Raw genomic sequence first — 144179 nt, forward strand, 5'->3', positions numbered from 1 at the left:
ATTTTAATTTTATTTTAAGTTTAGCTACAAAATATACTATACTATATATAGTTTCTGAAATTGCGTGCCTATTCCACCATGTTGTCAAGCCAAGGTCAAGCACCCACACCACTCAGATTCTTCAAAGCAGGCAATTTTACAATGTTTGGATAAGCAACACACATTGTCCTTTCATTGATAAATGATAAATGGGTGGCAAAGTGTCAAATCACTTACTTTGTATTGTTTTAAGAGCGTGACCACAACAGTTCACACAGAGATCTCACTTTATCTAGGCAGAAATCAAATATCAGTAAAATATGCATCCGGGATCGTTTTTTTCTGGAGTAAGTCACCTACCGAATTTAACTCGTCATATGGCTGAAAAGAAAACTCCGTTATATTGCTTTTCATTTTACAACATTCTTTAATGTTTAGAGTTTAACTGCGCCTCTCTCTTACTTGTTTTTCCTCGAGCAATGCATGACGCCATCTCCACAAATGCTACCACAGCAAAAACTACAGTCACGTGTAAAGAGTTTTGTCTACTTGGTGTTGGTTAAAATTTGTGCTCTTGTTTTTGCTTTCATTAATCTTCTTGTTCTTTAAATATTGCACTGGTTTAATTAAGGAATATTTATAAAACATAATAAAATTTGTGGGTAACCTTTTCTGTAAAATCGACTTAATACTGATAAAGCCTGATTAACGGTCATCAATGGCTATATCCCAACATTAGTGCGTTTTTCTGCCTTGGTTAAATTATTTTTCACTGGATTAATACGACATACAAAGGCAGTGTATTGCAGTGATATTATTTGATGATTTAATTGAACCTATCAATAAGGTAATTTCCACTCATCTTGCTTTGTAAAACAATATTTATTATTGAAAAACAGACCGTGTAAAAAATATCACACTCCGAGTATACAATATCAAAGAATGTACATTGTTTATTAAGCTACTGAGAAGTACACGTTGTATAAAAATGCTTGCTTTTAACCCTCCTGAATTTTCATTACAAAGTACAAATTGCTAAACTAAAAACATCGTGTTTTCACACACAAGATATCATTGTAGACATTTGAAATTTTATTTTATCGCCTGTTCAAAAATGTTGTCCTGAGACGCCCTGTGCAGCGATTACCACAATCACATTGACGACGAAAAGTTCGTGGGGGCAGAAATTAGATTAAACTAAACATGTTAACATAAATATATATTTATTATTTTACAGCGTGAATATAGGCACGGAAGTGTTAATGTCCAACATTCAGCTGCTCTTTATAAACAATACAAAAATAATCCTACCTTAAACACAGGAGTGTATCGCTTTAAAAAAACAAAAAATTAACAGCCACTTGTGCCACTGACAATCCTGTTTGCGTACGTTTCGTGTAAAGAGGTCGGTCCGTGCAAGACTCCCGGTAGTGAACGTGGCGTATTTGGGGAGTGCTGAGACGCGAGGGTCGGCGGCAGCACCGGGACCACCGGGGAAGTCCGTAAGGCACAGTGCGATTGCGTTGGGCTTAAAGAGCTCCCAATTATGCTGTCTATGGAGAAGGGTGAACGGTGAACCGGGGACTTAGCCGCAGTCTGTATGGGGGGTGAGAGACCGGGACTTAGGGGAGGATAGAAGCGGGAACAGGTGAGCTCTGTAGTGGTTGGCATGAGGGAAGGCGCGGGGATGAGAGTTCCGGTGTGGGGATGCCGGGACGCGGATGGCGGCTGCTGCTGCTGTTGCTGAAAGGCAAGAAGCGCAGTATGTGCATGATAGGACTGAAGCTGTAGACCGTATCCGCAACCGTAAGGTCCGTACCCGTACGCAGCGGTCGCGGGGAGAAAGCCTCCGTGTTCCCGGAGAAGTTCCGGCGCCTGCTGGCGTTTAAAGCGTTTCCGACGTCGTAAAAAGCTCCCGTTATCAAACATGTCTGCTGACTCTGGGTCCAGTGTCCAGTAGTTGCCTTTACCGGGGTTCCCAGGTTCCCGTGGTATCTTGACGAAACAGTCGTTTAAGGACAGGTTGTGTCGAATTGAATTCTGCCAAGCTGGGAACTTTTCCCGATAGTATGGAAATCTGTTACTGATGAAGTCGCATATCTCGCTGAGCGTCAGGCGCTTCTTGGGACTTTGGAGGATTGCCATGGTGATGAGTGCGATGTAGGAGTATGGGGGTTTCACCAGGGTGTTTTTGGTCGCTGGCTTGTAGGGGTCCCGTGCGGCGGAGGGGTCCACACAAGGTGGGGAACCGCTGAGCAGAATCTCGTCGTGCATCTGAGCCACTTCGTCCACGTAGGAGCGCGTATGTCCGTCATCGTCTCCTTCCCCAACCACGTCGATGTCGGTCTCCTCTGAGAGCACGGACGCATCCGACATTTCAGAGCTCAAAGTCATGGCTCTCTCTTGGTCCCTGATGGGTTACGGCGTACGCGCTGGATGTGTTGAGCCTGTTACCTGCCCTCTCGATTCGAGAGAGCTCATATGACGCTTTGGGCAGATGCGCGACAGGCAGAGAGGACGTGCCAGCGTGCCACCAGTGCCATAGGCTTTTAATGGATCAGTGTCGGCTTTGAATCAATAGGTCGGTTAGATCCCAACATCCACACGCTTATTCTGTCGGGGGAGTATAGGGGTAGACCCTCCTAAAGGCCAAACCAGGATTCCAAAGAGGGCGGACCTTTCCTGGCGCTTTATACTACCTCCCTGATCACATGACAACAAAGCGTCACCATTGCTATGGAGGAGATAAAGAATATCAGTCAGAAAGCGATCTTTGAATAATAACTCAAACATCTGTGAAGCTCTATGGGTATATTTAGTGCCTATTATTTCTTGGAGTTTTCATTTCCTGGATAAAATGCTGCTGTCTTCTTCAACAGCCTATTGATTCGGCAAAATTCAGCGCATTAAGCACATCGTAATGGTAGGACCCTCCCCTATTATTATATTTTATTTTTTACAGTAAAATGAAACCAGCCATAAATGGTTTAACTACTTATTCGTTTGGGGATTGCGTTTAATGTCAGGTTCCTGGACATTGAAAGTTTTGGAATTGTAGTTTAGTTGATTTTTTAAAAATGCTTTCACATATTCGCTGGCTTTTATGTCCGCCTCAGTACGCATAGTAGTTTGCGTGACACGGGAGTGCTCCAGATCATCCGCGAGCCATTGGTAATGGAAAAAAGTCAGCTGTTAACTCGCATCAGTCACGCGGATCACGAAAAAGCATTCGAGCCTGTGAAAAGACGGTGCACTTGCGCGCGTGACAAATTGTCGTATCCATAGTTAAAATATTCAGCTGATAATTGAAATCTACAGTAGACTATAAACGACTATTTTTTCAGTATTTTATTTTTTTAATATAGCACAGTTTGTGCTCTGTTTTCATAATGACACATGCGTCCAACGTGCACAAATGAAACAACAGACTTTACAATAATGTTGATAATATTTACGACATGGTATAAAATACTGCTTATAAATACACAATCAGACACCGACAATTCATGCCTCATAAAATAACAAAGTTAAAATGTATTAATCTATTATTCAATATTAAACATATTTAAATGCAAACACATATTCCCTTTCAAAAAGGATTCTTGGATGAAAACAGACCTATACTGTTTATTTGATTTTTTCTTTTAAAGGAAAGTGTCTGTCTCTGTCTTCTGTCTGTTTCTTTCTCATGTTTGTTATTACCAACCACAGTGAGTCCGAACGCAAGTATTCACAAAATGTGAATAAATTAGAGAAAATCCATCAGCTATGAAATCTAAAGTTAAAGTTAATAAAGCACTTACACACATTGCATTAAAATTAAATTATATAATTAAATATCAATTGTTTCTCACTATTTTTAATTAATGAATGTTCTTACTTAAATGAAATAATTAAAATAAAATTAACTGTTATAGCCTAGGTATTAATGCCAGTCAAAACACAACATTAATTGTAACCTAACAATTTGTTTTCTATAATAACAACAAAAATCATAATAAAATCCTTATTGATGATAATAATAATAACTTATAGCTTTATTTTATTATCCAGATATATTATTTAATATATAATTGTAATATATTTCACAAGCAAACAAAGAGTGGCTCAGCAGTAACTTATTTTCTATTAGCTTTAACAATTAAAAGAAGAGAAAAAACAGTAAAACAGAGAAATTGCATTTAAAGTTACTACTAAAACAACTTGTGGTAGGAGTGATGAAAACATACTCCAAAAGACACACAACATTGACCCATGGAAACTCGTGGATACGACCAAAAATAAAAACTTTTCAAACTTCTCAAAATGAATTATCTTTTCGTTTATTATTACAGTCCCATGTTGGTTCTTCTAAGGATGCAGTGTGTTTAAGGATATTTTTGCATGATGGCAAAAACATCTGGTCCGGTTTGATGGCCGTTTTATGGTGACTCATGTGGTCAGGCTTGTGGACCTAACATATATTTACTTCATCCAGAGCTGAAAGAGTGCCATCTCGCGGCAGTTTGATCATTCTCTGACCTGTTCACATTGTTTATCTAAATTCCAGCCACGGTCAGTTTTTGTTTGTTATTAAGCCTATTAAGAAACAAAGTCAAATAAACAAAATCTCTGACGGGTTTGATGGAATCCGTTATGATTATGGGAATAGCTTTTGTTTTGACTATACTCTTTACAAACAATGTATTATTTAATTATGAAAAATTAAATAAAATATTAAATAATTTTTAAGTATCTGTATTTTCCATTATTTCTTGAAGTTGGCTATTTTTATATGTTTGGCAAATTATCCTTGTTAATGACTTTATTTTAGTTTAATTAAAATTCAATATGTTTTGTCCTGATTTAAATAAATGTTTAGAAATGTCATCTGAAACTACTACGCGGATGACAGAGAAATCAAGATCGTATCATAATTTTACATTAAGCTATATTTACACAGTCTAGCTAAATCTAAATTGTGCTCCAAATTTGTTGTTAAAATTCGCAGCAAGTGAAACACAATACATTTTCCTTGTGGGTTACACAACGGCAATCATACTATATTGGACTTACAGGTGACACGGTATGTTAAGATATAGGCTAAAAATTTGGTCAAATAATTTTCTGGAAAATAAACTTTAAGTTGCTTTTAGCTGAAATGTAATACCAAGAGAGTGTCGAGTTCAAATGCTACAAACATGATCACAAGTCAATTCGTTATTAAAAATAGCCTTATGTTGAATGGCTGATGGTTGAACAATATTTATTGGGAGTGCATGCACAGTTATCTTGGACACCACAATGACTGGAAGTGATGCGCTTCTGTTGGCTCCTCATAATTGTCATGCTCGTGCGAGTGAATGAACAAGAGTTTTGAGTACTGGGCGACGTGAGTCGGGTCATTGCTCGTATGTGTGTATTAAACCAGCTTAAACCACATCTGAAGTGTTTCTAAAGTCCTGAAGGGTTGAGCCACATACGCTTTTCGTGGCACGGGATAACATGAAAGCACTGAATGAGCGAACGCAACTGGGGCTCTGATGACAAATCCCATAAATGTAATTTAAATTTTCTAGGTTTGAATGGATTACGCGAGGTGTACAATTAATTTCAAATGCAAAACGTATATTTGGTGAAGATAAACCTGGTTAAATGGTGCGTTTTAAGCTTGCTTGAAAAATTATGTTGCCCTTCAAAAGATAGACCCCACAACCATGCTTCGACTAGCTTTGTTCTGACTGTGGATGTGTATATAAACCTTTTGAGAAGTGCGAAGAGAAGATGTTCTTTTTTACATGATCACAAATTATTTCAAGATTTACATGTGCACACCCAGACGTCACAATTTCATGCTATGTGGACTTTTTAATATGAATTTTTTTTAAAAAAGAGGTCCCTGTCTGGTGCATAATAAGCCTTCTTCGATTTTCCTATATAGACAAACAGGTCATCATCCCTATAGACACTATAGCTTGAGCGCGTGCTTTAATCGACAGTTCCGTTAACTTACATTAGGTTAAATTGTTACATATATTCTCCCCTATTAAGTATTCAGTATTGGTGATTCGCACATAAAACGCAATTAGTTGTCGTTTTAGAAAAGTGTGCATGTTCTATAGCCGTAATTGCACTTTATAGATTTTCCATGAATTATTATGAGCCCCTACTAAAACAGACCTTTGATTTTATTAACGTTTATATAGTATGGTCATATTTGGACTGAAAGAACTCCCCAGACTTTTTCACACATTTTTATTTGTACATCTTGGTTAAAGGGATAGTTCACCCCACAAATGAAAATTCTGTCATCATTTACTCATCCTCATGTTGTTCTGAACCTGTATGAATTTGTTTTTTTCGGATGAACACAAAAGAAGATGTTTTGAGAAATGATGGTAAACACACAGCAGATAGTGACCATTGACTTCCATAGCAGGAACAACATATTTTGGCAGTATTGTGATAAATGATGAAAAAAATATTTTGATAAATGATGATAAACACACAGTGGACGGTACCCATTAAATTTCATCATAGTTTTTTTATTCCCACTATGGAAGTCACTGGTTACAACCATCTGTATGTTTACCATAATTTCTCAAAACATCTTATTTTGTGTTCATCAGAAAAAATAAATTCATACAGGTTTAGAACAACATAAGGATGAGTAAATGATGACAGAATTTTCATTTTAAGGTGAACTATCCCTTTAAGACATGCACTAGCCTGCAACCAGATGCAAGGAATAATGGATTTTAAAATTGTATTTGTCCTATGAATCATAGTGGACTGTTATTAATTATTGTTGTTGTGTAATTTATAACTCACTTGTCACCAAAAGACCCGACCATACTAGCTATTCTTGCCCAGAGTGCAGGAAGGCAGGCACTGTGGTTCCAGCCCACTGCAGCGCATTTCAGTCGTGTCGTCACTTCCGTCTTCCTCTCTTGCTTCCATCTTGCTCTCCGCGTGTGTTTGCTGCTGGCGTGCAGGTCAGTGAGGAGCTCTAAATACTATATTTCCTGCACAACCACTCTTCGTTACGAGGCTCAAGGTAAATAAGGAACTTATTTACCAAAATCGGCTGATGTTTTGTAGGATTCATCCGCAAAAAGATGTCGCAGTCGGCTCGGGTGAGACTCGGCCCTCTCGGGAGACAGGCCTGAGAGCGCACGAGACTAGCGTTGCTGCTAACTTACTGCAAACAAACAGCACGAGTCTTCAGGCGGGACCGATTTACGTTACGTTTGTTGCGTTTGTATATAAATACCTAATGTTAAGAGTTCGTTGATGAAGTTCTTTGTTACTAAATTTACCTTCAGCTTCTCTGTATTCTCAATTGGCTAATTTCTTCCTTTGTGATCCGAGTTTTCGTTTATTCGCAGAGAAACCGTCGCATTAATTGGATAACTTGGTAGTCTGAAACTCGATTGGGTGAATATCAAGTTGTAAGCGTTATATAAATGACAGCTGCCTGACTTTGAATGTTTCAGTCAGGTGGTCGTTCTTGTTCCTCTGTCGTGAGTCGTGACAAACCAGTTCCTATCTTTTTCTCGTTAGGCCTTAAAACCTGTAAGTTACTTGCTGCTGCTCCGCTCGACTTTTTCTGTCTTTGAGCTTGAAATGTTGAGCAAGGATCTGAGTGTAACGTTTAAGTTGTTTACGCGGCTTAACTGTTATATGTTTAAAAAAATTCTGGGCGTATGAGAGAAGTCTGCTTGTCCTTGTGATTCAGACCGCACCCCTTTAACTCATTTCAGCAGTATATCTGTTTAACACTATCACTGACCATGCCTTGTGTTTTACAGATGAAAGAAACGATAATGAACCAAGAAAAATTAGCCAAGTTACAGGCACAAGTCCGCATTGGCGGAAAGGTAAAGGACATTTTTGCTATGTTTAGAGAAATCTTTCACTTTAAGCTGATTGAGGCTCATAGATATTCACATTTCTAAGACAGGATAAGCAGAAAGTCTGTTACATTTGTATCAATGTTATGTCTTGATAGGGCACTGCCCGCAGAAAGAAGAAGGTCGTTCACAGAACAGCCACTGCAGATGATAAAAAGCTTCAATTCTCGCTGAAAAAGTTGGGAGTAAATAACATCTCTGGCATTGAGGAGGTAATGTCTTGGTCTGCTTAATACACTACTGTTGTTATATATGTAAAAAAAAAAGTATTTGCACTGGCTTTAGTGTGCATCCATGTTTTTAATTCAACTTTCAATGAAAATTTGTTCAACACTCTTGCTTTGCAGGTGAACATGTTCACAAACCAGGGCACAGTGATTCACTTCAACAATCCCAAAGTGCAGGCCTCACTAGCAGCCAACACCTTCACCATCACGGGCCACGCAGAGACCAAACAGCTGACGGAGATGCTGCCCTCTATTCTTAACCAGCTGGGTGCTGACAGCCTGACCAGCTTGCGCAGACTTGCTGAGGCCCTACCCAAACAAGCTGGTGATATAGGTTTTGAAATTGGGTTCCTAGAGTTAACTCATCTAATGCCATTTTTTGTGACAAAAATGTAGAACTTAAAGGTATTGCGGAGGATTTTCTTTTTCTGGGTGGATCAAAAAGACTATTGGTCCTCCTAGTTGTCAATCAGGAGTGTTGCGCAATTGCATTTTTTTAAAAAGTGGAGAAGGCGGTTCTTTTCTAAAATTCGAAAAAAATCCTCCGCTATATCTTTAAAGGATCTTTTTGATGAATGATAAAGTGTGCTACTGTAATGTTTTACTGTAACGAAATGGAAACAAATGTTTATAGAGGTTATAGATCTTACAGTTTGTTTTTATTTGGTATTTGCAAGCAGCAAAGTGATTAAACACCCAAAGTGTTGGTTGTGCTTGTGCTGACAACAGGTGTAAGCTTATGCATGGGGGTTGGGTTTGCCACTGCTGCTGGTTTAACTGTTTCTACACTTCAGAATATAGTTGGAGTCTAAATAATGACAGTTAAACATAAACTCACTGCCCATTTTATTAGTACTGGGTCGGACCCAGTTTTGCCTTCAGAACTGTCTTGATTCTTCATGAAATCAATTCTACAAAATGTTTGAAACATTACTCACGTGATAGCATCACGTGGTTGCTGCATATGTTTCGGCTGCACATCCAGGATACGAATCTTCCGTTCCACCACATCCCAAAGATGCTTTATTGAATTGAGATCTGGTAACTGTGGTGGAAATTGGAGTACAGTGGACTCATTTTCATGTTCAAGAAACAATTTTAAGAATTGAGCTTTGTGACATGGTGCATTATTCTGCTGGAAGTAGACATCAGAAGATGGGTACACTGTGGTCATCAAGGGATAGACATGGTCGGCAACAATACTCTTGTAGGCCATGGCATTCAACCAATGCTCATTTGGTACTAAGGGGTCCAAAATATGCCAAGAAAATATCCCCCACACCATTTCACCACCACCACCGGGTAGAACTGTTGATACATGGCAGGATGGATTCTGACCCTATATCATCTGAATGTCACAGCTGAAATCTATATTCATCAGACCAGGCAACATTTTTGGTAATCCAGTGCAAATTGTAGCCTCAGTTTCCTGTTCTCAGCTGACAGGCGTGTCATGTCAGAGTCAGACATGGTTTTGTGATTGGCTGATAAGCAATTTGTGTTAACAAGTGTAATTTATAAAGTATCTGGTGAGTGTATTTAATAAGCAGGCTTTTTTTTTCAAACACCTGCATTAATAAAATCGGAATTGGCTTGTTTAATGCATTTATTAATCTTATAATAGATTAGGATGAAACATCTGAGCTGATAAATCTACGATTTGTATGTTTTAGTCTCATCACTGTGGCAAAGGCAGTAAATATTTTGAGTATTTTTGGAGTCCTACTTTGCAGCAGATTTTGGCCTATTTCCGCAGTTTTGTGTTACATGTAAATGCCTTAACCAGTGCTCTTACAGTTATGTTCAAATATCTCCACATTTTAAAGATAATCACCACAAATTTGTAAACTATCATTAGTCTGCTCTCAACTTAAGCAGTTGACAGAGAAATAAACTTATTTTACATTGACAGATTCTGCAAACATAAAAGATTAAACAGTATAGCTTTTAAAATTTCTCGCTTCCTTTTTAAATGACTGGGGGTTGGTTTACCGGACAGGGATTATCTTAAATCCGGACTAGTTTTTTTTAACAAACATGCCTTACTAAAAACATTACTTGTGTGCATTTTTAGGCAGAACAAAGGGCACTGATTTATTTTAAGATATATCAGCGCAAGTTGCCTTCAGTTTCTGTTAATTTTAGGACTAGTCTAATCCCTGTCTGGGAAACCGCCCCTATATGGAATATATGTGGTGACATCACTGCCTGCAGAAACTTGACAAATCTCCAAATCGTGTTTAATCGCCGTTTTCTGCATAGTCGGTTTATTGATTTGCATTTAAATGCATAAAAACAGGTAATAAGCTGATTTTGTGAAGTAAACACTCTCCCTAATGTCAGTAAATGCTGTAGTCACCCAACATTTTGTTGTTTAAAGTAGTTAATATGGATACAAAGGTTTAAAAATTTCTTGTGTTGTTTCAGCTGGTGATGGAAAGGCCCCCGTAGCTGGTATAGAGGAAGATGATGAAGTTCCAGGTCAGTATGTCATTATGAACCTTACCACCCAGTCACAATCCTCAACACAAATTCCTATATATGTATTTGCTGTTTTTTTTTTTTCTTAATATAGCTTGTGTATTTTAGATTTTATTTGCATTCTACCTTTAACTTTACAATCATTACCAGTATGGGATTTTGTATGTGTGGTGTATTGTAAGCACAGCACACGTCTTTGTTAGAGCACTGGCTCTGCTTGTGGTGATGTCCAAAAAATGCATTTAGGCAGGTGTTTAACTATTGTTTTAGAGCACTGAAAGCTTGGGTTGCTTTTCGTTTTTTAAAAGAGCCATCCAACACACAAGGTTACCATTTTAATTCCCCACATCTCTCTATGAGCAGAACCTAGTTGGTAACCCAAGTCTTGACACCTAACATCTCTGCACTGCAAAGGTAGCTCTCCCGCGTGATGACAAAAGGGTTAACAGTTTGAGCCATTTTGGTGTCCCCTCTAAAAACAATCAAGACTTCAGCCTTCTGTTAGTGATTTCCACTCTTGACACCCTGGAGCAGAATACTTGATGTCCCATTTATCAGATTTCATCTCATAAAAGACAACCTGCTTTTGATCCACTGTGGTTCAGTTTTAACAGCTGTGGACTTCTCAGTTTCTCAGTGCTCATTTATGTTCACTGTTGAAATCACACTCCCTTGCCCCCTCAGACAAGCTGTGGGACAGGCATGCAGATATTACCGTTTTCATATCATGTTACCATAAACACTTGCAGGTTGTTTCAAAAAGGAGATTTTGTTTCCTGTCGTTATCAAACAATGTTTGTATGGTGCTGTCAAGTCATCACGGCCTTTTGAATTGTCCTTGTCTATATGTAGTTGACATCTTGATTCATTGAATGCCTTTTTTCTCTTCTTCCAGATCTTGTGGAGAATTTCGATGAGGCTTCAAAGAACGAGGCTAATTAACTTCATGGGAAGGAAATGCGTTAAATCTCCGGTCTCCGCAGAGACATGTGGGACTTTATTTCAGTTTCTTTTATAAACATATTGCACCCCAAAATCTTTTTTCATGCACTGCTGTGACCCCATTGTGTCGAGGCAGAGAGCGTGAGATTATTTGCACCGCACAAGTTCATGCACAGTTTTTTGAGTGTGTGTGTGTGTTTGCTTGTGCGGTATAAGAGGCATCTTTGCCTCCACCTTCCCTGTTACTGAGGCTTAGTTGTTTGCAGCCTATCCGAATCAACATCTGGAAATAAACATTTGCTATTGTCAAAAAGCTTATTAAATACACATTTGTTTTGTCTTTATTGGTGTTGAGGTCAGAATTTTTTTTGTTAGCTTTAACAATGTCACCCAGTTAAGACAGGTTGGAGAAAAAACATCAGAAAATACACTTGGTTAGGGATAAGTGTTTTTTTAAGCTATAAAAGACTTTGTAAAGTAAGAGGTAATAACAAGCTAAATTTCAATGTAGCATAAATAAATGTGAAGAAGTCAAGGTATAAGACATAGCAGACTTGTTTTGTAGTTTAAATAATGGTTTATTTACAATGTCATAGCACCAAATTGAATCTAAATACAATTTTTGCAGAAGCACAAACTGCAACTTTTGTATCTTGAATTAAAACGTAGACACCTTTATGTAAATAACATGACTGCAACAGTTTTTCTCCAATTATTTTTTTAAGCATCCATTATTTAGTTCACCTAACATTTATGAGCCATATTCATTCCATGTAAAACAGCTTATTTGCAGCAAGTTCATTTTGAAGTACACAATGCAACTACGCATCTGTTAACGGAAATCACGACAAAACAAGACTCACACACACAAATTAACACTCTTAAATTCAGATGTCTTGTAATAAACTTAATGATAGACCAAAAAACATCGACAACTTCATATAAAGCTGGTGAGTATCACACGTGCAAAATATTGTCCACTTCATCAGTTCACTAACCGTAAACACTTATTTTCTCAAAGCCCCCTTGTACTTCCTCTCTCAGTGTCGCTTGCCATGGTCATTCTTTGATACCTTGCAGAAGCTTTAGAAGATGTGCCTCCAAGACCTGTTGAACTGAGAAGCAGTTGGAAAGACTACAGTTATGTCTGATATCTAAAATTTTATGTTTTTAAGTCTGTATGTAATGCTTCATGTCATTACCCATATATTGAGACTAATACATTTATAGTTACCATTTCTATGACCCATTGCCACAGCCATGTCCATAGCGTTGAAACCAGAATCTGATTCCATGGTGGGGTCAGATCCACTCTCTGGTGAGTGAAGTAACAGTTATTACACTACAACAGACTAAACTTGAGGACTTATGAAGGAAACTTAAAGGAATGCAATACAATTAACCAGAATTAATTTTAAGATTTTACCTAAGAGGATTTCCACACAACGAACATGATTACCGTGAACTGCATAAAGTAACGGAGCTCCACCATTCTGGAATTAAAGTGCAGTAACCACAATCAGTGCGTAAGTCATTATATATATATATATATATATATATATATATATATATATATATATATATATATATATATATCTCATTTATAAATAGTTAATAAAAATTAAACATTTCATGTACGTACACAAACATGTGCACACCAACATTATATATATAGCACTTTTAGCACTGTCCAATTATATGACTGGACCTAACATGTATAATAAAGGATTTATTAATTTAGATCTTTTTTTTTATTAACATTGAGTTTTATGGCTTCACAGAACCATAAACCGAATCTTTCTCGAAACCTTTTGGGATAGTTCACCTAAAAATGAAACTTTTGTCATTTAACAACACCACTGACTTCGATAGTATTTGTTTATCCTACTATGGAAGTCAGTAGTGCTCCTATTGTATGCTTCATTACAAATATCTTCCTTTGTATTCAGCACAGCAAAGAAAGGTATCCAGGTCTTGAGAGTGAGTAAATGATGACAAAATTGAAATTTTGGGTGAACTATCCCTTTAACATATTTTAATTAACAGAATAAAAATGTGTACCATTGAAAAGGCAGACACATGACTGCCATTTTCACATCTCGCATATTAAAGTGTTCCAATGAGACCTTTGGAAATCAAAAAACTGAATCACTTACCCAGTCATACTCGTTCACGTCAACCCCGCAGTCGATAAGCATTCTAACGATATCTGTGTATCCTTTACTGCAGGCCAGTGACAATGCACTCTCTCTCCCTTTTGCCAACAGGTGAGGATCTGCACCCTGAAAGGAAGTTGTAGATTTATCCATTACATATTCTGTGTACCAGAAACAATGTATTGCTATGCATTATTATTTTAATTATGTGCTATTTAGTTGCATGACAACAAGTTAAGGTCTTAAAGGGGCCATGGCATAAAAATCAGACTTTTTCCATGTTTAGGTGCTATGATGGGTCCCTAGTGCTTCTATTAACCTAGAAAATGTGAAAAAGATCAACCCAGTAACTTAGTTTTGGTAAACAATTCTCTACAAGAACATGAAAAAATAGGTTGTTGAAATTTGGCTCTCCTTATGATGTCATAAGGAGCTCTTATTATAATAATACCACCCCTTAATCGAAAATAATTCACAGCACAATTGAGTTTCAATTGCAAAAAAACACCATCATTGTGTTCAGTGTTTGCACTTCATCCGCTTATTTGCATTTTAATGGACACACCCCAAAAGGCACATTTTGCTCACATTTACAAAGTGGCAAATTTAACATGCTATAATAAATTATTCATATAGTATTTTGAGCTAAAACTTCACATGTGTTCTCTGGGGACACCAAAGATTTATTTGACATCTTAAAAAAAGTCTTGTGCCATGGCCCCTTTAAAAAGAGATGTTTACTGGTAAAAGAAACTTGCTCTATTTTGTAGTTTTTTTGCCCAGAAAGATAGGAAATAACTGTTCACATGCAAAGTTGCCAATAAAGTGTTTTTTTAAACATTAATACATGAAATTGATGATACCATAATAATAGATTAAAGTGGCTCATTCAAACAGTGCTGCAGCAGTCTTGCAAAGGGTGTACAGATACCGGAAAAGACCACCTAATGCAGTGAATGTGTAGGTAATCGTGAAGTTGCACGCACACTTTGTAACAGGAACTCCACCACAGCTATCTGGCCATGAGCTGCTGCCCACATCAACGGTGTGAACCCCTCTTCATCCTGCAGGTTTATTACAGACTCTGAAAGGAAAAACAGGAAGGTGTCAGTCATTCAATCATGCATCACCTGTACTGTGTAAGACTAAATTTCAAGTTTTGCTTTTTACACACAGAAACAAACCTTGTTCTATTCGACTTGCTAAGAACACCATCTCTCCTTGTGCTGCCAACTGGTGTATAGAAAGTGCTGAAATACAGGTAAGTAATAGTCAATTACTAAAGACTAGTTCCATGGTAAACAGATTAGAAACTGAGATATTTTGACATATACATAGTTAAACATTGAGGATTTCTTTGGTGACATTGAGTGACAGTCTTGCCAAATATGGTCATTAGTAGAACAGGTAAAAGACGAAAAGAAATACAATGAGCATTTACTGATCTACTTACAATGAACAAGCAATGGTGTGGATGAGACCTCATTGCCGCGGTGTTTATTGGTGAGCGTAGTGGACTGTTTTATAGGAGAGAAATGCTTGGTGGTGGATGGTGTGTACACATGCCTGACTTGAATACCAGGTGAGGGAGATGTCTGGATGTTGCACTCAGCTGGTGAGAGAGAAAAAACACAAGAACTTTTTGGACCAGATTAGGTTTTAAATATTTTATTCCAAGACCTTATATAGGTTTAATTACCATGCATTTCATTTTAACCACAACATGAAATGGCAAATATTTATTTTCTGTACCTTTAAATAACACAGAGGCTACCTCCAAATCAGAGTTCACCTGGTCCTGGATGTTTTTACTCTCTTCTTCATTCAAAGACTTTACAAAGCGCGAGCACACATTCATGTCAAAGCGATTGGGCAAAATAAACTTTATGCCCATGGTGTTCTGTGAGTTGGCATCTTCCGTTGAGCCGATGCTGACTGGTGGCTCTACCTTGATGCCCGTCACCTCTGGCAAAGGGCACAGGCTTTCCATCTCCTCAGATGACATTGGTTTCTCACAGAATCAGTGGTTTGCCACAGAAGATTTGAATGGCTGTTGTGTTTGTTCCTCAAACTGTGTTAAACCCTTATGATAAGCATGGATGAAGTGTAGCTCCCATGCAGAAATGCAGAACCTAGGATATTTAAAGAAATGGTCATATTAGTAAAAATATAAAACCTCTTAATAATCAGATTTTAAACATTGTAGCTAACATTAACAGCTGTAGCTAAATAGCTGTCTTATGAAATGATGCATTGATGCTGTCAGTTACTGCTGTCTCCCAAGGCGCGTGTTGTTAAATTTTCAGCCAGCATGAAACTTTTGATGGTAATAAAGACCATTTCTAGTGTTAAAATGTATTGGAAATACTGAAAACATTTTTATATCAGAACGACATATCTGTATCAAACACATTGTGTTTAGATTGTGCGTGTGTGTTAACTGGGAATCGAACCCACAACCATTCTGATACCAACAATGCTCTACCAATTTAGCTACATGAACTACAAGTCAAGAACTACAAAAGATAAAAATTTAATAACATAAAGGCTAATAAATGTATTCAGGGAGTGTGCTTACTGTATTACAATAGCTTGTGCATTATTTGTTTCTAAACACTAACGTTAAACCATGCACGTTTGGAAAAAAGCCCGATAATCCTTGAAAACAACAACACCATCACATGCAGAGATTACTTTGGGTTGAGAGGCTAGTAAACACGCTAGCAAACTATATCGATTCATTTCTGCTTATCAATATAAGAGATTATGAACCCTTCACCAATCGTCTCTTAAATAAAGCGGTTTCTTTTACTTTAGCAACATATAAAGCAGCAGTGATCAAATGCAGCATAGCATTTCATATCCAGCATAGCACGATTTACAGGCTGATGATCCTAGTTTATTATATTGGCTTTCATTTCAATTTATGTGAATCTTATTTAACATTATTCAAAACTATAAAGCGTTTTTTATTAAATAAAGTAATCAAAAATACCTACCGCTTTAATAATAGCTTGTGCTTTGACAGGTTGTTCAAGAGGTGAATGCGAATAAAGTTTTTTCAAACGATCACGTGTTCGGGAGGGTGGAGCCAGAAGTGTCTTTTAAAAAATTACATGTTACATTGTTATTTGAAATCCACACCGACAAACAATTACCAAATTAACTAATTTATACAATTATTTACATAAATTTAGTTTTGCTTAAGGCCATTACTTTAGTAGCCTATTAATTCCTTCAAATCAGTAGCTCTTTACAGAAAACAAACATTTCCACCAAAGTATCATAGTTTTTGAAACTAAAATAAAAGTTTCAATGCATTATAAAGTATACATTTTAGTATACATATACAGAATTGGGTCATTCTTCAGTTGGGGGGGGGGGGTGGCAAATGAGAGGCAGAAATTTTATAAATGCTTTTTAGTTTTCTTTTAATAAAATGTATTATTATGCAGTATAAATTAGTGTAATATGTTATATCCATTAAAATTAAGCTTAACAACATGTTTAATTTTAAATAATTAAAAAACCTACTGGTGAAACATCCACTTATGTCTATGGTGTTACCAATATTTGATGTAATTAAGACAGTGATAACAATCCAGTCTTTCCTAAGCTGCCGTCAATATGATTTCAAGATAGGGGGGCATTGAGGGAATATTAATGTTTTTATTAAAAAAAAATTATTAAAATATGTAAAATCTGCAAGTTAAAAACATAACACCAAAGACACCAATAAAGTGTGACACATGAAATTGTCAGAAATTTAGCTAAACTTTAAGAAAATTAATAAGAAAGAATGCACTCACCATGCACCCCTCAGATCAACCAGCACCTGCAATGAACAGGACGTAGTCCAGACACAGACATGAATGTGGGGTACACTACTGTTTTCTTTAATATTACAATATATATATATATATATATATATATATATATATATATATATATATATATATATATATATATATATATATATATATATATATATATTTTTTTTTTTTTTTAACATATTTAATATATTTAATAAAATTGTAAAATCTATATTCACAATATAACCACTTAATTTGTGTTAAAAATGTTATATTGTTGCAATTAATCCATGATACCTCTCTGAGGTACAGTGGTGGCATGCATATTTTGTTACAAATGCAACATCTCAAACTGAATGAAATATTTTTTTAAAACAAAACAAAAAATTAATTGTTAATAGTGCACAAATTGTGTTTATCCTACACAATACAAATATGGAAACATTTTATAATTTATTGGTATTTAAAGTTTATTTTAACTGTCACCACTTGCCACCCCAATTGAATTGACTCAATTATCTACCTGTTGAACACTGGAAGAGATTTTCTGGTAGCTATAATAAATTATAATAAAAATTGCCTACTTTGACAACTACTAACTCCCTGTACTAACCATGGCCAATTTTTCAATCCGATATGATTGAAATATGATTATGTAGTTCACTGTGTGGAAAAATGTACCATATATGTGCATGCTTTCAGAGCTTCTGGTAGACTTTGGTAACTGGAACAGTGGGCTATGTGAAGAAGAGCGCATTATTTACATGTTTTTTTTGTAAATAATCATTTTTTATCACTCTCTATGGATTCTGCCAACAAATCACCTGAGGCTGCGATCAAGCGGATATGAAGCAAAAGTATTTGATGAAGGTATAGGCCCCATGTGCCGAGAGCATTCAGTTAATATCGTTATCCAATTTTTGACCGGGGTGCATTTAACGCCTTTTGCATTTGAGCTCCTCGTATGTTCTTATTATTTTATTTTTGGCATAAGTGAACACATTATCTTGGATAACATGATGTTGTTTTTTGAGTGCAATAATTGCAATCAAATGTCCCTACTACCCTCCTCAGTATGGGTGCTCATGAGCTCTTGTCATTTGTTTATTGAAGCTTTTTGTAATTTTCGAATTAGTGGTCAGTTGATATGTAATCCTCTAGCAAAGTCGTTCTCAGAATGGAGTGGAGCAATGGATAAATATTTATATAAAATCTGTTCCAAACAGCTGATTGAAAAGGAAACAAAATAGACTGAAGTCTGGTCCGACCACATCACCATTGCAAAAATATACAGATAATAACATTTCCATTCTCTGTTTGGGTACAGTTGAGAAACGAGTACAATTTGAACAGACACATTTTATGTCTCACCCATTTATGGATTTATTTGTTTAATCTAGTATTTGTTTCAAACAATGATCTTGTATCTGCAAATTTTAATTTTTGTATTGACTATTGTGTTTTAAATTTTTGACCCCTAACATACAAATATGTGACTTCCTATTCCTCTCGACTGGCTCTGCATTCATGCATCAGGCCTATGTTCTCCCTTCCGCCTGTCAAAGCTGCAGCAAACTAATCAGTTTGGGGATATATAACAAATATTTGTACATAATCTGTCAAATTTCTGTTTTATCAGACTATAAGACCCCCTGATTTAAGACTCTGACACTTAATCTCATGGTGTTATAGGCCTACAAACCCATATCAGACCAACAGAACCACTTGATACATGTGCAGGAAGGTTTTTCTGGTGGTGCCTGATCTCATCAGATCTATTTCAAATGATTTTTAGGCTTGTTTCATGGTTTTAATCTTTGTTTGTTTAGAGTTGACTGAGTGAGGCAAATTCATTCACATGCTTCTAAAGCTGGAAAGTGGAGATTTCCTAACTCTTGCTGGATAAGACAGCATTTTAAACCCTTGTTTTGGATTTAGGCAGTTTATATTGTACTAATCTTTTTCATTGGCACTAAGACAGTAAGGCCAACAACAGCACCTCTTCTGTTTTATATTAATGCATCACATTTTGTTTGAAAATGCTTTAATTGTGATTAAACCCATTCCATATGTAAATATAAAAATTGCAGAATTTTAGGGAAAAAAATATGTTTGGCCCAATAATAATGGTGGACTTCATCTTACAGGGAGTAATAATAAAGCACTGTTTGTGTGCCAGGTAGGATTTGAGGTCTTTTAAAAAAATGGATTTATCTAAGTAAACAAAATACTTGTAATCCAACACAAACACATACAGCATAATGCAGCACTTGTTGGAAAAATTTCCTAAACATCTAAGGAGATTAATAGTTTAAACAAAAATGTGGAGGTGGTCCTAAGGATTGGCATCAAATATGCAGCAAGTAAACTATTTAGTAAAAAGAATTCATGAGGATACAAGTTCAGTTAATTTTAAGACAACTCCATCATTGTGCAATATTATGATTAATGTTTTTAATGATATTAGCATAAAATGTACTTGGGAAAATAGGTCATAAAAGAGTTATAAATTAAGGTAAAATAATTTGTGTGTAGCTCAAAATACACACTGTGGGTCTTGTAAATGAATTTCCGTCTTATAATTCACTTGTTTAGTTTTTTCATGCTCATGTTGGATGCTGATGGGATATTGAGGATCTGTCAGGGCTTATGAAGAATGACTGATGCTATGACTCAGTCAGGAGCCAAAGGGGGAGCAGTGGGAGGGTGATCTAATAAAAGTTTGTAATTTTAAATGGGGGAAAATATGTAAAAATGCTATAGTAAAAACCTGTTAATTGGCTAACTCTAAAAACCTTGACATATATGCTTAAAAACTGTATCAACACATTACATTTAAAGTGTGAAATAAAAATGTATGGTTTTTGAAAGTAAATGGTGTAAATTAGTCCTATCATATATTTTATGGTGAAAGTCTATATAATATTCAACTGGATTATATATGTAATTTTACGTTCTAATATTTTTATTCTATTTTAATTCAATTAAATTAGATTCGGTTAAATAAATGGTTAAGAATTGTAAAATTTTCAACACTTTGCCAGGAAAAATACAGTTATGTAAAATGCTGTAATAAAAAAAAAATGCTACCATATATATTTTTTACAGTTTTTAAATGCAAACTTGTTTACATGTTTCCTGTATTTTTACAACGGTTTTCTATGTAAAAAAATGGATCGGTTTACAGTGAAGATCTCACTGCACTTCTTTAGATGTCCTTCCAGTTTATTGAATTTTTCTTCTAACAGAGATGCTGGGAATTCAGATTTCATGCTGGAGCTTTTGTGGATGCTTTTTCTTGGACGTCCTGCTGTTCTACCCTGCATGCATGTCTACCGTGATGTGAACTCACTTTTCTCACAAGGTGAGGAAGACAGACAGAAGAATGGTACGGTGGGGGGCCAGTAATGTTTTTTTTGGTGTGTGTGTGTGTGTGTGTGTGTGTGTGTGTGTGTGATGTTGTTTGTGCATTGTTAATGAAAGAGATCAGAGAGTTAAAGGCACTTTTTGGGTCACAGCTCAGCTTCAGTCCACAGGTAGGATGCTGACAAACTCAATGGGAGGTTTCCTCTATTCCACTTCATGCAGAGTCTGTCCGGTTAGATTAACAGTGACTGGCAATGTTCATGTGTGCTAATAATCTTATCACCAATCAGATATTGCCTTTCAAAATCTCAAAATCTCATAAACACCGATTAGCCATAACTTTATAACCTGCCTAACATTGTGTAGGTCCCCCTTTTGCCACCAAAACAGCCCTGACCCATCCAGGCATGGACTCTAGTTCTTGAGACTGGTCTCGGTCTCGAAACCGGTCTCAAGACCACTTTTTAAAGGTCTTGGTCTCGTCTTGGAATCTACCGCATTTTTACTCGGTCTCGTCTCGGACAAAGAGGACTCCGAATTTTATTTCAAGACCGGTCAAGACCACAACTGATGGCAGATCCCAAATAAATTTTTTTATCATTAATTTTATGCAGTTTATTCAGGTTTGGCATGAAGTTGGCATTGTTTAAGCATTGTTTAAGTTTCTCCCAATTAAATTTTTTCTAATTTTATTACTAAAAACACCTGCATTGTGTTAAGTGGATGGCAAGCCATGGAAAGACTAATAAATAGTTAAGTTGATTTCAGCTCTTTAGTGTTTGTTGTAAATTCCCACATATCTGCAAAGCCTTTGATTATTTTATCAATTTCTCTGATGGCATACACACACACACACACACACACACACACACACACACACACACACACACACACACACATGCACGCACGCTCACGCACACACACAGACAAGAAGTGCCTTATTATATGCATACTCCACATTTTATCATAAGTGTTTTAATGCAGTGACTTGCAATGGTCTTGGTCTTGACTTGGTCTCGGTCTGTCTTGGTCTTGACTTGGTCTCAAACCTTTAAAGTCTTGGTCTTGTCTCGTCCTCGGCCTGTCTTGATCTCGGTCATGACTTGGTCTCGGTTAAGGTGGTCTTGACTACAACACTAATGGACTCTAGACCTTTCTATCAGAACTAGCATTTCCTTTTTCAGCAATTTCAGCTATGGGGGACCTACACAATATTAGGCAGGTGGTCATAATGTTATGGCTGATCGGTGTATACAGTGCGTGTGGGTTCGAGAAAGGCTACATGCTTCTGATTTAAGTTCAACTTTATTTAATTTTTTGTATTTCAGCATTGTTCTAAATACCTGTTTCTATACATTGCAAACACACATACATGTATGGTCAATGACCAAATGTCTAATCTGCCATTTATTTTATGTTGCATTTATATGTAGCTATTGAGATTTTCTGAAATAATCAAATATATTTTGAGACAAAAATATACAATGAATATTTTGCAATGATTTGCATTCCATTTACTGTATTTATTTCCAACTTTTTATACACATGTCACCTTCGTGCCATGAGTGCAGTGTACATATATGCCCAGAAGGTGACAGTATAAATTCACATTACTCACATTTCTAGACACTAATGCAGAAGGTTGAACAACTTGGCAAGCACCAGATTGTAAAACAAACCAAACATTTTCGAGTAGTCTAAACAAACAGCCATATTGCACGATTTCGATTTTATTCTGTCTTTTGTTTGTCTTTAACAGAATTGAGTGAGAATTAGATCATACTCGTTATAAAATCCAAGTTATTTGTTTATTTATGTATGTTTATTTTTTAAGATTAAAAACTTAAGGGCTTCACTGAAGTAAACAACAAAAACAGATCACTCGAGGGAGATAAACAAATATACGCTTTTAAAAGAAAAACATCAGCAAGGATTATTTTTATTTATTTATTTCGAAACCTCAACAAACAAGCCTTTTGAGTTTGCCTTGCAAATGAAATCTCAAATATCAGGTTTTAAAATGACCTACATAAGGCTTTTTTAGTGCACTCACAATTTTTTTATATATATTTTGTGTATGCATTAATCTGTTGCATACTTTCTTTAAGGTATATATTTATTATTTATTTTTATTTGATATGTATTTATTTTTTAGAGTTACAATAATGGTCGTGTTTTAATGTTTCCTGTTATGTATTTCAGATTGTTCCTCAGCTTGTTACTCACCAACCACTGGATGGCACTCATCTGGTGCACAGTGGTTTAATCACAGACTCCTAACCTCTGGTGGGCTTTTCTGTTTCTGGTCCTTGGATTCTGTCCAGCCTGCTGGAGAACAGACAGGAAGGGTGGGCACTCTGATTGACTTCCTTTCCATTTCCTGTTCAATTTCCAAGGGCACTTAGGGTAAACTGATTCTGGGTTGATGTGACACTTCTGACTTTGTAACGTAGCAGAAGAGAGTTGTGATTTAGAAAAATACACGAAAAACACTGTAGGATACCTTAGTATTTAATATGGTAAACTGTAGTAATACTGTAGTCTATTATATAAATTGCTAACACTTCCATAATGTAGTAAATTTTGCAGTATGCATTAATATGGTAAGGTTCAATAACATTGCAGTATCTAGGGATTTTACCACAATGTACTATAGTAAATACTAAAGAATACTTCATTATTTTTTATGTGGGAATCAGAAACAATCATATATCTTTTTTTACTTTTAACATCCACAAACATATATCGTTGTTATTAGATGGATAATATACATAATCTTTTTGGTGACTAGTTTATAAAACTTTTTTATATTAAAAATTTGTTTTTAATGCACTAAATATTTTGTATAATAGTTATAATTAAGGGAAAGGAATAATTGTTGTAAAGTGCCTAAACATGACGAATGCAAGTGCAATAAGACTTAAAGACCTTCAGATAAACTGGCCTAAATCGACCTTAAAAAAGTTATTGTGCTGTACTTGTTGTTTTTTATCCCGTATTCTTTTCATGGAATTAATTATGGCGAAGTCTTAACTCTTAAATATTAATTAGGTCATGTGACATTGCTTGGTAACCATCCTACAGCCTCTAGTAAAGTAGCCTCCTGAATATTCATGATCACCTTAGTGGCATTGGTTAATGCGCTCGTTGGAGGGCGGGGCCATAATTACACACCGCGCTGACGAGAGAGCGAGCAGCTGAAGTATTCACCGGTGGCGCATCCACAAACCTGCGTCCAGTCAAAACATCCGCATCTGTCCACACACAGATGTACCGGGCGTGAAGCGGTCAGAGAGTGACGGGATACTTTCTTCAAGTAATTCAAAACTTTTAAAATTGTGAAGTTGAAGCGAATACACCCGTATGGAGTGAGAAAGGAGTTGTGCATGTCTTCAACAGGTGAGAACGCTCATACACTACTAAACAGCTCAGTATTTTCTTTAAAGTAACCAACTTTTGCAGTTGTCAAACTTGAATATTGTTTTGTGTGTGTGGAATTGCTGTAAAATTGTGCAGAGAAAGAAAGGCACCTACACAAAAGACAGTGAAAGCTGTTATTGTTTGGCAGTGGGTGACAGTCGCAGCTATGGGAACTGGAGCGCGCGCTCGCTACAGTATCTCGCGCACACAGTACCCACTTTAGTTATTCACTCTCATAGTGTTTGTTTGTTTTGTAAGAAGAGTTTTGGACTGTATTTTTGCATCAGTTCTTTTTTTTAATCCGAGATTAATCCGATATTGGTTGTGGGAGGATGGCAACATTTACAGTAGCTACTTCAGTACTGTACTGTACTGCACTGCACAGTACAGTACAGTACAGTAGCTAAAATGAACGATATTAACAATAATGTGCAGTACTAAAATGAATGATAATAGCAATGACAATAAAAACATGCATCTACAAGTAAACTATTGAAATGCTTAGTAATGTATAAATTATAAAATAATTGAAATAAGTTAATTATGGTGTTTCTGACCATATGTCTTGCAGATCCTTTATCGAAATGGAATTTTAGCATATTGCTTTTTAGTTATTTCCTGTATTTACTGTAGCTTGACCGATTATACACTTTAGAAAGATAGCCACGTCCATATTTACAGAAAAACGGATACAGTGTGCATCAGCGGTATTCTGGAGTATGTCTTGTACACGAAGGGGGAATCAGAGTGCATTGTGTCCTGTTAATCAGGAGAAATTTTACTTCCTCTTTTCCTCAAACTCTGGTATCTTGCAAGAACGCTGTGGCCAGGGAGCGTCTCTGACCTCACTCTCAGGCCAGAGAAATAGAAATAGAAAGGTCTGGCATGAAAGAGACTTTGAAGTACTTTACTCTTCAGTCTTTGTCTCTCTTCTTTGCTCTATTGAATACTGAGCAAACAGAGGCAACAAAAGAATGTTTTACAGGCCAACAAGGCCTAGTGAGTATCCCACAAGACTAATATGGGTCTAATAACTTTTTAAAGTTTTTAACAGAAAGTATTGCATTACAAGAATATTATTTAAATGGCGGTAATTTTAATGGCCCTTTTTAATAGATGCTATTTAGCTTTTTTAAATTTTTTAAATAGTGATTATGCCATGACTGAGACTCATGAGATAATGTAGTAGGTTTGTAATGGGTTTTACTATACGTAGGGTAATAAAGAGGACGTGGCATATGTCAGAAGATTACAGGTGGATTTCGACCATGTCTGGTCAAAGTCAGGTTAATTTCACACAGAGAAACCAAACCAGGCTTAAGTCACAGTGTAAACCCTGCTTTTTTACTATTTGTATTCTTGTCTGTCTTATTCTTTTTGAATAAATCGTTTCATGATTTTTTACTTCTGTGTACATGCTTTATAAGTTATCTGCTTGACTGGTATTGAGTCCACGTTTAAGCCATGCCTATTTGTTTTTTAAACAGCAGGGTGTGGCAATTACACCATAAAAGCCCTGGTAAAACTCCAAACTCCTTTAATGCCTTCCAGGTGAAACCGAATCTACAGGTGTGTGTGAGAGAGAGAGGGCATAATAATCCAGTATTGTTGCTCATCCCAATAAAAAGAGGAAATACAGGCATTTGAGTAACAGAGAAAAAGTACAAACTGGAATATATTGAAATGATAATTTCTGTATAATACATACTCGTGAAATTGATCTTTCATGTAATGTTTTTCCCCAAACAATGTATTAAACAAACAGTTAATGGTCAAAAGTTACGGTGCTGTTATACAGAATATCAAAAGTCAATTTAAGAACCCTAGCCACCTTATAGCTTAATTAGATCATGCTTAATTGTATATGTTTATATGGACTTAAAAGCACCTGCTGTAATAATGTATAGTGGGGTGAAATGGGGATGTATGCTAAGATAACTAGTCTAGAAAATATATTAATATCTAGGTCTGACTGGTTGGGATTGTGTAACACTTGCTTAGTCTATCTAAATGTCGATCAGCTTCAGTCTAAACCATCTAAAAATCTCTCTGTTTTTCTCTTGACCTTAAACGACCTTCATTTACTCGTACTCAAATGTACATAAATATACAACCTCTTTTAGGGATATGTGACGTAGGTGTCTATAAAAGTATACGGTTTTTATGATGTCTATATCAGCTGTGTTTGGTGTGCTTGTAGGTGTGCATGTACGTGTTGTAGGATCAGTAGGCTGTATTGAGTTACATGTGACGTCATTGTGCAGTCACCCACTGCACTAGCATTTGTGTGAACAGGACAACAAACAGGACTCCTACTGCTAAAAACATAGATGCCCATTGTATTTGACCAGTTAATTTCTCATGCAGATTTCCTTAATGATTTACGCATTTCCAAACCTGATGAAGAACAAACATCACGCATGAATATAGTGTTGATCTTGCAGCATTGGTGACCTTGACCAGTTTTAACAGTGAAAAGCCATTTTACCAGCTTTAATGAATCTAGAAACTAATACGCTGATTTGATCATACAGCAGCACTGTTGTATTGAATATCACAGAAATGCTGTAAGACCATCTCTGCTATCACATAATGATGCCGATATTCAGTATTAGCAGTACAACTGTGGGTGTGATATTGCTTTACGTATCAATTTCAAAAAGGTAAAGGAGTTAACACTGAGAAACTAACATTACAGGCATGATATGGCCAAATGTGCAACTTACAAGTGCATTCAAGCCAAGGTGTAAATCTTGTGTTTCTTGGGAATTGAACTCGTGACCTTTGCGGTCGTGAGTGCTCTGCCATTTAAGTGATAGGAACAGTATGTAAAAAGTTTTAAGTGTTTAATATTGGTTTATTACGTTCACAACCTATTCAAGAAATAAAAACACAATTAGGGATGCATAACGATTAATCATGATTAATCTATAGCAGAATAAAGGCTTTTGTTTACATCATATATGTGTATGAACAATGTATAAATATTAAGATATATAAATATGCACACATGCATGTATAATTTTAAGGAAAAAATATATATTTATATTTATATATAATACAAATTATACATAAATAATAATGTGTTTTTTCAGTTAAATTGCTTTTAATTTGCTTTGCATTGTATCGCGTTACACTGTCAGTCAAGTTGCGCCATTAGATTCTGTCTCGTTTATACAGGCGCTGCAGCTCCCCCTTGTGTTTTTTAGAGAGAAATGCAATCATTGCGGTGATGAGACGATTATTTAATCACTGTGACAGCCCTAAATATACATATGTATATATACATGTAAATATTTCTGAAATATATACATGCATGTGTGTGCATTTATCTATACAAAGTTATTATACACACACATATGATGTAAACAAAACTTTTATTATGCTATAGATTAATCGTGATTAATCGTTATGCATTTCTAATTCAAAACTAGCAGTGTTTCAATAATAAGGCCTCACTTTCTCACCTGGAAGAGGGAACATTGCGGGGTGCTCATGCCCAGTGTGAGTTAGACAGACAGAGGGTTGCTTTTTGATGGACGCTATGTTCTGACATGTGGAGGATCAAAAGATTAAGCCCTCTGTTGTCCACACAGCTATGTGAACATGTTCCAATTAAAAAAGGCAAGGTTTTTGTTCCCCTCCCTCTCTGAGGATTTGGTCCAATTAAAAGGGAAGTCAGGTGACTCCGTGAGTCAGCAAAAATTAAAGGGTGGACAAACAGACGTGATGTTTATGTGCAAGTTAGTTTTTATATTTGTTTGAGTGCTAATAAATAGACAGTAAACGAAAAGTAAGGAAAATCACGTATGCATGTTCTGTTCTTCTGGTGATTTGTTTTTATGCGGTCTCTCCATACATTGTGCAGCTCAACATATTGCTCAGATGTGAAAACCTGTTTTGCTCACATGTGCTTTACTCTACAGATGTGTTTGGTTTATTTGTGGGTGTGGGTCTTTTCCTGGTATTAAAACGTGTTTTCTCTCATTTGTCAGGTGCTGCTGCTATAATGGAGCTCAGCAGGAGAAAGGTGCCACTTTATGTGAGTGTCACAAATTTTCATTTTGTTCCTTTCCTTTCTTCTGCCTCTCTTTCCCTACCTCTCTCTCTCCCTCTCTCTCTCATGAAATTCGACCCTTTCATTCCTTTGTTTCCTTGTTCCTTTGGGATTCGTCTTTTCATTTGGCCTGTTTGCCAGATGACAAAACTCATTTATAAATGACTTTACCTGTGCATGTGTGTATAGCTGGCATGACCGAAAGTCCTCTGGAAACAGCTCTTACCTTAATGAAATAATATTGTATGGTCAGTGTCTCTCAAACTGCATTTGTTTAAGTTTGCATACTGTTTAAAATGTTGGAGAGAAAAGGAAAGTTCAGCAAAGTCTAACTCATGTGCAGCTAATAAGGCCCAAAGCAGCAGTGCTAGCTTTTTTGTCCCTATTTATTATGGCTAGCCACTTTATTTAAGATGGATTTGTATCAAAATGGCAGGTTATACAGGACTGAGAGCTCTACTCTATAATATGGTAGATCATTCCTTAGACAACATTACACTGTAACAGTCTTTTAATTATTTACAGCTAGGTTTGTCTAAATTTCCAGGTACCCAACATCAACTACAGTGTCACATGCAAACTTTTCGGAACAACTAAACATTCTTTCCCAAATAGTTCTTTATTCATTTGTCGTTTTAGTGGACACATTTATCAAAATTGACTTTGGTACCTTCATAACACAACCAATGGCCTCTGGGGCAGCCTGGGGGTTTGCTCAAGGACGCAGTGGTGATGGATCACTGCTTGCAAGATTCAAACCAGCAAACAACAGTCTATACCACCCCTACAGAAGTAGATTATTTTAAATCTCACTTTACTTTGCCAGCTCAGCTGTATAATCACAGTGTGGGGTGAACGAGAGAGACGCACAATACTTCTCTGTGACCTCATTATGAATGAGGTGCACTATGTGTTAGGTGTGTTAGGGTTTTTAAGGTGTGTGTGACTGTGATGGGGATAATGTGTTATTGTAAGGGGATATGTTGAGAGTTTATGGCAGGCTTGCATAGTGTCAACTCTCAACTCCCAGTACGGCACTGTAGACAAACATTTCATTCACTGAGAACTAAAAGCAATTATTGTGTGTGCATATGAGTGTGTGCGCTAAATGCTTTCAGGTGTTCCTGGACTACCGATAGATAAGTGCTAGCTAGTGTTGTTGAGGATTTTTTTTACTTTTAAAGTAAAATTGATAAAAAATGGTATAATGTTAAAGGGACCAGTGTGTAGGTTTTTGGCAACTCTCATGTAAGGGGACTCGCTGTGTATGTAGGTAAAATGGCTTATTCTAAGATAATAAAAACAATACAGTTAATTTTGTAAGGTCTTTATACACCACTGATAATATAGTTATGTATAAAAAATTGCATTTCTGTCAAGAGATCTTTCTAAAAGTTACACAATGCACATTTAGGTAGAGGTAATGTTAAGTAGAAAATGACATTAGTAACAGTATTATACAGTATTTTGTACGGTACCATATTTTAGGATGACTGTTAGAAGTTGAGATACAATGTTTATTTTCAGTAGAAATAAGTGTTCAACTGGCTAGTGTGGGTGTGGTCTGCTATTTTGTGCTCCTTCAGCAAATCTGAGCATGGATTTGAATAACCCTGTACGTCAGGGTGTGTCGTGACTGTTTGTATTCTCGGCAAGACGCAAATCTAACCTTGTGTTTATTAAAAATGTAAAGAATGCCTAATGAATAACAATCAAGATGAGCAGGTTTAAAGTCACCTGGTTTGTTTCTATTTGTAGTTTATTTGGTATTCAATAAAACGTTTCATGTGATGTGTAAATACTTTGGATAGATTACAGAAAAGATTTCATTATAGATGTCATTAGGGCTGTTTGGATAACCGCAATAGTGTAACATTGCGCTACTGACAAGCCAACCTCGTTTGAAGACAATCTATCACAGCAACCGTGTGTTCATGTTTTTTCGCAAAGCTATCCCATCCTTTTGTTAAAATTCATGCATGTATATTAAATGTTTAATCATTTGGTGAAGAAAGAAAGACGTAGAGTAAATTATTATTCTAGAAATGTTTAGTTACTGTCTATAGATGCAGTGAATGTATTTTAAGTTCTGAGCACCCAAACTAACTGAGATGAGATAATGGAATTACTTGATCAATATGATCAACACAAACATGCAAAGCAGTTTAACAAACTTGGTCACTTAGCAACTGTTATCTGTTTTGTTTATCCTCAGTAACAATGTTCTGTATGTTTATATTGGGCAGTCTAGTTTATTTAGCGTTTTATTTATTCGATCTGTGTAGAACAGTGTTGGGCAAACTTTTCTTACTCGAGGGCCACATCAGGTTTTGAAATAAAGGTGAAGAGCCGCATACTATGAACGACAAATGTAGCTTTTTTTCCAGATCAACACTCTCTGTACTATATATACTATATTACAGACTTTCACACTTTAATATAAAAACCTCTAGAAAATCTCTACTCCTGTGCATATCACTGGATACATATACAGTGAGGAAAACAAGTATTTGAACACCCTGCTATTTTGCAAGTTCTCCACTTAGAAATCATGAATGGGTCTGAAATTGTCATCGTAGGTGCATGTCCACTGTGAGAGACATAATCTAAAAAAAATGTATTTGTATGATACAGCTGCAAATAAGTATTTGAACACCTGAGAAAGTCAATGTTAATATTTGGTATAGTAGCCTTTGTTTGTTTACAGAGGTCAAACGTTTCCTGTAGTTTTTCACCAGGTTTGCACTCACTGTAGAAGGGATTTTGGCCCACAACTCTACACAGATCTTCTCTAGATCAGTCAGGTTTCTGGCCTGTTGCTGAGAAACACGGAGTTTGAGCTCCCTCCAAAGATTCTCTATTGGGTTTAGGTCTGGAGAACCTATGCTTCTTACAGAGCCACTCCTTGGTTATCCTGGCTGTGTGCTTCGGGTCATTGTCATGTTGGAAGACCCAGCCTCGACCCATCTTTAATGGTCTAACTGAGGGAAGGAGGTCGTTCCCCAAAATCTCGCAATACATGGCCCCGGCCATCCTCTCCTTAATACAGTGCAGTCGCCCTGTCCCATGTCCAGAAAACACTCCCAAAGCATGATGCTATCACCCCCATGCTTCACAGTATGGTGTTCTTGGGATGGTACTCATCATTCTTCTTCCTCCAAACACGTTTAGTGGAATTATCATCTGACCACATGGCTTTCTCCCATGACTCCTCTGGATCATCCAAATGGTCATTGGCAAACTTGAGACGGGCCTGGACATGTGCTGGTTTAAGCAGGGGAACCTTCCGTGCCATGCATGATTTCAATCCATGACGTCTTGGTGCATTACCAACAGTAACCTTGGAAACGGTGGTCCCAGCTCTTTTCAGGTCATTGACCAGTTCCTCCCGTGTAGTTCTGAGCTGATTTCTCACCTTTCTTAGGATCATTGAGACCCCACGAGGTGAGATCTTGCATGGAGCCCCAGTCCGAGGGAGATTGACAGTCATGTTTAGCTTCTTCCATTTTCTAATGATTGCTCCAACAGTGGACCTTTTTTCACCAAGCTGATGTACAACTTTGGACAGCTCTTTGGTCTTGGCCATGTTAGTAGTTGGATTCTTACTGATTGTATGGGGTGGACAGGTGTCTTTATGCAGCTAACAACCTCAAACAGGTGCATCTAATTAAGATTATAAATAAAGTGGAGGTGGACATTTTAAAGGCAGACTAACAGGTCTTTGAGGGTCAGAATGAGGGTCTAGCTGATAGACAGGTGTTCAAATACTTATTTGCAGCTGTATCATACAAATAAATAGTTAAAAAAATCATATATTGTGATTTCTGGATATTTATATTTAGCTCAAGCTGGCTAGTCTTGACCATAAAGGAGAAAAGCCACGCAGTCTGCCTTGAATTTTGATTGCCCCTCAATTTTTCGCATTTACCAGTAAATTAAAAGTGATTGTTGACTTTGCCATTTAAAATGCAACAATATATGCCACATAATAATAGCTGATCAGTAAAGCTTATTTATGCAGCACCAAAATAGGGATACATGAGGACATAATACTGCATTGTTGAGCCTTCCCCCTGCAAGGGAATTTCGTTCACTGTGACAGCCTTAGGTTTCATTAATGTTTATAATAGACAGCTATACAGGTTTGTGATAACAGTACTATACCAGCCTACTGCAACACATGCTAAAACAAGACTTTATTCATAACAGTATAGAATGCAGAGGTTATATAAACATGTCAGTTATCTTAAATGGTAGTTAATGATTGTAAGTACTTATGTTTTACGCTGTAGAGATATGGGGGACATGTTTTGTTTCCCAAATCTCATTAGAGAGATAGGAAAGTCTGGCTATGTGTCCGGTTTCATCTGTGAAGTGAGTGAGGAAAACCATGCCGATGTTTGACTGGAACAAACAGCATTCACCATGTGTGTCTGTCGGCCTTTTGCTTGATAACACTCAGTAAACTCCGGAACTACAGAGAGCTGAGAATATGATAAAACAGAGGCAACTTTGGTTGACCACATAAGGCTCACAGGTTTTAAATGAAGTCTTGAATACTTCAGCAAGGTTGTGTGTGTGTCTCATTCTACAAGTATTGGAGCAAATACCATCCACCTGGTTTATTGTCTTAATTATCCCAGTTTCAGTTGGCCTGTTTCATTTTTATTATGCACATTGGAAAACATTAAAAGTGGTTGTGTACGTCAGGTGTTTTTTGAGTGAAGTCATGCAATGTGGGTCATGATTATGTTGTCTGCTGGACAACAGCAACTCCCTCTAGAGCTATGTCATTTACTATCCGAAACTTTGTTCTTTGGAAATCTGATGTTTTTTTGGAATTCTTAAGGGAATATTTGGATCCTCTCATGCAGCATGGTAAACACAAAAAGATTCCTGTGCACTGTGTTCTTCCTATTCCTGTGTATTGGATTAGAGATCAGATGGAAATGTAAGGAAAGCATTTCCTCAGTAGACACATGATACTTTTTCTGCTTAAACACTACAAACCTTGGCTGTGAAACTAGTGGGTCATGAAGATTCACCACATAGAGCTCGTATCAAAAAAAATTTGTGTGCTATTTTAAAATTAAAATGCAAAATTTCACATGAACTATATATAATTAAAATCTAAGTAGTAAATTTGGACAAGATAAATTAGAATATCAAAACTATTCATGAAGTGTTTTTGACGCAGTGATGAGGCTAGATATCTTTAGGTGGACAAATGTGAAATAGGGTTGACCTGCTCTGTGTCTATTCTTAAGTTTTGTCATAAAATTAATCAATATTTGATCATTTACACAGCTCAATGTATGGCTGTAACATCTGCAACAAACATTTTAAATTTGCATATTGTGATTCTGCTTGAGGACTCCAGTTGCCATTGTGGAATATAATACAAACTGCTGCTTTACTGTTGTTTTGCTGTATTTGAACAGATGTTGTTGTCCCTTTGAGTTTGTGTCATATGGATTTAACTATCTGCTTAACTCTCTGACCAACATGCTCTTTATGTCAAAATTGTTTATCCTTGAAGGAGCATGTTTTAGTAGATTGTGCTGGGTTTAACCCCATTGAGAAACCTGTTATATTCAGTTAACATTTTGGATGAAATTGTTAAAGAGCACATGTGCCCATTTTTATAATATACTGTAAGTCTCAGGTGTGCCTAGAATATGTCTTTGAAGTTTCAACTCAAAATACCCCACACATATCATTTGTTTTGGGTGGGAACAAAAATGTGATGTTTATGTGTACCTTTAAATTCAAATGAGCTACAACTTCTTACTCTTAAGACAGACTCTTTATAGACAGTGAGCACTTTTGGTTAAAAATAGATCTGAATCCTTTCAGTAATTTCTGAGACAATGATATATTTAGCCGCATTAGCGCTACATGCTAACAAACACATTTAGAACATTATAGAACATTTACAACTGCATTTGGGTAAAATTAGCCAGTCAGTCAGTGGCTGTGGGCGGGGCTTTGTTTGTGTGACATCACATTAACAAGAGAATCAAAACGGCATGTCTAATGAGACTGCTTTGGTTTAGTGAGGACTAAAAAACGAAGGAGTAGGAGGATTTTTTTATAAGGTAGTTACAGTGGGGCAAAAAAGTATTTAGTCAACCACCAATTGTGCAAGTTCTCCCACTTAAAAAGATGAGAGGGGCCTGTAATTTTCATCATAGGTACACTTCAACTATGAGAGACAAAATGAGGAAAAAAATCCAGAAAATCACATTGTCTGATTTTTTGGGAATTTGTTTGCGGTTTGTGGTGGAAAATAAGTGTTTGGTCAATAACAAAAAAGCAAGATTTCTTTCTCTCACAGACCTGTAACTTCTTCTTTAAGAGGATCCTCTGTCCTCCACTTGTTACCTGTATTAATGGCACCTGTTTGAACTTGTTAGGGGTATAAAAGACACCTGTCCACAACCTAAAACAGTCAGAATGCAAACTCAACTATGGCCAAGACCAAAGAGCTGTCAAAGGACACCAGAAACAAAATTGTAGATCTGCACCAGGCTGGGAAGACTGAATCTGCAATAGGTAAGCAGCTTGGTGTGAAGAAATCAACTGTGAGAGCAATTATTAGAAAATGTAAGACATACAAGAACACTGATAATCTCCCTCGATCTGGGGCTCCACGCAAGATCTCATCCCGTAGGGTAAAAATTATCACCAGAATGGTGAGCAAAAATCCTATAACCACATGGGGGAACCTAGTGAATAACCTGCATAGAGCTGGGACCAAAGTAACAAAGGCTACCATCAGTAACACACTATGCAGCCAGGGACTCAATTCCTGCAGTGCCAGATGTGTCCACCTGCTTAAGCCAGTACATGTCCGGACCAGTCTGAAGTTTGCTAGAGAGCATTTGGATGATCCAGAAGTAGAGTGCGAGAATGTCATATGGTCAGATGAAACCAAAACATAACTTTTTGGTAGAAACTCAACTTCTTGTGTTTGGAGGAGAAAGATGCTGAGTTGCATCCAAAGAACTCCATACCTACTGTGAAGCATGGGGGTGGAAACCTCATGCTTTGGGGCTGTTTTTCTGCAAAGGGACCAGGACGACTGATCCGAGTTAAGGAAAGAATGAATGGGGCCATGTATCGTGAGATTTTGACTCAAAACCTCCTTTCGTCAGCAAGGGCATTGAAGATGAAACGTGGCTGGGTCTTTCAGTATGGCAGTGATCCCAAACATACCGCCCGGGCAAAGAAGGAGTGGTTTCGTAAGAATAATTTCAAGGTCCGGGAGTGGCCTAGCCAGTCTCCAGATCTCAACCCCACAGAAAATCTTTGGAGGGAGTTGAAAATCTGAGTTGCCCGGCGACAGCCCTAAAACATCACTGCTCTAGAGGAGATCTGCATGGAGGAATGGGCCAAACTACCAGCAACAGTGTGTAAAAACCTTGTGGAGACTTACAGAAAACGTTTGATCTCTGTCATTGCCAACAAAGGGTATATAACAAAGTATTGCCATAAACTTTTGTTATTGACCAAATACTTATTTTTCACCATAATTTACAAATAAATTCTTTAAAAAATCAGACAATGTGATTTTCTGGATTTTTTTCTCATTTTGTCTCTCATAGTTGACGTGTACCTTTGACAAAAATTACAGGCCTCTCTCATCTTTTTAAGTGTGAGAACCTGAACAATTGGTAGCCGACTAAACACCCTTTTGCCCCACTGTATGTTTACACACTGTCAAAAGACATTGTAAAAGTGGATTTTGGATAATATTTGCCCTTTAATGAAGTAAAACACAACAAAATATAAAAAATCCTTAAAGGTGCCAAAGAATGCATTGAAATACTACGTTAAATTGTTCTTTGATATTTACATAGAACGTATGTAACTTTATTAAAGCCCCCCTAACCTAGAAAAATGCACTTATAAATGTGTTTCTAGCAGTGTGTTTGCAGAAACATCCTGTTATCATACAAATCCATCTATTCTTCTTTGTGTAATCTCATTTAAACCGCAACAGTCACACAAACAGGCTGTTGGGGATCCCTTATCAATATGATGTCACATTGATAACGCCCCAAGCATATCCACTCACAGACTCTGCTTTATGAGCATGTAGTTCAACCATATTAAGAGACGCATGTTTTGATGTAGTCCAACACACATTGTAAGTGCTCTACCCCCTACTTTGCATACGGGGAGGGGAATAGACGCCTTCTTTGCATTTAAAGAAACTCACACAAAACAGCACATTTTTCATGCAGCCACAAATGGCCATGTTCAGCATCGTATAATGAAAGATCTGTGGGGTATTTTGAGCTGAAACTTTACAGACACATTCTGGGGATACCAAAGACTTTTATATTGCTAAAAAACACCCAGGTTAAGCGGCCCTTTAAGTGCTAAGAATATCTAGAAACGTTTTTACATGTCCATTTACAACCCTAGGATTTGTGCTTTGAATTAAATTGTCTATTTTTGCCCTATTTGGAAGGGTCATGAATAATAATATTGAGCTCTGCTCTGATTGCTCTGCTCTGAGGCTCATGCCAGTAGCTCACATCAGTAAACAGACCTTATATGTTTGAGCCTGTATCAGATGAAAGTACAGATTTTGAGTAACAGCCAATTGTTTTGAAATTTGTTAATGGACATTTCTGAGTGGCAAGTTTGTGTTTTTATCAGTATGGACCTGCAAAACGTAACTGTAACGTCAATAGTAGAACTTCAACCTAAATGCATAATTAGCATGCAGCGCTAATTCAACAGTCAGAACTTTGTTTTTAACATGTTTACAACTTTGCAATTCATATAATGTGTAATTTAATGTGCGTACATCTCAACTGTGATGCCGATAGGCTCACAATATGTTATTACGATGTACAGAGCTCTTATTATTTATATTTTGTAAATACAGTTTTTTATTCTATGGCACCTTTAAAGGGGCAATATGTAGGATTTACCCCCATCTAGTGGTGGAATTGTATTTTGCATTCAAACGAACAGTGCTCTCTAGCGCCTCCCCTTTCCAAATGCGTGTTGCAACTACGGTAGCCGTTATGTAATCGCTGATCTCCTTGTCCGTTGTAGCTGGTTCACATGTTCTGAATGAAAACGCGTTGTGGAAACGCGTTGGTAGGCAAGTGCTTTTTGTCCCTCTCTGCTATTATAGTTTATCAATACGGCGGAACGATATGGATGCCTCCTTGGACTTACCCATTCAATGTAAGTAAAGAGAAGAAATTTTAAGCTTACAAAGAAAAGTCAGATCACTGGCAGAGGTCATTTGACATCAACGAGGACATATTTATGAATAAAGACATTGATTTTGATTAATAAAACACTTAAAATCCTACTTATTGCCCCTTTAAAGTTGGTATATCCATAGCTCTAAATGTTAGTAACACACAGGTAACAATTAAACCTAGCACCTCAGATAGGATCTTAGTGATGTTTCAAAAATAATTGTACCAGCCTACTTTGGGGTTTACTTTTCAGATTATGTAATTTTATATTAGTTGTAGAATTCTTTAACACTACTTAGGCAGAGTAGCTTCACTACCACAAAGAAATTCCAACATATCACACGTCTTTTAAATTCCCTGAGCTGGTTTGTTCAGACAAGAACATTGTGATCAAAGAAAACCCAACAAGTGATTATCTCTAATAAAGGAGACTTTTGTAGCTATACTATTTCAGTTTCTTAAGAAGATTACGATGTTCACAGACTTCATTGGGCTCATACTGCATTCAGTGTGAATCCTGTGCTGTTGTGTCAGGTGGCTTGTCTTTTTGATAGTCAGTTTACCCTTAATACGTGTTAATGACATCTGTATTAATATTATATCATAATAAATATTGTTAACATTTATAAGCTAAATTATGTTACTTAATCATATTAATTTATTACAAGGCCTATAGACAAGACCTAGACAAGACATATAGTTACAACAATTACAGCAAACCTGTGATGCGAGTCATGTGATGGACCCAACCTCCAGATATAAACGCCGTTTGACACGTTCATGTTTGCAGCTCTGGAGCTTTTACTCATTGTTCTAAAACTAGCTCTGCTGGTTATAAACAAATAAAACAAATTGTCTGTATCTATCACTGGCGTTACACCTATTTCTGAACTCCTCAACTAAAGCAGCATCGTTATTCAGAAAACTTATTTATTTCATTTTTTTATAAATGTCCTGTAAGCATAACAAGTCTCGAAATATTGCAGAAAGACATACGCTATGTTGAATAGAAATAATGCTCAACTGAACATGCATTTAAAGACAAATCTTGTTAGAACATGAGAAAGTCGTACACACCCTTCTCAGGTGGCAGCGGTTATGTCATTGGTAAGGGAACACACACAGCTACAGATGCACTCCATGGGGATCAGTAGGGTGCATTAGCGAGGTGTTTTTCTGGATCTAGTCTGTAAACAGGTGCTGAAGACAAAAACAGTCCCTTATTGATCAAAGATGTAACTGGTTTCTCCTCGTCAGTTCCAAGTACAACCAGCATGAGAAGAAGAACAAGGCTAAACATTGGTCAATATGTGAACTTGTTCATGCTGTTCTTCATGTATTCCTTTATGTGAATATTGTTATATAGTATATAGTTCATCTGATTGGATGGTTTTCTTTCAGATTGTTTTGTGGCAAATGCACCATTTATTTTCTGAGTGCTTCATCTTGTTTTGTATGAAATGAAGCATTTAGATATTTATGGGTGTGACAGATGCACTGACTCTATGACCAAATTCACAGCTTTTCAGGTATTAACAAGCATTTTATTTTATTAAAGCCACAACATGTAAGATTTTTGTAATACAATATCCAAAAACACTTGCAAAGTAGTGTGCCATATCATATTGTCTATGATAATACCGGTATAATTTTTTACATGATAAAAAAGGCTGTGAAGGTACGCAAGGAGGAGATAGTGTCACAGCTTGAAAACCCCTGTCTAGCGAAATAACCTGAGACAACCACATCCATTCACGTCTGCTCCAATGTGTCTGTGATGACAGTGCTTCACTGACTGAATTTAAATCCAAATAAAGTTTTTTTCACATTTAGAAAAATCTAGTTGTACTGACGCATGTTCACTTAATATTTATTAAGACAGATCCATAATTTCTATTCATTTTCCATTAAATTATGTGATCTGATAAGTTTGAAGCTCCGTTTTACTCTGTTTGTGTCTTCCGCGAGCGCAGTTTAATGCACATCATGCAGCTTACTCCTGGGTCCTAAAGGACACCCTATTTCTCACAACATACGCAGACAGATGACATGATTTATCCTGTGTTCATATGAAAATCTGATTTACTCACTTGTTTTATCTGAGATGAACATTTATCTCACGACCCCAAATGTGTCATGATTAATGTTAATGTTATTTAGTTGATGTTTATGCGACAAAAGTGCCCTTACATGTAATACAAATCAGTGACAGCTCATTGGATGGAAAATGGCCTTCCTTTCCCATATTTTTTGCTATACACCATAAATATCATTACCGCAAATATTTTTGAAATATCATGTCCGTATCGCCCACTACTACTGCAAAGTGTGATATATTTCATATTTTACTTTCATTATCCCAAAAGTTCCCACACTGTAAAAAAATACTTTGCTGCCTTAAAATGTTTTGTTAAATCAACTCAGTTTTACAAGTCATGTCAACAGAGATGAGTTGTCACAACTTATAAAATTAAGTTGACTTTTCTCAACTATATTATATAAGTTATAACAACTCGCCTGTAGTTATAACAACTCATCTCTAGTCAAGATAAATTATAGTAAGTTGAAATGACTTGTAAATCCGAGTTGATTCAACAAAAAATTTTAAGGCAGCAAAGTATTTTTTACAGTGCAAGGATTTGTAAGTCGAGAGAAATTCCTATTTTAAATAATGTCCCTTATCAATGTCGCCTATCAAAGAAGCTTGTAGAAATTATGGCAACACCTGTGGAAAAATGCGGAAGTGGTGGTTAAAGTTTGAATATCAGAGAATACTTGTATTGATAAAATGTATGGCTTAAGCACAAGGGCCGTTCACATTATAACGATAACTATATTAGCGGCCGTCCACACCACCGGACGATAACGATAACTTTATGATAATTCGCTCAGGAGGCGCAGTACTCATGCAAATCATTAACTTCAATGGCATTAACTATTGCATATTTCCTTTAATAAAAACGCTTGTAGTTGTCTACATCTGTCCTCAACATGCATCGTTTGCATAACTCTAAACAGTGAATCTACCTTTTGACGTAGTCAGTGTAGTAGAATAAAAACATTACGTAGGCTAGTCAATTTCAAAGCAACTGCATCAGCGCTGGATACCTGAGGTAATTTTATCTAAAGGATCTCAGCTCTCCACAGTGTCTGTCATTTCAAATGCAAGTGAACTTGAAGTTCAAATAGACCCCTTCACAGTTCACGTCACAGGCGGTTTCCACTGCGCATGTCGGGGTCAGAAAAGTCATTATGCAGATTGAGTTGCGTATTATTCAGTATCATCAAAAAACCCGATAGTCATTCAATGTTTACAAACCTTGAAGGGGTCTATAGATTTAATTGGCTGTCAATGGTTTATCGTTCATTAGTTAGAAAAAAATCGCACAGAAAGTGACCCCAAACGATATCGTTCATTATATCTTTATCGTTATAATTGTGGTGTGAACTCTGCTATTCTCTTCAATATAAAATGATTTTTAAAACAATATTTTGATATATAATAGTTATAGTTATCGTTAACGTTATAATGTGAACCGCCCTTAAGTCTGTGAAATGCATCAATGTCTTGTTTGTATTTCTTTCACTCTATTACTAAGCACAGACTATCGGGAGTTTTTCCTCTGGTATATGTGTCTCACTTTATACCTCACCACGCTAGTGTTAGCTTTAGTGTTTGTTTAAAGCTACGAAATAAGGACGTTGTGAGAGAAGACCACTGTGGATATCTGCTGTAAGTGGTGAGGAAAGAAAAAGAGAGAGAGGGAAGAAAGATGGAGAGAGAGACTCCCACGCTTATCATTCATCCCCATGTAAAGCACTAAGCCTCAGAAAAAGTAAAGAGTTCTTACCTTTCCCCCATTCCTACACCAGAGCAGCCTCATTTCCCTCCGCTCTCCCTCCATCATGGTTTCTGCAGGGCCCCGTAAATGACAGGAAGTGAGGGAGACGTCTGGTGAAGGAAAGCAAACAATCAAAAGGGGGTTTATTTTGAAGGGAGGTAGAAAGTGAAAAGTGTCCTGTCACACACATGCCCCTGGCGAGACTGAATTTACTATTCACGCCCCTCTTTTATGGGGTGTTGCTTTGATCCAGGGTCTGTTTAATAAAATCAGGGCCTGGAATTATGGCTAGATCTCTATGGGTTGTGTGTGTTATGTGGGTCTGAATGCCTCCATTGATGATGAATGACTACACATTTGAATTTGTTATTTTTAGTCAATGTATTTGTGCGCATGGATGTGCTGATATGATAGACACCGAAGTATTTGTTTGCAATGTTTTATAATAACTTTCATTAATATTAACAAATACATTATTTATAATCACTTCTAGATATCTTGGATCTTGGGACCCTATAACATCTTTCTAAAAAAGAGAAAAATGTGTATGTAAAGGTGCATTTAACTAATAAACTTCAAATTATGTATATTATGTATATGTTTCCTATACTAATACCAATTCCTTTATTAATAGGTCATGCGTCACTGACACAATACTGCCTAAACGCCCTAATAATCACGATACATAATTTTTATAATAAGCCAATGAGTTGTGAGTAATTCTCTTAATCAGTCTGGTTAAACATTATGAACATTGTTATAGTTTACAATGTAGTTTAAACAACTAAAGCTTTGCATTTCAGAATTGAACGCATTACCTGCACTGACAGTTCATTTGTGTCATATGAGTCACTTTTACACAACAATGTGACAATGTGCAAAAAGGACTACGGTTTTCTACTGTTGTTACAACCAGGTTTAACTACCTTTTTAACTATTACAAGACTTGTCTGGTTTAAAGGTGTGCATCTCTTCATTTGTTGTTTTCCATTTACATAATAGTTTAGCTATGTTGTTTGTGGTAACCAAATTACTATGCAAAAATAACTCAATGCAGAAGACCTTTTTCAGTGTACAAATGGAAATTTAGATGGGTAAACACCGACTATGGAGTAGTTTTTTTTTCACCATTTGCTTCTAAATCAAGCCAAAATTTCCCAATTCTCATATGGTTAACTGGTGTAACAATTAAAGCAACCTTTCCCTATTCTGTCATTTTAATAGTTCCTTGTTTACTTTAGTTTCATTTTCATTTTAACTAACTGGTGTCACTTTATGTTCATGACCTCCTTTGACATTCTGCTGACTAAAAGAAATGTTGCACCTGCATGTCAACTTACTCTCATTACAGTATTATGAGACTGTCTGCTTAATATATAAACATATCATTAACATTCTACTGGCTATGTAAAGGCATGTCAACTTATTCTACTAAGCCAACACTTTGGTTTTTATAAAGAACATCTTTTTCAAGAAAGGTTCTTCATAGTAATTTTTTTTCTAAATACCTTTGGTTGATTTTTTTTTTTTTTTTTGAGGAACCAAAATGGTTCTTCTATTACATGGCTGAGAGGGGACACCAAAAAGTTAAGGTTGACATGTAGGTACAGATAAAGTGTAATCAAAATTGTTTGACATTTAATATGAAATTCCCTGTTTCAATAAACAGAAAAACCTTAAAGGGACACTCCGCTTTTTTTGAAAATATGCTCATTTCCAGCTACCCTAGAGTGATATTACGCACTGCCCGAAAATATTCCCCTTGGTTATTTTCAATAGCAGGGGACTATTTTCAGGTGCTGCGCAATATCGTTGCACCTGTTGCAGCCATGTTACAGCAGCAAAGTCCTTGATTATTACGCCAGAATGAGAGTAGCCATAGCCATATCTGCCTAGAAAATCACAACTTTTTATTTTCCGTCGGTCTTAGTACACAATGTAACTACAGAGAGTCAAGTTTTAAATAGGAACAATTTTGAATCTCTTTGGTTATTTTTTAGCGCAATGCTAATGGTCTAATCAGATTCAATGGATTATGCTAAGCTATGCTAAAAATGCTACCGATAAACCCGGAGATCAAGCTGAATGGATTCTAATACAGTAAAAATCAAATGTTTAACTCTAAAGGAGCTGGAAAATGAGCATATTTTCCAAAAAAGTGGAGTGTCAACCACTATATAATATTATACTTCTTTTTCTCACTTTCAGGGTCAAGTGGAAGTCTGTGGTAAGCTGCAGGGGTCTCAGTGTATTCAGGAGGACACTGATTATTATGTGGTCCTTATAGGCACGTCCCTTCACCATGTGACTCCAGCCCACAGAACTGAGGACCACAGTTCACTTAGATTCACTGTTCCAGGTAAGACACTTAATTACTTACTGAGAGCCATATGTTCATATGCCTTTTCTTTTGACTATTGAATTTAAATACCTTTTATAACATGTAAACTCTGCAGATATCACTGGCTTGCTGGATATCACTTGTGAATGTGGAGTATGTTTTTCTATGTTTAGAGTTTAGTGAATATTAAAAAGTATTGAAATATCATAAAAAGTTATATAATATATCTTTATTTTTAACATCAAATTGCTTGTGCTTGATAACATCCTGTTTTGTGTTTTGACTTACCATGTGACCTCAAGCAAGACAGCAACACAAGACAATATTGTGATGTACACTATCTTGAAAAGTTTATGGTCACTTGATTGAAATGTCTTCTTTATAAGTACATAATATAAAATATACACTACCGGAGAAAAGTTATTTATATTTTTTCCACATTACAGAATAATAATAAACTCCAAACTGTGTTTAACACAAATGTAACTGTGGGAATTGTTTTGGTGACTAAAAGCATTCAAAATAAATCAAGTGGAGTCACCCTTTGCCTAGAAACATGTATGCGTGTCATTTCAAGAAGCTTCTTGAAGTTTCACCAGAATTTAAAAAAAAATATCGGATGAGGTCACATTTAATCTGGGCACTTATTGGCTGTTTTTCCTTTAATATTCAGTCAAAAATAATATTTTTGAATCATATGGTGCTATATAGAACCATAACGCCCCATTTAGACAGCCAGCGACCAGCAGTAGCAGAGCAACGCGATCTCATTCATTTCAATGGAAATCTGGCGACTTCCGGCGACACGAGTGAAAGTGACCGTTGGGGACCGTATGGGCATGTCCAGCGACGAGAGAAAGTTAAAAAAAGTTTAACTTTATGCAAATGTTGAGCGAATTTCGGGAGCGACTACCAATGAGAATGAAGCAGTGGAGTTCACGTCATCCTTCTCTTGTCAGTTACTGGAGTTGGTGGTACTCATTTGTTTATGACAACTAGATATAAACACGCCTCATTGAAAGAGACGGGCGACACATAGTGATAACGTCTCTGGCTGTCTGAACGAGGGGTAAGTGGTGCTATAGTCGTGATCGTGTTACATAGCACTTAAAGTGGTTCCCTCCATGACTAAGAGCCAATTAACCACTTTTAGTGCTATTTACCACCATTTTTATTTAGGGTGTAGAAAGAAACTCCTTTAACTTAAAGTGATAGTTCACCCAAAATGAAGATTCTGGTTTGTAACAACAAAAGAGTGAGTAAATGACAATTTAGCAAATGATTCATTTTTTGGTGACCCATCCCTTTAAAAACATTTGGTTCATTACAAGTCTGCACATTTCTTTACATTCTTTTCACATAACTTTATTTACTAAAACTTTGCCCAAACTCTTTATTCTTCTGTCAAGGTCACGATGTTCCAGAGAAAGTGTCTGTGAAGTTCTACAGCTGCATGAGAGACAGTAGCAATTTACCCATCAGCCCAATCTCTCATTCGGACGAGCTTTTTCTGGAGTACAAACGAGATGAGGCCCAAAAGGTGGCGGAGCAGCTGATGAACTCCGATCCCTCGACGTCCAGCAGCCTTGAGGACATCTTAAAGAAATTCTGCACGGAGAAAGAGATCTCATCTAAACAGAATCATTTAGATAGGAATGACCTGCAGGGAACAGATGAGTTTTGTGATCTGAAGGAATTAATTCAATCTGAAACACCAGAAGAGACAAAACAGGAGCTCGGTCTTTGTGATCAGGGAAATTACAGCCCGAGAGAAGGATCAAAAACGTCTGAGGTTGATCCAAAGCACAAATGCACAGCAGGAAAACACAATGCTATTGATGAAAAAATCACACAGGCCTTGGCTAACTTGCACTTTCTGAAATGGGACGGCCAAACTAGACGGGTGAATCAAGGTCAGTCAATTACCTTTTCTTTTGTTCCTTTCTATCCAGTACTGCTAACTCATATTTTGTCCCTGTTTACTCTGGATTCTGACTGTTATGCACAAATAGATTTGGCAAACCCTTAAAAGAAATTAATTCTGAGACAAATATTTACTCCCTCAATGCACCATATCCCAGACTGTAATAGTGGTCATGTGATTCATATTTTGGGAAACATAATTTTGGTTTAGTGTTCTTACCACATTTTAAGGGTCTTGTGATCTTTTTTTTTTGCATATTTGCGTTTACCATTTGACAAGTGTTGGGTAAGATACTGGATTAAAGAAATTGCAACTATGCAACTAGTTTTTGTTCTGGACAGGCATTTAAACGTGGATCTCTGTACTATATGTTATGGCTCATTAGTGGATCACAGGACTACACTCTATAACCCTTTAGTTACACCTGAGTAACTCTGACTAATAGTGTTTTGTATTCGCTTAGAATCAAAACTCATCAAATTGAGTTGCTCTAAATTCCTGGGACATGTGTAAAACCATGTGTCTTAAGTATCTTATAATAAGATCCACTGCCATGTTTAATCAATTCATTATGCCTTCTTTCCTTTAAGAAGGTTTGTGTGATGATATTACACCCACAGTTACAGACAGGACTGAAGTATTGCTTCAGGATTTCATCCTTATCACCATTTTAACTTGATCATGTGCAAGGTTCCATTGGGGGTTTCCAATTTGAGGAAACACGGATGTTGCATCAGTACAGTCAATGAAGATGAGTGTTGGGTGCAACAGCATGCTTCTCATGTGACAACTAGTCAATAATAGTGACATATCCCTAAAATCGTAAACAATAATATGACTCCTGTCCACATTTAAGAGCCTGATTCCCACCAGTCTTTAATGTTTTCAGTGCATACCAACAAATACTAAACTTTTTGTGTTTAAAAAACAAATATTTGTGTATATTTCTAGTACAGTAGGTGGGACGACTTGTATTTAAAAGCACAATTTGATTTACTATATATCCATCCAGATTAAATTACAGTGGGGTAATTTATCTGAATTAGGAACCAAAGCAGAGCATATAATATAATTTCAATTGATCCTTACATGTGCAGGTACTGTATATTGAAAACAAAAAAACTTTTTAGGACATGTTCATATAGGTACTCCTCTTTGATTATGAAAATAATGGATCTTTAATATAAACAGAAGATTGTTATATATTTACTTTGCTGGGCAAAGATTAATCGCGATTAATCGCATACAAAATAAAAGTGATTTTTGGCATAATATATGTGCGTGTACTGTGTCTAATTATTATGTACATTTAACCACACACACATTCATATATTTATTTCAGAATTGTTTTACTTATATATAATTTTTATTTATTTATATTTAATATAGAATATATAAAAATATAAATAAATATATATAAACATGTAAATGTTTCTTAAATACATACATGAATGTGTGTGTATTTATTTATACATAATAATTACACACAGCACATATTCATATATTATGCCAAAAATCACTTTTATTTTGTATGCGATTAATCACGATTAATCTTTGCCCAGAACTAATTTACTTATAAAATTGTTAGTTCTAGTTTTGGATTCTGATTGGTAAAAATCTGTGTTTTATATACAATAAAACACAGCTATGACAGCTACACCCATTGATTCTGTGTTTCACTGTGCAGCACCATTAGTCCAGTCAGGGACTATTTTTTCCTGCGGATGGAAGGCTTTAATTTAGTGAAAGTTGCGCTGATATATTTTTGACTTAAATATTTGTATTATGTGGTAATCATTTTATAAAAGCAATAAGGTACTCGAGGCTAGTGCTGTATTGTGAATAAGTCACAAGCGCTTTGCGTCATGCCTAACAATGCCATTCAGCCGTGACTTATTAGATGATACAGCACAGGCTTGTGTACTTTACTGCTTTATCTTTCATGTCTTTATTGAACACACTCATTCAACATTCAAAATGGCAGTGGAAAAAGTAAGTGAACCCTTGAGTTAATGACCTCAAAAATGCTAATTGAAGTCGGGTTTTAGCACAACATGAGTCTCGTTAGGATAATACGTTTGGAGGTGTGGACTACAGCTAGTTTCACTGAAGAACACGCTTATGTGAGCCATGCCTCGCTAAAAAGAGCTTTCAGAAGAGCTACAATCAAGAATTGTTGCTTTGCATAAAGCTGGAAAGGGTTACAAAGTTATTTCAAAGACTTTAGAAATTCACCAGTCTACAAACAATCTACAAATGGAGACGCCTTGGGACTGTTGCTTCTCTACCAAGAAGTGGAAGCCCAGTCCAATGACACCAAGAGCACAACGAACACTCATCATTGAGGTAAAGAAACAACCTTGAATGACAGCCAAAGATTTGAAGGCATCATTAGAACTCGCTCACATCTCTGTTCATGAGTCTACAATACGTAAAACACTGAACAAGTGGTGTATCCACGGCAGGACACCACGAAGAAAGCCACTGCTTACTAAAAAGAACATTGCTGCACGCCTGAAGTTTGCACTCCACACTTCACAGCTGTATTGGCTAAATGTTTAGTGGACTGATGAAAATAAGACTGAACTATCTGGTGCAGAAAGGGCACGGCATATTATCATGAAAACATCATCCCAACTGTAAAGTATGGTGGAGGAAACATCATGATTTGGGCCTGCTTTGCTGCATTAGGGCCTGGCCAGCTGAGGGAAAGATGAATTCCCAAGAATATCAGATAATTCTTCAGGATAATGTGGGAACGTCTGTATGTCAGCTGAAACTGTGTAGAGGTGGGTGACGCAACAGGACAACGACTCAAAACACCGGAGAAAGACCACAACAGAATGGCTTCAGAAAAACAAAATCCGCCTTTTGGAGTGGCAGACCAGACCTCAACCCAATAGAGATGCTATGGATTGACTTGAAAAGGGCCATACACATAAATATATGACACAGCTAAAGCAGTTCTGCCAGGAGGAATGGGCTAAAATTCCTCCTCAACGTTGTGCAGGTCTGATCCACAGCGCCTGGTTAAGGTTATTGCTGCCAAGGGGGAATCAACCAGTTATTAATTCTAAGGGTTCACTTACTTTTTCCACTGCCATTTTGAATGTTGAATGAGACACATTATGTTTGTCAATACCCTTGACTCTGAAGATCAGATCACATTTCATGACAAATTTATTCAGAAAACCATGACATTCCAAAAGGTTCACATACTTTTCTTGCCAATGTAGTAGGGATGTGCATTGATGCATCACGTTCCCATTAAAAAGACCTGTCTAAAATCAATTCTGAATCGTAAGGCGTAAGTGTTTCATGCACAGCTTGTGCATGTATACGGCTTCGTGATCAGTAGAAAGTCCTTATCTATCAAAAATCACTACAAGTTTGACTCGTTTATAACCTGCGTTTAAAAAGCAACACTCGTCAAACACAATCATTTAAAATATTCTCTATTATCATAAAAATACCTGAAACAATCTGAAGAACAGCAATATAAATATGCCTCTAGATATTTCCTGGAATAGTGTTGGTAATGCTACTTCTTCTGTGGGACAAATGGTGTTTCTAAGCGAGAGCGCCCCCTGGCTTTTGGATGTGGCTGCATTTCACCGTAATTCATTCAAATTTATTCATTGAGAAAACGCCCATTTGCCCAATTAATTGTCACAACCCTACACTGTAGATATATATGTTGTCTAAGCATAAAACTTTTATGTTTGTCCAGTTTTTTCTCTCGGTCAAATACGGCTGTGTAGCTGGCACACTATGAGGTTCGAATGAAAAATGTGTCCATTCCATCATGGGACATTAACTAATTTCTTGAACAGTGAAAAGAGGAAAAGATTTAAAGAATGTCTTTAGCACACACAGGGGCTTCTTACATAACACTAGCGATTGTTCGCGCTAAATTGCACAACTAAATTAGCGTTCATTTTGTTGCTTTGTCTGTTGAATGATGTGTCACTTTCAATTTATGGCAGGACTCTTTAACAACATTCTTGGTACTGTCAGGGATTTTTTCTCCGAAAGGATGTGATGCAAAGTGTTAACACTGCTTTGAATGTTTAAAAACAAAGACATTCTCATGTAAAGGATGTATCTGTTTATCAAGTTATTTTAAACGGTCAAATTATCAATGTTGGCAAGCTTGCTGAGATAAGCAGCAACAGCTGCCTTTTATCTCTCCAGTAAATAAACGTTCTGCAAGTTCGTGCAAAATATATGAGTGCATGAGGTAAACAAAAAGCAGTTGGAAATGCCTCACCTCACGGACACTCCTCTTTAAAATCAAAACAGTGCCGCGCACGGTCAGCTACCTCAGTCAATATGAGCAAAGAGTCACAGACATCTGTTCAGTCAGTTACTGTGCGTGTGTGTTGTGTTATACCAACACACCAGTCTGGTTTCCTCATGTCCCTCTTTCTGTTTTTCTGTCAACACCCTGTGCTTAGTTCACTAATCCCATACCTGTGAGATGCTTTATCTTATACACTTTTTTTATCCTGAACATCCTGAAGTTCATTCATACGAAGATGAACCGATTGTTATCCTGAGCTAGTTTGCTGGAATTTGAGTGTGTTTGGGTTTGTTTGTGAGTTAGGACGTTGTGATGACCTGATGGGCAGGTCCTTTTTTCTCTCACTTTTCTTTTTCCTTTACTAGTCATGTAGAGCTTAGAGGTAGAGCGTTGTGTTAGAAGTGCAAAAGTTCATGGGGTTGAACCAAGGGAACATACTGATAAAAAATGTATACCTTGTCCCTGTAATGCACTGTAAAGTCTCTTTGGCTAAAAGTGTCTGCCAAATGCATAAATGTGAATGTAACACACACTTACCGAAATGCTTGTAAACAGTTAATGCTGGGTGAAATTTCTCTGCCACTAACATGATCAGACAGAATTAGAAAAACTGAAATGGTTTCCAGAACACTCCCCTCTTCTGTCTAGTGACATGTTGTCTCGCCCCAAGTTCATGGTTAAGCCAATTGGTTGTCAGGCCTGTCAAGCCACTCAAACAAACAGCAATGTTTTGACAGAGTCTTTGTGTTTAAACAGGAGAATCTACCTAGAAATGGCTTTATAGTTTCTATGCATAATAAGTTGGGAGAGAAAAAACACACATGACCTTTTACAAGAAGTGCAGAAAAAACGAAGTGCTTTACCAAATCACTTTGGCATGTTTATGACCCGAAGTGGAGCGAACAGAGATTAAATGTGTGTTTAAACTTCTAGCTCATCAATGTGAAAGTATACAAGGGTATTAGGGTCTGTATGCTTACATTAGTGCATATGGCAAAGAAACATCTTGTTTATATATGGTTGTTTATTCGGTAGTGGAAAATACAAAGGATTTATGCACTGAATATTAACTGATTCCTACTAGCAAAGATGTATAATGATATTAGCCAAATGCTCTTGGCACATATTATACAATCATCAAATATTTTTGCTTATAAGATCCCATTTTTCCTGTGTTTTTGAAGATATGATTGTGTTTATGGTGCACAACATAACATGTGTTCATGTTTTGTTTGTAAAAAAAACACAATTTTTCACAAAATTTACTTATCTCTGTGCTGCTGTTTTCATTGTCCTAAAAACGGCTGATGTCTTCCTTGTTCTATGAAGTCCCTCTTTCAGAAATACGTAACGAGTTCTGATTGTGTAGCTTGCTCAGAGTGTTCTAATTCAACAGCAGTTTAGCTTAGCCAGAGCCGTTTGAGCCAAAGCTGGCGACTGACGTATTCCTGTGGGTGTAGTTTAGTCAAAAACTCTTATATTGATGTCATTCAACCAGGTAGTAGAGGGCTGTAGTCCAAACCAGCCGTTTTCTGTAAGCTTTGAAAGAGGAATACAGCGAGGAAAATAATTATTTGACACATCAGAATTTTTATCAGTAAGGAAATTTCTAAGTGGGCTATTGGCCCAAATTTTCCACCAGATGTGGCCATCAAGCCAAATATTGAATTCATACAAAGAAATCAGAACATTTAAGTATACAAGTTGAGTCATAATAAATAAAGTGAAATGACACAGGGAATACAGTAAGTATTGAACACATGAAGAGAATAAGGTGCAAAATGGCATAGAAAGCCAGGAGATCACCTGAATTCTGTCAGCATTGAGAGAGAAACCTGCCCCCTATCAGTACAAATTGATATCAGCTGCTTTAGTCCTAATTGATTGCCCATAAAGGCTTCTCATTACCCAGGAGGCACAGAGGAAAGACTTCATGATGGGTAAAAGCAAATAACTCTCGCAAGATCTTCGTAATCTTATCGTTGAAAAGCATTTTGATGGGGTTTGTTATAGGCGCATTTCCAGAATGCTGAATGTTCCTGTGAGCACTGAGGGGGCCATTATCCGGAAATGGAAAGAGCATCACTTCACCATTACCCAGCCACGATCAGGTGCTCCACGTAAGATCCCTGTCCAAGGAGTCCAAAGAATAATCAGGAAAGTTTTTCAAGAGCCAAGAACCACTCGGGCAGAACTTAAGGATGACCTTGCATAAGCAGGTACTGTTGTTTCAAAGAAAACTATAAGCAATACACTGAACTGCCATGTCATCCATGCACGCCTGTGGATTATTAAGAAACTATAGTATAGTCAGATAAAAGCAAAATTGAACTTTTTGGCAGTCATTCTACACACCATGTTTGGAGAAGAAATGCCACTGCCCACCACCCCACTGGTTTGGGGCTGCTTTTCAGCAAGGGGTACTGGCAGACTTCATATTATTGAAGGCAGGATAAATGGAGAAATGTACTAGGACATTCTGGATAAAAATCTGCTGCCATCTACCAGAAAGCTGAAAATTAAAAGAGGGTGGACATTTCAGGAAGACAATGATCCCAAACAATTGGCCAAGGAAACAATGAAGTGGTTTCAAAGAAAGAAAATTAAGTTGCTTGAATGGCCCAGTGAGAGAACCTTCAATGGCCCAAGGAACCTTCAATATTTAAAGACCATTTGTATGGAAGAATGGGCCAGAATCACTCCTGAGCAATGCAGACTACTGGTCTCTCCATACAAGAGGCGTCTAGAAGCTGTAATCACCAACATAGACTTTTCTACAAAGTATTAAATAAAGTGTGTTCAATACTTATTCCCTGTGTCATTTACTTTATTTATTATGACTCAACTTGTATACCTAAATGTTCTGATTTCTTTGTATGAATTCAATATTTGGCTTGATGGCAACATCTGGTGGAAAATTTGTGTCAATAGCCCACTAAGAAATACTCCTGATAAAAATGCTGATGTGTCAAATATTTTCCCCGCTGTATATATCGCTTGGTATTGAACTTTGAGCTTTATAATTTCGCAGGTATTATTTATGCTCTAACAGCAACATTACACACTAACTAAAGTTTGAAAAATGGGATCTGGAAAAACAGGACGTTTAAATCGCTTAATCCCAGCCCCGGGCCATTCAGAAATATCGCTTTGTTGGAATCCGTTAAGAATATGATTTTTTTTTCAATAACACAAAATACAAAGGCTTGTTCTCATTTAGATAGCTGTGTGCATGCACTTACAGTGTTAAACCCATAACTTTACTGTCAGCTATAATATTAATGTAATAAAGTAGATTTAAAGTGAAATGTAGTAGTTTTGTGGGTGCAGCAGTGTCTCATAAATATCTATTGCTTTTGGTCTTCAGTTGGTGTAATGCACTGCAGTGTCTCACAACTTTTTTTATCTGGTTTACCCCCGTCCCATTAAAGAGCACCTATTTCATTGCTAAAAAAATGTTATTTTGTGTATTTGGTATAATACAATTAGGGCTGTGCAAATATCGCCTGCGATTCTCATGCGCGTGTGTTCAGTAAAGCCGGTTCTGTGATTAGAAGTAAATCGCGATCAGCTGCTTTCAGATGGAGCAGCGTTTACTACACAGAACCGTAGTCAGGGGCGGCGTTTGCGGTAAACTACACAATTGCAGTTGCCATACCCTAGCATTCAGACAAAACACCAGAAATCAACAGGATATAATGATGCTCATTAGAGATCATTTTAAATATTTTCAGTAGAACATATCTGAACATTGGTACATCACTTATATGGATAATTTACACATGTGTTCGACTTCATGCTGTAATACAGGAACCGACATGCGGATGTGCCGCGAGAGCTGTTTGAAAGCAAACTCTTCCGATGATTTCCCGCCTCACCCTCGCGGTACTTTGATGTCATCAGCCTGTCGTTCTTGCAGCGCAGCTTGAAGTCCCTGCAGGAGGTCTCGTGATGAACGCTGCTGTTATAATCTTTATTTTCTCTAGTAAAATCCTTTTTTTGTTTTAACATTCAAACAGACTCGTTCTCCCCCACACTCGCGCTATGCTGCATACATTATTCCAGAAGTAAAATGATTTGTTGTCTGTGGATAAATAAACATGTTCTCTTACACTGGGAAATTGTAGCGCAGTCGAAGTGAATTGTATTAATTATTTGCGCACATTTTTTAATATGGCCACTTGTGGAATAAAATCTGCACGACGACAAAAGGTAAGACTTGTTTTTGCATTTAGCCCTGTTTTACTAAGAGTTTTATTTAGTCTTATTTGGTTAAATCACATCATTTAAAAGTCTTTATTGTGTTTTTATAAGTGTTTATTGGCGGTTGTCATGACAAGTTTGTGTAGGGTATGTTTTGATATTATCTTGTGTTGCTGGAGTTGCACTAAGTTAAGAATTACAACATTTGAAAAGCAAACAACCATGATTTCTATTTTTGTTTTTATTTGTATTGCCTCCGTATTGTTGTCAGTAAGTGCACATCCGTGCAATCGTATTATGATTTTGTACAGGTTGGTGGAGTATGTACACATATAATGTGGTTTCGTAGATTAGTTATTTGAATGGCCTTCTTGTACGAATAATTTTTGCCATACCCTAGTTTTTCGTGAAACGCCGCCACTGACCGTAGTTCACCGAGAAGCTAGTCAAAATCGCATAGATTATCAGAGTTGATTTTCCTCGATTATGAGCACGATTTTGCCTAGCTTCTCTGGGAACTACGGCTCTGTGTAGTAAACGCGGCTCCATCTGAAAGCAGCTGATGGCGATTTAATACTAATCACCGAACCGGCTTTACTGATGAAACACTCATGAGAATTGCAGGCGTTTTTTTTTGCACAGCCCTAAATACAATGTGTTATGGTTAAAAATACACATTATTTTGTGTACATTATTGTTGTTCCTTAAATCCCTCTCTTTTTTAAATGCACTGATTTTATACAAAACTCATCGTTCTGAAAAGCGTTGTGTGCTCGATTGGCCAGCTAATCTGTACGTTGTGATTGGCTTCTCACCCTGTTTGAAAGATTATCTAGCAATGCTGTTAGTAGTTAATATCGTCTTTACTGCCTTATCAATAAGAGCCGAATCTGATCCAGAAAATGCAGAATACCAAATTTGATCGATCAACTTTGCCAGAGCAGCTTGAGCAGGACGTAACAGATTGGTAAGACTAAAACATGAAACCATGTCTGCATTTGTGATCGTAGAAACGACAAACAACAAGCGCTACTCTGCACTGCTCAAAACTTGTGTTTGAATCATGGATTAGTCAGTAGTAAATTCTTTAAATATAAAAACTTAGACTATTTACAGGCTTTATGTCAGCAGCTGGAGGAATTGTGATAATGACCATCGTGTCCACGTCAACCGGTCCAGGAAGTAAACTGTTGTCTACAATCTGTGTGTTTGTTGTAGCCCAAGAAAAGAGATTTATGTTGAAAAACGATAACTCACGTCATTGTTTACTTTGGGATTTGTATCTTTTGCATATCGTTAATGTACTAACACACACTTACACACCAAAGAAAATGTAAAATCGTGATTCGGATAATTGGTGCTCTTTAAGTACCCCATTTTTCAACACTACACCCAAAATGTGCTTCTTTTAAATCATGTGATTTAGCATTATTGTTAATATTAAAGACACTTAAAATGTAAAATGTAAATGAGCTGACTCCCAATCTGGCAAAAAATTATATCATCCATCCATTTTTTTAAACATCATACTCATATAGACCATTTCATCGGGCGCACGTACGGTGACGCGATAAGCATCATGGTCCGAACTTTACTTCCGGTTTCTGTTTGTTTAATGGTCTGACTAGTTGCTAAAACTGAACTCTTAAACAAATACCTCGTCGAAAATAACAAATGTTTGGTTTCCTATGTAATCTGCATGTTGTTTATTTTGCTTGTTATGTAAATAAACTACTTTAAAAGGACTTTGTTGTTATTTATTCTTCGCAGAGTTTACCGGAAGTTACGTGAGGACCACGAAAGTCGCGTGTTTATGTTGTTACTGCTGAAACCGTCTATATTTCACTGTGTAGTTTAGCTTTTGTGCTACATATGGTGTCATTGGGTTATTGTATTGAGTGACTGTATTGTGTGCAAAAATCTTATTTTGAAACTGTGGATTTATTTAATGTAGGAATGTTGTTCTTTTGTGAGTGTTTTTACATAACACATTTTATTATGTCCTGTAATGTTGTTCTCAGCTTCAGTCAGCTTTAGTCCCGTTCTCTTTTATTTTCAGATCTTCAGGCTCAGACGTATCATACGGCCACACGTTTAGGGTTTCCCCACCTCAGTCACTTCCTCCTCCAGGAGTCTAGAGGTCATAAGATGGTTCCCACACTCGATAAGGGAGGACAGACTCCTCTCACGCAACACGGAGATCCGGCGCTCTTCAGCTCTTTAAAAAAGTGAGTCATTACATCCAGCTTTACACAATACACTATAATTAGATCCGGAAATAAATGATTAATAACGCATGTGTCACCTCAGTGATGGTATTGATCCAGTGTATTGTAACAGCTGATTGTGACTAATATATTGTGATCAGGCCCTTAAAGACAGTGTGGATGTGTCGGGTCTGGACTGAAGGCATTCACCAGCTCCGTTTCTGCCCTGTCACTGACTCTATTAGCCTGTCTGTCAAACACAGCACACAAATAGATGCACAAAGCAGCATCCAGCTGTACAGAGAGAAGAGCAGAGAGCCGAATACACTTGCATGGGTGAGTTTGCATTTATATTCAGTGTTAGTTTTGTTCTCTATTGAAAGACTTTGTTTAATCTTTGAGCTAAATATAAACACCTTTGATGTTTATAGCAGCTGTCACCCCACAGCTTCTTCATGGTTTATTGCTTTAGCCAGTGGTTCTCAAACCTTTAGGTATACGCCCCTCCTTACGCCAAAGAAAATTCATGACAGAACAATTTCAAACATAGAATTTAAATTAAACAAAACATATTAAATTATACAAACTAGTGCTGTTGGTTGGTAGCTATATTTTTCAGAGGTCTGATTTAGGATTAATTAAAGGGCACCTATGGTCCGATTCACGTTTTTACATTTCCTTTGGTGTGTTAGTGTGTATTTGTACATCTTATCGATATGCAAGAGGTACAAACCCCAAAGTAAACGATGATGCGAGTTATTGTCTCCAAGTAAATCTCTTTTCTTGGCCTACAACAAACACACAGATTGTAGGCAACAGTTTACTTCTTGGGATTGGAGATGTAGACCGACATTATGATAATTCCTTCCGCTTCGGACTCAACCTGTAAGTTAACTCCTGTCGCATTGCATTGTGACCAAATCTTTCAAACATGGTCACATTTCTGGCTGACGTCAGAGGTATTCAGGCCAATCACAACGTACAGATTAGCTGGCCAATCAGGGACACAGCGCTTTTCAAATTGATCGAGTTTTGTACAAAATCCATGCGTTTCACGAAGAGAGTGAAATCTGGAGCTACAGAAATGTACGGTATGTGGAAAATAATGTGTTTTTTAAACCATAAACCACGCAAACACATTGTATTATACCAAATACACAAAATATTTTTTTAGCAATGAAATATTTGCCCTTTATTGTATTTTATAAAATGCCCACCCTCCAGTATGGGAACCTCTATCATCATTTACTCACCCTCATGTTGTTACAAACCTGTATTCATTTCTTTATTCTTCTGAACTCAAAGGTAGATATTTTGAGCAATGTTTGTAATAAAACCATTTTTGAGCACCATTGACTTTAATAATAGTATTTGTTCCTATTATGGAAGTCAGAGGTGCTTCTGTTACCTGCTTTTTTACAAATATCTTCATTTCCGTTCAGCAGAAAAAAAAACAAATACAGTTTGTGACAACATGGGGGTGAGTAAATTATGACAGAATTTTCATATTAGGGTGTACTTTCCCTTAAAGCTCAGCATCTGGATTGGAGACCTCCATGTTTTTGTCCAGCAGGGGGTGCTCACATCACTGTCTTTAGTATGTACAGTATAAAGTATACTGTAAAGTACTGTACATCAGACAATAAATCAGTCCCCTGACTCTCTGTGGTGAAAGAAATGACAGGGTGTTTATTAAAAATATTAGTCTTGTAACCCTGGCATCCGCGTCAACCACTGAATAAAATGGCAAAGCTACTAATGCTCATTGTTTACACAGTTGTCCACTGATACTGTATTATCCAGATAGATGCATAGATCCACTGATGGTGGGGGTTGAGATTCTACCTCTACAGTTTACATGTTAGAAAGGCACTATATAAATGTTATGAGTTGGTGTGAGTTGGCTTTTGTTAGGTCTGCCAATTTAAGCTTAATTTAGCTTAGTTAGCAACAATACTGGCACCAAACCGAACTGGACAAAATATTACTCGAAAACACAGTAGTTGGATCATACTGGCAACTAAAGGGGACATTTCACAAGACTTTTTTTAAGATGTCAAATAAATCTTTGGCATCCCAAAGATGTACGTGAAGTTCTAGCTTAAAATATCATATAGATAATTTATTATAGCATGTTAAAATTGACACTTTTTTTTAGGTGTGAGCAAAAATTGCCATTTTGGGTGTGTACTTTTAAATGCAAATGAGTTGATCTCTGCACTAAATGGCAGTGCTGTGGTTGGATAGTGTAGATTAAGGAGCGGTGTTATCCCCTTCTGACATCACAAGGGGAGCCAAATTTTAATTTCCTATTTTTTACAGGCTTGCAGAGAATGGTTTACCAAAACTAAGTTAATGCGTTGTTCTTTCTCACATTTCTAGGTTGATAAAAGCACTGGGGACCAAATTATAGCACTTAAACATGAAAAAAAGTCAGATTTTCATGAAATATCCCCTTAAAATGCACTCAAATGAACAGAGTGATGTCGGAGCACACAAAGTAAAATCACAAGACAAATATTTTACTTAAAATTGTCTGCACATTGTGATGTTATTGGAGAATGTGTTTCAACATATTTACTACAGATGAAAAACAACCTAATCCCCTAAGTGTTTCAGGTGAAATTACATCCAGTTATAAATAAGCTCCTAATAGCTTGTTACAGGAAAGTGATGTGCGAAACAGAGTTTTATGAGCCTGTAAGTGACTCATAACTTGGAAACCTTTATTGCAGTGTTTTTTTATCGCTTTGAGCGGCAGGCCGGTATTTCAGTGATAACAGCTGTTTACATACAGTACTGAGCAGAAGTAGGCCACCACCACCAGACTTGTTGTTTTAGAAGTTTTAATGTCCATCCATATTTATTTTTCAATCTATTTTATTAAGATACAAACAGAAATATGTACAAAAAAAAAAATTTCAGGACTAAATGTCGTCTTTAGGCATCGTTGATGTTTAGTGTGACCTCTCTTGGCACTAAACACATTGTTGAGCGTTATTGAGGAGAATGAAGTAAAAAGACTAATTAATTTAAAATTAGAAATTAGGATTTAATTTCATTTAGGTGTAAGAGATCCTGCGGTTTCCTGCTGTTGCTGAAGTGGAAGGGGAGTTTACCCTAAAAAACTTGACACATCAGTTTACATTTGTATACAGTTTTTAATACTATATACACATTTCCTTTTTTCTCTGAATGTATTCTATTAAAGAGACTGAGAAATAATTATATATGATCACTATAACATTGCAAAAACAACCAAATTAATTCTGGCATGGTGGCCTAAGACTTTTGCAGTTTGCACAGTACTGTACCTCAGTGGTTCCCAAACTTTTTCAGCGTGCGGCCCCCCTTGTGTACGGTGCATTCCTTCGCGGCCCCCCCAAAGAAAATTTGTGACAAAAAACTGTTCTAAAACTCAACATTTTAATAAAAAAAAACATTAAATTATACAAAAAATTAGTGCTTTTGGTTAGTAGCCTTATTTTTTTTAGGTTTAATTACACAGGATTCATGATAAATTAATGTATTTCATAAAATGTCATAAAACTGGGGCCCCCCTGGCACCATCTCGCGGCCCCCAGTTTGAAAACCACTGCTGTACATAACAAGATCACATCCAATATTTCTGTAACTTATGTTGTTATACATTGTTATGTATGTACAGATGTATCCAATTATGAGAAATAATGAGTTTTTGTTTGTTTTTTTAGTTCTTTAGATAAGACTAAACATGTTAAGATTGTAATTTCATATCCAACCAAAAGGATACTGTATATGAATTTGTTGTAAGTCTATAATGCATTATTACAGCTGCACAAAGGCAGATTTGAAGTCAGGTTTCACTTTTTGATCTTTTATATTCCACGTATGTCAAAACACAAATCTGATTCTGGATGTGACGCATGTGTTACAGGTGGGCTGTTTAAAAGAGTCTTCTGTTGAGAGCACACTCACATCTGATTTGTGTGACAAAGGTGAGCCTGTCCTCTTCATTAGGCCTGAGGTCACTGAATGCATTTATATTAATTCACAGCCTGAGATATATATCTTGTTAGCAATAGTTAACTAAAAAAAGATCAACTGCAGTAGGCTTTCATATGAAGACTTTGGTGATATAAGCCTTGTGGTTAGAAGCGAAACTTGGAAAAAAAACAAATAAACATCATGGTCATAAAGTTTATTTTAGTATTTTCCCCTCTGTTCTGTCTTTGTTAGCCTCTATGTTTTGCATATACAAAGTCTTATCACATTTCATCATGTCGATTTGATAAATGTTCTCCTGGCTCCCTCTTAACCTCAGTTCTCCTCCACATTTTCCTTCCGTTTTTTTCTATTTGTTTCAATTGTTCCATTCCCCCTTCTTGAACCCAGCTCTCCACACACCATACTCTCTGTCTCTGTCTGTCACTGTGAGTTAGGTCTGGCAGTGTTGTTAGAGCACATTGGGTGAATTTGGCACACTCAGGAGGACATTGTGGTGGACTGTGGGATGCAGAGTACACATACACTAATGCACACACACGCATACACACATACACAGAGCGGGCTTTGTGAAGAACCTCCGGCTGGTTTCCCAAACATGTCCAGTATGAGGAGACGCATTCCTTCTGGGTGGGCTCAGAGAGAGACAGACACTGTATATTTGGGAGGGTTGAAAGAAATAACCACCACACGGTTGGACCGATAAGAATAAATGGAGTGATGCAAGTTCTATAAATAGAGAAAGAGAAGTTGACAGATTGAAGTGTCGACAGATGGAGTCACTGCAACATTAGCCTATGTGACCTCATGCCCTTAATTTGCAGTAACTTCCTGTCACTTGTTACCGTGGTGATTGGTTCCTCTGGTTTTCGAACTGAAAGGCGTGTTTGTGGGTCTCAAAAAATGTGTCAAATTCTGATTTTGTGTACCAAGTTTATGTCCAAATGAAAGCTTTTTCTGCTCTTCCCAGATCTGCACATCCAGTTGGAAGTTGAGGACCATATGCTTGAAGATAGTGTGAGTGGGATCATACTTTTGCGTGTGTGTCTAAATTGATTCTTGGAATCAAAACCTCAATAACGTATCACTTAGTCTGGTTTAGACGTGCCATGTGCGCTCTCCTGTGCTTGGGTTTTTTTCAGCTTTCTAATGGACAGATGTTCATGCCTGTGTTCTTGTTTTGTTCCGTTTTAGTCCTTAAAAAAACAGTGTGTTTTTGCTGTCTTGTTTTTCAGGTCTTTGAAGAACAGCTTGTTCTTTGTATTGATGAAGAGGAAGAAGACCTAAACACATCTTACTCAGGTACAGATATGCATACGTTTGTGTTTGTTTGTTACCACTAGGGTTGCTCGTGCTCGTAATTTAGTTTGTTGGTGAACATTTATCATCATATTTTTTGCTTTTGTGCCTTTATCAACACTTTCTGCATAAAACAACAATCTGCTGTGCTTATTCATTAGCTGCAGGGTTGCTGTCAGGTCTGATAGTGTTTGTGTTCTGTTATATAGGAATAGTATTTTTATCCCATTTCTACATATTAGCTCATGTTGACTGGACCGACCATGTTGCCGAACACTTAATAGTGGTCATGTGCCAAGGTCTGTTATCAGAGTGACCACCCATCCCACTTTGCATTGTACCACACAGCCTTTTGAACCTTTGTCTCGCATGTCACATATTAGGGAAAGTGTCCTACATTTGATCAGTGCTGGTTTTTAATTGTGATATTAAAGGTATAGCGTAAGATTTTTCCAAATTTTTTAAAAGAAAAAATTTACATGCAACATTCCACCTGCTCCAGAGAGGGAATGCCTATTAAACGCGTGCACGAGAGAGAGAGCATGCAGGAGCGTATTTCTTCTCTTCGCTCTGTTTACAAGTTGCTGTCGGCATGTTTACCGTGTCTGTGCGGTTCGTGACTTGTGCCAGGGCTAGCATCGCTAATAGTGGTGTAACGGATCGCAGTTGATCTGTGATCCGTACGGATCACGACCCACGGTTCGGCTCGCATGTGATTCGCGGATTAATATGCAAATGTAAATAGGGAAAGTTTATCATTTGTAAGTGTTTCAAAGGTTTGCAAATGTTAGCATTCAACTGATTTTAAACAGTTTAACTGCAAAACGGCGCTAAAGTGATCAGTTTACTTTACGCACAAATGCACGTGCGGTTGAATGCATTCGGTCCAGCTCGAAACCTGTTGAGTAGAAACTTTGCGTGGCAAGCCCAACCTGTGCTTTTAGCGTACGCCAGTGTGTGAAATAGTCTCCCAAAAACAATCTGGCCTTGTTTCTTTCTTTAGAGGCTTTTCTCTTCTTGTCATACAATTCGTAGACACTTTTTCTCTTGCGACCCTCAGACATTTCGAAAAAAACACGGTGAGAACGCGAGCATCAATGAATGGTTGAAACCGTAGCCCACCACACATATACACCTGAAAGTGCGCATGTGCAGAAAGCGAACCTAGAGACGAGCACGTACGTCGGCCTTATGTCAACATATCATCAGAATGATTGACAACTGGGATGACCAATAGTCTAGATAATCCACACGGAAAAATCTTCCGCTATACCTTTAAAGGAGCATTTCACCCGTGGAAACATTCATCTTTATTAAAAGTGGATCATATTTATAGTCAAAATGTAACATAAATTTAGAATTTGGTGCCTGTTTGACCGAGAAAAGGAGTGTTTGTAGTCTCACCCCCTCTGCAAAGATATAGGACTTCCTTCTTTCAATGATGCAAAATGATGATTTTTGCATCATTGAAAGAAGGAAGTGCAACACCAAAATCCATATTTCTCCCGTCTCAGGGGAAACAGAGGGAATGATGCATGACCATTCAAAAACATGACTGGGTTTCTTACTATACAAAGCTTAATGCAAATGGGTGAAGTGTCCCTTTAAGAACTTGAATGCGTTTTTAAAACTTCTTAAAAATATGGCATATAGTTTCTCTTCTATTAGACAACACTATGTCAAAAGCAGCAACCCGAGTTACACAAATAAAGCAGCATCTTTTAATTTAAGCCTGGTATTATCCAATGGGCAACCTGATCAATCCCAATAGACCCCAATTTAAAATGCCCAGTTTAACAGCAGAAATAAATATGTTTACAGCCTGGTACAAAAATGGATTTTGGTCAATATAGCTAATTTATTTGTTACTCATCCATTTCAATTATATTAAGCCTTAAGGTTTTGCACAAATAAGGGAGTGGCCACTTAAGTGACGGCTGAACCGGCACTGCTGTCACTACTGTCGAGCTAGGTGGGCGTGGTTTCAGCATCCAATAACTTCAGCTTCACACACCTCCCGCCTCTTTACTCATTTTCAGTTATACGTGAGTGATGGCGACGGCATGGCTTTGCCAACTATTGGCTTCGAAAAAGCTCTTCACAACCCTATGGGTGACGTCATGGATTAGCTATATTTGGATTAGCTGTACTGTATGTCAAAGCTCCTCGAGTGATGTCTTGACATTTTTAGACACTGTATGTGGATACACTGTCCTTTTTTGATGCAGATAAAAAAGCCTTTAGTTTTTCATTTAGAAAGATATATAGTTCAGCAAGGGCACCAGACAGTGGGGTCTTTTTGTCTTTTAAATGAGATTGGCACTTGAATTCAATCACATGCATGCACGCACGCGCGCGCACACACACACATTCTGGTTTCCATGTTTTGTGGGGACATTCCTTAGACGTAATGCATTTTATACCATACAAACTGTATATTCTATTACCCTTACCTACCCCATTCCCTAACCGCAACCATCACAGAAGCTCTTCTCCTACTTCACATTTTCAAGAAACATCATTTTGTTTGATTTATAAGCTTGTTTCCTCATGGGGACATCAAAATGTCCCCACAAGGTCACAAAAACACTGGTATTCCTATCTTTGTGATAATGTGATAATTACCAGGTACACACACACACACACACACAATGTCAACTGTAAAGTGGCAGGAATGTTAACAAGCATAGGTTTTTTAACTTGAACAAAGGCTGACATTTAACATGATGCTGTAACATTTAGCCCATCTCACAGAACGTGTTTCACATTTTAATGTCATCACTGATCTTAATATTAGTCAAAAAGATTTGTAGCCATGTGTTATAAGTTTCAGGCGGTTGTTATCTCGGAATAACACACCTTGGAATATCGTGATCAGAATCAAGCATTTTAGAGTCATGTGTAATAATGATAACAACGACTCAAAATGAATAACGTTGACAGGTACGCGTTAATATATTACACAAAATTTTTATATAAATGTCTTTTAATAACATATATGACATTATATTTACAAATGATTAAACCAAACAGTGTGCTTGTGACATTTTATTGTCTTATCTTATAGCCCAAAGTAAATGGGTTTTCTTTGCGGTAGATCTGCATTCATTAAAAATTAGCAAATAATAAGCAGGATAATGTACAGGCAGTCGGTTGTTAGCGCGAAATAAGCAACAAACTATCAATACCTTTATTTCTGCAATAACAACCAGCTACCAATTAATTATTCCATACATAAAAACATCATGTAAGTCCGAAAACAATTTTAATTCAAACCAAACTGCTAAAACGCTTCATGTCAGATTTTTCCTCAGTATGGCGTCATAGTATGATGAAAACTCCAATAGTTTAAACATGTTTACCATATTGCTTTGTCGGCTATAATTTGTTTAAAATGTTCTTATTTATTTATAAACGTATTTTATATGTTAACCAAAATGAACCATTTTGTTTTCAGAGTACATCACAGCAGCGTATTAATATGCAGAACTGCCAATGATACCAGTTGCCATTTACTTAAGTCTTAAATATCAAAACACCACAGGGTAGAGAGAGGCAAAACCAGGATAGAATATTTTAAAAACGAGATCCAAAAGCGTATCTCACAATATGATATTCAAAAAGATGCAGTTCATGACACTTTTAGTAGTATAATAATAAATTATATTATTTATTCATTAACTCTTTATTAATCCATTCATTCATCCATTGTTGCAACCCATTTCTCCTTTTCCAAACTATCACTGCCCCATTTCTCATTAAAACTTAAACACACAGACGTTAGCCACTAAAAACTCAGCAAAGGGAGGAGAGAGTTGAGGCTGGAGCCCAGATTCTGTAAAAGACTAAAACAGTCACACTGCACAAAAAAGAGCGGTCTGGAGGAAAGTGTTTTTTGAGGTCTCTGACTGGACAATGTTGCTGTCCTAGCATTAAAGGAATAAGAAAATGAACAGGAGGATGCGGAGAAAGGACTGTAATCTGAAGCTCATGTAACCAACTGATTTTTTTACTCGTCTTTAAGAAGATCCTACTGTATATCTTCACCTAGAGGAAATACTGCCCTGTGCTTTCTCAAATGAAATGCCTTTTGAAACATTTGGTTGACTGAGCGAGTCTGCTGTTTGGATTATTGGAGCCCATGCTAAAGGACACACACACACACACGCACGCACGCGCGCGAATACACTGTGTGTTTCTCCAGCAGAGACTGGAAGTCCACCACATGCAGAGAGTAATCCATCTCAACTCATGCGCGCACACACACACACCTGGCTGTAATCCTGCTTTTTCCAGGTTTCGCTCTGGCTGGTCTGACATGGTTTTTCTGAGATATTAGCTAGTTAAACTGGAGTTATTAAGGTTCCTGAGTGTGTTTTTTGTGAATTTGAAGTTGTTAAGGGTTAAGTCCGTGTAGGGTTGAGTCTGTGTATAAAGTCAAGTCTGTGTGGGGTTAAGTCCATATAGGGTTAACATTGTTGTGTTGTCTGGCTATGGTTGAGTCTGTGTGGGGTTGAGTCTGTGTATTGTTTAATCCATGTAGGGTTAAGTCTGTGCATAGTTGAGTTTCTTGTGTTGTCTCTGTATATACGGTTTCAGTGAAAACAACTTCTGTGGCCCAAACTTAACTTCCTAGACCACAATAACGTTACATGGGAGTATCGTAATATCTTGTTTTGGCAACACTGTATCGAAAAAACAAAACAAAAACAATAATAATACAACATTCCTGGCAGTTTGGAGTTTACTATAGGAAGTACTATAGCATAGGGGCGCGCCACAAATGTTTTGTTAAGGTTTGCATATAGTGGTATGCCCTCAATGACAGCTTTCCTAAAATTATATCCTGTTGTATTCCTAAAATTGGAAATATCCCAATATACCATCTCGCTTTACAGTACCGCAGTGTATTGAAGCATATTGCATCACAACCCCTGTACCATGATACGTATCGTATATTTCAAGATTATTGACGATACACAGCTCTATTCTAGAGTATATTATTTCTGATAACAAGCAAAATAAATAAATAAATTACCGTAGTTCAAATCATAGCAAAAGAGTATCAATTACTACAACTGAGCTAATATTATTGTGTAAAATTAATGTATGCAATGTTAATTTAGTTACATATACTTGAATTCTTGCCTGGCTGCCAATCCTCTCTTCGCACAGAGGTGATCCATGCTTGCAGTCTGCACTCGTATTCAGGAAATAATTTTATTTTTATTTTTTGACAAGGTATTTATTCCAGAGGTCAGATTAATTGATAGCCACACCGCTAAACAAACAGACTGGAAGTTAACTTGGGGCCAGGCGGGTAACAGTGACAACCGTTGAAACTATCTGTAGTTGAGTATGTGCTTATGTATAGGTCCATAGGCTACTACACGTACACAGTTATTATAATTGACTTATGTTGTCACTGTAATGCATTAGCTCAGCAGTGGGTGTAATGTATGTAAATGCAGATGAATACAGGCTTTTCAGGATTTTTTCTGGTTGTGGTGATTTTTTTTTACGGATTTTCGTTATGCAAATTAAAGTTACGCAAATATGTATTCATTTTTTCTTTTCCAGAGGAAAATGAATGAGAAAAAAGAAACCTTTGACAAACATACTCAGTTGAATTAGTGTTAATACATATGAGAGCATGGTTTGTATTATGTTGTTGGCAATTCTTCTTGAATTTTGTTGTTTTTAAAATGTGAATGAATGCATGTTGCATGTCTTTCTGGCACGCTTTTAAAGGGTTTTTTCAGAGTGAGACAAAGCATGACTCATTCCTGCCTGCAGGAAGTTAGTGAACTTCTTGAAATGGGATGCGTTTTAATAATTTAGTGTGTATGTGTTGAAGATGATTATGTTTAATTGTTTCACAGCAGACTTGCTTTATTATTGTTTATAAGGAGCTGAGGGGAGGTGTGTCTTTCTGCATCCCGGGACCTCATAGGGTTTTATTAGCGCGTATGGTTAATGATTCCTAAACCTTGGCTGACCTTCCGAATTCTTACAGACATCTTAGTTTGAAAACCCCTCTGTCGTGGTCTCCCAAGTCTAGAGTCAGTCCTGACTCTGCCTGCCACAAAAAAAGTGGGAGTATAGAGCACTGAGACCAAGTCCACCTTTTTTACACACACACAAACACACTCGGACTCATCGGTGCTCATCTCAGGCTCATCTCCTGAACGCTTATCTCTGGAATCTGGATTTTTTTTTGGAAAGCGTCTTCCAACTCCTGCATTTGTTTAACTTCACGGTTTATTAACGTTATGCGTTTCTCACAACGGTACACTTGGGGGAAATAAAAACATGGACTCTGACTCAGACTCTCCGTTTAACTACTCATGGCCGTCCTTCCCAAAAATGAGAATCAGGAGACGGATACAAAAAGCAGGTAATGAGTGAGTATGTGAAAGAGAACCAGCGTTTATCATCATCTGCTTAAATGATATAACAAAGACGCAAATGTACAACCTTATTTTAGCATCTCAAGTAATTTAGGTTATATGTCTTGTCTCAGTGATCAGATTTGGGTTTTGGTACAGATGCTGGCCAGTGTCATAGTTGTAAATGGATATAAAATCGTAATTGACATTATGGCAAACTCAATTTAGCAACAAGTCAAACTTTTCAGCGAGTTTCCAGCTGGGCTTACAGTACAATATTTGTATATGGTAATAAAACATTACCATATCTGTGGCAGTGATCAGTCCAATGGTAAATGAAATATTTCTCACCTCAATTTGTCTTCATATCCAAAAATTATGTTTTCTCATTTGATAGTCGCTTTGGATAAACTTGTCTACTAAATGAATAAATGTCATGTAAATTGTGTTATGTGATACCGTTACCATGGTAATGATCGCTGCCTATCACAGATCTCTGCTCGTAAAAACAATAAATCGAAAACATGTCTTATTTTTAGTCAAAACCGCATCATACCCTTTGTTTGTGGTGTTAGCATCAGTAGCAGATCTGTTTTTGAGGTAATGAGATTTTAGTACCTGAGCAGTGTTTGTGTTTTATGCAAATGTGATTTATTCAGCGATCTGAGGGAGTTAAGCTTGTGTGTGTGGTGAGAGGAATGAAAGTAAGTTGACGTCAGGTTTAGATTTTTTCGTTGTTGTTGGAAGACTTTTACGCACATCCTTATCAAAGCGTTTTGTATGCCCCTTAGAGTTATCAGAATCTCAATTTCAATCAAATATATACATTGATCATTTGCCTGGACACGTGCAACTCATTATGTGCCAACATATACAGACCTTTCCCTTGAAATTTTAACTTGGTATGCTTGATTGTATCATGTCTTGTTTGTATAAAGGAAGATTTTGTTGTATGAATGGACAGCTATCTGTGAACTATGTTGTATTTCTGCACATAAAAGTAATTAAAAAAAAGGGTACATCAAGGTACAAGAGTTGTCATTGGGGCGGTACCTTTTCTAAAAGTACACTTTTGTACCTAAAAGGTACATATTGGTACCTCTAAGGTACATGTTTGGTACATACTGATACCTAAATGGTACACTGTAAAAAATACTTTGCTGCCTTAAAATGTTTTGTTAAATCAACTACAAGTCATGTCAACAGAGATAAGTTGTCACAACTTATAAAATATAAAATTAAGTTGACTTTTCTCAACTATAAGTTATAACAACTCATCTCTAGTCAAGATAAATAATAGTAAGTTGAAATGAATTGTAAATCCGAGTTGATTCAACAAAAACTTTTAAGGCAGCAAATTATTTTTTACAGTGTACATATTAGGGCCTTTTTAAAAGGGACCGTCCCAAGGAATAACTTTTGTACATTTTTAGTGAGGGTGTATTTGACAATGTCTGAGTGTTTGTTTACCAGTTTGGCTGCATTGGCATCACAACTTCTATGATTAAGTGTGCGTGTATGAAACTTTTCATTGTTGTTTCATATTATAGTAGACGATTAAGTTCTTTCTTATTTAAGTTTCATTCTTAGAAGAATATTTTACATTAAAATTTTAAGTTTGCACATTATGGTGTCTTCATAAGTTTAAGCATAGGGTCTGACATTGTTAAGATCTTAAAATGCCAAAAGAGGGGTGTAAGGTCTCTGGGATTTGTTTTTTTGGGGGGTATTGTTTATGTATTTGAAAGTATATTAATAGTTGATTGAAACTTGATGTGTCCATTATGACAGAATGTTCATTTTTGGGTAAATTGTTCTTTTAACAATCTCAGCAAAAATGCTTAAAAACTACTTTTAATGGCCATAAAGAGACCATGCTGTACTACTGGTTTCTTTTAACTGCTTTCCTTCTTGGCGTTCAAAGATTGCCCAAAGACACAGAGGCAGTCAGTCTTTCCAGAGAACACAGAACAAAGCAGGCAGCCACGTACAGTATAGCATAACAGCTGTTCTTAACATCATGCTAACTTTCAGAGTTTTTTCTTGTTAAGTAATGAGGCACAAAGATTGAACTAGTTTTAATCTATATTTAACTTGTTAAAAGCTACAATCTGTAAAAATATTTCAGTTGAAAAATAAAAATGTAGTTATTGAATATGTAAAAATCAGTGTTTTAAACTGTCTCCTTACCTTGCCCAAATTCAAAATGAAAAGCTTATAATAATGATTTATAATGTCGGGTCGGTTTCCCAGGAAAAAGTAAAAAAAAGTCATTCGTCTTTGCGTGATGCCGTCACGTCTGTAAACATAAAAGAGGAGCTGGCACAGTCCTGCGTCCCAGGGCGGATCCGAAACCAGCCCATTAGAGCTCAGCCTTGGGTCACATGTTTTTACTCTTTTTACTGACATACATATACACTCGTTTGGGGTGCGCCCAAGACACACAAACATGACACACACATAACCAACTTAGTTTTTATTTATTTTTTAAATAAATGATAACATGACTAACAGTGAAATAGTACAACTAAACAATTTATCTTTTATTAATTTGCATTATATATTTAACTTTTTTGTAACATGTTAAAGTAGCTTTCTTCTTTGGCCAACTTTAGGGGGCGGCGCCCCAGCGGCCCTTATTGACAAGCCGCCACTGAGAGACACCTTCATCTGAACTGTTAAGGCATCTATTGAGTTGCATTATCATTTTGTCTGAACCAGCGTGGCAAATAGATACTTCACTTCAGTGTTTCCCACACGCTTGGTGGCACATAGGGTGGAAGTGTAAAAATAGATAACCAAATAGAGATTTAGATTGATTGTTTTTTTTATGCGGATGTACTTCTGCCGTGTGGATGTATAATGACAGATCCGCTCTGATGCGGTGATCACAGACATCAAATTCATCCGATGAGTAGCGGGGTGAAGCACAACACACACACAGAACATTACTCTGTAAATGACTGCAATTTTATATTTCAATCAGCTTTAAGTGCTTAATGACACAAGCACACACTGATTGACAGAGCATTTTGTTTCGACAGAGAAGTTGAGTTCCTCTCCCGGCTCCTGCCCGCCGATTCAACGTCGGCCCTCAGAAGCAGCTACAGCCAGACTCACAGCAATGCTTAAAAACTCCACCAAGGTTTGACACTTATCTCAGCTCCTGCAGATCAGCTCACTCTGTATTTTTGATCAGCTATTATATTTTTTATCTAAATCCCACCTCCTCCCTTTCACCTTTTTCATTTATTGTCTTAATTGTTTGATTGAGCTCTGTGAAAGTCTTAGAGACATCTCTATTTGGTCTGGGCTAATGCACGTTTTATCCTAAACTTCCAGCCACAAAACAAAGCTGTTTGTTTGACATTATTGAAGATGTCCTACTACGATCGTACCAGCAGAATTTCAAATCAGTCAAGCTTTACATTTAACTTTATAAATTCAGACCCAACACCTTAGACAATCACTGCTGTTACATGAAAATGTATTTTATTTGTTATTTTCTAGGATGAGGAACTTGATTTAAAGTACACTGTTCCTGGTGTCACAGAGGACAGCTCTGGGACAGATAGTGGGGTGTTGCAAATGTCACCAGTGGAAATAGATACTCCTTCACCTATTAAAGATGAAGAAGGGCGGAGGGGAAGGCATCCTGCCAATCGCGCTCTCTCCCCCACCTCTCCACCAGGACTGATGCTGGATAGACTCATGCGAACCACCCGATCTGCTGACCAGACCTGTAACACGTTAAGCTCACCTACAGAGTCATGTGACCTGAGGTAAGACTGCTAATGTTGATGTGCCTCTAATGGTTATGTGCTAGTGTATCTGTCAGCCAATCATGGGTAACATTTTAACAAAATAAATGAGTTAATATGGCACTTTAGTGCTGGCTGTGAGACTCCAAACGGCAAGTTACAAGCCTGACTCACTAGCCATTAGGCCATGATGACTGCAACCCTATTTATGGAACAATTGATTCCAAAATGGTTCTTCTATGGCATTATAAAGTATCTTTATTTGAAGTTTACCCAAAAATAAACACAGTAGTCCGTCTTCACCCCTTAGTTAGTAACAATGGTCTCCAAAACCTCTCAAAACGCTCTATGAATATTTCATTGACATTCTCCACAAGTTTGAAGTCTTGATGTTTGTTTGCAAGACACATGACATTGGATTTTATTAAACATCTGTTAGACATTCAAAAAACAAAAACAAACTCAAGGGACATATTTACTGCATGCAGATGCCCCATAAAGCAGGACAGTTTAAAATTCTCTGCTTCTCATTTTCAATGCATAAACAGACTGGAAACATTTGCACAAAATGCAACTTTGCAAAAAGGTTTTGCCATGAGCTACATGAATGACTGGTGGAGCATGTGTACCACAAAATAATTGATTATTTACAGTACAATGTTTAAGTGATGGTCGTCTTACGCATAGTGGTTGTTGAGAATTTTTAGAAGTCCAATCCTCTTTCTAAGCCCGAGTTTGGTGGCCTTGGAGGTGGACAGTGAAGAGGATGACGACGACGACATTTTAATAAAGAAGCCCCTTCCCCAGCCAGCCTCCGAGCTCAAAAATAGCGGAGATGAGCATGTTAAGTTCAACCCCACCCATGATCTTACCTGCACACGTTCTCACTCCGCCTCCTCCGGCTCGCACTCCGCCCCTGCAAAGGTACCGCACCCACTCTGACCCTGCAGTTGTGTAGACGTTTTCAAACTATCAAAACTACCATACATTTTGAACATTATTACATTAATTTGTTTATTATCTCTCCTCTCAGGATGTTGAGCAAGGCATCCGTCTTCGTTCATATTCCTACACCTCGCCTAAAATCAGCCTGCTGCCTCCGCGATTCAGTAGAGATGCTCAACCTCCATCCACAGACCTCAACCAGGGTCAGAAACTCTAACCTTTTACTTTTAACCTCTCTCTTTAACTGCTTAGGTTAAGTCTCAAATGTCAGTGTATGAATGCAAGTGATCATGGAGCATAAACAGAAAAAGTTACACCAAGATGTTTGTGTCACATATCATGTTTCCAGAAGTACTGTCTTTCTCTTGTTACTGTATAGATGGCTAAGGCTAAGATAGTTCATCACATCTTTTATATTTCCTCTAATGCTGCGTTTACACCAACCGCGTTTAAGGCGTCAAAATCGTGTCTACCGCGCCTAGTTTTCCGCTTGAACAGTTTGAATGCATTCGCACGTTTAGAGTGAAGACGCGCGGGAAAAAAGTGACTCAAATGTGAAATGTGTATTTATAACTTACCAGGTTGCCCAATGTCCTCACTGACAGTCTTCCAAGCGAGGTCCTTTTTATTCCTGTCGCTATAGAAATAAGAACTTGTGTCGTATAGCTCCAGGTGACCGCTTACGGACAATATAAAGCGTTCCTTCTTGTTGAATGAGTGACTCCGGGCGGGGCTGCCACCACAGCAGAAAGCAGGCTGCTGATTGGTAAACGCGGCGCGAAAATCTGCCAAAGTTCAAATTTTTCAACTTGGGCGTCAGCCGCAAATTCGCGTCAAACACGAAATGCACAAAAATCACCATTCGCGCGTACTGCGCCAAACGCCTCATTCGCGCTGCGAGACCTCCAGACGTGCGTCAAAGCATCTACACATTGATTTTCCGCGGCTGGTGTAAACGCAGCATAATACTTAAAGGAAAAAAACAGAGTTTTTCAATGACTTTCTACGTTCTTGCCTCAGCTTGGACGAATTAATACATACCTATCTTGTGTCAATGCGTACACTTTTAATCTTTGTACAGCGCTTTGTGAATGTGTTAGCATTTAGCCTAGCCCCATTCATTCCTATGGCTCCAAACAGGGATGAATTTAGAAGCCGCCAAACACTTCCAAGTTTTCCCTGTTAAAAGACTGTTACACAAGAAGTTACACGAGTAAGTATGGTGACACAAAATAAAACTTTTGTTTGGAGCCATAGGAATGAATGGGGCTAGGTTAAATGCCAGAACATTCAAGAAGCGCTGTTCAAAGATTAAGTCTACACAGTGAAAAAAAAAATATATGTATTAATTCATCCAAGTTGATGTAATAACATAGTAAAATATTGAAAAACTGTGGTGTTTTCCTTTAAGGAATGACAGGAAGAATTGATTTGCAACACACTTAAGTAGTTTTGTCATTGAATATGTTTATATGTTTGTACGTATACTTGTTATGATACATTAGTGTGTGGATTAATGTACCTTCAGCTTTAGCTATGTACCTTTAGTGTTCTCTTGGATCTATTGTTTTATACTTTATCTAGAGTGTACTGTAACTGCAAAATATTGCTTACAGTATGTCTACAAAGAATGTTTTTAAACATCGGATGATCTGCACTCATTGAGTTTCTTCCAGCAAACAGCAGAAAAAGCAACAAACTTAGCTCGTCTTTGATCGTCAGAGGTTACTAAAAGCATGTTTGGTAGTCACTAACAAAGCTGTAGGTAAAAGACAAACAATACTAACAGATACATGAAGAGTGGATGGCTGTGTCTCAAAAATTAGCTTACCTACTTAGACAGATTTTGTGTCATGTATAGCATGTATGAGACACAGCTAAGTGTGCTGCGGTTTGTTTATTCAGTAGCCTTATTGGCTTTCCTATGGCAATTATTTGGTATTAACAATTGTTATTTAATCCAAAGTCTCCCATGTCAAAGCAGCACACGCTCCCCTTTTCTGCTTGTTGTCAGTATGTACTGTAGAATAGTGCTGGGCTGTAGTGAGTATCATGTCCGCTGTGTCCTGTAGATGGCGCCCTCTCCAGCACCAGTGGCAGCAGGTCTCTACTACAGGCACTGTCTTTGTCTAAATCTCTCTCTCTGCTCAACCCTGTTAGTAAGTACAGCCACGCCAGCATACCCACTCGCCCGCTCCCCTGCTCACCCAATTTCCCGCCACTCCATGCTATTAACAACATGCTGCTGCTTTTGTGTTTATGTCAGAGTGACAAAAGGACAAGTGTGTGTGTGTTTGTATAATAGTGTAACTTTTTCGTGTTTACGTGTCTGAATGTGTACAGTACTGTATGTATGAGCTATGCCTACAGTTACTAATCCCCATGGCTTTGCTTTGCTTTGCTTGCTGGTTGTGGAAGCCTTACTGCAGTACGTCTGCATTTACTTTATAAAGTTTTCAGCCTTATTTAATGTGTTGGACAATAACAGTGATGCCATCAGTTTATTGATGAATGAAAAGAAAACCATAGATATTTCTAGGTACTAGATGTTCTTTATGATTCTTGAAGAAACACCAATAGATGGCCTTTATAGAAAGGAATGTAAATGCTAAAACCCACCAAGACTTTGCTTTGGTGTATTTTCTTTATATCAACACAAATTTTTTTCTTCCACAGAACATCGTGCCAGCAGCACATCAGAGCAAGCTCAAGAGAAAAGGTAATGCAGGCCTTAAGGGATTAGTCAATTTTCTTTAAAAAATCCTGATAATTTACTCACCACCATGTCATCCAAAATGTTGTTGTCTTTCTTTGTTCAGTCGAGAAGAAATTATGTTTTTTGAGAAAAACATTCCGGGATTTTTCCATTTTGGTGGACTTTAATGGACACCAACACATAATAGTTTTAATGCAGTTTAAAATTGCCATTTCAAAGGACTCAAAACGATCCCAAATGAGGCATAAGGGTCTTATCTAGCGAAACAATTGTCATTTTTGATTAGAAAAATAAAAAATATGCACTTTTATACCACAACTTCTCATCTATCTCCGGTCCTGTGGCGCGCCGGCGCGACCTCATGTAAATGCGTAATGCCATGCCGTGGAAAGGTCACGTGTTACATATATGAAACACACATTTGCGGACCATTTTAAACCATAAACTGACACAAAGACATTAATTAGTGACTAACATTAATTATACAACAATGTCTTAACGGTTCTCTTTCTCCACACTTGTAAACACTGAAGCGTAGTTTCGCATACGTCCTCCGTGACCTCTTGATGTGATGACGTCTTGCGTGAGGTCGCGTGGGCGCGTCACATGACCGGAGATAGATGAGAAGGTGTTGCATAACAGTGCATATTTTTTTATTTTTCTTGTCAAAAATCACAATCGTTTCGCTAGATAAGACCCTTATGCTTCGTTTGAGATCGTTTAGAGTCCTTTGAAACTCTAAATTTTAACCGTGTTGGGGTCCATTAAAGTCCATTAAAATGAGAAAAATCCTGGAATGTTTTCCTCAAAAAAAGACAAAGAAAGACATACATTTTTTGGATGACATGGTGGTGAGCAAATTTTCTGGATTTTTTTTTTTAGAAAATGGACTAATCCTTTAAAAACATAAAAAGCAACAAATAACATGTTGTGCTGAATTCTCCACTGTCTGTGGTGACAGGGTTGCCAGGCAACAAAGTGCTTCCTGTTAAAATCTAAAGGTCATAGCGTCTTTTCGAGATGTTAACCTTTCCAAAAGATATGAATGCAATGGGAATTTTTTTGTATTATAAAAAAGTACATTAGTGTAAATAGACCCAATACGTTTTGTGCATGTTTGTGTGTATCTGGCAAGCAGGATACTCAATCTGAAATTAAAGACCCCTGTCTGTTGTAATGTTTTTATCATGATGTTTGCTGCATCTGTAAACTCATGTCCAAGTGTTTATTTTCATAACACACATTTCCATAGCAAAGCACAATAGCGCCATGCAGTGGTCACATTATAATAGAAGTATGATTAGTTTGTGCTGTGTGTGCATTCCTGTAGCAGCACAAAGGTCATAGGTTCAATTCCCAAAGATAATTTAGCCAAGTGATCCAAATGTGTCAATGTAATAAATATGTGTGAGTGCTCAATAAACAGACAGAGTTTTGTACTGTACTTCTATAGGGAGTTAAGGTTTCGTAGACGTGCTCAGTCGGCCGATGATGAGACAAACGAAGAGCTGGCCGACTCTCTCCAACACCTCACGCTCTCCGAATTCCTCAAAGAGTATGTCAATCCGGTACCCCCTTCCCAAGAACCCCAGCCGCACCTCTGAGGCTTTTATTAACATACCCTAACCTGTATGTAAATTATCTAAAGGCATCTAACTATAATACCCAGAATGCATCTTCACATGCCCGGCATGAAATCACTTGCTGTCGCTTCACTGTGTCGACACTAAAATACTGTACGTCATCATAACCCACTTAAAGCTTCTATGTTTGTGACCTCATCTAACTTTGCTTGTTTCCTGACTCACCTCCCACCAAGCAAAGGCTTGCAATCCGGTATGTATAAAATGCAAAAAATGTGTCCACTGTTTAGCTGTTGTGCCTAGTTTCGAAATTAGGTGACTAATTATTATTTTTCCTCCAGCCAGGAGAATAATGCATAACTTAATCTGTAACAAATTACTTTTTAAATGCCTGAAAAAGCACTAGCTGTACTGGCATGTCTTTGTGATATTGACACATCCCATGTGATTCCTGGAAGTGGTCTTGTGTATTGCAGGATCGAGGAAGAGGAATGGGACAAATATATCATCCCTTCCAAAACAGAATCTGAAAAATACAGTGTCAGCCGCACGTTTAGCTTCATCAAGAGTCGGATGTATAGCACCCGCAACAAGAACAAGGTAAACACACAGTGAGTTCAACAGTGTAAGTTACTTATATACAACTACAGAAATACATTTTTATTTATGGCCGCAGCCTGGTTGTTGCTTACTGTACCCCTTTGGTATACATCCAAACAGGAAGTAGAAACAAATAAAGTGTGGGTTAATGACTGACCGTTTGTTCCAAAAACAACCAGAGGACTCCCTTTTTAATCATTAAACCCCTCTTTAACTCTTTCACCAGCAAAAACGCTGCATTGGTCTTTGTTTGCCACATAAGCATGTCAGACTAAAGGATAAAAATGTTAACTTTCATGTGTCTTGGTAATGGAAAGCCTTATGATGTGGACTTTCAATGATTTTATGGCTTTCCCTTGGTTTTTTAAGGGGAAAGGGAAGGAGAAAGAGACCAAAGACAAGCAGGGAAATGGGCACCAGTTCTCAGCAGGATCTGTCATGGGGCCCTCACTTTGTGAGATCTGTGGAAAGCCTGCTTCTGGAAAAGACATCCTCCACTGTACAAGTAAGAATAAATAATTTAAGTTTTCTTCATTGAAGTTAATCTTGTAAATTTTAGTGTTTGTGGCAGGTCATTTTATCTCTTTATGTGTTTTTGTAATATTTAGAAATCACTGAACAGTTCAGCCAATACTTTTACATTAAGTTTCATTGGATTTGTGCTAATTATTTTCTCTTTCCTCTAGATTGTGCAGTTAGTGTCCATAAGGGCTGTAAAGACTCGACTACGCCATGCCAGAAGGTGGACTATGCTTGTGTTTGCTCAAGTCTTACACATCACCTAACTTTAATAGTTAAACTCAGAGACACTTATGGCCATGTTTGGTCAGACATAATCATTATTAAATCACATTATTACAGTACATATGTGGACACTTAAGTGTAAAAAGATGTAATAATGTAAATGCATGTGTAATGTGTTTAAAACTGTTCAATAATAATAACTATTTTTACAGAAACCTCATGACAAATATTCAGTGACAACAGTGAAAAGCAAGACAGCCTCTCTTCCTCAAAGTAAGTTTTACCTGAATATTACTAAACACAATATATGGAAGAAGATCGCATCAGAAATGTCTCATAAACTCTCAGAAAAAAGGTGTGAAAGTTGTCACTGGGACGCTACATTTTAAAAAGGTCCTAATATGTACCTAATATGGGTACCTAGTGTCTAGTAGGAAAATAGGAAAAACATGGAAGTGTTTGGTGGCTTAAATTCATCCCTGTTTGGTTCCTAAGGAATGAATGGGAATAGGTTAAATGCTAACACATTCACGACTAGCTATACAAGATTAAATGCACGCATTAAAAAAATGGGAGATTTATCAATTTGTCTAAGCCGAGGAAACAACATAGTAAAATATTGAAAAATGGTGGTGTTTTCCTTTAAGGTAGCAATTTGTACTTTTGAGGTACAAAAGTGTACTTTTTGAAAAGGTACCACTCCAGTGACAACCTTTGTACCTTATTGTACCTTTTCTGAAAGTGTATTCTGGGAGTTTTTCAGGCCCTTATATTATGTCACTTTTATCTTTCCACTCTGTCACATGTAGATTTTACAGTGCGCGAAGGTTCCTCCTCATCCTCTCAGATGTCCCCCTCTGCCTCTCTCCCTGTGATGATGTCACGAGAGGCCACCCCTCTTCCTTGTCCCCTGTCCAGAAGTGTGCCGTCAGGTACTGAAAGGTAAGGTATTTACACCAAAAAGCAGCTAGATAAATTATTCTTTAACAGATAGTTATCCCAAAAATGAAAATTCTGTCATTTACTCAGCCTCATGTTGGTTTAAACCTGTATAAGTTTATTTTAATTAGTAAAGGTAAGCACACAGTTGACTCTACACATTGACTTCCACATTAGGAAAAACAAGTACTATGGAAGGCAGCTGTGTGGTTGCCATCATTTATCAAAATATCTTATTTTGTGTTTAACAAAATAAACAAATAGTAAATCAAAAAAGTAATCCACTACTTTACATTTAGTTCATCTTGTAAATTGCATATAATTACCAATTCTTAAAATGTTTAGTTATTAAACTTTACAAGTTTATGTTTTCTTTGTGTTTCAACGCATGTTTTGACATTTTACTATTAGGCTTAGTGAGAGCCCAGAAGCAGACAGTGATTCCTCCTCCTGGCAAAACCACATCCAGCCCGAGGATCTCCAAACATTGGAATCTTCAACATCCACAGATTCATCCCTCATTGAAGGTAGAATCTCTCCCAATTTTGAAGTTTGAACCCTTACTCGTTCAAATAGTCAATGCACTAATCTTGTGAAGTTCTAAACACAACAGAGCTTTTTAAAATTACAATTCATTCACCTTAACAACTGCAACGAGAGCAGCCACTTTAGAAACACTGAAGTCTGAAGTACTTATTTTTTGTGTCCCTCCATACAGACTCGGTAGACTCCCCGCTGCAAACTGAGCTGGTGATGAACGCAGTGGATTTGGAGGCGGAGTCATGGAGCCTAGCAGTAGACCCTCAGTTCTGTAAGATGCAAGAAAAACGCATCATCAAGAGACAGGATGTGATTTACGGTCAGCTGAAAATGTTTTAACTACAGCTTAACTCATTCACTGCCAGCCTTCTTTTTTTGAAAAGTTGCTCGCTAGCATTTTTTGTAATGTTCACAAAAGTTTCACAAAATGCATTCAAGAAAAAAATTCTTCTTAAAATATATAAACATACAAATATATCAAATGAAAGAACAGATCCTCTGCTTTCAAACAAACAAAACAGGAAAAACCGTTTCAACCTATCTATATTTTCTTCTCTGCTTATATATGGGTATTTTTCTTTAAAAATACATAATTTTTTAGCAAAAAGCTGAAATAATTTCATTTTTGTGAAGGAGATCAGATTCAGAGCGATTATCTAAACATACACAGAGTTTAAAATTGGTAAAATAAAATTACTTCAGTTTTTTTTATAAATTGGGCCTTCTAGTGGATATTCGCGGTATTGCATATTAACATAAAACCTCATCAGGAACAGTTTTTTTAATGCAAATGTTTTCACTTAATTAATGAGATAACTAGTCAATGGTGGGAAAAGAGTTAAATGTTCTGTGCACTGAAATGTTTATTTATAAGGACCCCTATTTATAAGCTGCTGCTTCTTGGGAGTCCATTTTCACAATAGCATTAAAGTAGTAGCTGCTGCATTGATATGTAGTGTGTTGTGTACTGTATAATTTATTGTGTTTTAAAAATGTAGCTGAGCAATTGGGTAATTACTTTCAATTTGTAAATTACTACCTCCAACACGGTTTCAGATATAGCAACAATTGCAATGTGTGAAATTGTGCTATTGTGAAATAAACTGAACTAAAAATGTTTAAGGTATTATTTGTGCTGTTTTTTCTTCATTATTTAAACATGTGTATTGTGTCCTTCTAATTCAGAGTTCATGCAGACAGAACTCCATCACGTTCATACCCTCATGATAATGGCGGAGGTCTTCAGGCGGGGAATGCGGGAGGAAGTCGGACTGGATGCGGACACTATTGGTCGGATTTTTCCTTGTTTGGATGAATTAATACTGTTGCACCGTGACTTCCTGTCATCGATGAGGGAACGACGGCAAAGCTGTATCCAGCCCAACAGCACCAAGAACTACCTCATTCACCGTGTGGGGGACGTTTTTTTGCAACAAGTACGTAAAGTAAAGTAGTCTGAATATTTCTGATCTAAGTGACAGTCCAGAATGAGAATTCAAAGTGGCCTAGCAGCTACCTAGCATTTGGTATGTGGGTGCAGGTGATTAAAAAATACAGGGAAGGCAAATAAAAAAATACAAGCTTTGCTATAAAGTGAAAATCGGCCCTAACTGTTGATTAATCTAAAGTAATTTTTCTTTTTAAATAATATCACTTTATTTCCAAAACTTTGTCTGCTTTATAAGTTGTGGGTGTACAGTCCCCTTTATTCCCTTTTTCTCACCCTACTGTATAATTTCATGCCTACCTTCCACTGTCTGTGTACATGAAAAATTGGCAAAAGTAGCCTAAATAAAATAAAAAATATGATTTTATTAGTCTTAAAGTATAACAATACAATGGTGTAAATTTCTGCCATCATAGTTCTCCCAGGAGAATGCAGAAAAGATGAAACGGGTGTATGGTGAGTTTTGCAGTCACCACTCAGAGGCAGTAAGTTTCTTCAAAGAGCTTCAGCAACAGAACAAAAGATTTCAGCTGTTTATTAAAGTAAGTGTAAAATCACACAATAAATAGACATCATTTCCATATGAATATATGAGGAGCTCTGATGCAAAACACTAAATGCTACATACGGCAAAAATGAGATCATGAAATGCTCTCGGCGAGTACTATACTTTCATCAAATACTTTTGCTTCAAATGTGCTTCATCCCGGCCTCAGGCCATACAGAAATTCCAATTAGATCCAATCCAGTAAGAGTCTGCTAAAAATACTTGTATACAAGAAACTTGGTTGGGTTTTGCATCTGAGCTCTTCATATTCTCTCATGCTTTTTGACTATGCTGGATTTTAGAAGTCAATCTGAGCTTTTTATTTCCACAGCAACAAAGTAGCAACTCGCTGGTAAAGAGGCGAGAGATCCCAGAATGCATTTTATTAGTGACGCAGCGAATCACAAAGTACCCTGTCCTCCTGGAGAGAATACTGCAGTACACAGAGGGTATTGATCCTCTCACTACCCACACTAATGCAAATATATAGATGCATATATACAGTGCACATAAGACTGGACTCAATCTGGTCATTATCTTTCCCTCTCTCTTTCGGTCAGAGGGCACAGAAGAGCACGCTGACCTATCTCGCGCAATTGTTCTGATCCGAGAGTTGATCTCAGCTGTGAACCAGAGTGTGAGTCAGTACGATCAGAACCAGAGGTTGAGCGAGGTTCTGGGTCGTATGGAGAACAAATGCTCCACCAAGCTGAAAAGCGGTCACACCTTCCGCAAGCAGGACATCACCAATGGCAGGGCTCTGCTACACCAGGACCCTCTGCTCTGGAAGACGGCCACAGGAAGATTAAAAGGTCAGCACATTGATATGCCATGTTGCGGTTTAAATAACTGAGTGGTCCGATTAAGTGTGAACAGTCAACATTTTCAGTCCCTCTTGCACACAGTCCACACACATAATTTTCTGCATATAAAATAAAAACAATATTTTGGTAACATAGTCATCTTTTAACATTTGCATGAAAAAAACATGTTCCTGATGAGTTTTTATGGTTATCTGTAATACCGCGATTGACTTACCCAATTTATAAAAAACTGAAGCTAAAAATGATTTATTAATTTTACACTCTGTGTATGTTTTGATAATCTTTCTGAATCTGATCTCTAACTAAATTCCTTGCAAAAAGCAATTATTTCAGCTTTTTGCTTAAAAATTGTATTTTTGAAGAAAAATACCCATATTTAAGAGTTTATAAGCAGAGATAAAAAATATAGATAGGATGAAACGTTTTTCCCCATTTTGTTTGTTTACTTGTTGTTTGTTCTTTCATTTGATATATTTGTATGTTTATATATTTTAAGAACACATTTTTCCTCTAAGGCATTTTGTGAAACTTTGTGAAAATCACAAAAAAATGCAACTTTTCAAAACAAGGCTGGTGGGGAATGAGTTAATTCAGTTATTTTATTATATATATTCAACATTTATCATAAATTTTAATTACACAAAAGCTAAATTTGGAATTTGGTGCCTGAAGCTTACGATCTGTGTAAAATAAAAATCATAAAAATAGAGCCGGAGTAGGAAAACTGTATCATGAAAGGTTATAAACAGCAATTTATGTTTTATTTTAATTTGGCCAAGTAGATAAAAGATCTTAATATACTGTCATTGAGTGACATGGCCTGTGCTTAAGATTAACCCATGTGCATTAAACACCCTGCATACATGTCTAAATAAGATAAAATTGTGTCTCTCCTTAAATTTCTTCTTTTTAGTTTCAGATAAAACTGAAATTGTAGTCTTTGGCCCCGAAAATGCCAGGTCTCACCTCCAACCTGACCTCCGGACATTTTATCCCTCCACAGCTCCCCATGTGAGAAATCTTGGGGTAATATTCGACACCAACTTGACCTTCGATAAACAAATAAGTTCGGTCGTTGGTTCCAGTTTTTTTCAGCTTTGCTTGCTATCCAAAGTCAAACCTTTTCTCGCTTAGTGCTCCTTAGAGACTGCAATTCATGCCTTTATTACATCGCGGCTTGATTGCTGAAATTTCCTGTTATTACGGCATCTCAAAGTTTAAAATTTCTCGCCTTCAAGTAGTCCAAAATGCTGCTGCAAAATTCCTAAAGGGCTATATAAAATTTGACCATGAAACATCTCTTCTAAGATCATTACATTGACTGCCCGTAGCGTTCCATATGAATTAAAAATCCTACTACTTATCAAACCAATTCAATCTTTATATTCCTGTTAGAAGCCTTTATTCTAAGGATAAATTCCTCCCAAATTCCCCGAAGTCGATTAGAGACAAGAGGAAATCGAGCTTTAGCGATTGCTGGTCCCACCCTCTGGAATAAATTACCATTCTGTCATTAGAATACATAAAAAAGCAGCTTAAAATTTTTCTTTTTTTTGGCCTTTAATTAAACTTTTATGTATTATATGTTTTACCACTGTGTTATTTTATGTATACTTATTGTGTATTTTACCCTGTACAGCACTTTGGTAGGTTCCTACCTTCTTTAACCAACAGATGTGGACATAATTTTTTTGTTTTTTGCACCAAAATACTTAATTTTGTGTAACTGGAACATGTTGTACACAAATGTGGACAATTGCACTGCTTCATGTTCAAAGAAACATATTTGATTATTATATTTATTGGTTCTTCTAACCCCAAAATATAAATCCAGAAATCTGAAAAAAAGACAAACCAAACTCAGGTCTTGGGAGGTTAAAGCGCTTTATAAATAAAATGAAAATGAATTCATTAATTCATTGCATCTTATTGTCCACAGATGTCCTGGCGCTTTTGCTGTCAGATTATCTGGTGTTTCTTCAGGAGAAAGATCAGAAGTACATCTTTGCTGCTGTGGTTGGTTTTCCATGCTTACTTTAAGTTTTTAGCTTCATTGAATTTTAAGGAATCGTTCACCGAAAAAGTTAATTTCTCATTTACTCACCCTTAAGTTGTATACACCTGTATACATTTTTATGTTTTGCCGAACACAAAGGAAGATTTTTTGAATAATGTTTGTAACTAAACAAATCAGGGGCACAATTCACTTCTTTCATATTATTTTTTCTTACTATGGAAGTCAATGGTGCCACAACATTCTTCAAAAAAATCTTTGTGTTCAGCAATTTTATAGGTTTGGAACAACTTAAGGGTGAGACAATGATTACAAAATGTAATTTTTTTGGTGAACTTTAAGTTTGTGTAAACATGTGATGACCTTCTCTCCACATGATTCTGTCTGGCAGGACCTGAAGCCTCCAGTGATTCCTCTGCAGAAGTTGATTGTGCGAGAGGTGGCCAATGAGGAGAGAGGCATGTTTCTGATCAGTGCTTCTTCACCTGGGCCTGAGATGTATGAGGTGCACGCTGCTTCTAAAGAGGTGCGCAATGTCTGGATGAGACACATCAGAGAAGCTGTGGAGAAGTATGTACCATAGCCCTGAGTATGTGGAGTATGTGTTGTAGGATTGAACATCATTCTTTGCTGGTTACCAATCAGCATGCTTTTTTGTCAGTCATTGCCACTATTATGTGAGCCTGTGAAGCTTTGCGTTATGGCTATTATTGGTATAAAACGTTGTTCCACAGAACAACTTTACTTATATCCATGTTGTAAAAATGCTCATATAATACCACTCTTCATTCCTGTCTATAAGGACAGCCGGGTTATTAACAGTGGCAAACTTTATGATCTCTGTGTTAGGATTTAATTGTAATAATTGGCTAATGTCTGTTTTGCTTAGTTGCCCTGAAGAGGAGACAGAGACCACAAGCGAGTCAGAAGAGGAAAGGAGAGTTGCTGAAGCAAAAGTTCAAAAGATCCACAGGTTACAAGGTGATACAACCAATCAGTTTCTCCCACACATCCATCATATGTTATGTGGCTCAGAGCAAACAATTTGAACTTAAATACCAGTAAAGTTAAAGTGTAAAAGTTATACACTACAAACAAACATACTATTTAAAAGCTTAGTTCTGCTTTAGTAGTCTGTGAGTGCACTTGCAATAAAGTATACAGTACTAAATACCAGTAATATTTTAATTGATTTTCTGTGTATTGAAATAATGGTGTCTCAAAATAGCACAGTTGAGTACACTTAGATGTTCTTAAGTTTATCTTAAAGGTGCAGTGTGTAATTTTTAGAAGGATCTCTTGATAGAAATGCAAATAATATGCAAAACTATATGATCAGGGGTGTATAAAGACCTTTTTATAATGAACCGTTATGTTTTTGTTACCTTAGAATGAGACCTTTTTACCTATATACTCTGAGGGTCCCTTTACATGGAAGTCGCCATTTTGTGCCGCCATGTTTCTACAGAAGCCCTTAATGGACAAACTTTTTTTACTAAGTTGTCTACGACAATGACATATTTTTTGGGTGATGGCTACCGTAGCTTCTCTATGCGCTTTAAAAGCGAGGGGTGAGCAGTGGACTAAGCAGTTGGTTGCAATTCGTAAACTCACCACTAGATGTTGCTAAAATTTACACACTGCACCTTTAAGTACCAAAGACTAAGTTTTTGTATATAGGGGACATTTACCAGACAGGGATTAGACTAGTAGACTAAAATAAATGTAAGAGCTGTCTAAACAGAAAACAACTTGCACTAACATATCTTAAAGGGGTGGTTTAATAGTATTTCATGCATGCTGACTTATTAACACGGTTATATAGTTGTTTCCTCATGCTAAACGTAGGCAAAGTGTCAAAAAAGCAATTGGGCGTGTAACAGAGTATTTCTGCGCCGAATGCACTTCGCCAGGGTTCGTACAAGTTTTGGAAAGTTTTTTTCGATTTTGAGTCCAGCTGACATTTCAAGGGTGTCTATACGTATCACATATTTATATGGGCGCTTCCCCTGGTAAACCCTGCCCACCCGTCAATCAGCGGAGATGCTAGAACTTACAAACATCACATCACGGGACACAGCTTTGTTTAATTTAAACACTCAACAATGGCACGAAAGAAAAAGTGTGTTTTTGGATGTTAGGAGAAGAAAGCCAGCTTTATGGAAACAATGGATATAGTTTATTATCCGGGGTAGCAGCGGAGTTTTGCGTGTGTGTTTGATGCGCTAGATTTCATTGAAAAGTCCCAACCGAGTCAGAAGTGGCACACGGTAAGTAAGACTTCTGGCTTATGTTGGAAATAGGTGCGTGCATATTATATAAATGACACGAACATGTAGTGAATCATAAGTTAAACAGTGTTGTATAGTGCTGCATGACTCGTACTCGCTCCTCCCGCGGAAGTAACCCCTCCTTCTTCATTTTTTCGTACGTTATCGGAAAGAATCGGTAAAGCTAATCTTTCTTTTAAAAATCTGATTAAACTAAAGACTCTTCGGAGATATAAAGGATGTAACACTACTCTATAGGTACTCCAGATTAACATCAGAAATTCAGAAACACAGTGCGTTATGTGAGCTTTAAAATACATCAGTGCATCACAGCCTTGCAAAGCATAGTTAATTTGTCTCATACACATGCGCTGACATTCGATGCATACAATACCTCTCGTGGCCTACATGCTACATACTCCTGTACATGCATGTGTGACCTACGCGTACAATGTCAAATTCAGTGGTCCGCATGCACTCTACTAATGTAGAATGTAAAATTGCGTCACGTAGCCTGGTAAGGCAAGCTGCACACCAGCATTAAATATTAAAGACGAACATCTAAACACAACATATGCGGGTGACTAGTCTTTCCTGCAGTTTCCATTCTTGATAACGTAAAAATGAAAATGTTTTTTTTTACTGTGTCCTTCAACAAGGTTTTCAATTTGTGCAAGCAAAAGATCCTCTTGCACCTCTTTGAACATGACAACCAAATGACCTTCTTTCTCAGAGTCTCTGTGCGGCCACGATCAGCTGATCTGTGCCAATCTGGAGGAGAAAATGCACATCTATGCCGAGCTGTCAATCATGGCTGGCCAGCGTGAGGCGGGACCAGAGCCCAGACTGCTTGTACGGCCCAGTACTGAAGATATTCCTCAGGCTGCTGTGCTACTTAATGCAGCGCTTAAAGAGGGTGAGAATCAGCTGGCACATGCATACCCAGCACCTCATTCACAGACACACACACATGCACGTGTCTGTGTTCAAAATTGTTCCATTAAAGCCACAATGTGTGATAAAATAGAATAAAAACTTGCACCTTTTGCAGGTGTGTACCTACATTTTCCCAAAATTTTCCAAGGATTTATAAATCCACATAAATTCTTTTTTTAAATAATAGCTCAGCCCTTGTTATTGTCACCTATCAATGAAGTAATATCCGCGCTATCCTCAGTTTCTGTTGCGCCTTGCAGCTAATTCATTATGATGGCAAAAAACGATGTGATCAAACATACAGGTTAAATTATTACCTCATCCATGAACATGAATAATGGACATACTGAATTTATTTAACAATAGTACCATCTTCTTTACATTGTGTTGAATACAAGTACAGTAATATTTTTAGTTAGTAATATCTTGCTGTCTCTTTTTCTCTTTATTAGCGGAGAACTTGAAAGCAGCTCTCTCATCCCACTGCGCCATTATAGAGGAGCAGATCCAACATGAACCCTGTACATCTCCCTCCTCACCGCTGTCTGAGCCTCAGAGCCCTCTGGCCGACACCTCACGGTGTGAGGAGGAGGAGCGGAGAGGAGAAGGTGGTGTGGAGACAGAAGCCATTATTCACAGCATAGTCGCTGACGAACATTTAGACTTGAAGGTAAATGTGCTGTAAATGTTGCTTTTACAAGCTCATGTAGCAATAAAACATTCATTATTAACATAGTGACTTAGTTCAATAATAATGCTTTAAAAAGTTTAGTAGGCTAACTGTGGTACTATAATTTTATGAATAGAAATAAAGAAATATTGAATGTTTTACTATATTAATGATTTAAACTGTAGTCTTACCCAAAAGGCCACGTTCAGCGTGTGCGGTACGATCTCCAAGCGCCACATGAATAATTCACATTATTTTTCCACTATCACATCTCATCCTTTATGTTACTAAGTATTAATGAGCTTGAAATAAGAGTCCATTTCGCAGCCTCATGGGTCCAGTTTCATTAAAAATAAAAGCTAAGAATTAGGCCTTCATTTTCTTGGATGTCTTTTCTGCTGTCGCTGGCGTCTGGCGGCATGCTGTACAGTACGTTATGCTAAATTGGTTATTGTGCTGCTGACATTGGCAAAAGCTTACAGAAAGAGATTATCAATATTTAAAAGCAACAATCATTTGTTTGTCCTTTTTAACAATTTATTGAAAACCGCCTTTCAGGTGACTTTCAGATATTTCGCTTCGATTTTAAGTTTTAGATATTTATTATACATTTATACCCAGATATTTTTGCGTATGGTTCAGCTTTGCAATGCTAATTTTGGCTATGTAACAGTTTAACTGATATACCTTTTGTAAAAATATGACAAACAAAAATAGTTGTGTCCACCAGATGGTGCTGTACACCTAATAATGACTGAACATAAATCTTACCTTAAAGGAATAGTCAATTTTCTTAAAAGAAAAATCCAGATAATTTACTCACCACCATATCATCCAAAATGTTGATGTGTTTCTTTGTTCAGTCGAGAAGAAATTATGTTTTTTGAGGAAAACATTGCAGGATTTTTCTCATTTTAATGGACTTTAATGGACCCCAACACTTAACACTTAACTCAACACATAACAGTTTTTTTCTGAAACGATTGTTATTTTTGACAAGAAAAAAAATCCATTAAAGTCCATTAAAATGAGAAAAATCCTGCAATGTTTTCCTTAAAAAACATAATTTCTTCTGGACTGAACAAAGAAAGACATCAACATTTTGGATGACATGGTGATGAGTAAATTATCTGGATTTTTCTTTTAAGAAAATGGACTAATCCTTTAAGAGGGCAGACTTGTTTTCTGCTGATTTTGACACAAAATATGTATTTATGGCAACTTTCTTCTCATTGACACTTCAACACTAACATCTCAAACTGTACTTATATTGATTCTCTAAGTGATTCGCACTTTTCAGTCTAGGGCAATGTTTAATGGACCTAGGAAACTGACAAAAATAAAACACAGTGAAAGCAGTGAAACAGCAACCAATATAACTGGCATATGAGAGTTTTTGGTGGCCCTTCTCAATTTCTTTTTTATTATTATTATTTTTTGTTGTTGAGAAAATCAATACGCACGCCTTAATGTAAAGTAGACCCAACGTATGCACTTTCATTTCACAGTAAAGGAGGAAGCCGATGTCTGCCAAGAACATAAACGAAACATATTGATCAGTTCAGTAGTCAAGAAGATATTGTATTGGAGTCATCAACAGGATGTAGAATTTGACACAAACGAAAGCGAGGCGGTTTTGCTTTGCTATTTTTATTGCTTTTGTTTATGATGTTTTCTTTGCTCAATGCAGGTGAGTCAGAGTGTCCAGAGTTTGACTCAGCTGCTGTACAGTCTACAGGTGAGCTCACCTCTGTCACACAATCTTACACAAACTGGAAGAATAATTATAATGGACAGACTGAGTCTGTTTACATCAGACACACACGTACGGTACAAGCACGCATCATGACTCACTTGTAATAGCTCTGTCTAAGGCTTAGGTTTCACATTGCCTAAGCGTCTCCACCAATTATGTGGTCTTATATAATACATATGGCCCTGATGCGTAATAGGAGGCTTTGTAATGCAGGTGTAATAAATTTCACACCTGCAAAAAACTTGTTGCATTTCTTTTGAAACAGTGTTTAAAAACAGCAGTGGCATTTTCAAGCTACTCCAGATACCTTTGACAGAAGGAACCATTTAGGTTTTGTTTGTTTTTATGATAAAAATAATCATTTTAAGTCCTTTACAAGTAGTTTAAATGGAAACTGCCTAACTAAAATATCTGCCTCATTTATGTTTAATCTTAAAACAGTTGAAATTAACATAATTCATTACAGCTGCAATCCAAAACAAACAAAATGTAAAACCTTTTAAAGGTGCAGTGTGTAAATTTTAGGAGGATCTATTGACAGAAATGCAATGTACACTAAAAAAAAATTATTAATTGAATTTAATAAATTTTTTAAGGTAAGTGGTTGCAATCAATTTATTTAAGCTACATTTAAACAAAAAAGATTAGTAAAGTAAAATAAAATATAAAACTTTTGTTTAAATGTAGCTTAAATAAATTGATTGCAACCACTTACCTTAAAAAAATTATTAAATTCAATTAATAATCATTTTTTTCAGTGTAATTACTATATTTTTAGTGCTGTATATAAAGACCTTACATAATGAACTGCATTGTTTTTATTACCTTAGAATAAGCGGGTTTTTATATCGGCATACACCGCGGGTCTCTTTACATTGAAGTTGATATTTTGCACCGCCATGTTTTTACAGAATCCCCAAATGGACAAACTGCTCTACAGAGCTTGCATCGTCACTTTTTTTATTCAGAATGTGTGTTAGCATTTAGCCTAGCCCCATTCATTCCTTACCGTGGGTTCACACCAGCCGCGTTTGAGGCGTCAAATTTGCGTTTACCGTGCCTAGTTTGTCGCTTGAACAGTTGAACAGAGTTAACTCGCTTCATTCACGCGTGAAAGCTGTGCGTGAAATTCTAGTCATCTTGACATTCAGGCGGAAATTCGTGTCATGGGAGGGGCTTCTGCGACTTCGCTCGCTTTCTGTAATCACGTCACTACTAGAGCAAGCTCCTGACTGGTTAACGCGGTGCGTTTTTCGCCAAAGTTCACATTTTTCAACTCATGCATTTGCCGTGGCAACACTCAATTCGCGGCATTCGCGCGAACTAGACACGTGAATGAGGCGGAATCGCGTTTACCGCGCCATGCTAAGTGCCTTATTCGCGCCGCAAGACCTCCAGACACACATTGACTTAACATTGAAATCACTCGCGCTTGACACCTCTACCGCAGCTGGTGTAAACACAGCATTAGGATCCAAACAGGGATGAATTTAGAAGCCACCAAACACTTCCATGTTTTCTCTATTTAAAGACTGTTACATGAGTAGTTACACAAGTATGGTGGCACAAAATAAAATTTGGGAATTTTTTTAGCGGAAGTGCTGCAAACTAAGTGCTTTTCCGCTGATACAATATAGTTCTCATTTTTTATCCGCTTAAAAAATCGCTAAGTTTTATTTTGTGGAATTCACAATCACTCCACTAAATGCTGCTAAAATACACACATCCCCTTTGAATTAAAAAAATCCAAAAGCTACAGATAGCTGCTTTAAGTCACTGTAGATTCAAAGATGCAGATGCATTTCATGCACAGAGCTTGTGTAAGTTATTACATTACTTGCAAAACAGGGCAGATGATTTGAAAAAGGCAGTCACCTGGCAACAGTTTAGCCGGGAATGTTTACCACACTCCTGCTAATTCTAGAGAATAAGAGTCATTGTCTGCTGTGATCAAAGACACCTTACCTTTGATCTCCTTTACAGTCTACAGGCCGCGGTCACCATCCAAGACAGTTGCTATGAAGTTCAGAAACTCCTCCTTCTGTTATCAAGCCCAGCCCCTAATCCCCGCCCATTTCCTATTGTTCGCGGCAACCTGGCCCTGCAGGAGCAGGAGCGCCAGAGGGAGGTGGAGCGTCGGCGGGAGGAGCTGGCAGACGTGGCACGTCTGCGGGACACCCTGGCGCGGGAACGCCAGCAGTGGGAGCGGGAATGCCAGGCGCGGGAAGTTCAACAGTGGGAGATGGAGGCGGCATTGGAGGGGAGGGAGTTCTTATGCCACCTAGAGGAGCGGAGGTTACAGAGCGAGCGACAGGAACTCCAAGAGCAGCTGCAGGAGTACCAGCAAAGCCTGGAGAGGCTGAGAGAAGGTCAGAAGAGCGTAGAGAAGGAGAAGGAAAGGCTGGATGCCCAGCGCAGACTGTTGGAGAGTCTGGAGCCTGAATCTAAGCCTGATCTGGTCATACCACTGGATGGGCAGCAGACACAGGTGTGTGTAATGTGTATGGGTGGGATTGTGTGCCACACGGTGGCGGTCTTTGATGTTGTTTCTTGACAAGAATGATGTGCAATTTATTTTGTGCTCATCACATACAATTTACAGATTTAGCACAAGAAAATAGGTACTACAATAAAGATTGTAGTGGATTTGGCTCAATATTTAAAGAGTTTACATTCAAAAGCTGCTGAACGCCACTTCCATCAAAAATGAGATAATGACACTAGCTAAAGGCTAATCCAATAGTTTCGCTTCAAACTCGCCTAATCCCGGCCTCCCGGCAGAATCCGGTCAATGTCAATCAATCTGAAGAAGTCTCTATATGCCGGCCCCACACCCCTGTCCCGTGACAGTTTTTGCAGCATCCCTATTGCCTCACTCTCTGTGGGTACATCTATCCCAGTTAAAGAGGGGGAGTACTCTGGCTTCAGGCTAATTTCCTGAGCTCGAGCCCTCCCCTTGGACAGCACGTCAAATATGCTTTATCCTATTAATTATATGTTAATGCAGACTTATGAAATTAATATATTTATAGGATATTGACCGAATTTTCGATCCTTTAACCTTTCTTTAGAGAGGACATTAATGAGTCACTGGAGAGAGATAGGATGGGATTGGGAAACAACCATGGATCACATTCAAACTTGGGTCCCTTGTCAGTAGGGGAGAGCGGGGCACAACCTAACACTTTTTGGTTTTGGCTCAATCATTCAAAAAATATTTGAGTTTGATTTAATTATATTTTTACACAAGCAACACACACATCTCTGCTACAAATGAACATTTGAAGTTTGTTTCTAGTAATTATCATTCTTGGACAATTACACCAAACATGACAGAAGTGCAAACGTTACAACTTACCACATAGGTGGAGTTAATTGTTACAGGTAGGGGTTAGTTGTACCACTTGCTAAAATTAAGTTTGCAGGCAAATATTTCAATACTATTTTGTTTATATACTTGAAATGGATATTGTTTATATATATGTCTATAATAGACAGGTATTCACACTGTATTCATTCATCCAGCCCTTTTCTAACAATACTTAAATAATGAATGGATACAAATGTCTAAATAATTATGTGAGAAAAGCAGCACAATTATGACTTTTTTTTTTATATGTGACCCAGTCTGTAATAACCATACTACAGTATCAAATTCTGAGATAATGAGCATCAAAGTCTAATTTTAGCCATTCATTTCATTGTGATTTTTAATCTTTGACATGACCTTATTCAATCAATATTGAAGATATGAACAAGAAATACATTTGACACACGATTTTTGATAAGACAGGCACATTTATTTTGTTGGCAGCCGGCAATCATTCGTTTGTAGCCTATTTAAAACAACTGCCAGAATTACGCTAACGCTAGCGGTTTTCATATTGTAAGTACTGAGGGGTTAGTTGTAACACAGCGTTACAATTAACCCCACTGGGTCAAAATATTTTCAAGCCCACCAAAAAGTTGCTAAGAGCTGCAGACATATTTCAAAACAATGCTGTGTTTTAGTCAACAAGACTCTGATTAATATGACATTGCATTGAATTTGGTATCTTACAAACCCAACTTAGAAACCGAAAAAACATATGATGAAAAAATGTACTTACAGGCCACCAAAACACTCGTTCATCAATAACTCTCTGAAAAAACATTATACATTCCCAATAATTTTCGGGAGATCATCTTTTGACAGCATGGAATCAATATGGAAAAAACGAATTGCTCAACCCTGTGCAACAATGTAAACAGTCCGTGTTACAACTAACCCCGCATTAGTTTTTGCCCTGCGCACCCCTACTTGGTCCTGAATACAACACGAGTGTGGCATTGACATGGATCACAGCGCCCCCTAACGTGTGGTTCATTTTCTTCTTTTTTTAATTTTAACCCCTTAAAATTCCAGTGTACTGTGGGAGGGACACTGCATTATTTAACAGAAAACTTCATCAAATAAAAACACTCAAAAACAAAAGCTAAACATGGCACATATCTTTGAAAAGCTGAAATTCTTGTGATTCGAATGATGTAAACCGTTTTAAAATACAATCAACACAGCAGGTACAATTTTTGTCCTTTTTATGCATTTTTTTAAAGACTTTTTCAGGAATGCTAAGGTTAATTCTGACTTTTATCATTTGCAATGTTTGCATATTTACAGATTTTGTGACGAAGTGGATTTAGGGTTTTGCAGTGAAAGACAGTAAAATTTGTTAAATACCATAAAAATCCCATTAATTAGTGAACTTCAATAAAAGAGCCTGATATAAAAATGCTCATTTACAAGAATACATGTTAGACGCACTTAGAGGGTTTTGCATCTGAACATTTTTTAATTGATAAAATTTACCGAATGGACCAAACCTATACTCCTTACATTACCATTATTCATTTATATAGTGAACCTTTCACAATTCAGATAGATAATATATTAAAAGTAGTATTGTGACGATTGGCTCTTTTTACAAGGTGGGACTTCTATCTGTACAGCAGCCAAATTGAGCACTGCACTTTTCCCCCTTCATGCAGTAGTAAAAGCACTGTCTTGTTAATTTATAGTTCGATTAATTTATAGCTTTCCGATCAGCAATCCAAGATCATTTGTACATCCTGATGAACCTCCACTGTTGTGTCTACACTATGATTGTGTGTGTGTGTGTGTGTGTGTGTGTGTTTTCTGAGCTTGTGCATTACCTGTGGTGGGTTGTGTGTGTCTTTGTTTTGCTTTGGGGTCTTTGTAGTGTGTGCATATACACATATGTGCATTCTCTCTATATCTATTTATGTATGTTTCAAATATTCCTAAAACCTTTTGCTGTAGGCAGGTCATAAAGCACACCGTGTGTCTGGAGACACAGCTGTCTTCTAAACATTGAAATATCTATTTTCCTCATCTCGCCTTTACTCTATTGCCAAAACACCCAGGTAGTGATGTCATAGGGAAGCTTTCCCAAATCCTCTCTCATCTCACTTTGAAGATGAACCAAAACTGTCAGTTTTGAATTTAAGACAAATATATATTTTCCTACTTTTTCTCTTATCACATTCTTTTTGTGGTCTTTTGTTTTTCTTTTTGGTTTTTTTTTAAGTGCTATAATTGGGTCCCTAGTGCTTCTATCAACCTAGAAAACATGCAAAAGACCAACCCAGTAACTTAGTTTTGGTAAACCATTCATGTGAAAAAATAGGTCATTGTAATTTGGCTCCCCCTGTGATGTCAGAAGGGGATAATACCACCCCCTTAATCTGCACTTTTCAACCACGCCACTGCCATTTAATGCAGAGATCAGCTCATTTGCATTTTAAAGGACACACCCGAGGCGGCACATTTTTGCTCACACCTACAGAGTGTCAATTTTGACATGTTATAATAGATGGTCTATATGATATTTTGAGCAAAAACTTCACATATGTACTCTGGAGACCCCAAAGATTTATTTGACATCTTAAAAAGTCTTGTGAAATGTCCCATTTAAGCAATATCACATGAGCGGGAGTGTATGTGAGTCACTTACATTTCAGACACAATATGGCCAGAATTTTGTAAATTTTTGCTTTGCCAATGAAAATAGTTTCAAAAGAAGCCAAATCAGAATCAACCATTATGGGTCACAGAATAAACTGAAATCCTGTCTTAAACCTAGTAAGATAAACTTGATGCCAATATTTAACCCTTCTAGTACTCTAATGATGCATTTACACCATCTGCGGTAGAGGTGGCAAAACGCTATTTGCGCGTAGTTGGGTGCTTGAACATTTGAGTTTACTCGCTTCATTTGCGCATGAAAGCCACGCGCGAAATTCAAGTCATTTGAGACATCACGCTAAAATTTGCGTCATGGGAGAGGCTTCTGCGACTCTGCTGAGACTCCACCCGCTTCCTGTAATCACGTCACTACTACAGCAAGGTCCTGATTGGTTAACGTGGCACGGAAATCCGCAGAAGTTCAGATTTTTCAACTTTTCAACGTGGGCGACAGGCAAATAGCGTGTGTTTTCGCTATAAACGCGCCGCCCCTATCTGTCATCCGCATCGCCCCACGTGAGGACGCGTCTGATCACGTCTTTGCATTGACTTTGTATGTTATCTACTCGCGCAAATCGTTGAACTCGCGTCTGGTGTAAACCCACAGTAAACGCAGCATTACACTAAATATCAGCACTCCTTGTCAAAGTCATATTAGATGTTCAGCTGTGTTTGCATTTTGTCTTTTTTTCCTGTATGTTACTGCTTTTAATTCTATATGTGCTTACTTTCTTCCTCCCTGTCTCTGTCACAGGATTACCATTTTTGGGGGGATGATTGGATTTAAGCAAGCCAGTCCTCCCAACAAATAAATAAAAATAGGGCAGAACCCCAAACACATCAGGTCCAAAGCTGTAATGTTGCCTTTCAAGCAAAGTCAAATCAGATGTGGCAAGCCACTGATGTAGAAATCATTTCTTTCTTTGGCCTCTCGTACACAAAGAGGATTCGGCTGCGGTCAAACGTCTGTTTCATCCACACACATAAACAAAGCTGAGTCTCTGATTCATTACCTGGGATAATGAGAGCAAGTCATGGCTCATCAGTTTTAAGCCATGTCAGACGGTCTTAGCCTTTGCCTCCTGACCGCGTGCTAATAAACAAGATAATGATTAATGATAATTGAAAAGCCCCTACCGAAACAAAATAATTAAAAACAACTCTGTGTACTCAGTTCTCCAGGTCAGGGAAGTGATGCATTATTTGCTTTAAACAGGACGGTTTAAAAATGACCAGAAAGTGTTCAAGGGCAATGGTGTCCGTCTGTCTGGTACTTGCTCTGTAGCATTGGCGGCACTACATGCAGAGATGCAGCATTTATGAAAAGTAAACTTAACTCAGCATGTAAACCTCACTTGAATTTCTCTGTTTAAGTTTTATACAGCTCTGAAAACAATCTGTCATAAAAATTAAATCAAAGTCATATTTAATAATTTGTCACCCCAGTGGTTTTATTGTTATGAGCTTTGCAAATTCAAAGCAGCTTTCCCAATGCTACAGCATCGTCTGGTTAAATTCTCTCTTCATTTAGAAAACTGCTTAAATGCTTGCTGTACAGATTGCTTTTTAACACAACACTCCTCCTTGGTAGTGTTTTGCTTTTATCCACAGTGATTTATTTCAATCTAAGAAATCAACTTTTTTCTTGTAATATTATTGTGTGGATTCTCCTCAGAAGGCATTCGTGAAATGATGATGACTATTTTTCTCAGTCACTATAAACCATCTAAGCTCTGACCTTTTGAGGAATATACTTGCATGTCTGCCTGTAAAACCCACACGCACAAATCCCACGCAAGGATTTAGTCAGTTCAATTTGGGTATTGTTACAGAACAGTGGTTTTGAGCCTTTCTGAAAGGGGTGAATAACTAAGTTTCAGCCTGGCCTTTAATACATATATGTAACAAAATGAAGATTCTTAGAAAGAGAGAAAAGAATAAGTTGATGCCTGACAGCAAAACAAATCATTGTCATAGACTTGTTCTGTTTTATCATTGATCGTGGTTACGTTTTTGACACATAGTAAACTTATATGGCTATATAAGTTAAAAGACTTTGGGGCGGTTTTTCGGACAGGGATTAGACTAGTCCTAGACTAAAACATTTTTAAGAGCTGTCCTGAAAACCACTTTCACTGACATCTTAAAATACATCAGTGCCCTTTGTTTTGCCTCAAAATGCACACAAGTAATGTTTTTAGTAAGGCATGTTTGTTAAAACTAGTAATATTTCATAATTAAACTAAGTCCTAGTCCTGGATTAAGCTAATTCCTGTCCAGGAAACCACCCCTATATGATAAATAAATACATCCTCTACTGAGTATTAAGTCAAAAAACATGAAGTAATGGAATGGGCTTTAAAATAACAGCACCATATGATGAGAAAATACCACAGATAATTGTAACGTCCTGTGATGTATTTATTTATTTATAAATGGCGTCTTTGCAGCCTGACCGAACTGCTATTTATTTCGCTACAATGACACTAACATTATGATTATACTAAGTCTGAGTTAGCAAACGTACATCAACACCTACTATGTTTACAACATTTCATTTATATCACAACATTAAGTATTTACTAAGTCATACATTCAGACTATCTCTTACCATTTGTACGTTAGATTAACTTCATCCACGACGATACCCATTACGTTGGCTTGAAAAATATCGGAGCCTAGCATGTCCCTCCACTTCTTATTCAGCAGCCACGATTCCGGGCTTCCGAAAAGAAACTGACAACGATCACTAATTATAACTCGTGCACGCCGTGTTGCATCGCGGTGATACACATTTCAGTTGTTTCTTTAACTTGGTCCTTTATAAGTGCGACCAAAGGAGAAACAACAATGACAATAGGGTTTTCATGTCCCGTCTTCATAGCGACCATCGGAGCTAGCTGATAAATGAAACGTTTGCCGAATCCCGTAGAACGGACGGCAAAAACATCTTTCTGATCAACAAATGCCTTGATCGTGTTTCTCTATTCCTCTTTTAAAGTCAATGCTCTGCGGCAGCCTATTTCATTGTAAACAGATTCAACACACGCGCTCTTTGGTGATGTGGTTCATTACGTTACTGTTGATCATCTGTCCATCATCGTATAAAGCCCGCCCTGATAATTTGACTGGTTCGATCAGCTTTGGGTCTAGCATAGAAGCTCCTCAACGGAGAAACCCCAGACCGATCTTCCCGTCCTCAAAATGTTGTGGGTGGGGCTAAGATCGGCTGGCACCCAGGCTATTTGTTACACATGCTACATGTAATTATTATAGTAATAACAGTTAATAATGCATAATTACATGCAAATAACCCAAAACCAAACCCTAATCCTAACCCCAACCCTATAGTAAGTACATGTTGTTAATGATTATTACTTAGTACTTGTAAATGTATAATTACTTAGTAAATGTACTTAGTAAATGTATAATTACACTGTAACAGTGAGACCGTAAAATGAAGTGTGTCCCAATGAGCATTACAGTTTTTGTTAAAGTAATTGGCAATGTTAGTTAATGGCAATACAATTGTTTATGTTAGTTCACTGTGCATCAGCTAATGTTAATAGTTACAACCTTTAGAAGTATTGTTTATTGTTATTGCATGTTAACTAAAGCATTAATTAATGTTAATAAATAAAACTATTGTGGACACTCCACTTTTATTAAAAATAGGCTCATTTTCCAGCTCCCCTAGAGTTAAACATTTGATTTTTTTACCGTTTTGGAATCCATTTAGCTGATCCCGGTCTGGTGGTATCACTTTTAGCATAGCTTAGCATAATCCATTGAATCTGATTAGACCATTAGCATCGCCCTAAAAAATAACCAAAGAGTTTTGATATTTTTCCTATTTTAAACTTGACTCTTCTGTAGTTACATTGTGTACTAAGACTGACGGAAAACTAAAAGTTGTGATTTTCTAGGCCAATAATAGCTAGGAACTATACCCTCATTCTGGCGTAATAAACAAGGACTTTGGCTGCAGCATAGTTCCTAGCCACATCGGCCTAGAAATTCGCAACTTTAAATTTTTGTAGCCTGGGGTTTATAAACGGTCTAGATAAGTTATGTTGTGTACAGTACCGGTAGATATGTGAGTGACACACATCTTCTCCTTCATCTTGCAGGATGGCAGTCACCTGGGAGGCGAGCATGAGCATGGATCCATTTTTGTGAATGAGGCAGCGTTTACGTCTCCATCACTAAACAACAGACACATCCATCTTCATCATCCACACCGTCATCATCAAACATCCCATCTGCACTCAGGATCTTTAGGATATACAGACTCTCCCAGCACTCAGAACAGTCTCAATTCACTGCTGGCACGATCCAATCACAGACGCAGCTCTGTTGGAGTATCAGAGGACAGCTGGACCGGAGGCATAATGTACTCAGCCTCGCTAAGAAGTCAAGGCACAGAGAGCCCAAACAATGGTAATATTATCATCCCAGTCACTGTGTACTGTACGTAATTTTTATTAGGTCATTATTGTGCACTTTATTTTGTCTCAATATTTTGTTTTGCTTGATTTTTTGCTACATGTCAAAGATACATACAGCATTTTGTCTTTATAGTGTGCCGATCAACTTGGATTTGCATGAAGCAAAATACAAAGCAATAGTTTTCGGTTTAAAAATTATTTATTGAAATGTAGAAATGCAGAAGAGAGATTTGAGAGTAGAGGACTCTGTATGCTTTCAAGTCGTGGTGCTGCATAAAGTCGAACAAACCTTTTATGACCTTTTAGGAAATAGAGAGATGACTAAAACGTTTTGAGAAGGGTCCCCTTTGATGGCCTCAGAAGAACCATTTTGGTTCCCTAAAGAACAATTTAGTCAAATCCTTAAAAGTACCATTTCTTTCTTACTTAAATAATGGTTCTTCTGTGGCATTGGTTAGCACTTTTATTTTTAAGAGACTCTGATTTTAGGGGTTTGTAGGATGAAATATGTGAGCCAGCCCAGTGCTGTGTAAATCTTCATGCCTGTATTAGCTACTGATACCACTGAATTAATCTCACCTGAACGTATTTGATAAATTTGCCATTAATATTTTATTATTTTATGGTGAAAACTTTTCAATGAGGAAAAAATAGTGTACCTGACTGCAAAAAAGCATGATTTAATTGCATCATATCGACTTCATCTAGTCATCTCCTCTTCTCTAGTGAATCATTACTAAAACATGTGAAGGTCGATACAGTCTTTTTGTGTTATTAATCTGGGTTTAATAACGCAGGTGCACATGCACGCGCACACACACCCACGGTAAACACACGCACGCGCGCACACACACACACACACACACACACACACACACACACACACACACACACACACACACAGGCGCGCACACCTGTCTCCATAATCAATTGCACCTCTGTCTATTTGCTGTCTGGATGACAGTGGCATGTGAACCAAGGGCCGCCAGCTACGGGAGACTGATTGGAACATCGATCTAAAAAATCTTTACCAAACTCATTACAGAGTGACCTGTCATCTTAGAAAAGGAAGAGACAATTATTTATAAGATTTCACCACATGAGCTGTCAGAGTTGTCTGTTTAACATTATAAATTGTCTCTCTCTCTCTCTTAAGGAAATACTTCATCTCTGTAAAATGTAATGGTAAATACATGTTGAATGCAGAGATGTTTTGCACGTTTGTACTGCAGCGAATAACTTATCTTGCTATTTACTTGCTCTAACTGTCGGTGCTAAAGGTTGCATACACCCTATTCATTGGTCGTCTTAATTACTCTTACTTGTTACTAACAGACCTTTGTATCATTTCATGTCAGTTTATGTTTCCACTTTTCCTTATCTTCTATAGGGATTTATTTAACTCAATACCCACAATGCACATTTAGCACTTTTGATGTTCTGCTTACCCAGAAGTTTTAGCAGATGTTAAATTGAACTAAACTGGTAAAGGTGGAAATGACATTTACACAGGTGTCCATGATAGCAATAGTTGCTAATAGTAGAATGCAAAGTATTTCTTTACGGCAGCACTGTGGTTGGTGCAGATTAAGGGTGTTTTCACACTTAGTTCCTTTGAGCCATCCAAACGCTCTCAGAGCAGTTCAGGGTGCATATGTGAACAAACCAAGTGATCTCAGACCCCCCTAAAAGGACCCAAAAGCGAACCGAACCCAGACCACGTCTGGAGGTGGTCTGAGTACGGTTCGCTTCTGGGTTCTTTTCTTTTGTGGTTGGATTTCTTTTTGATATGTGAAATCAATGAGGTCCCCGGTTTGTTTTGCGTGTGGTTTTGACATTGTATCAAAATCAACTGCTGCACAGAAAGCTGGGGTCTGAGTTCTTATGAAGATGTGATGTGAACAAGAAAGGGTCTGAGATCACTTCAGTTCTGAAGAGGACTAAAAAAAGATCTGAGTCCTCTTTTGAATCAACTCTATTTTGAACACCAAAAGGACTGAGGTCACATTCAGCTAGTTCCGTTTCTGGTTCACTTTATGTGAACTTGGGTTCTTTTAAAATGAACTATATGTGAAAACACCCTTAAGGGGGGCGGTATATCCCCTTTTGACATCACAAGTGGAGCCAAATTTCAATGCCCTTTTTTTTCCACATGCTTGTAGAGAATGGTTTACCAAAACGAAGTTACTGGGTTGTTCTTTTTTCACATTTTCTAGGTTGATAAAAGCACTGGTGACCAAATTACAGCATTTAAAGGTCCTGTTCTTTCTGTGTTTTTGAAGCTTTGATTGTGTTTGATGCCGATTTTCTTGGCTGATATGTTTGGCAGATTTTCTATTTGTACATAATAATCAAAATGTCCTCATCATTAGCAGATATTTTAAATGTAAAAATGTCACTATTTAAGCCAAAGTATTTAAAAAATGTATGACTGGTCTTTCTAATTAAAACCTCCTCCGCACCATGCATTTATCAGACACAGATATTACCTGACACTCTGCTGTCATCATTTCTTGCTCTTTGATCAGTTTTTTACCATGGCTTTTACTGCTTTGTAGGATAAAATCCTTCTTTGATACACTTGCTAAATTATTTAATCATCATAAAGTTAACATAGTAAACCTCTATGTTTTTTAGTTTAGACTGTTATTTAGGGCAAATCTTTCTGACTGATTGTGACTGATTGTGCTGACAGTAACGTCTTGTGGGTTCAGTGTTGGGACAGATCTGTGGTTTCAAAGGTTTATTCAAACGAAGGAGTCAGTTCGCGAATCGGATGCGTTGTGTGCTAATCCAGGTTGAGCAACGCAAAACTGTAAACAAATTGTTACTGTAACATCCCGAAAAACATTTCCTCTCTGGATTTGATTTAGTCTTCCGACCTTTCGCCATCGTGTCAGTTTTTTTAGTAATATGCGCGACGGAGAGAGACAGTTTAAAGACAGAAAGGGTGTGCGCGGCCCTGCTCACTCTGTCACGCAAACAAAGATCATCACTCATTAATCACATGAAATGAGCCCAATCTTTGTGACCGCACGGATGGTGCACCGCAAGACATAAGCCGGTCGGGCTGTTGTACTGTTGTGCGATCCCGCCTGCTATCGTTTACTAAAGCTGTTCTGCTTGCAGCAAGAGGGGGCATCACGAGTTCTACATCAACCCTTAGGTGCCCGCAGATGCGCCTGCGTATTAATCGGCCTAATTTTGCAGCAAAATCGTCCAAAGGCGATTTTTTAAAATATGCCAAAAATCGGCCAATTATCGATAAATCGGTCAACCTGTAGTTGTGATTGGATAGCAGCTTAGCTTGCCGTTAGCTTAGCTGCCGACTGACGTATTCCTGTGGGCGGAGTTTAGTCAAAAAACTCTTTTACTAACATCATGTGGGCCTGTAAGCCAAACCGGCCGTTCGCTGTAGGCTTTGAAAGGTGAATTCTGTTAAAGAAAATATATCGCCTAGCAGTAAACTTTGAGCTTTATCATTTTACAGGTATTATTTATGCTATTATAGCAACATTACACACTAACTAGGGTTTAAAAATGGTATCAGAAAGAACGTGACCTTTAAACATGGAAAAAGTCCGATTTGCATGATATTGCGTGATAACTATGTTTGCTCACATGCACAATAACACCACAACTTGAATGAAAGCAATGAAATTGGGGGATGTGTTAGGTCTCATTGAGAAACAGGTAATTCATTCATTGTGATTAGTGAAATTAATTCACAGCATCAGATGCATGTCAAATATGTGACGTGACAGTTCACACACTTTTTCTGTAAGTGCTAGAGCAGATCACTTGTCAGCAGTGCTGGTTTATGTGAGCGTGGTTATATTGTTTAAAATAAAGCCGTAGCCATAATCTGTTTGAGTTTGTTTAGTTTGGAAAATTTTCTCATTTCTGAGGGATGTGGAAACCATCATACAAAACCATTTACACATTTATTTGGACTCAAAACCTTGTGGTTATTAAGAGAATACCCCTGTGACAACTTCCCTATGTAAAACTACCATAGCTCCGCTGGTTTTTATTTTAATCAAGTTGAAGAAAAAGATTATTTGTATTGATGAAAAACGAATTAACAGCCTTCAATCTTTTCTTTACAGATGTGGGTCAGCTCAGTCACGTCCCGGGATCGTTGTGCGGAGGAGTCCCAGGGGCAGGGCTTTATCAAGCCGATGTCCTGCTCGTCAACCAGCCCTTTGTTACCATGGAGACAGAGAACAGAGATGCTGATGGAGAGGAAAACATTGTATATCTCTGAAACGAACAAGCTCGAGTTGTTTTTTAAACAAGATATGGACCCGAATTTGCATTCTGAGACCAGAATACCACACTTTGTTTTATTTTTTAAATCTCGTCATAATCTGTGACATTCTCCAGCGCTTACTTTGGTCTGTGTGTGAGGTAGGGCTTGTGTGAATGGCTGTATTTTGCTTTATAGCCTGGAGCCTACAATGACAGAATCGGGTTAGGCAGTTTCAGCACACATCTAGTCACACACAAACACAAAAAATCCCCAATCCCACCCACATTGCTGCGTGATGTAATTTTTCGTCAACTGTCCATGTCCGTTTACGTTACTGGACACTAAAATATGGCGCTTTTGTTTCTTCACATAAACAATTACTTGATTTCTAAATTCAGTCACCGCAAGCAGTGTGACTCAGTAAAGGTTGTAATGCACGAAAGTGGGTGCGTGTCTGCACACATGCTAGTGTATGGAATCACATTGTCACCTCTTTCCAGTTAATTTTCACACATTTCGAAACTGGCTTCACATGTTCATATGGAGACGAATGCAATATGTGCTCTGCCTTATACCTCGGAAACGCATATAATATATGGGGAGTCCACGTCAGGAAAGTCTCATAAGCATACTAATACATTTGTCTTAAACTAAATTAAACTGATTTGTAAATATATCACTACACTGGTTAAAGGATTTTTCATGCAGTTTTCAAGTGTCAAGTTATATTATTCACACAGGTGCAGTTTCATTTGGTTTTATGTGGATTAAGACTATCATTATTTTTATTCATGGACATATCTTGCAAAAAAAATAACATGTTGTCATAATGCACACTTTAAAGGCCCTATTTAAATTCAAGCCCCGAGTTTCAAAAAAAGCATTACTACGCATAAGTACTGGGGGGGTTAACATGCACTTGAGTAAAACTAAAAAGAGTTTAATGTGTATTTTGCCTTTTTTAAATTACGTAATTGTAAAAATTATATATATAAAGCTTTTCAGTGTGCATGAAAAATCTGCTATATTGTTGATTTGTGTTTCTTCCAAAGCATAGACGTTATTTATTGCTAAAACCGTAAGGAACAAGTTATATGTACATAGAGCATGTTTTTGTATAATTGTTGTATGTAGACATTGTATGTAGTTTGACTGTTGTATCAAAGGTTAAATGTAGTAAATATGTTCATACATGCAAGTTTTTCTTGTTTTTTTTTTTTGTTCTTAAAGCTCACATAACACACACACAGTTTTTGCCAATCTAATGTTAATCTTTGGTTACCTATAGAGTAGTATTTCATCCTTTATATGTCCAAAGAGTCTTTCGTGTTGTCAGATTAGTAAAAGACAGAACAGCCATTCCGCTTTTTTCCAGAGAAAGACGAACACTTGAAGGCATACGGTGGGCGGAGCTAAAGAGTTACGAGTATGCACAGCCTTTGGAAACTAAACTATCAGCTGTGGCATTGATGGAAACAAACTTAAATAAAAACTTTTTTTTTAAATAACTCTCTTACACTCTTAAAAAAAATGGTTCTATATCGAACCAGAAATGGTTCTATCACCCGCTTCATATATGGAACCCCCAAATGGTTCAATATAGAACCACTTTAATGGGTTCATTAAAAAGAACCCCAAATGGTTCTTTGAATCAAAGTTAGATGGTTCTATTTAGAACCATTAAAGGTTCTTTATTATTATGAGTAATTTATTATTGATAAGAAATTATAACCGATCTAGATAATTATAAAAGTTTACTATTTATTAATTGTATTATACAGAAATATATAAATCTTTAAAAATTACTTAAAATCACATCCCTTTATTCTGTATTAGACAGCAAAAATTTAGTTTACATTTAAAATATATATATATATTGCATCTCTGTATTAAACAGCTAAACTCTTAATTACACTACATTCAAAAATTTTGTTCAAGTTATTTCCCTTAGATACTGTACAGTATATGCAGTACTAATTTTTAGTAAATTACATGTGTCTGAAATGATGAAAAGAAATCACGGCAACACTCTACAACAAGGTTCACAAGTCAACACTAGCCAGCTACACTAGTCAACATGAACTAATAATGAACCGCACTTATACAGCATTTATTAATCTTTGTTAATGTTAATTTCAACAATTACTTATACTTTATTAAAATCTTGTCAACATTAGTTAATGCACTCTGAACTAACATGAACAAGCAATTAAAGCTTAAATTTTTATTAACTAACATTAACAAAGATAAATAAATACTGTAACAAATGTATTGCTAATGGTTTGTTCAAGTTAGTTAATACATTAACTAATGTTAACTAATGAACTTTATTGTAAAGTGTTACCGAAATCACAATGCATTTAAAGACAATTCATGAGCAATCTATTAAATAGAACGACAATTTACACAAGTTGATTGTACATTTGTTTTGTACAGGTATTAAAATGTAAGCATATATTTTATAAATTAAAGTCACTGTGTGCTTAATGGCAAAAGGGTATTGAACATTGAGGAGAAAAAAAACGCAAACAGTCATTCCACAGCCTGTGATGTCAATGTCTTCCACATATTATGTTCACATTGTCCATTATAAAGTTGCTACTTTCAGATTTTAGAAGATCAAGAGAGCCGTTGAACACTATGGTTGGTGTGGGACCTTTGGGTTCCTGTAAAACAAACATTTCACCTTTTAAGTGCTTTTTACCAATTAACAGAAGCCATCAAATAGACTTAAAATTATCCCATAATAACACAAATAAAGTATGACAACTAGGCAAGCGACACTCAAGAACCAACAAGACTCATAATAATTGATGTAGAGCTGTATGCTATTTAAGGGTAAACAGAGTAATATTTTTATATTTGCATTGAATTTTACTTTAAATAAAGTGCCTCAAATGCTAACTAAATTACAGAACTATACTTACACTATTTACACACAGTCAAGGAAGCTGGGATTTTCTTGAAATAATGCTTGCAATAACATAAGTGCAGCATTCCTCACCAGACCTACAAAGATACAAATTATTGTACATTAGGTACAGATATCAATTACAGGGACATTTTACTCAAAAAAGAAAACTCATTCACTCACTCGTTATTTCAAACGTTCACAGCTTTCTTTCTTCAGCAGAACACTAACACAAAAAAGATTTTGAAGAATGTCTGTAACCGAACAACTCTGCTAGCAATTTAATGGACACAAAACCAATGCAGGTCAATGGGCACCATTGTTGTTCGATTACCATACTTTTTCAAAATATCTTCTGTTGTGTTCTGCTGAAGAAAGTGACGACAATTTTCATTTGTGGGTAAACTTTAACTCTTTCTCAGCCAGCGTCTCTTAATTAACAAGTTTACTCTTCAATGGCAAGGAAAAAGTTTATACTAACATTATTTTCACATTTTCACTTATACAATTTATAGGTGCTAGAACCTTTACATTGACAATGCAAATAAGGCTACTTTACACTGGACAAAGAACAAGCACCTTCTGTGGTTTCCTCTCCAATGAGATTGACGTAGAGATGTTTTTTACTTCCTTCTTTTGCACTCCTGATGTTGTTTGGGGCCATTTTATTTAGAGATGTTTCCATGTTCTTCACCAAGTCTGTTCCAAACCTCATTGTCATTCCATGCAGCATCTTAAAACACAAAATCTTTATATATCCACTTTCAGACAAAAAGTTCCTTAAAGTCTACATTAACTTGAGGTTGCAATTGACTAGTGATGTATTTTTCAAAACACAATGTTCAATAAAAAATAGTGTGAAATATACAGAATTTAAATTAAATCCTCAAACACTTTACAGTCTTTAATGCTAAATTCTAAATGAAACACATACAGTAAGAATTATCATTAAAGCTACAAAACACAGATTTCTTTAATTTTGCTCTTTGATGAACATTAGTGACAGAAGTCAGGTTTACGAGGTCCATTTAAGCACCTTACCTTTTTGCATCAATAGGGTTTATACTTTAAAGCCAGTGACGTGTCTGACCATTTATTAACCATGGTTATCTGTGGGGGAGAGGAAAAAAGCATAAATTACACTTCACAAAACAAATACACATAAAAACCTGAACACGTTTGGTTTTTAAAACATTTGAATGTTAAATGTAAATGTCTTAACAGCTACCATCACATTAATTATTTGTGTGCATCACATAAAACATGCATATCTAGACTTGCGGATACGAACGCTGCACTGCAATCGTGCATTTATAATACAGACCGGCGGAATGTTCTCAACTATGGCCAGCAGTTTACACTTTCCTTCCGAGTTTAGCTCCAACCCTGATAAAACACTCGTGAACAAGCGAAAAATACTCACGGAATATGTGTAAAACTGCGACAAACATTTACATATAATTTCCCTTCCACCGTCTTCCACCCGGTTCCTTTGACCACGCGCTTCACTAAAATAACACCCCTGTCTCGAATTTCGTCTCCTTACAACACAGCTGTCTTATTGTGATTGGCAATTTAATTTAAAATGAAAAAGAAATAAAGCAGGACTGTAACGTAATTCATTAAAACCCGGAACAAAATGTATTTAACAGAGCTTTTATAACTGACGGTTGACGAAGCCCGTCAAGTGCTTCAACGTTACCAGCAGTATTTTTTAACTGAGGTAAATATTATAAATGTAGCTTCTAGTATCACTATTTAGCACAACACCTACTCTAACAAAATAAATATTAACTAATTATACTAAATGTTTCAGTAATATCGTTTCAAAAATGTAAAGTTTACTTACCTCAGGGTACAAACAAGCAGAAATGCCGGTCCGGAGCCGAACTCCTCACCTCAGTTTGAAAAAAAACTGTCACGTCACGAGGCTCATCTTCGCTCATGGTGCAACGCATATATACGCCACCAGAGGGCACTTTTGCGATTATTTGTTTTTAATGCCCCTTCAGGTTAAATTAAACAAACATTGACAATATAGAATGTACAAAATAAAGAAAACACCTGGTAATTCACCAAAACCGCAAACTGCACTGTAAGTTTCATGCTAATGTACAAAATTGCATACAAAAGCTCACAGGAAATAAAGCATACACTAAATATTCATAGCCTATTTATTGACTCTCTCTTTATTACTCTCTCTTTATTTGACCACAGCCTATTGACACAAAAAGGTTTGTGAATGAGTTGTGTAGGTTTGTAAATGAGTTGTGTAGGTCTGCAATTATTGTGTAATCTTTAGTTTACACTTCAGTCACAAAACGTGAATTATATGCCTTCCAAGGGTTCTATATGGAACCCTTTTTTTGGTAAAAGGTTCTATTGGCCAAGTATAGAACCCCACGGTTCTATATAGAACCTCAAGGAACCTTTTTTTTAAGAGTGTACAGTCAGATACAGCCTTATACACATATGATGCAGAATTGGATACTGAGTCAGTAATTGATCAACAGGAACAACAGCAGCAATACAAAGGACATCCCTATCTGGTAATTACATTTACATTTAGTCATTTAGCAGTAATTAATCGTTGTTTGTTTATCTGCTATTTTAATAAAAAAAGGGCCGTAAATCTTGATGTGTTTTTTAATAATAATAATAATAATAATAAATTTTATTTGTATTGCACTTTACATTACAGCAATCTCAAAGTGCTACAAAGCATATAATATATAAAAATGCAAGATAAAATAATTTTTAAAGAGAAAAGCAATCATAAAATAACATTCAGTAAAAAGCTTTCTTAAAAAGATATGTTTTTAAGTTTTTTTTTTAAAAACATCAATAGTTTGTGGTGCCCTCAGGTGTTCAGGGAGGGCATTCCATAATCTCGGAGCAGCCGATGAGAAGGCCCTACCACCCATGCTGCAGAGCTTGGTTCTAGGGATGTTGAGAGTGTTTGTATTTGCTGATCGGAGGGTGCGTGAAGTGGTGTGATGGTTGAGGAGTTCCTGTAGGTAAAGAGGGGCATTTCCGTGAATGCACTGGTGGGTCAGAAGGGAAACCTTATATTCAATCCTGAATTAGACAGGGAGCCAGTGGAGAGATTTAAGGATAGGGGTGATGTGATCATACTTACGCACCCTCATCAGGATTCTGGCAGCGCTGTTCTGGATGTTCTGTAGTCGCTGGATGCTTTTGCTAGAGATCCCGATGAGGAGTGCATTACAGTAGTCCAGCCTGGAGGAGACAAAGGCATGGACGAGCTTCTCTGCATCTGCCAGGTTGAGTAATGGGCGGAGTTTGGCAATGTTCTTGAGGTGGTAGAATGATGTCTTGCAGAGGTGTTTGATGTGGGTGTCAAAGGTGAGTTGAGAGTCCATTTAACACCCAAATTGGTGACAGATGTGGAAAGGGTGATGTTTTGGCCAGAGAAAGTGATACTGTTAATAGTTGAAAAGCGGAGCTGATGTGGTGTGCCAATTAAGATGGCCTCCGTCTTTGAGCTATTCAACTGAAGGAAGTTGAGCTTCATCCATGTCTCTATCTCCTCCAGGCATGTGGTCAGTAAGGATGCTGGCAAGGGAGAAGAAGAGGTGGGGGTTGTCCTTAGATAAAGCTGTGTATCATCAGCATAACAATGGAATGATATACCATGTCTACTAATGATTCTGCCAAGGGGGAGCATGTATATGGAGAAGAGTGTGGGGCCCAGCACAGAGCCCTGAGGAACACCGCAGGTGACATTTTGAGTATGTGATTTTGCTTTGCCCAGGGCGACATACTCGGTTCTGCCAGTCAGGTATGAGATACACCACTTATGAACATTTTCTGACAGTCCAATTGTGTATTGTAAGCGATGAAGGAGAATGCTGTGATCTACTGTATCAAAAGCAGCTGTTAAGTCAAGAAGGATGAGTAGAGATGGGGAACCGGTATCTGCTGCCATCAGGAGGTCATTTGTGATCCTGACCAATGCTGTTTCTGTGCTATGGCCCGCACGAAAACCCGACTGAAACTTTTCAAACAAGTTATTGTGTTTTAGGTGAACATGGAGTTGTGCTGCAACAATTTTTTCCAGAACCTTTGACAGGAATGGGAGATTGGAGATGGGCCTATAGTTTGAGAGTATCTCTGGATCCAGAGTAAGTTTTTTCAGTAGAGGTCTGATGACAGCAGTTTTTAACATTGGTGGGATATGGCCAACCAGTAGAGAGTGGTTTATAATCTTGGTGATGAATGGAGAAACAGCAGAGATGTTGGCCTTTAGCAAAGCTGAAGGGAAAGGGTCCAGGGCGCATGTGGATGGCTTCATTTTTTTTAAATTTTTTTTTTTTTTTTTAATGACGTACTCCAATTCTTCCTGTGTGGCATTAGAGAAAGAGTAGAGAGGCTGTACAATCTCAAACGGTGGGTCAGCCGTTGAGAGGGGCAGGACAGCAGTGGTGGAGAGGTGTGAGCGGATGTTTTTTACTTTTTGTGTGAAGAAATTGATGTGCATGTTGCACATCTCCTCAGTGGTCTCAGAGTGGGAGGATATGGGAGGTTTGAGAAGGTGATTTAGAGTTGAAAAAAGCTGCTTGGAGTTTCCGTGACTATTGTTAATGATAGTAGAATAATATCTGGACTGTGCGTCCCTCAGAGCTTTTGCATATGCCTTCTTTTGTTCTCTGTAAGCCTGTTTGTGAACAGTCAGACCAGTTGTCTTTAACCGTCGCTCAAGGACACGCCCAGCCGCCTTCATCTTTCGCAGCTCGCAGTTGTACCATGGTGCAGAGCGCCTGAATGAAACTGATCTGGATATTAAGGGGGCGTGGACATCCAAAAGACTGCTCAGGGACTGGTTGTAAAAATCCACGGAATCAGTAATGGAATGGCGGTCAGTAACGCTGGAGGAGAGATGTTGAAGATCCTGGGCCAGGGCATCCGCATCAATTTTTTTCAAATTTCTGTATTGTATTTGCCGCTGTGGTTTGGTGTGGGGGGAAGGAAAGGGCAACTCCATTGACACAACCTTATGATCTGAAACACCCAGATCATAAACATGTAGATTGCTGATGGGGGCGGAGTTAGAAATAACCAAATCAAGGGTGTGTCCTCTGGAATGTGTGGGGACATCAACATGTTGTTGTAAATTGAGGGAGTCTAACAACTGAAGGAAATCAGCAGCAATATGACATGAGGGGGTGTCAACATGAATATTTATATCTCCCAGAATTATTGTATTTGCAGAGGTAGTACAGAGTGTTGTAAGGAGATCAGATATTTCTGGGAAAAAGACAGCATTGTGTTTAGGGGGGCGGTAAATAAGGAGAACAGTCATTGGAAAAGGGGGCTTACATTTAAATGCAAGACACTCGCAGGAAGATGTTGCAGGCAACGCGATGGGGGACAGCTCCAGGTCCTGTCGGTAAATTACCGCTAGGCCACCACCGCGGCCAGTACTGCGAGCTGCCTCCAAGTAACTGTAGCCGGGGGGGCAGGCTTCATTTAATGCAGAGTAAACCTCCGGCTGATGCCAGGTCTCTGTCAAACACATGAAGTCAAGTCCATTCTCTCTGATGTGTTCTTCTATCAGTGTGGATTTATTATTGATGGATTGAGTGTTAAAAAGTTCGAATTTGATCAATGACTGTGGGGTAAATCTCTGTACAGGTCGTAAAACATTAAAATCCACTCCACGCAGAACTTTAAAATCCACTCCATGCAGACTACAATCCAATCCATAAACTGTATCCAACCGAAAGTGCGGAGATCCCATACTGGAGTGGAGGGGTCTCGCGATATTTCCAGTGTAGAAAGTAACTGGAGCGGCCGCGCTCTGATGACGCGACAAACATGCGAATGAGGACCAGAGAGACGGGATATTTGTAGCAGAGCAGCTCGGCTGGTTGTGTAAGATGAATTTTCGACCGGAGCCTCTATGAATGTAACGAGGGCGGCGAAGAAGTCCAAGTTCTTTGATGATGGTGATGTTAAATCCAGTTGTGGTTACGAAACTGCGAAGTCGTCGGAGTTGCGAGCTGGAATAGCGGAATGCCATACTGAGCTAGAACTCGTCTGCAGCAGGTAGGTGCCTAGCTACCTAACTTCTCCACTGGTATAAAATAACTCTAGCACAAAGTATATACCACAACGTATGTGCAAAATATATGCATTCAAATTATGTAAACAGCATAAGCATAATTAAAGATCGCCTGCGGAGAAGCGGCGAACAAACAGCGCCAGCGTCCTCTCCTGCAGTTTTTTCTGCATTTGCCCATTTAAAAGGTGTAAATGTCGTAAGTTTGCAGTTGTTTGTTTTGTTTACATTACATACACATATGCGCCGAACACAAACAAAACACGTGAGATTTTTATTTACTTACGCCTGTGGTTGCGACTCCTAAATAGGGTCTTTTAAAGTTGGGACTGCTCCATCAGTTGTAAACAAGTGGCAAATCTGGCGTCAAACTGAGCCTTGTTTGTAAGCAATCCTCTCTGAAATGCAGCCAGGGAACAAACATAAACCCATTCACAATGACGTTGCTTTATACTGGACCTCAAGTAACATGGATTGTGTGCCTCTCCTCTCTTCCTCCAGACTCTGGGACCCGATTTCCAAAGAAAATGCAAAATTTACATTCATCAGAGAACATAACTTTGGACCACTCAGCAGCAGTCCAGTCCTTTTTGAAGATCGAGACACTTCTAACTCTGTCTGTTGTTCAAGAGTGGCTTATACAAGGAATGCAACAGCTGAACCCCAGGTTTCAGAAACTTGTAGGAGAAAGAAGGCGTAAGTTTGGACCAGAAATGCACCGTCACAAGCTCAACTTACCTTATGTTTAGCATGAGGGTTACATCTTTTAAACTGGGTTAATAAGTCAGAATGCATGAAATAGCATTAAACCCCCCCTTTACGTTGCACTATGATATTTGAGTATAGCATAGACTTTGCAAGAAAGGTCATTATTGAAATATGCAAATTATGTAAATTAAACTTTGTTCCACTTCATGGTTGTGTCCCACTTGTTGTTGATTCTTCAAGAAAAAATTACAGTTTTATATCTTTATGTTTGAAGCCTGAAATGTGGCAAAAGGTTGAAAAGTTCAAGGGTGGCCGAATACTTTCGCAAGGCACTGTATATATAGGGATGTGTGCAGGAATATAAGGGGTGAGTGACAAGTATGACAGACAGCAAATGTAAAAACTCTGCATATGTTATACAAATATAAGAAAGGGGTAAAAGAATTGACAGGAAAAGACTGAGAAGGGCCTACTGAAAGACTATATCAGAGAATGCACAAACTTAGAAATGCAATTGTGTTATATTACAGCAGCAGTTATGGGTATTTAACTGAGAGACTGATTATATTCCCAAACAACTGTCAGCTTTATAATCCACAGTAGTCTTTCAACAGTCCGTAAAACGTATAACACATTTATCAAAGTAATGACGCCCATGCTGCAGGAAGACAAAACGTTGTGCAAATGCCTTTGTTATTATGCTTTTTCTTTTGTACATTAAACTAGAAAACTTTTACTTTTGAAAAGTACATTTACAAATCATTTTAAGACCCCAAAATAACAGTGAAACATCATATGGCGCTGCACTAATTACCGTACAAAATGAAGGTTTTGAAAAATTGAAATCACAGTAATGAAAAATGTTTTACACATTCAGATTCACTACAGCAACACCTCAATCTCTCTTCTCTCATTATTTAGAGACTCCTAAAGGTTATGTGCACACGCAGCTAGGGACCGACACAGTCGATATATACCACAGCTGAGTAATGCGTCCGTGGGCGAGGACGCCAGCCACCCGTACTAAACGCATCCCAGTGGCACCGTAATGACTTCAGAGGGAGTTCCAGTATAAACCTGTCAGCCTGCAAATAAATAACAGTCATTAACCAGCATCCTACCTATGGCACTTTTTCGAAAGAAACTTTTCCTGTGCATATTCTACATATTACTGTGACGGCTTTGGTAGTTAATCTCCTCTGCGCTGCGCGAGGGACAAACATAATGAATGTGAAAAATAGCTGCTAGGTGGCCCAAGTTTTTGATTGGGGAGGGGGGGTGTTAAGGAACCAGATGAAATGTTATTAGACAGAAGACAATATAGAACTTGGTGAGATGTTTACTATTGCGTGGAGGGGCATTATTTTTGGTTTTTGAGGAGAAACCAGTGTAGCTCTAAACTTTAGGCAAGTTTTAAAGTACTGTGCAAAAGTCTTAGGCCACCATGCTACCATTAGATTTGTTGTTTTTGCAATTGTATAGTGATCATATATAATTATCTCTTCTCCCAGAAAATACAGGAAATGTGTATGTAGTATTAAAAACAGTATATAAGTATAAGCTGAAGTGTCAAGTATTTAGGGTAAACTCCCCTTCCACTTGAGCAATAGCAGGCAGCTGCAGGACCTCTTAAACCTAAATAAGTTGAAATCCTAATTTCAAATTATAATCAAATGACTTCAGGACTTCGGTCACCTCAAAAAAGCTCAAGATGTGTTTCGTGCCAAGAGGTCACACTAAATACTGACTGATGCCTGGAGAAGACATTTAGAAATTGTTTTGTTTTTAATTTTGTGTGTACATATTTCCTGTATTTGTATCTTAAAAAGAGTAAAAAATATGGACGTTAACACTTTGCTAAAACAACAAAGCTGGTGATAGTGGCCTAAGACTTTTGCACAGTACTGCTGTATATGTGACCCTGGACCACAAAAACAGTCATAAGAACAGGGGCTTATACCATGAAGTCGGTTTAAGTGGATAGCCAGGTAAGTTTAAGATTAGTTTGCGCCAACCCTGGGTTTTAGGTACCATGAAAGTAGCGCGGCTTTAATCGGTGTTTGTCGCCATGGTATCTTACGCTGCACGGCTAACCTGCCCCGGGGCAGGAAGTATATCGCTATCTGAAATATTGCCAAAGACGGCGTTACATGGACGCAGGAAGTATGGCAAGAGAGACGCAGCGTCTCGTTCCCTTCTCAGGGAACAACAGTAAAATGTCAAACACAACTATGCAAAAAGCATTTTCGCATACAGAAGATATAAGCATTTAAAGTTAGCACGTGTGTTAAAAAGTCTAGATTTTTTATGATATTATCCTACACTACACAGGGAATAATATGGATTTTCCAGAAAACTTCTTGCATAAAATAGATTCAAGCACTTTTAATGACCTGTATCTATGTATGTATATTTTCAAAAACTTCCTAGGGCCTTGAATTATTTCCCCCAGAATTACAAACTTTCAAGGATTTCAAAGACCTGTGGACCCTGTTAAGGGTAATTTTCTCAATATTTCTTGCACCCTCCAGTTTTTTAAATAATTGAACAAATATTGTTATAAACCACATGTCAATGAATGCATATTAATTCAGTAAATATAAAAATTATCCATATGGTCCAAAGTGGTCCATATTACTAGAGAAAAATAATGAGCACATTTGCTGTATGCTTTTATTTATTTATATGGCTATATTCATGGCGAGAAGCAGTTCATCTACAGACAAAGTTAATCTATACACAAGTCAAGGAAGGACATTAGGGACCTTCTTGCTCAGAGGCAACAGTGCTAGCCACAAAAATATATATTTATAATTTGTAGGTGTTAGTTTTCTTCCATCTATTACACACGGTACCAATACTGTACCACCACCTTATGAAATCAGGGAATCAAAGGTTTATTTTACATGTCATTCCTGAGGTCTCCAGCTACAAAGGCTACAAATGTTTACCAAACATACAGTAATTACATGCACACAGTGCTGAGCTTTGATGCCGGGCAGAGCCCCGCAGCAACACCAGACAATCATGTGTTTAGCACTCGTTTGCTCTTTCATTTCTTCCTAATCCCTCTATTCCTCAGTTCTATATTCCTCAGGGAGAGTCTTTCATCACCTGACAGAATAAAACAAGCACTTCCCCGTTTGTCCTCTCTAAACCCTCACAAACACGCACATACGCAAGCACATATGTCATTCATTAAACCTTATGAGCTCAGGTAATTAGAGGATTGAGGATATGACTTTTGATGGGAATGGCGCAAGCAGAATTTTAAAGTCTTTTGTCCCATAAGGGCCACAAAGTCTTAGTGATTACCCATCACAGGGGGGTACTTTCTTGTAGGGATGTGGGAAAGGTACTCTAACACCCATAAAACTAGCAATTACAACCCCTTAATATTTATACAGAGCTTAAAGGAATATTCCATTTTCTTAAAAGAAAAATCCAGATAATTTACTCACCACCATGTCATCCAAAATGTTGATGTCTTTCTTTGTTCAGTCGAGAAGAAATTATGTTTTTTGAGGAAAACATTGCAGGATTTTTCTCATTTTAATGGACTTTAATAGAACCCAACATTCAATACTCAACCCAACACTTTACAGTTTTTTTCAACGGAGTTTCATCGGACTATAAACAATCCCAAACGAGGCATAAGGGTCTTATCTAGCAAAACGATTGTCATTTTTGACAAGAAAAATAAAAAATATGCTCTTTTAAACCACAACTTTTCGTCTAGGTCCGGTCCAGCGCGGTCCAGTAGTGACGTAGGGAGGTCACATGTTACATATATAAAACGCACATTTGCGGATCATTGTAAACAATAAACTGACACAAAGACATTAATTAGTATCATTTGACATACAACAACATCGGAACGGTCCTCTTTCAAGACGCTTGTAAACACTGGGGCGGAGTTTCGGGTTCGTCCTCTGTGACCTCTTGACGTCATGACGTATTGCGTGATGTCACGCTGACGCTTTCAGGACCGGACCTAGACGAGAAATTGTGGTTTAAAAGTGGATATTTTTTATTTTTCTTGTCAAAAATGTAAATCGTTTCGCTAGATAGGACCCTTATGCCTTGTTCGGGATCGTTTATAGTCATTTGAAAACTGTTGCGTGTTGAGTTGGGTGTTGGTTGTTGGTGTCTATTGGAGTCCATTGAAGTTGGGAAAATCCTGCAATGTTTTCCTCAAAAAACATACTGTAATTTCTTCTCGACTGAACAAAGAAAGACATCAACATTTTGGATGACATGGTGGTGAGTACATTATCTGGATTTTTCTTTTAAGAAAATGGAATATTCCTTTAATGAAAACATATGCAGTTAACACCCCCAATGTTTAAAATCAAATACACGCCTGGCTGTTACAGACGTCAAAATCAGTGATTTTTGTAGGGCTTCTGGGTGACAATAACGGAAAACCATGAAACAACATTTATGGATCGGTTTTTCACACGGGTAAGCAAAGCACGTATGCACGCACACATGCAGATGCTTTATCCGGAGGGCATTCTGAAGGTGTAATCTTAAAGTGTCACTTGCATTAAATCCTCCAATCCCCAAAGCCCCTGAGTCAACAAGACACTTATTCACTGTATCAATCTAAAAGCCTGTATTTGTCAAAAAATGCAACACTGACAGTCTTCAAATACACACACACCTTTCAGTCAGAGAGAAGCCTTCATTTTTTTTAGCTGTCAGCACAGAAGCGCAAACACAAGCAAAACGCTTCAAAAAGCATTTCATGTATTTTTTTTGTTTAATTCTGAGGAGAACGTCAGTCAAGTTAATACCAGAGAAAGAGAGAGACAAAAAGAAAGAGGGCCGTGTACCTGTCAGATAAAAGCTTTCAAATAAGTCTTTAGCGTTGAAGGGTGTGTACAGACACTTTGAAGGGTTTCTGAATTACTGTCTTTCTCTGCCAGCTTAAGAAAGGGATTCTCCCAGATTGTTACTTTAATAGATCAACAGAAAATTTGCCACACAAATAACAAACAAGCGCTGAAACAATAACCGTCATTTAAAAAGCTGATTTTAACTGAGGAGGCTTTTATCTGACAGTCAATATTGGAAGGCAGCACAGAGTGCAGCGGGACACATAAAAAAATCTGAATTCCTGAATACTTTATAAGTACACCTCAAGTGACTCAGTAAGAAACAACACTATAAGCTACAAATAATGATGTGTCAAATATTTACAAAGATGTCATTCACTCGTAAAGACTGCAAATATAGGAGGTTTTTAAATTTTTTTTATTAGTCATAAAATCCTATGATTATTTAGCCAACTCCATAAGATGTTGACACCATAATTTGCATATCACATATGTTTGTTATTTTTCTGGCCGTAAAATAACGGTAAACTACTGGCAGCTGGATTGCAGCAATCAACTGTTAATTTACAGTTCTTTACTGTTTATTTGCAGCTCTCCTATTTAACGATATGTTACTGTATTAATACTTTGGAAGGTAAATCATTGGCCTTAATCATTTAAGTAAAAAAAAAATTATATGGTAGTACTGTGAGTTGGAAATCACTTTAATGCTACTTAAAGGAATAGTCTACTCATTTTCAACACTAAAATATGTTATTACCCTAACCAAGAACTGCCGACACATGCCTCCACCATCCGTGCGCGTGCACGCAAGCGCCGGAGCGCGCTGCAACGCTTCGATAGCATCTAGCCTAGCCCCACCCCCTCAATGGCACCATCCAGAGACAAAGCCAGAAGTGACCAAACACATCAACGTTTTAAAAAAGGAACTATATTTTATGGCGTAATAGCACTTTTGGGAGTACTTCGACTCGCCTGAAAAGTCCGCTCCCCTTCTCCCTTTCATAATGGGAGAGGGAGGGTGTTACTGCGCCGAGTCGAAGCACTCCCAAAAGTGCTATTACCCCGTAAATTATAGTTACTCTTTTAAATCCGCTTAGAAAAGCGCTACGTTTTATTTTGTACCACCAAACTTGCTCGTATAACTACTCGTCTTAAATAAGAAAAACGTTGATGTGTTTGGTCACTTCTAACTTTATCTCTAAATGGTACCATTAAATGAATGGGGCTAAGCTAAATGCTATTGAAGCGTCGCAGCGCGCTCCAGCGCTTACGTGCACACACACAGATGATAGAGGGATGTATCAACAATTCTTAGTTAAGGTAATAACATATTTTAATATTGAAAATGAGTAGACTATTCCTTTAACATAAATCTATTTACCAAAAAAGCAGTTAATGCATAATGCTGATTATATCACTTTATCTCATGCAGTTCATCATGAGCAAACTACACAGTTACTGCTAAAGCAACAGGCAGCATATCAAAGATTTACTGCCCATCATTGACTTAAACACCGTAAAATGGACCATTTACAATGTGGGAATCCTAAAGTCTTAAACATATTTCTGACAGATTGTGTGGCAGAGTTGGCATATGTGTTTGTGAAACATATTGTAAAACAATTAAATTTACATGTGGCAGACATGATCCAAAGCAGCATACGTACAGTGCATTTAAGGTATACATTTTTCATTGTTAAGTATGTTCTCTGTGTATAAGAACAATTTCTGGAAACTATAATTTTTTTAAACTACAGAACTCCACGTTACTGTAAATGCATGCAAGTACTGTAAAACAAGTATAGGGGACCTAAACGAAGGCTGTCTTTATTTTTGGCAATTTTTTTAACAAAAGATTTTTTAAAGATAAAATATGTATTGATTATTATGTGTTTGTAATTTTTAGTATATTTTTAATTAATCTATTCTTTTAAGACATGTTTGAATGATACACATATATTTCTGTTTATGTATATATTGTACACTCACCTAAAGGGTTACTAGGAACACCATACTAATACTGTGTTTGACTCCCTTTCACCTTCAGAACTGCCTTAATTCTACGTGACATTGATTTAAAAAGGTGCTGAAAGCATTCTTTAGAAATGTTGACCCATATTGATAGGATGGCATCTTGCAGTTGGAGATTTGTGGGATGCACATCCAGGGCACGAAGCTCCCGTTCCACCACATCCCAAAGATGCTCTATTGAGTTGAGATCTGGTGACTGTGGGGGCCATTTTAGTACAGTGAACTCATTGTCATGTTCAAGAACCCAATTTGAAATGTTTCGAGCTTTGTGACATGTTGGAAGTAGCCATCAGAGGATTGGTACATGGTGGTCATAAAGGAATGGACATGGTCAGAAACAATGCTCAGGTAGGCCGTGGCATTTAAACAATGCCCAATTGGCACTAAGGGGCATAAAGTGTGCCAAGAAAACATCCCCCACACCATTACACCACCACCACCAGCAGCCTGCACAGTGCTAACAAGGCATGATGGATCCATGTTCTCTTTCTATTTATACCAAATTCTGACTCTACCATCTGAATGTCTCAACAGAAATCGAGACTCATCAGACTAGGCAACATTTTTCCAGTCTTCAACTGTCCAATTTTGTTGAGCTTGTGCAAATTGTAGCCTCTTTTTCTTATTTGTAGTGGAGATGAGTGGTAGCCAGTGGGGTCTTCTGCTGTTGTAGCTCATCCGCCTCAAGGTTGTGCGTGTTGTGGCTTCACAAATGCTTTGCTGCATACCTCGGTTGTATCGAGTGGTTATTTCAGTCAAAGTTGCTCTTCTATCAGCTTGAATCAGTCAGCCCATTCTCCTCTGACCTCTAGCATCAAGGCATTTTCGCCCACAGGACTGCCGCATACTGGATGTTTTTCCCTTTTCACACCATTCTTTGTAAACCCTAGAAATGGTTGTGCGTGAAAATCCCAGTAACTGAGCAGATTGTGAAATACTCAGACTATAAATATCTTAGTTTTACACATTTAATATCAGGTGGTCCCTGCCTCTCTCATCTAAGGGGTCCCTGCCCCGAAAAACGAAGATGACCCATGATTTATTGTCTAAAGACTTTGATTAAATAAAGACAAAAATAAAATTAATACTGCACTTTGTGTTATAATAGTGTTAGAAACTAATGATTAAATAGTGCTGTTAGATGAACTAATGCGTTGAGAGACGAAACGGCAGCTGTGGTTCTGTATCTGCTTAATTCTGTCCCTTACAAAACCTGTCACAACACACACACACACACACACACACAAAACCTGTAATTGATACTGTGTGGCATTTGCGGCTTGTGTGGGTGAATACACTCACACATACTCAACCTTTTAACATATCGCCAGTGTGGACAATAACACACACACACACACACATACACACTCACGCATGCATGCACACGCACGGACATACACGTACGCAAGCATGCGTTTGTATGTGTCATTATAGTACTTTCAATGGCCGACTGCAGCCAGACTCAGCTGTTCATAAGAAAGGAAGATAAAGAATGAATGGCTCTGTATGTGTGTGTTTGTGTAACCATACAAGAGCAGTGTATGACCTCAGTCAAATTGTGCATGTGCAGCACTTGTATGGGTGTGGGGTCCTTCAACAAGTCTGTGTCATGGATTAATGGCATGTGTTTACATGAGTGTGTGTGTAACAGAGCTTTATTGGAAGGATGTTTAACTAATGTGTGTGTGCATAGATGATGGATAAAGTAAGTGTGGAAGGGTTGTGTGGTGGGTTATATGTTTGTGTGTGTGTGTGTGTGTGCGTGTGTGTGCGCATGCATGTGTGTGTGCATTCAGCAGCGGGATAGCAATATAAAGCCTGCATGATAGAAGATAAAGGTTCATTTTGGAGTTCAGCTGACTACAGTTATTACCATCCGAGTCCACCCACCTGCTCCCTCAGCAGTGTGCATGTGGAGGTGGCTTTGTTCCCTAAAATTACCCCACTGTGTGTGTTTGATTGCATCTGCGTGTTGACATCCATCCTGTATAACGTCTACTGTAAACCGACGTCTCGGTACGGATCCGTGCATGTTAGCTTTTCTTTGTGCCTCAAACTCTCATAATTATAGGTTCCTTTATATCAGGCAGTCACACGGGCAGCCGATAATGGACCTGTCACCAGGACCAATCGTAACTTATTAAAGATCACACGCCTCTATCTGTCTTCATTAAGACCAGCAACTCTCTCTGCCCTATATCCTCATAAAGACATCCTCACATATCCTGAGGGGTAATGATACCACATTTCATGTTTTACCACCTTGTCCTTATTCTGCAATGTGTGCACTTTACTGTTCTTGCATGGGTAAAAATCTTGCAGAGACTGACTAAGATTAGGTTCACTTTTATACTCCCAAATGTGTTGAAATGATTTTGCATTTTTTTCCTCATAAATGCTTATATTTTCACTTTCTCCTACACTGTAAAATGCTGTAGTTATGCAGCTGTTTGCCAGTAAGTTACTGTAGATTTAAATATATGTTATTTACTGGCAACAGTTTGTTCAAAGTTAAATAAACATTACACAAGTCTTTAACTTTACAGAATAAAACTATAAAAATAACAGCCTCATGCAAAGCAATCTAGGAACCAAAAATCCTCATCAACCTATTTCTGTTTTTCCTTTAGTTTTTGGTTCCCAGATTGCTTTACAGAATAAATCTAAAATAACAGCCTCATGCAAATATAAAGACTTGTTAATGTTTAATGTTCATTTAACCATTGCCAGTAAATAACATACATTTAAATCTACAGTAAGTACTGGCAAACTACTGCCAGCAATGCTGCAATTTATACAATTTATACAATTTATGCCCTAAAAACCATTGTATATATCTTACAATGAATTACTTTTTAAATGATGTAGTTCAGATTGGATTGTGATTCAGATGGTGTACATTATAATGCATGTGATCATTAGTTTTTGACAATGATTAAAATCCCCCCTAAAAACCATTATCAACAACATAGCTCTTGTTAATCTATAGCAAAGTGGAAATTGTAATTACTGAAACATTCGCAGAACACATAACTGCAGTCCATTAGCTTATATTGACTGATAAGCGGAGGAGCACAACTGCATCCACAGACCGCCGCCTACAGAAAAAATCTATGTCTCAAGAATGAAAAAGCAAGCAAAGGGCAGCGTGTTAGCAAACAGTCCAGATACTTTATGTTATTTTTTTTCTGAATCAGATCTTCCCTTCCGAACATATACTTTCTGCCATTATTGTCATTTTTTTAAGGAACTGGTTGCTTTTAAACCAAGTGTCAGTTCATAACACTGTTTGTGACCTCCAAGCAAATGTTTAATATATCATGAGCCCAGCGATCCACAAAGATTGCAGGTGCAATAAAACATTACACCTCCCCATTAGACCGCCCCGTGCACACACATCCCAACAATGTCATCTAGGAACTGCAGTGGGCTGTTCATAAATTCTTTATGATGGAAATACAATAGATGAAATGGTGATTGTGTATAATAATGAAAGACATTTCATTTACTGTATACCTTACACACTAATACTGATCAACTGATCAAATCATTAAAACATACAAGACAAACCCAACTGTTGGGTTAAATTAGAAAATGTTTATATTTGACCCAAATACAAGTTAAAACAACCACTGTTGGATTTGTCCCTTTTAAAGCCATGTGTTAAAAACAACCCAGCATTGTTATTATTTTTTTTTCTTTGAGTGTATGCTTTCATATTTTTTATAAAGCTGCTTTATATGTATTATAAAAATCACTAAACAATCAAAATAAAATGTATACTCTACAGAGTTCTGATAAACTAATTATATAGTTTGTGTTGACTCATATTTTTGACTGCAACATTTCTTTGAATTTTATGAATGAGAATAGACATTATTAATTGTTTGAGACATTGTTTAATCCTCCAGAGGGGACACAAAGGGGTATTTTTGTCAGGAGATATCAAGAAATTTAAGTGAAAGTTTCCATTTAATGTCATTGCAAGGAGAAAAAACATAATATGTATGCTACCCACGTAGATGCGTATAAACAGCACGAAGATTGTGCACTACATAAGCCAAATTCCAATTACATGCTTATGATATGCCAGTCCATCCCATTCTCTTAAACAGCGCATCTTTTTTGTCGTTTTATTTATTGGTTTCTCAATTTTTTTCTGTTTTTTAAACCATTTTCGCTTGGGTTTAGGGTTAGATTTGAGATTTGCTTAAAGGTGACATAGAATGATTGAACGGAGTATTTATCCTTGTTCTGTGACATGTAGACAATTTTTTTTTTGTTTGAGTCTGTAATGCCTTAGAAGCTTCCTAAAAACCTCTCTCAGATAGCTCTATTAGGGTGGGGGATTTTAAACAAGTGGTTTTGCACCTATTTGGCTCCCCCTACTGGCTTAACTTGCAATCTCATTACTGATTGGCTGACTTTGCTGCCACTCAAAAAATGTAGCCAATTATTTTAAAGTGGAGGGGCAGTTAGATGCCTGTGATGTCATAAGCATCAGTTTTTCAGATTGGACTGTTTTCTGGCTGACATTTCTAAAAGAGGAATTTCTATGACACTGAGATGTTTAGCACTTTTTGTATGTTTGTGAATGAGGGTAGACTACCATTATTCAACAAAGACAAGGTAAAAATGGTTTTTCATTCTCTGTCCCCTTTAAGGAGGTTATAGACATGTTTTTGTCTATATTTAAGCCATGGTCGCTTGGAGTTGGGGTTAGAATTGGAGTTTGGGTTAGGATATCATTTTTATATAACAAAAAGTTGTTCTAACCCTAAACCCAAGCGAAAATGGTAAAAAATAGCAAAAAAATTGAGAAACCAATAAATAAAATGACAAAAAAGATGCGCCGTTTTAGTGAATGGAAAGGACTGGCGTATCGTATGCATATGTATTGTACGATTTTCACACTTCGTGCTATTTATATGCAATATGAGATTTTATTTTTTTCTATCAGTACTCATCCAAGGCTGCTGTTGGTCAAGGTTGGCGTAGTCCTGGGCAAACCCCTACAAGGTATGTGCATTATGATAACCACCAAGTATTAGATATGCGGTATTGGACTGAATCAAGATCATGCTGAGCACAGCATCTCTGAAAGCTTCTTAATGGAAAGTGGTAAATGAATTCCCCCTTGTAAGACACAGCGCACACACACGCACAAGCATATGATCTAAGATTACAGGCGTACAGAATTATTTACATGCTGAAACATCTGTCTGAATGTGGTGAAAGTTGCAATCTTTGCATATGAATGACCCACTTGATAAACAAACGCATACATTGACACAAACACACACATAGCTTGTACTGCATGATCTAAAGTACATTACTGACAATTCAATGCATGGGAGGCATTTAACATAATTCCCATTAATTCACGACAGGCCTTGACTAATGAACAACCCATGGGTTGCCATTAATCAGCTATGCAGATCAATATGTTATGATGCATCCATTCCTCTTTCTCTTATTTTCGGTTTCAGCATGATTCATCGGCATGACAAATGACAGTACATTTGTATTGCTTAGGCAGTAGCCGGTTCAGCAATATCTACTGAACTCTTTCTCCCTTTTATCTTTCCCCCCACATAGATAGGTGGGCGAGGACAGCGCCGGCGAGAGATGCAGGATAGTAAATTTATTGATTTCTTTACAACATCCCAAGGCCTAGTAACACGGCTCAAATACCAAGAGATTTATCTTCATTTGTTGAGAAGAAAGAATGCAGTATTTCTATATACATCACAACTCAAATAATAAAAGTTTTAGCCAAGTGCTCAAATATATATTCAGATTTTATTTTTTAAGTGGAAAGTTTCTTTGTTGAAATATTTTGAAAACTTCAAACGTTCTGCTTCTATTTATCAGGTTTAAATGAAAGACGTTAAAAAGAAATGAAAGAAAAAATAATGAATACCAATTTTTAAACATTCTTTGTGATCCCATGATGTTCAGTGAGAGAGAGAGGAAGTACAAAGTGTAGCCTCAGGCTTTCTTGCTAACAGTCTTACTGTAAGTTGTCTGTATGGGTAAAATAAGGCATTTTTGACTTCTAAAACATCCCTGAGGACTCAGGAACAACACGACAGGAATAAGAGACAGAAGTGGCACACCACCAATTGCCTCCCCTTACGAAAATTAACTTATTAATTTATTGTGTTAAAAGAGTGGTATACATGTTTTTTTGGTGTATTTTTTGGTAGTGTTTTACTACACTAACCATGGTTTTTTGGTTTTAACTGTAGTAAAACCATGGTAAATTTTCGTAAGGGTCTAATTGTCATACAAATACAGCATCTGTATCCACCTATTTCTTGATGTAAATGTGGGTGCCACCATCTTTGAGCTTTCCTGTTTATGACTTCTGCTGAGCCACTAAAGCTAATGGTAGTCGATTGCGAAGGACACAAGTGTGCCGTTTTGACTGGGTGTTTAATATTTATTCTGAAATCCAGGAAGACCGACATAATTTGTGCAGTTAGGGGTTGCCATAATAGCTAATACAAACGCAGTAAATCTCTACAAAACATTTGTTTTAACCATAATACAGTACATGCACAAGAACTGAATGTGGCACACATGCAATCATGATCTGTATTTACAAATCCATCAAAAAAAACCTTTCAGTAAACAATAAATACATTAATTCTTTAAAACAACTAATATTACGCTGATAAAAATATGCTGATTTAGCTGATTTATTTATTCTGCTACTATATATTATTACAAAAATGTGATTAAAGTACATAATATATACGACATAATCTGCTTAGTTAAAGTCTATAATAGTTTGTAATGTGTTTGCGTGTACTTTTGTTATGTTTTAAATGAAAAAGCAAATACTTTAAAAGTAAGCAAATAATTTCATAAGCTCCTGTCTCCACCTGTGTAAGAAGCGATGTAATAATATTTTCATAAAATGAAAACAATACTCAATACATGTAGTAGTTCAATATATTTATTATGGTTTGTTCAAATAACTTACAATGTGTTGAATGAGAAAGATAGTGCTGACTGTGTCGGACCGTTTGATGCTAAAAGTGTCGCCAAAAACAAGTCCATTAAAAATTGCAGTTTAAAAAACCTCACACCAGAGGGACAGTTGTGACATTTTAAACCAGCCCCTGAAAAGTTAAAAACACGAAGTCTTGGTAAATTCTACAACACTCGACTGACTTTCCCATTGTAAAGATACTGGTATGTCTCTGTGCTTTTATATTTTATATTTGAAGACCCGTTACCTCTGATCAACAACACGAAATGATTGAATATATCTTCATATATCAAGCCACTTCTTAATTTCATCCTCACACTGGTTCATACATGTCAGGTGTATTGAATATAAACTGTTTAAATCATGTTTTATGCGTGCTCCCACTACACTGTTTTCTACCGGCTGGCTATTGAACCAGAAATCTTGGACCGGAAAGGAAATACATCACATCACTTACTTCCACGTTCGAGAAAAAGGTGGATATGTTAGTGGTGCAAAAATAAACACATATGTCCCTGTGTACTAGACTGAAAAAATGCACATAGCAAAATCATAAGCGACATTTTTTTGTGTTAGGGGAGAGAGGGGGCAATGTATAATTTTTAAAAAAACGTAATTTCAAAAATAATGCTGTGGTCAATAACTCAGAAGTCAAAGTGTTATAGTAAGACTTCCAAGAGAGGACAATACTGTGTATTGTGTTCCATTTTGTTTTTATTGTTTGTTTTTACCGTTTACATTATGTAATTTTGTAGGAATTCTTGGAAATATAGCCATGATATATTTAATATTTTAACTAAGGTCATGTTTAGATAAAAATAAATGAGTGAAAACTGATGCTCATAACCTCATAACTAGATCACAAGACTTTATCCTGGGTTTCACAGAGATTATTTTTATTTTTTTCACAGAGATTATTTAGATTATTTAGGCACCTTGTACTTTGTATCTTATGTCTACACTTCCTTCATGCTGTTCATCTAGTCTGAACTGTAGTGAAAGGTTTGGGGTATCATGGAGGTGCAAATTCTGAATGCAGCTGCCAACACTCAGAGTCTAGTGCAAGTATTAATTAAAGCAAGTGGCCACAGAATTGAAGTCTTTGTCAAGTGCCTGCCATCTGTCAGATATGTGTGTGTGCATGCACATTGGTGTTTCACTACAGAAAAAAACTAAGGTGATAAAAGCTCCGTAATATTTGCATGGTATGAGTCATTGCTTCTGAAGCAAAAACAAGTAAGCACTTTAAAGATATAAACTTTAAAAAGTGCACTCCACACTTTAATTGGTTATGTACTTGCTCTATAATTATTCCTAAGAGTTTCCTAACACACACCTACTTGGCTACTAGGGAGTTTTCCACCAGTGTGCTGCCATGTCTGTTGTTACAGATCATTAAAATTCTAGTAGGAAATGCTGACAATGAGTTCTTAGTTGATTTTATATTATAAACCACATGTAGCATTTAGCTCAGGGATCCAAATCCTGTGGTTAATCAAATGATAATGAAAAATGCTGCTTTGATCAATAACTTTGTTTACGGTTATTGATATCTTGGATATTTTTAAATGCAATGAGCGTTTGAGGAATAAGGTTTGGAATAAAAATTAAGCTTGGTGCACAGTATAGGGCTATATATAAACAGATTTTTTTTACAGTAGTTGGCAACTGGAAGTCTTTGATCGCTTAGTGTGACATTTAAAGACTGTTGATTAATTGGATCACTGCTTTGGACAAAGTTTTGACAGTTTAAGCAACTCAGTGTGACTGTTCCCACACAGCCTGGTATCACTGTTAATACGTATTATTAATACATAACTTTTTTGTATGTTTAAATAGATGCTGAAGCGTACAATGTAGACATATTTGCAACATCATAGCATTACGTTTATACAGTTACAAAACGTAAAACATTTACAAAACTTTTTTATTTCACAATTTTTTAAATATGTAATGTGTTCTTTTTATAATGCAACGTAATGGACAGAAATGTGTAGGAACATTTTATTAACAATTCAAACAATATAGCATTTGAAAGATATTTTAGGCCGCTAATACAATCTTACCACTAAACCTTCCCAAAACAGTTGATTAAAATCATGTAACTAACTTACTGTTAGTAGAAAGCATAACCGACAGACATCACTGAGAAATAACAAAAAAAAAAATTTCAAAAGCAGTACCAAATGTAATTAGAATTATGATGTGCTACAGCTACGGTCCTCTCTGAAAAAAATAATAACAATAAGTAGATAATAATAATAAGTAGAATATACTTAATTTTATTTTGCAAGTTTTTGCACAAATATTTTTCAAGTAAATTTAACACATATGGAAATTATGTTAATCTACTTGACTTAGTTAAGTAAAATTAAACTATAAAATTATATTATATTATTATATATAATATTTTTAAGTACTTTTAAAGGTTTACTTTTCCTGCTTTAATCATGTAAAATTATCTCTCTTCTTTACATATTTATTATTATATAACACATTATGACGAACAAGTAAGAAGATACTCAGTACTGGAATTAGCACATTGAGTGAATTAACACACATCATGATTTTCATCTCTCTTCTGAACAATGGTAATTAAAATACTTTAAAGAAAGTCTTTTTAATCTCAAAGATAAATGAACATTAAACACTAACAAGTCTTTCTTTTTAGTTAAAACAAATAGCATTTAATTTCAAATTTTACTCTCCAAATGGAGTCCCATGCAAAACATGCTGGAAACTACAAGTCTACATGCCTAGTTAGTTATGTCTACCAAAATCATTCATGTAGTTTTAACACAACATACTGTAGAATTTACTCAGTAATGTATTAATTAAGAATTACTCAAATTACTCACATTTTTATGTTAAATTTAGGTTAAAAAGATTTTTTAAAAAGAGTTTACTTTTTTTCATTAAATCTATTAAGGTACATATTTTTTACACTGTACAGAGAAGTATTAAAGTTATTAACTCTTTCGCCGCCAGCGTTTTTAAAAAAAAGTTGCCAGCCAGCGCCAGCATTGTTCATGATTTTCAGAAAAGTTTAAAAGTTTAATGCCTTCCAGAAAATGTTCTTTAAATATATAAACATACAATATACCAAATGTAAGAACAGACCCTTTCATCCTACCTTCAGTAGTTCTTTTGTAATCAGCTTTTGAATATGGGTAGGTTTCTGCAAAAACACCACATTTTGAGCAAAAGGCAGAGATAATTCAATTTTTGTGACGGACTTTTCATAGAGATCCCATTCAGAGTGATCTATAAAAAACCATGGACATGCAGCCGCTTACCATAGGGCAATACTTCCGGGTTTAAAAAGTTGCAGAAGGGATAATAGCGGTACTGCGGAGAGCCGGAAATACTCGTCATTGGCAGGGAAGCATTTTCTCTTGATTGACGAGATATCTCGTCAATGGTGGCGAAAGAGTTAATCCACAAAAACGTTAATCCGGCTTCTCTTTGTCAAGGCACACATTTCAAATTTCAAAAGTACATTGCCTGAAACTGTGAGTTCACACCAGCCGCATTTAAGGCGTCAAATTCGCGTCTACCGCGTCTAGTTTTTCGCTTGAACATTTTGAGTGTACTCGCTTCATTTGCGCATTAAATTCTAGTCATTGAGACATTCACATGGAAATTCACGTCATGGGAGGGGCTTCTGTGACTCCGCTCATTTTCTGTAATCACGTCACAATTAGAGCAAGCTCCTCATTGGTTAACGTACCAAATTTTTCCGCCAAAGTTCAAAATTACGCTCAATTCGTGCCATTCGCGCGAACTAGATGAGCAAATGAGGCGGAATCGCTTCTACCGTGCTAAACGCCTAATTCGCACCGCGAGACCTCCAGACGCACTTCAACACGTCTTTACATTGAAATCACTCGCGCTTGACGCCACTAGCGCGGCTGGTCTGAACGCAGCAAAAGACAGCAATGTCACAAATATGTGACGTAGCACACAAGAGCCAGTGAGCTTTTGATATCACTGCCGTATAATGTATCGTAAAGCTTCTTAAAGGGACACTTCACCCATTTACATTAAGCTTTCTATCGTTACAATCCCAGTCATGTTTTTGAATGGTCGTGCATCATTTCCTCAGTTTCCGCTGAGACAGGAGAAATACAGATTTCAGTGTTGCACTTCCTTCTTTCAATGATGTAAAAATCATTATTTTGCATCATTGATAGCAGGAAGTCCAATATCTTTGTTGAGGGGGTGAGACTACAAACACCCCTTTTCTCGGTCAAATAGGCACCAAATTTAAAATGTATGTTACATTTCGACTACAAATATGATGCACTTTCAATAAAGATGAATGTTTCTACAGGTGAAATGTTCCTTTAAAGGTGCAATATTTGAATTCAAATTAATAATGAACATGAAATTTGACATTTGGTGGCTAAACTGGAATCAAGATTGCTGAATAAAGGGCTGAATTTAGATCTATTCCTCACAATCGCATGAATTTTAAAGATGTGAATTACAGGGAATTAATAAAATTAACATCTTTTGTAAATTTATGTTGTGTTTTGGTGTAATTTTTATTGCAGAGACCAAAAACCCTTTTGTGTGTCATGACAAACAAACTAAATATTTCAAAATGGTTAAATGATTACAGAAATGTTTTTAAAGTGTAGTCTTGTCTTGTCATGTCGATATTATATGTTTCAGTGTGTATGAAAACGTAAGTAAATGTATGTGCGGTACAACCACACTTTATGTAAAAATACACACGTATTCTCATGAGATCTCATTGTCCTCCAACAGCTGTCTAATAATAAACAATGGAAGCACAATTGTTGGAGCAACTGCTGATGTGTATGTGTTGATGACATGAATTATTCCAGTTATTAATGTCAATGAGAAAGTGTGAACACAGCACAATCAATCGCCGGGTCATCCAATTTGAGACACAAGCAACAGCCGTTAAGGTTTAAAAAATAAATTAAAAGTGTTACCATGCAGGCCAAATGAATTTAAAGACGTGTTAAGATTTCAAACCAGCCAACCAATCAAAAGCCTTTTGTTCAACCTAATTTAACCATCAAAGGTGCAAATCCATGCATGAGCATTTGTGAAAACAATGTACTGTAAGTGGTGACAGCCAGAACCCAGCATTACACGACACTGACTGTGAAACCGTACTACTACTCACTGACTTCCTTTGTTTCATATGTTCTGTCATCGTGGTTCATGAAAGCATGACGGGTTCGCGTGTCTGCGATAGCCTTTCCTCCCCTCATGCCACATGTATAATGACATTCCTTCATCCATCAATCACTGCTTGCAGTGTTGCACTCTCTTTTGTCTATTTTTGGGTCTTTCCGAAGAAGATCAAGCGAGAGAGAAAGGCAACTGTCTTCTGTAATTAGAGGGGCTTATGGTGACCTGACCATCACCTACAGAAAGACACACAATCACACCAGTGAAGGACTGGTTATGGGTATTGCTTTCCAAGGTCAGTGCTTAATCAGTTTGTCTCATATGCACTTGGTAAAAAATGAACTTTTGGAAATCGAGTTTTTCTTTATATTGATATTTTGAGGTTTTCTTAATTTCCTTTCTAGAACTTCTTGTCATTGACATACTTTATTTTCTCTCTCTCTCTTCTCTGGTACAGGGGAGAAGAGAGTCCTTTTATGACTCTATAAATCTCCAGGTGCCATGGGCCAGGCAGCCCAGAGCAGTAGATCACAGGCTGCCTGTCACACACACACGCTTAATGAGTTAATCTCAGCCTGTAGAGAGCAAAGTGTGGCACAGGACCATTTAGGCAGATGACTGTCAATCACACATCCACACACACCACGCACACACACACACAAACACGCACATACACACACAAAGCATTTATAAATCCCAGTGCAAGGTAAGAAGTTCGGATTTATATGATTGTAAGTTGACATGCACATAAACTACACACAAGGGATGGTTTCCTGGACAGGGATTAACTAAAGCCAGGACTAGGCTTTAGTTAAATTAGGATATTTAAGACATTTCTAAAAGCATTATTTATAAATTAACACTAGTGGGGTGCATCTTAAGCCACAACACTCGTACTGATATATTTTAAGATATGTCAGAGGAAGTTGTTTTCGATCAAGACAACACTAACATGACGCAAAAACACTAACAAGTCTTAGACTACGCTTATAAGCCCTGTCTGGGAAAACGCCCCTAAGAGTGGAAGGCAGTAGTGCGATATTGCTCCAACATATTGATAATTCGATCTACAGTGCCCTCCACAATTATTGGCACCCCTGTTTAATATGTGGTCGTGGACTTCTAAAAATTCTCCTTTTTATTTAAACAACATAGAACCCAAATGCAAAAAAAGACAAAAATCCAACCTTTTATTTAAGTACATTGCTTTGGTGGTGGAGAATTTACACGTTTAGAAAAATAAAAACTTGAAATCATGCGTTCCACAATTATTGGCACCCCTGATATTAATACTTTGTACAACTCCCTTTTGCCAACACGACAGCACTTAATCTCCTCCTATAACATTTCACAAGATTGGAGAAGACAGAGAGAGGGATCTTTGACCATTCTTCTTTGCACAATCTTTCTAGATCATCCAGTGTCCTGGGTCCTCTCTTCTTTAGCTCGCCCCACAGGTTTACGATTGGGTTGAGGTCTGGGGACCTTGAGTTTGTGACTGCTGAACCATTTTTGTGTAGATTTTGCCACATATTTTGGATCATTATCCTGCTGAAAGCCCCAATGATGACCCATCTTCAGCTGAGAGGCCCTCTGGTTTTTATTTAAAATGTCCTGGTAGTTCAAAGCATTCATAATGCCATGCACCCTAACAAGGTTCTGAGGGCCTTTGGAATAGAAACAGGCCCACAGCATCACAGATCCTCCATCATACCTCACGGTGGGCATGAGGTGCTTTTCGGCATACTCATCTTTTGTTTTACGCCAGACCCACTTAGAGGGTTTGTTGCCAAAAAGCTCTCATCTGACCAAAGCACATGATCCCAGTTGAAGTTCCAGTACCGCTTAGCAAACTCCAGATGTTTACGTTTGTGAGAAAAGGCTTTTTCCTTGCATGCCTCCCAAACAGCTTGTTGGCATGTATAGAGGTTCTGATAATTGTTATGGAGACTTTGTAAACCCTGATGCCACTCTTTGATGCAATTCTGTGACAGTAAGCTTAGGAACATTTTTTACTTCTCTAACCATCTGTGCGTTGTGGCAAGATAAACATGGGACCTCTTCTAGCCTTGTTTGTCACTGTTCCAGCTGTTTTAAACTTCTTAATGATTCCTCTGATGGTAAATACGGGCAAGTTAAGGCGAGTGGCTATTTTCTTGTAGCCATTGCCTGACTTATGGAGGTCGACACAAATCTGCCTTACTTGAATGGTGTGTTCTATTGTCTTTGCCATGATGACAAATGGGTAAGAGAATTAGACCTCTTTGTCACGTCATATTTATACTTCAGGGAAACAGGAAGTCATGAATTACTAATTAAAACTTCCTAGATCCTGACCAACTTTAGCAACTACAGAAAAATATATTTAAAACTGTTTTATTATTATTTTTTCATAGGAATTGTTAGGGGTGCCAATAATTGTGGAACATGTGATTTTATAATATGTATATTTTTTCCTAATTTGTGGACTTTTTAAAAATTATTATTAACTTGTGCTAAAGGGTATATTTTTCAAAAATTTTCTGTTAGAGATTATGCTTCTGCAAAAAAAGAAAGAATTAATTTGATCGCTTTTAACACATCTTAAACAGGGGTGCCAATAATTGTGGAGGGCACTGTATATTGTATATGATACTGTATATTGATAATATCGATATTGTTTCCTTTTAGTGTATCGATCTTGACAACGGTGAAATATTGACCTATTACTTATGTGTTTATTTATTTATCTGCACTTGTCTTCAAACGATGGCATACAGTGCATTTTCCTCCCTAAAAATATGTTAAATGTGAAAAATGTTACTAAACATATAGATTTTTGCTGTGAGGATATCAATTTCACAAGGTAAAAATAATAGATTTTCCTCCCACCTCTAGTACAGAGTAGTACATGACGCTGAGGAATTAGTTTTGATTATAATAATAATAATAATCTACACATTGAATCAACATTTGTATGGTACTGTATGGTATCTTGTACTTTAGCTCTCCATGCTCTGCCATTTTTTAACCACAAGAAAAATGACCAATATCAGCAGAAAGCGTGGCACTGTATTATAATTACAAATTGTGCTGTTTTTAAATGCTTTTGCTTGGACTAAATGTTGAAATGAGTAGAAGAGCATGACCAAAATTACAACATTTTACAAAATGTGATTATGTTAATTTTACTTGCTGGGATTTGATCTGCTCAGTTTGGTGATAATTGATATGTTATAAAGGTGTTATGTGTCTTTATGTGTCTGTAGTGGTATTCAGTTATTCTTATTCCTTAGATGTTTAACATGCACCCTTAGAAAAAAAGGTAAAAAAGCTCTCATAGGGCAGTACCTTTTTAATAAATACACTTTGTACCGAAAAAGTGCATATTAGTACCTCAGAGCTGCATTTTGGTACCTGAAAGGTATATTTTGGTAACGCAGGTATAATCTGTACCAAAATTGTACATATTAGGACCGTTTTAAAATGCTTACTGCACCAGTGACAACTTTTGTACCTTTATTTCTGACAGTGCATAGATGAGCTAAAGTAAAATACATAAACAGTAATTATTTAACATTTTACCTGATCTCACAACACAGTCTCAAGGCAAGTCGTGTTATAGAAAGCAAAATTTTGATTACTTTATTCGTGTTTGATGACACGAATTTCCGCGGTTTTTCGTGTCTCTGGAGACGATTGCCTTTTCCGTCTTTCCCATCACAAATTTCTATCAATGGCTGTTCGTGTCTGTGGCACAACTTTCTTTATCGTGTCATTTTATATTTTGTTTTCCTATTTTTAGATCATTTGGGGTTAGGGTTAGATTCAGGGGTTGTGTTAGGATGCAATTTATGCATTGGTTTCTACATGTTTTTTGTACGCTTTTAAAACTATTCTCACCTGGAGTTGGGGTTAGAGTTGGCGTTTGGGTTAGGAAGTTCCAGAAAGTGATTCTAACCCAAACCCCAAGCGACAATGGTCAAAAAAATCAAAAACAACGATGAGAAAACAAAATATAAAATGACACGATAAAGAAAGTCGTGCCACAGACATGAACAGCCATTGATAGAAATTCGTGCTGGGAAGGACGAAAAAGACATTAGTCTCCAAAGACATGAAAACAGCGAAAATCCATGTCATCAAACACGAATAAATTAATCAAAATTTTCGTTACTATAACACAACTTACCGTGAGACTGGGTTGGATCTCACAGGTATTTGTACCAGTGGCAGCTGGTGACTTCTTTTTTCGAGGGCACTCAATGCAAAGTTCGTCACAACATGTGTGGGCCCCCTCATGTGTGTGGTTCCTTTCTTCAAAATATGTGTTCTGCCTGTCAAGAGATCCTGTGTGCATCACGTATCTTGTCAAAATAAGTGCCTGCTGCAGATGCGTCTAAAGGGTTTATGATAAAATAGACGCTCGTTTGCCAGATACTCGCATAATCTCATGCGTAATCAGAGTTTACTGTTAAGAGAGTGTCTAGCGTGTATTTTGTGAAGGTGAGCGTCTCTTTTATTATAAACCCTTTAGACGTGTCTGCAGCAGGCATTTATTTTGACAAAACATGTGATGCACATGGTTCACATGACGCAACAAACACATATTTTGAAAACGCAAGCAACACACATGACACTTTGAACAATTATTTTGAATTAGCGCCCCTTGGATGAGCAGTCACGAACTAGGGCAGCACAATTAATCAAAAAACTACAATTATGGTTGAAACAATTACATAATCGCCAAAAGCCTCATTACAGTTGTCCAATTGTGCTCATTTCTGTGCGTTTCGGCAGCATTTGGGGCACCAAATATGGTGTTGAATCAGAGATTTTATAATTGATAAGTTGAGGTGTTTTTAGCCATTCGTTTTAGATTTTTTAAACATCACTCCCATAATTATTTAGTTTTAGATGTTTAGAATTTGCCATGCAACTGCTTTACAGAAAGTTATAAAACATTTCAAAACTTCAATGTAAATTACAATACCAAGGTAAATAATCAACAATTATGATTTTTGTCATAACCGTGCAGTATAAAAACATACAAATGAGATCAAAGAAATTACTTTGAATTAACCCAATACATACAATTGTCCAAGAGATTGTGTTGGTAACATTATACCTGAAAAGAAGGCCTAAATAATAATTTTTACCTTTCACACAACTGTTACAACAGTGTAACACAGCTCTCATGACTCCACTATTCTTTTTTCTACCTTTTCTTGTTTTTATCATCTGTCCATCTCTTCCCTTCTTCCCTTAATTTTCATGACCATTTCAAATTCATGAGTGCTCATTCATTCTTGCAACGTGTTTTGTTGTGGTAGGATAATTCCATCAGTCTTATACAATACACGCTCTACTTTAACTTCATGGTCTACTGACTGTACTATTAGTCAGAGTGAGTGTCGTCTCCCTCTCTTCCTCCTAGGGTTTATTCTCACCTCCTTTTGTGTTTGATGTTATTTCAACAGCATTCTCATCCCTGACACACAAAGTTGCATATTTGGGTTTTTGTTTGATGATTTTCAATAGAAATTTTGTCTGCAGTCAGATGCGGGGTGAATACAGAAAGAAACTGCACTGTCTTGTTTTAACCAGTCAGTCCGTCAACAAAACCTCAAAGTACAGCAGTTTTGAATATTTATATTTTTAATATTAAATCTTATTTTAATCTTTAATATTAAATCTTGTCATCTTGTTTTCCTTCTACTGTACACTATGACATATTTAGTGGTAAAGATAGTAAAATAGAAAGCACCATAATGAAATCATATTAACCAGGATTTGCCTTTTTCTGAAAAATTATTATGTTGACTGTTGTAGGTAGGCATTTTTAACCGAAGGAGACGTATGAGTATTATTCAAACATTAATGCCAAAGAAAGTCCTTAGAAGCGTCAACGTATAGGTGTTTTTTGGAGGTAATAGTACATTATTTTAAATAAAAAGTAGTGGGGGCAAAGATTAATCGCATACAAAATAAAAGTGACATTTTGCATATATGTGTGTGCGTACTGTGTAATTATTATTTATTTATACCACGGGTCTGTTGAATGCTGTATTCTGATTGGTTGAGAAATGTTGCATGGGTATGCATTATTTTTCGATAACCGCACACCTAACTTTTTAAATGTCTTAAAAATAGGCACCAGAGCAATGTTTGTGGTAACCGTGGTATAAGCGCAATAATTGACTCCGGTCCTTTGAATTATTTGAAAATAATGCACCCACAGTGTAATGGCACTCCACACCTTGGATGTGGATTATTGGGTGTGCATTATTTTCAAATAATTCAATGACTCGTCGTCAATTTTTCCTTACATAGACAGTGTCATCGGACGCACGTGCGGTGACCCGATAATGTGTCTGGTTGGAACTTGACTTCCGGTTTCTTTAATGGTCTGACTAGTTGCTAAACTGAACTCTTGAACAAATACCTTGTTAAAAATAACAAATGTTTTGGTTTCCTAGGTAATCTAAATGTTGTTTATTTTGCTTGTTATGTAAATAAACTACTTTAAAAGGACTTTGTTGTTATTTTTTCTTAGCGGAGTTTACCGGAAGTTACGTGTGTTCCACGAAAGCCGCTTGTTTATGGTTTATGTTGTTACTGCTGAAAGCGTCTATATAACCACACACATATACATATATCCATTTCAGAAGTTTTTTTTAAATTTATATATAATATAGAATATATAAAAATATGTATACATATGTAAATGTTTCTTAAATACATACATGAATGTGTGTGTATTTAAAGGCGCTCTAAGCGAATCTGTGTGACGCAACTTTTTGTTGATGTTTGAACTGTTTTCAAACAAACGGAGCGTAGCTAACCCCTCCCCCTCCCTTCCATGCTTTCATGAACGCGCCTAACCCCCCACCCCCAAATACTTCTTGTCGTTTATTGACTGGAACACTTTGTTATCGTTTCTGGTGGTAGGTTTGGCCACTTTGTTTTTATTGCAGTTTGTGGAGGCTGGGCTGTCTACAGAGATCACATATTTTTACAGTTTGATCAGCGAACAGGAAGCAAGCAGATAGTGAGGAGATGTTTGCTGTATGTTACAAAAAATTTTATGGTCTAAAACGCGTGAATTCGCTTAGAGCACCTTTAAATAGACATAATCATTTCATACAGCACACACTTACAGTTTGCATAAAAAAAATCGCTTTTATTTTGTATGCGATTAATCGCAATTAATTCTTGCCCAGCACTAATCACAAGAGATGTAGGAGTGTAAGCCAGATATTATTTGCAAGGAAAACCTGAAACTTGGGAGCAGACACGTATTAAAGTGTTTCTGGGAGGATGTAATACATACCGATATAATTGTGTGACTTACTTGCATCAGGTGACCTGAAAATGCAAATAAACTCATAACAGTTTTGAGTCTCTTCCTTATTGCCTGAAAAACCACCTCATGCGAGCATTAAAACTTTTTTGCGATATATGGGAGTTTTGCGAAATTGACGTGTTCCCATTGACTGCTTTTTCCATTCGCAATGTCAATTTAAAGGGTAATGGAAAAGCAAATATTGATGGACATATAAACCTCTATTGTTCTCTCTCTCTCTCTCTCTCTCTCTCTCTCTCTCCATGCAATGGGCATTTTAAATTCAGTAACACACATACAGTAAATGAACATATGAAATCAGATCTAACCAAGACATTGTGAGCTTAACCCTTTAACCCTGTCTGTCTCAGACAGATCAAATCATGAACTTACTCGTGATGAGATCGCATTCCCTCAGCTCCCAGGTGAGACAGCTGCTCTCTATCTTGCATTAGGTACAATATATCAGTGTTCTCAATATGATACACTTCTATACAGTCTATACGAAACTCAATTGCAGGACCTCTTTGCAAAGCACATTTAAATAAAATCCAATTATTTTCACATTTCTGTATTCTGGGACATCTTTGTATTCTTCCCGAGTGTATGTGCGTTGGTTTGTGCGACTACATGAGCGATGCGAGGAAAAGAGGCATTTTCCGAGGATGAGTCAGCTCGGATATATGAGCTTCTGATTTCGAGATAAATCTGTTTTATTTGCTCGGCCTGTTTCGGCTTTTCATCAAAACTTTATCGCATCTCTCCACTCGCTCACATCTGCACACACTTCAAGAGAGCCGAGACACGGTAGCATAACATCAGATATCAGCAGCTATGTGTATGTACTGTATTTGTGTGAAGCTTATCTCAGTTTTTAGTTTTGTCCTGTGTTGAGATATTTATATCCTATGAAATGAACACTTTTGTCCCTGTTTTTCACTTTTATTTTGCTTAATGCTTAAACGTGTGTGATGTGAATGTCTAAATTTGTATCTTGCAAGCACTAAACCATTTTTTACTTACACCCACATCTGAATTAACAAATATCATGCCTAAATAAATGTTACACAATTCTAATATGTTTTAACATCAAAATCGGATACTGTTTGAGGTCACAGCTGTGGCATTTATTACACCACCTGCAAACCTCAATGGTCCCCATTTTAGGTTGAATCCCTAACAGCAGAGGTCATCCTGTCAGCACACTTTCTATTATTAATAATACGACTGTCAGGCCCATAACACTACCTTTCACATATCTGTCATTACTGATATTATCACAGGTGTAATAGTCACAAATTAAAATGTCGAAGTACCTCTTCATATACGTACCTATGTGTGCTGACACATGAAAATCAGCAAAAAATCATTGTGTCTGTTTTACGCACAAATAGTAGTATTAACTCTTTCCCCACCATTGACAAGTTATCTCATCAATTAAGAGAAAACATTTGCATAAAAACATGTTCCTGATGAATTGTTATGTTAAAGGAGCTGTATGTATTGTTTCTACTTAAACTAATCCCCTTTCAATTGCCTGTGTGAGAAGGGGTTGTAATCTCACATTAAAATGATCCACTTTGCGGTGTTTGCTATTACCTCTGACATTTTTTACAATTATTTTTATGTTAAAGTACCGGGTTGGATTTGGCGCGAAATCCAGTGACGTCACCTCATGCGCGCTCCTGAGCCTCTCGCCTCGTCTACTGACTTTGCACTCAACAGCGACGACACTGCAACATGTCTGATAACAAACTAAAACATCCTGCTCCCAACACAAACTCCACATATTATGAAGAACAAATATTATCTGCTGAAGCTCGTAAGGCCAAACATGAATCAGATCAACTTCGGACAAAAACACGGATTGACATCGGCAGGGCATTTGAATTATGGAGAAACCTCCGCTTTGTTTTGGGTATAAAAACGGATCCAGAGTTGGCTTTCATCCTATTGGACAGGCATGCTAACATTACTACAAAACATGTAAAATATATTCAGATTTTGTGCTTTAGTTTTTTAGACTATATATCATCAACTATATGTAATACACTTAACCAGCAATAGTTAGCCTGTCCGGAACCGAGCTGACTAAAACCACATTACTGTGTGACACTTGTTTTCTATGTGAACGGCCCCTACGCTAATAAGATTTTGTTTCTCTCTCCCTGTCTCGTCCTTGATCCCGAGGACGAGACAAACAGATCCAGTTCCGGTACATGTGAAAGTCGGCACACAACTGATCTACTAGCTGTTCTTCAACGTGATGTCCAGCTGATGCCTGACCAAAGACCACCGGCAGAACCCGCTTAATCTCCGCTTAATCTCCGCTTAATCTCCGCTTAATCTCCGCTCAATCTCCTTCCGTTTCAATGTGTATATATTAGGGCTGTCAATAGATTAAAATATTTAATCGCAGTTAATCGCATGATTTCATGAGTTAACTCGCGATTAATCGCAAATTAATCGCACATTTTTATCTGTTCTAAATTTACCTAAATGTAACACTTTTAAAGATTTTTAATGCTCTAATCAGCATGGATTTGGATAATATATATGCTATATGCAAATGTATGTCTACAACAGCCTGTTTACATTTTCAACAGAACAATCAGCCATAGTTTTATAAATGTTTTTGCCTTTAGAAGACCTTGTTCTTTCTCAATTTCTGTTTGCTGCTGCATCATTTGTGACCTGTGCTGGCAAATTGAGTTGGGATGAGCAAATTTTCAAAAATGTGTCATTTATATTTTAACACATTTTGACATTGAGACAGACCACTTTAAGACTGTAGGATAATGCAAGGGTTTAATATAAATGACACAACAGATACTTTTCCTTAACAGTTAACCAAACATTCACTTCAGATATAACAGATTAATTAATTTTGTGTTAGATGTCTATATATATCGAGCCCAGTCTCCTGAAGATGCGTATAAATAGCACGAAGTGTCATGCACTCGCGCGTTTGTGTGCATGCGCTTCAGACGTCTGCGTCAGACATCGCTTTTGAGCCTTGTCACTCTTAATAAGTCTTTT

At 37.2% G+C, this 144179-nt stretch overlaps 4 protein-coding genes and 1 long non-coding RNA gene across 11 annotated transcripts; 2 read left to right on the forward strand and 3 right to left on the reverse strand.

Annotated features, from left to right (window-relative positions):
• Positions 1 to 842: 842 nt before the first annotated feature.
• On the reverse strand, positions 843 to 6929 carry foxd1 (forkhead box D1). The gene is made up of 2 exons (XM_055199631.2): positions 6790 to 6929; positions 843 to 2713 (listed from the first exon to the last, which is right to left on the reverse strand). Exon 2 carries the CDS (start codon positions 2371 to 2373, stop codon positions 1330 to 1332), a length of 1044 nt encoding a protein of 347 aa, XP_055055606.2. The 5' UTR covers positions 2374 to 2713; positions 6790 to 6929; the 3' UTR covers positions 843 to 1329.
• On the forward strand, positions 6865 to 11846 carry btf3 (basic transcription factor 3). 2 transcript variants are annotated; one of them, XM_073861132.1, is made up of 6 exons: positions 6865 to 6953; positions 7770 to 7838; positions 7970 to 8083; positions 8219 to 8418; positions 10524 to 10579; positions 11475 to 11846. In XM_073861132.1, exons 2-6 carry the CDS (start codon positions 7770 to 7772, stop codon positions 11519 to 11521), a joined length of 486 nt encoding a protein of 161 aa, XP_073717233.1. In that variant the 5' UTR covers positions 6865 to 6953; the 3' UTR covers positions 11522 to 11846. The 2 variants fall into 2 exon arrangements, with proteins under 2 accessions (XP_073717233.1, XP_073717234.1); XM_073861133.1 differs by having other exon boundaries at positions 6876 to 7015.
• A 229-nt stretch (positions 11847 to 12075) lies between these two features.
• On the reverse strand, positions 12076 to 16784 carry ankra2 (ankyrin repeat, family A (RFXANK-like), 2). The gene is made up of 9 exons (XM_055199632.2): positions 16677 to 16784; positions 15430 to 15809; positions 15131 to 15289; positions 14862 to 14927; positions 14664 to 14761; positions 13678 to 13803; positions 12948 to 13014; positions 12756 to 12836; positions 12076 to 12636 (listed from the first exon to the last, which is right to left on the reverse strand). The coding sequence occupies exons 2-9, from the start codon at positions 15680 to 15682 to the stop codon at positions 12581 to 12583; spliced, it is 906 nt and encodes a 301-aa protein (XP_055055607.1). The 5' UTR covers positions 15683 to 15809; positions 16677 to 16784; the 3' UTR covers positions 12076 to 12580.
• A 7246-nt stretch (positions 16785 to 24030) lies between these two features.
• Positions 24031 to 106269, forward strand: arhgef28a (Rho guanine nucleotide exchange factor (GEF) 28a). 6 transcript variants are annotated; one of them, XM_055199624.2, is made up of 36 exons: positions 24031 to 24254; positions 28271 to 28317; positions 43613 to 43763; positions 45155 to 45658; positions 56235 to 56403; positions 56544 to 56718; positions 60299 to 60359; positions 61337 to 61383; positions 61602 to 61668; positions 71099 to 71199; positions 71565 to 71836; positions 72514 to 72739; positions 72849 to 72963; positions 74833 to 74919; positions 75437 to 75479; positions 76930 to 77031; positions 77536 to 77659; positions 78029 to 78164; positions 78346 to 78401; positions 78616 to 78676; positions 79213 to 79345; positions 79754 to 79869; positions 80061 to 80201; positions 81068 to 81318; positions 81746 to 81871; positions 82208 to 82325; positions 82437 to 82688; positions 84640 to 84716; positions 85106 to 85284; positions 85604 to 85695; positions 87718 to 87900; positions 88373 to 88590; positions 90281 to 90328; positions 92337 to 92834; positions 100502 to 100811; positions 104929 to 106269. In XM_055199624.2, the coding sequence occupies exons 1-36, from the start codon at positions 24242 to 24244 to the stop codon at positions 105084 to 105086; spliced, it is 5457 nt and encodes a 1818-aa protein (XP_055055599.2). In that variant the 5' UTR covers positions 24031 to 24241; the 3' UTR covers positions 105087 to 106269. The 6 variants fall into 6 exon arrangements, with proteins under 6 accessions (XP_055055599.2, XP_055055600.2, XP_055055604.2 ...); XM_055199625.2 differs by having other exon boundaries at positions 72523 to 72739; XM_055199626.2 differs by having other exon boundaries at positions 24032 to 24254; positions 72544 to 72739.
• Positions 106270 to 107983: 1714 nt separating this feature from the next.
• LOC129431203 (uncharacterized) lies at positions 107984 to 110081 on the reverse strand. Its single transcript, XR_012365550.1, has 3 exons — positions 109024 to 110081; positions 108562 to 108715; positions 107984 to 108080 (listed from the first exon to the last, which is right to left on the reverse strand). It is a non-coding gene; the product is annotated as an uncharacterized lncRNA (long non-coding RNA).
• Positions 110082 to 144179: the final 34098 nt, after the last annotated feature.

The sequence above is a fragment of the Misgurnus anguillicaudatus genome, chromosome 22 (assembly GCF_027580225.2).
Source record: "Misgurnus anguillicaudatus chromosome 22, ASM2758022v2, whole genome shotgun sequence".
Taxonomy (NCBI): Eukaryota; Metazoa; Chordata; class Actinopteri; order Cypriniformes; family Cobitidae; genus Misgurnus; species Misgurnus anguillicaudatus.

Coding starts and splice junctions, on each gene's coding strand:
- foxd1 (XM_055199631.2), bottom strand. CDS start 2,373: ATGACTTTGAGCTCTGAAATGTCGGATGCGTCCGTGCTCTCAGAGGAG.
- btf3 (XM_073861132.1), top strand. CDS start 7,770: ATGAAAGAAACGATAATGAACCAAGAAAAATTAGCCAAGTTACAGGCA. Junction 8,084..8,218: donor ACATCTCTGGCATTGAGGAG/GTAATGTCTTGG, acceptor CTTGCTTTGCAG/GTGAACATGTTCACAAACCA. Junction 8,419..10,523: donor GCTGAGGCCCTACCCAAACA/AGCTGGTGATAT, acceptor TTGTGTTGTTTC/AGCTGGTGATGGAAAGGCCC.
- ankra2 (XM_055199632.2), bottom strand. CDS start 15,682: ATGTCATCTGAGGAGATGGAAAGCCTGTGCCCTTTGCCAGAGGTGACG. Junction 14,928..15,130: donor CACACCATTGCTTGTTCATT/GTAAGTAGATCA, acceptor CCTGTATTTCAG/CACTTTCTATACACCAGTTG. Junction 13,804..14,663: donor TGGAGTTCCTGTTACAAAGT/GTGCGTGCAACT, acceptor ACTTCCTTTCAG/GGTGCAGATCCTCACCTGTT.
- arhgef28a (XM_055199624.2), top strand. Junction 79,870..80,060: donor AGATTCATCCCTCATTGAAG/GTAGAATCTCTC, acceptor CCCTCCATACAG/ACTCGGTAGACTCCCCGCTG. Junction 81,872..82,207: donor GATTTCAGCTGTTTATTAAA/GTAAGTGTAAAA, acceptor TTATTTCCACAG/CAACAAAGTAGCAACTCGCT.